The sequence below is a fragment of the Taudactylus pleione genome, unplaced genomic scaffold, assembly GCF_031769625.1.
Source record: "Taudactylus pleione unplaced genomic scaffold, aTauple2 ptg000089l, whole genome shotgun sequence".
In the NCBI taxonomy this organism is placed as follows: Eukaryota; Metazoa; Chordata; class Amphibia; order Anura; family Myobatrachidae; genus Taudactylus; species Taudactylus pleione.
Genome location: NW_028284491.1, coordinates 4,591,880 through 4,736,058, shown reverse-complemented (window position 1 = coordinate 4,736,058; position 144,179 = coordinate 4,591,880). Strand labels below are relative to the sequence as shown.

General features: G+C 45.5%; 2 protein-coding genes across 2 annotated transcripts; one reads left to right on the top strand and one right to left on the bottom strand.

Moving 5' to 3' along the window:
• Positions 1–39,323: 39,323 nt before the first annotated feature.
• COX14 (cytochrome c oxidase assembly factor COX14) lies at positions 39,324–42,205 on the top strand. Its single transcript, XM_088469245.1, has 2 exons — positions 39,324–39,486; positions 40,783–42,205. Exon 2 carries the CDS (start codon positions 40,790–40,792, stop codon positions 40,949–40,951), a length of 162 nt encoding a protein of 53 aa, XP_088325371.1. The 5' UTR covers positions 39,324–39,486; positions 40,783–40,789; the 3' UTR covers positions 40,952–42,205.
• A 2,068-nt stretch (positions 42,206–44,273) lies between these two features.
• On the bottom strand, positions 44,274–106,696 carry CERS5 (ceramide synthase 5). The gene is made up of 10 exons (XM_088469129.1): positions 106,218–106,696; positions 89,109–89,214; positions 82,360–82,490; positions 81,424–81,481; positions 79,030–79,080; positions 76,716–76,808; positions 74,082–74,210; positions 67,082–67,188; positions 65,336–65,492; positions 44,274–45,307 (listed from the first exon to the last, which is right to left on the bottom strand). The coding sequence occupies exons 1-10, from the start codon at positions 106,388–106,390 to the stop codon at positions 45,158–45,160; spliced, it is 1,155 nt and encodes a 384-aa protein (XP_088325255.1). The 5' UTR covers positions 106,391–106,696; the 3' UTR covers positions 44,274–45,157.
• Between the last annotated feature and the right edge of the window lie 37,483 nt (positions 106,697–144,179).

Here is a 144,179-nt window from a genome sequence, read left to right as displayed (position 1 = left end):
TCATGCCTTACAACTGTCCCAATTTTGTCAGGCAGCCCCCCAAAGGGGGAGAGTTTCATCCATAAGTGGATGTTTCTGGTTGGATGGGGTGGAGGGTGGAATGGGGATTTAGGCGGATTAGGGCAGAGTTTGTGTGAACCAGGGACAGGGCTTTTTTAATGTTGTGACGTATGATATTGTGCAATAGCTGTCATAGCCATTGGTGACATGTAGGGGTTGCAAAGGCAAAACACTGTGCCCAGGGCATAGACAAATTATACCTATTTTCGTAACAATAACACTTCTAAGTAACAAATAAATGGTTATGGATTGAAAGATCTACAGTAAAAAGGTAGACAATGTCTAGGTAGACACCAGATGTTCGACAGGCAATAGGTCGACAGGGACAAAAGGTAGACACACTAAAGGTCGACACGTAAGAAAGTCGACAGGTACAAATGGTCGACAGGGTCAAAATGTCGACATGTAAATGGTCGACATGAAAATGATCTACACATGCTTTTTTTTTTATTAACCCTAATCTTCACCCTAATCCTCCCCTTGGTGCCTAACCCTCCCTCCTGATGCCTAACCCTAACAGTCCCTTCTAGTGCCTAACCCTAAGGTAAGTGCCTAACCCTAACTCTCCCTTCTGGTGCCTAACCCTAACCGTCAGCGTAGGTGTCTGACCCTAACCGTCCCTTCTAGTGCCTAACCCTAAGGTAAGTGCCTAACCCTAACTCTCCCTTCTGGTGCCTAACCCTAACCGATTGGGTTAAGTGCCTAACCATAACTTTCCGGTAAGTGCCTAACCATAACCCTAATCCTAAAAGAAAAAAAAAAAAAAAATCACGTGTCGACCATTTTCATGTCGACCTTTTGACCCTGTCGACAATTTGTACCTGTCGAGCTTCTTACATGTCAACCTTTAGTGTGTCAACCTTTTGACCTTGTCAACCTATTGCCTGTCTAACATCTGGTGTCTATCAAGACATGTCTACCTTTTTACTGTAGATCTTTAGACCGGATACCCTAATAAATATGTGGTTATTCCTGATAACACAAACTGAATTTTCTGACACTGGGGAAATTTAGAAACGTAAATATGAAATAAATTGATTTGCAACGATGGCACTCAATAGAACTTTATTTATTTATTGTGAGGTGAATTATTTACGTGAAAACAATGTGGAACTTATGTAATTTAAGTAGTATTTTTAGTCTATGAGTAAAATGCATGTCTACACAATTAAAAAAATGTTAGCTTAACGTCCTCTCACAACTTAATCGTGCTTTAATTAATTATAACTTTTACTTATTATAACTTTTACTTATTCTCAATAACACAACTCACAGAACAGTCATAAAAAGTCTTGAATAACTCATTATCAGAACTCAGGGATGCTCTATTTTCTAGCATTACCACATGGTGTTCCTCTGGCAATCAGTGTTGTCCTGCCACACCGATTGGAGATCCCATCTCCTGCTGTATTCTTCATAACATTAAAATATAAAACTAAACAAAGACAACACTTAGTGAATATATTAAAGCAACTGAACTATGATCAGTAGTCATCCACTGCTGTTAGTTTATCTGCTAAACTTTGCTGAAATGGTGACTGATATCTGCTGCTGACCCTTTTTAATACATACGTCAAGCCGTCTGTATTGCGGTAAAAATCGGAAAAAAGGATTTTTAACTTTGATACATCCCACCCATAGTTATTAATATACTTTTATTTTATAACATGTGCAAACCAATCAGATGTATTCTAAAAGTTGACAAATAATTAATTAAACTCTGCAACTTAGATCTAATATAACTCTAATGCAGGCTTGCCTACCCTCCCGATTTGGTCGGGAGCCTCCCGAATACTGGGTGCCGCTCCCGACCCCCCGGAAAGGCAGGCAAGCCTCCCGGCTGCCGCCTGCCCCCCGCACAACTACTAGAAACCCCCGCAGCGGGGATGCCCGATGACGCGATTTGCGCTGAATCGCGTCATCGTGGCTCCGCCCCCGCTTCACAATGCCTTTATTTTTGGCATTGTGAAGAGGGGGTGGGGCCACAATGACGCGTTCGTGTGGTCATCATAGCCGGCCACGCCTCCCCCTCTATGCAGGCATTCAGCTCCCTCCCGGAAGGAGGGAGCGGAATATCGGCAAGTATGCTCTAATGCAATCTAAGATTTATCTCACTTTTGCCATCTGAATAAATAATTACATCTGCAATTAATTCTAATGTATTATTATAAATATTATTGTATGGCCATATGTTGCTAGCTAATGAGGACTGTCCTGCAATCAGAAACTCTTGGCCTGATATAAACCCGGTCGCAAGCGCTTGCAACCGGGTCGATGGTGGCCCAGAGCGCATGCGCACGATGGAGCAGGCTCCGGCGAGCGCATGCGCGAGACCCGAATAGCGACGGGCAATCCGTCGCTCCGGGTCTCGTACCAAAGGGGGCGTGCTGTCGATGTTGAGTGATAGAACGCCCCCTTTGGTGGGCGGGCCGGGGGAGTGGCTACCCAAACGGAGGCGTTCCCATGTGAAGATTTCGGCTCTGGCCACTCGCTATAGCTGAATCAGGGTCGGTCTGAATCAGGGCCGGTCTTTTTTTTTTTTAGAATGGCCTCCTGGCCGCTCGCATAGCTGTGGGTGACCACCCACAGCTATAGCGAGCGGCCAGGAAGATGGTCGCGGTGGTCAAGACCATCGCGACCATTGGGCTCGCGACGAGACCCTTTTGGTAGGGTCTCGTTGCCGCAAGCCCCAGAGAGATTTCGGCTCTAACAGCCGGCTCCGTCGTGCGCATGCGCTCTGGGCCACCATCGACCCGGTTGTGACCGGGTCTGAATCAGGCCCGCTGTCCTGATTCGTGTGGGCAAGGACCGGGAAGCGTTGCACAGTCAGTAAGCAAGCAGCATAAAAAAAAATATTTTATTTTTTACAAAAACTAGCAATCGCAGGGCGTGACTGAGTATGCCACCTGTCGTCTTTTTGCTAAAACATCCGTTGTTGGGATTTATAGCTAAACCCTCACTTAAAAATATATAATCATTTTATCACCTTGCTAAAATTATTTCTATATAACTATAGATTACTGCGGCACCATATAAATAATGATAAATTCTCTCTAAACATCGGATGTGCTCTGTGGGCACTTTGCAGATTTGGACGCAATTTGCATCTAAGCACTAATGTAAAATGCTTCAGTAAAAAATGCATTTTGCTACCTATGTGAAGTTGGCTGTATATGTGAGAGACCAACGCTACATAGGCAGCAAACAAGCCACCCTCATCATGTAGATCACAGGAATAGATGCGCCAGGAATACTACCGGTGAGTACAAGAGATGGGAAAAAACACCAGTTCCCAATTCATACACAATACTGTAAATTGCCAGAAGTGTAGATAGTAAGTACCTAAGTGGCATGGAACCTGCTATAAGTAAATCTAACAAGACACAAACATAAAATTGTAAGTTTTTGAAAGTTCACACTATTAAACATGTCAGCAGCCTTCCCCTTCCAAAACTGATTGAGATATTTTACTTTAAAAAAAATAAAATTAAAAGTTTTCAGTGCATTGTAATCATGTATCAGCATAGATGCCAACATTCTGGCTGCCTCTTCCGGGAGGGGGCAGCCAGATCTGCAAAATCGGGGGCGTGGCCGGCATTTGTGGGTAGAGCGGGGGCTTGGCCACGCGATCTCTTCATTTTGGCCCCACCACTGCTACACAATGGCGAGATTTCCAGCATTGTGCAGCAGGGGGCGGGGCTAAAATGAAGTGATTTGGCCTGAATCGCGTCACCGGTGGAGTCTCATACAATCGCGGGGGGGTGGGGGGAGGCAGGAGGGGTTGGCGGCTGCTGGGAGGCTTGCCTGATTTTCGGGAGGGTCTCGGCCAAATCAGGAGGGTAGGCAAGTATGTGTATTAGTTATACTACATTTGCATGATTGCCGATGTGTGTACCCAGCGATGCGTCGGCCGACTGCTCAATATATCAGGCGGTCGGTACATACTGCACGATGCAGTGACCGACCGCCCAATATGTCAGGCACCGGCTCCATCCAATATGCCTGCACTGGCATCTGGGTCGTTCCATCGGCCCTACATGCAGGCTGATGGAACGACCCTGATGGACGGCCCACAGGAGCATGAATGATCACGCATAGTGGGTACACACTGGCCGATGTGGATATGTCGGAAAAACAATTTGCGGGATCGGACGGCATATCGTCTAGTGTGTACCCAGCTTTAGACTCATTTGGCCAAACAGACATGGTCATCATCATTAACAGCAGTAGCAGCAGCTCACAAACAGCATCTGGAGTTGACGTCCTGCAAATCATCCAACTCGGCACCACCTTGGGATGCATCTCATGTCGTCACACCCTGACTGTACTGTGGTCGCTTCCACACTCCCTGCCCAGCCCCCATCCTGGCTCCTTTTACGCAGGAAGTTGTCAGTGGCAAATGCGTGCGAGCCACAAGGGCAAAAGACACGTATTTTGAATTAATATTCATGCGCACTTAAAAAAAAAAAAAAGATTAAGTTACAATGAAAGACAAAGACACAACCTGCGTTTCCTGTATGTCTGACTCTGAAAGATGTCCTGTGTGACTACATTTATTGAGAGTCTCCGATGAGATTTTACAGCTGTTTGCCCTGTAGGTGTGATACACAGTGTGCATGCTGAGAGCAGCCTGTGACAGAGTACTTCTGTGACTAGTGTATGTAGACTCTGACCTTTGCAGCAGTGTCTCCCTCCCCCAAATGCTGGTAGAAGGAACCTAATCTGACTGAGCAGGGAGCTGGGAAGGTTTTTCTGTGCTAAATGTCAGTGCGCTGATAACCAAACCTTTTGCCAACTAAACATACCTAATGGTCCAAAACCTTTACCCTGCATTTGTAAGCAAACTCTTGTAGTCACCTTATTGCACATCATGCCTTGGGGACACAGATCTTTATCCAAGTATACATATCCCAGTGTGTCCCAGCAGCACTGTAATGCTCTCGCTGCCACCATAAGGCCCTGGCCTGGACGCAACCTCTAACAGGTATCAGATACACATTGCAGGAATAGTACTGAGATCAGGGATCGCAGTGGAGGCTAAAATAGGACCAGACCGCAGGCTCTTACACTTGACCTTTCATACAGAGGGACATTTTAGGTCATCATTTCACTTCCTCTGACATAATTACATTTTGCTCTGTATATCTGATTATATTGGAAAGGTAAAATATAGGTGCATTTTAAATATGATTTACTTACATCAGGGAATACCAACCTGAAGGGCCTGATTCATTACGGATCGCAACTGCGATTGCAATAGCGATTACGCACGCAGTCTCACTGCGATGGTATGCTAATCCATTGCATTCGCTATGTCGCCGCAGCACTATATAGGTCACCCACTTTACCTTACGCACATCCGTAATGCTTAACAAGACTGCAAAACCATCGGCAACATCGAATACCATCGCAGCCTCACGTACACTTGCACAAGCTCTGACCTTACTCAGAAATTGCTAACCTCGTCGCACACTATCGCAGTGCCTAATTTATGCACACCCATGCAATGGAGTTCAAACGTACTGGCACGCCTGCATTTCGCCGACCCCCCCGTCACCACCCACAAACGACAATTCCTGTCAATCACTCTGCGATGGGTCTGTGTAGTCCTTGCGATCACAGTCCCGATCGCAGTGGCTGGTTTGCGCACGCGTACTGCGATGCATATGCATGCAAAGATCGCAACAATCGGCCGATTGCGTGAATAATCGCAGTTGCGATCAGTAATGAATCAGGCCCTGAGTTCTTAAGGACACTTGGGGCATATTCAATTGTACGCCAGTTTTTTTGTCCCGCGGCGCAAGTAATATCAGCTAGCGCATGGTTTTTCCTATTCAATTAGCCACTAGAACGTCATTGCTCCTTTGGTCAGGCTGCGGGAGCTGAAGCTTACTGCAGCCAGGCTGGTGCCTGGTTGGGCAAGAGCCCAGGAATCTGCGTCCGCTGATGAAGACCCTGGCCTTGTACCTCCCAGAAAACTGGTTTGACATGCCCCTGCTTCCGGGAACGGTGACTACACATGCCCCCGCTCTGCCCCCAAACGCCGCAGCAGGTCAAGCTTGAGGGGTCTGCGAGCGAGATTGCAGGACCCGTTCTGCACCTGCGCAGGTGCAGACCCCTAATCATTGAGACGTGCGTTCATTCTCGGATGAACATATATCTCTGGGGTGAAATCCTGCAAAGTGCAGAATAATGGGTTAAAAGATGTGGGACAGGTATGTGGGGATGTTGTATGGATGGGGCAGGTGTTTTAAACAGTGCAGATGGGAAGTACAGGTTGTTGTTTACTTTTACAGTGACTTCAAATTCCTTAATAAACAACGTATACGTTTTTTTATGCACCCTATATAGCCGATCGCTGGGTGTGTGGGGAGGGTGCTCAGCAACTTGGTTTGTTCAGGTGCAAAGTTCATTGCTCTTTTTTGCTTTACTCCCAACTCAGAATCATGGTCTTTGAGTCTTGCATTGCCCAGTGTAACCTATGTAGTGCTAACAATATGGTTGCCTTCAGAGCCAGCCCTACCATTAGGCAGGGTTACGTGGCTGAGTAAAGTGCCACACTGGTGAGGGAGCAGCCGTGCCACAGATCAGAATGCAACTCCGCCGCAGTCAGTGACAGTGATTCACTGTCATAGTGTCACTCACTGGGTCCCCTGTTGTGCTGCTGTTCAGAGGAGGCTTTGCACTGCTCCGCCTCCTGGAGGCATATAAGAAGGCAATCATACTGACTGGGACTCACTCAAAGAGTTGTTGGTAGGTCCGCAGCACAAACACATAGCAATTTCCAAGCAGATAAGTTTTCTGGAGCTGGCAGGGAAGGGAACGGGGTGCTGTGCTGTGAGGAGTGGTGTGCTGTGCTGTGAAGGGAGAGGGGTGCTGTGCTGAGAGGAGTGCTGTACTGTGAGGAGAGAGGGGTGCTGTGCTTAGAGGGGCAAGGGGTGCCGTGCTTAGAGGGGAGAGGGGTGCTGTGCTGAGAGGAGTGCTGTACTGTGAGGAGAGAGGGGTGCTGTGCTTTGAGGGGCAAGGGGTGCCGTGCTTAGAGGGGAGAGGGGTGCTGTGCTGAGAGGGGAGTGCTGTGAGGGAAGAGGAATGCTGTGCTGAGATGGGTGCTGTGCTGCAGGCCCAGCGACAGAGAGATACAAAAGGTATTCCCGTCTCGGGCCCCAAGATTTCTATTGCAGGCCCCTCTGTGCTGTGAGAGCAGAAAGGTGCTGTGCTGTGAGAATGATAGTGAAGGGTACAGTATGTGGTGCTGATGAGGCATTATATGGTGCTGTGAGGATAGCAGTGAAGGGGGCAGTATGTGGTGATGTGAGGAGGTTCAGTGAGTGCTGTGAGGTGGGCAGTACCTAGGCCAGTGTATGTGCTTTGAGGGGCTCAGTGTGCTATGGAGGGGGGGGGGGGCAATGAGTGAGCTTGGATGGAGGTCAGTGTGCTATGGGGGGGCAATGAGTGAGCTTGGATGGAGGTCAGTGTGCTATGGGGGGGGCAATGAGTGAGCTTGGATGGAGGTCAGTGTGCTGAGAGAGGGTCATTAATTTCTGTGAGACAGGACAGTGAGGGGGCCAGCGATATGGGATGGACTAGCAGTAAGAAACATAGAGGGGGCAATCAGCAGGACCAAACCAGCAGGGGGTCAGATTGCAGTCCTCTTTGATAACAATGGGGACTGCGATTAGGCTATTAGTACATAGCAGTGATACATAAAATTATGCCGAAACTTTATGCAGAGACCACAAGGAGGGTTTTGCATCAATTATCCCTGCCCCTTCCATACAGAACCACGACTCCCAGCAATTATCTACCCACCCTGTCCACTTCACTAGGAAGTGGACGGGGTGCGAGAGATCGAGATACTTTTCATAGGATGCGGGGGGCTACCAGAAAATTCGGGAGCCTCCCCCAACTTCCGGGAGAGTAGATAAGCATGTGTATTATATTCATGATTTTTTTTAAAGCACTAGAAGTCCTTTTGGAGAAAAGTGCTATATGAATAAATGTATTATTATATTACAGTAGCCTGCACTCGCTGTGTACTTCACCATTCCAATTAGGCCAAAACATTGTGTGGTTTCATTTCACATATATTGAACTAAAGCAGTTGAAGCATGAATCACCAACTTATACTGTAACCTCTGCCAAGACAATAGTATAAGCAATCTATGTGACATATGCCAATCAAACCATTCAAGACTAACTGCCTCATTAAGGCAGTTTCATTTACATATCCATGAATCTAATGAACATAAATCCCTGTAACGGAGAAAATCGGATGAGATTTTTTTATTGAATAATAAACCTTCCAATAGCAGAGTTATCTGTGTTATCTTATGCTCACAGTCTCACTTACAACACATCATCATTCTGAGTTGCACACAACTTTGTGTACAGCCGCATTTAGGAATTGTTTCTGCATACTGTGCACAAGACCTGGGCTGTATATGCGTCTCTGTAGATGTACGCACAATTCAGAGTAGTGCGCATTTTAGCCGTTTTTCTGCAGGCGCCTTATGGGTGTTTCACTGTGGCAACTGGTAGGAATCAATGCGAGCGCACGCAAGAGATCCATTTAGTGGGTGTATCGGAGTGTGTCATGAGCTCGTTGCCCGAGATGCGTTCTGTCCTGAGTCTTGTGTATGCACAATGGATGCCAAATTCAGAGTTGCACGGTACTGCACAGCTGTAGGAGAGTGGCTGTGCAATACTGTACAATTAATGTGCTACAGCAGCAGGAGGTGTCTGGCGTAAATAGACGCCTCCTGACCACATTGCAGATCCGAGTGCTGCATCTCTGTCAGTGCCAGTCTTGCCAGTGAGACTGTACCCTTTGTACCCACCCCCTGCCTCTCAGCGCATCTGAGCATATATACCATAATTCAACCCATAAGCCCTCTTCATTTATAAAGACGGGGGTTCCTGGATTCAAAGTTAAAATGGTCATCAGTGGCCTCACAATAAACTAGAGGACCATATTGAAAACGGGATGTAGTCAAAATACGGACGCATGGAATGCCGTCTGTTGAAATCCCGGTGTTGGAATCCTGACCTGGGACTAAACATAGGCGGCTAATTCCCAAAGCCAGCCTACACACGATTGAAGGTAAGCGGGGCACCCTTAGCTGTTAGCCGTGAGGGGGGAGGAGTGTTAGCATTAGGCACGGGGTGGTTAGGGTTAGGCATTGTGGGGGGTAGGGTTAGGCACCACTGGGGGGGTTTGAGTTAGGCACCACTGGGGGGGGGGTGGCACTATGGGGGGACAGTTAGGTTTAGGCACAAAGGGGGGAGGGTTAGAGTTAGGCACTAATGGGGGGGTTAGGGTGCGGGGTGGAGAGGGTTAGGGTGCAAGAAGGGAGGGTTAGGGTTAAGAACAGAAGGGGGGAGGGTTAGTATATTTACCCGACCCCTGATGGGATTCCGAACATCGGATGCCGCTGTCTGCATTTTGACAGCAGGCATCCCGACTGCCGGGATATCATACCCATCGCATAGAAAGCATTGGGTTCTGCAAAGCTTTGTTACCATAGATTGCAGTTAATTATTATGTTGTAATGTATAGCCAGGCAGTAAAGTACTATTATAATGTATAAAACCACAGTTACAGATTGTAGCCTTGTTATTGTTTTTTTAATGTTTCTTGGAATAAACATCACACCCCTTCTCGACCTAAACTGAATGTAAATAAGGGAGTTAAGATGTTGTTACTGTGTTATAATACACAAGTGATATATGTTTAAACTCCTGCAAATACTATCTGTATAAATGGTGCGTTTTGATGTCATCACTTGATTATTACAAAAATGTCTGTTTTATAAGGAACCCAGTGACATTAAGCTTTTATATGGTGACAAAACTCTTTATGCTTTCTAATACCCTTATAGATTATAGTAAGAGGTACATTTTCCTACTGTACATATTGTATTATTTTGATTTTGTTTTGTTCATTTTATAAAAAAAAGCTACAAAGATCAAATATTGAAAAAAGCCAAAAACAAAAATGTTTTTTTTTTTAATACTATACAGATGTTCTCCATACCCTAACAGCATCATTCTACTGACCTCTGCTGGTAAAATGTAGAATGCTCTTTTTAGTGAAGATCAAGGTTTTAATTTTTTACCAAATAAATAAATGTGCCTGTTACCTAAACATAGTGGAGGAGCTATTTTGTGGGCAGAATGTGAACTATTAATTCAGTAGGAACTAGTGATGCTACAGCTTGTTTCCAGAGCTGCTGGATGGTCAGCTCGGTGTGTGCTGTTCGCAGAGGCAGGGCCGCCATCAGGGGGGGACTGCCGGTACTGGAGTACCGGGCCCGGACACTCAGGGGGCCCGCCCAGCGCCTGCTACATACTGCCTGCCGCAAGTGGCACTGTGACAGGCCTGGCGGCATCCTCTACTATACACCTGGCCCCGCCGCCACACATTAGTCACAGTTAAGTGACTTGTCAGTCATCTCACCCAGCCGGGCCCGGCAGCCGTCCTCCCGCTCCGCCTCCCACCTTACTGGATTGGCCAAACAGCAGTGCCCGGCACTGCTGTCAATAAAGTTTTTCAAATTTCCCTGAAGCAGGCGCGCGTAATGTCACGCTGCGCAACGCTGAATGACAGAGGAGCTGCAGAGAGCGAGTGGTGCGGGGACTGAAGAGCCGCCCGGAGCTTGAAGACTGACAGAAGAAGTATGGAGCGAGCAAGGTAAGTTAAAGTGTGTGTGGTTTCTGATTTAACTAAAACATGCACAGTAATATATGTAATATATATATATATATATATATATATATATATATATATTACACAGGTTGAGTCTCCCATATCCAAAATGCTTGGGACCAGGGGTATTTTGGATAACGGAATATTCCGTATTTTGGAATATTTGCATAAAATAATGAAATATCTTGGGGATGGGACTCACATCTAAACACAGAATGCATTTATGTGTTATATACATCTTATACACATAGCCTGAAGGTCATTTTATACTATATTTTTAATAATTTTGTGCATCAAAAAAAGTGTGCGTAAATACATGAAATTCATTTATGTTTCATATACACCTTATAAACACAGCCTGAAGGTTATGTTATACACTATTTTTAATAATTTGTGCTTTAAACAAAGTTTGTGTACATTAAACCATCAGAAAACAAAGGTTTCACTTTCTCAGTCATGCTAAAAATATTCCGTATTTCGGAATATTCCGTATTTCAGAATATTTGGATATGGGAGATTCAACATATATATATATATATATATATATATATATATAATATTGATATATATATATATATATATATATATATATATAATATTGTGTATAGGTACGGTAGCGGGGGAAGGGGGGTTGTGGGAAGTGGTGGGGGTTTATGAAGGTTGAAGGGGGCCCTGCCTGTTATGACAGTCCCGGGCCCCACAATTTTTGACGGCAGCCCTGCGCAGAGGCATTCTATCCAACCTCCTAACACCAGCTCTGATATGGTGTACAACAATCACCATTCACAAAGTTTGCATTTTGTAAATGATCTTTACCTGTGTGTAGGCAACAAGGGCATTTTAAGGACAGGAGGGTAATGCAGATCCTGTAAAAAAATATTTGCAGGAACAGTCCATAAAGGATAATGTCAAAATAAATATTGTTTGAAACTAATCTTGAGAACAAAGGAAAAATAAAAGGAAGAGAGGTATTTTCTGCTTGTCTACTTTGGGGTCAAGTCAATCGTGGGTGATGCCGGCAACGCCCACGATCTAGTGCACATATGCTGCACCTACAGTTACCCCAAGATTGCACATTTTTTATGCACACCCCTATGGGGCTGCAAACAAGCATACTTTATTGTTGGCGTTGCAACGGCACATCCTCCACAACTGGATCAACTGCTTTGTATACTGATTTTAGGCACTAAATAAGGTCCAGTCTCCTTTGAGAGGTCTGCCGACAGGAATCGGTATGATTTACCGCTGGACCCATGCCCGGCAGTTCAAATCCCGACAGCTGCAGCCCGACAAGGATGAAAATCCCGATCGTCCCCAGGTAAGTATTCACTAACCTATTCTACCCCCTAACCCTCTCTTAGGGATGCATAACCCCCCCAGTGCCTAACCCTAATCCCCCCTCTAAGTACCTAAACCTAACCCCCCCTTCCCTTTAGCCAAAACCTAAGTCTCGTGGGGGGGTGCCTAACCCTAATCCTCCTTCCTCCTAGCCTAACCCTGACCTCCTGGGGGGGTGCCTAACACTAATCCCCCCTCTAAGTACCTAAACCTAACCCCTCCTTCCCTTTAGCCTAAATCTAAGTCTCCCGGGGGGTTGCCTAACCCTAACTCCCCCCCCCACGGGGGTGCCTAACCCTAATCCTCCCTCCTCCTAGCCTAACCCTGACCTCCCGGGGGGGTGCCTAAACCTAAATCCCCCCCGGGAACCCTAAACTTATCCCCCCCCACGGCTGTCCGTGCTCGGCGTCCCTTCGATCGGGATCCCGGGCGCCGGTCTCCCGGCGTCGGTAAAATTACACGCGTCTAGATTTAGACGCCTGTCTTTTAACCCTTCCCGACTGCATACCTGCCTACATTAGTATATGAAATAAAATAGGCTTCCCTAATAATTTGAGGAATGAAATAAAGTGATATAGACACTGCTAGACATCACAGATAAAAAGAAGTACAACAATGCAGGAGTTTTTTTTACACTACCAGGCAATAACTATATAATGTCTGGAGCTGCCAGGACCTGGGAAAAAGGGATTTGACTTTCCTTTCCCATCAGACTCACTAAAGGATTAATTTTGATTCCGGAATAAATGCAAGATATTTTATTTCAATCATACAATTATAATGAAAATTAAGTAAAGTCTCGCCCATGCATACTATTAGTAGAGGAATCTCTAACGTACAACGGAAGGTCAACTATTAAAAAGTGAACGGTACAAACACACTTAAAAAGCTAAAACCAATACTGTATATTAATAAGGTAATCAGGGAAAATTATGTTTGTCTCTAGTTCAGGAGTTATGCAGCTAAAACAAAAATGTAAAGAAGTGTTTGATTCTAGGAGAAACATTTTTAATTAAACAATTTAGCAAATGAGTTGGCTAGGTGCTATTATTACCCTTTGGTTACGAACTGAGGACGTATTAGATATAGCACAATACTTTGAGGAGATGGTAACAGAAATGACATATAATGACATGAAAGGGTAGGCAATAATGGCCCAAATGAGCTACCGGAAGCAGAGTCAAGACACCTGTTCTCCATGATCGGCAGCAGCAAGGTGGCAAAGGAAGTCACAAAAACAGGAATAGAACTGAACCAGAGCCAGACCCTTGGCATAGGCGCCCAGGCTGTCATTGTTCCAGGGTGGTGCCAAGCAGGCACATTCACAGTAGGCGATGCCAGCAGATGTGATTTCTCAGCAGCAGCGTTTGCAGTCAGTGTGTTTTGGCATAGTGAGAAGACACATTAATTGGCCGCCAGCAGACCACATGACCTCTCCCAGCACATGACCAGATTAGTGTTAGACACCAGTGAGGAGAGAAAGCATACATTTATGGAATATTAATGTGAACTGGGGGGCACCAGTTAAAATCTTGCCTAAGGCACCAAATTGGTCACCGTCAACTCTGTTGAACTGATGGTATTGAGTAGATGCTCCAAATCTACTATGTAGATCGCACAGCCTTCACAAAGGTTTTATATTTTAGAAATATGCAGTTTTGGTCAACATTATTAGCACCCTTGAATTTTAAGTACAACCTGTACAATATCTTCAGAAATTAATGGAAATGTCTTAACTTCGTATCTTCAGAATATTTTAATAGGATGTCCAAAATTTATGAACCAAAAAAAAAAAATCCCTTTCAACCTACATGTAATAATGACAAAGATGAAATAAAAAATATGACCTGGACAGTATGAAAGGGACCCTTCCTTAATATTTGATTGTACACCCTTAGGCAACAATGACTTGCTCCAGATGTCAGCTCTCAAAGATTTTCAGTTGGATTGAGATTAGGAGTTATTGCTGGCCAGTTTAAAACAGTCCACTGTCTCCTTGTCAACCATTCTTTTGCACTGTTGGATGTGTGTTTTGGGTCTTTATCGTGCTGGAGGGCCCATGATATTCAACCCAAACCTAGTTTAGGTCGAAGTTTGCTTACACTTGGCAATCCTCTGATTTCATAATTCTTTCAATACGGTGAAGGTCTCCAGTACCAGAGGCAGCAAAGCAGCCTCACACCATCATGTTTAACCATAGGTAGGGTGTTCTTCTCCGTAAAGCTTAATATTGTCGCCTATAAACAAATCACTGGTCTGCATTGCCAAAGAGTTCTGTGTTGGCTTTGTCTGTCCACAAAACATTTGCCCATAAAGATTGTGGCGGGTCTAGGTATGTTTTGGCAAAGATCAACCGTTCCTTTTTATGTCTATAGTTCAGCAGTGGGGTCTTCCTTGGCCTTCTCCTATAACTCCATCCTTGGTTTATTATGCGTCATATGGGATGGGTTGAAACCATTGCTCCAAATAGTTCCAGGTCTTCAGCTCTTTGAATGTTTTATGTAGTGTTTATTCTACAACAAGTACCAACCTTCAAAGTCTGTTCTCATCGATTTTCCTCTATTCCCCACACTTTAGTGGTGCTTTTGCAATGTGTTCTGGCTCATTATAATTTTTAAAAATTAGCTTCCTTCCTTGCCAGTTTGAGCTTGTTGGCAGTGTAGAGCATGATTTCTTCCAAAATTTCTGTGTAATGTGCCCCATTCACCTTTACATTCACAAGTTGTGACCTCTCCATAAGCATCCTAATAACATGTTGCTATGTTCACCATACATCATAGTAGCTATGGTGTTTGCCAGCTGGTCAAAAAGTTCCATTTTAGTCTGGTCAGACCACAAGACTTTCTGCCACATTTCTTTAGATTTCTAAATCTCCATTTGCACTATTTACAGGCAAACTATATTTCTGCCAAGGCTTCTTCCTCGTGATGCCATTATAAAGATGCTTTTTGTGGAATGCTTTGGAGAACCTGACCCATGTGCATCATCCTCCATCGAAGCCTTTGGCTTCTGTCGCAATTTCAACATCACAAGTAGCCTCACTGTTGCTCTTCTTGACTCACAAATAAATTTAAGGGCGTGACATGATCTAAGAAGTGTGGCTGCAAATTCACATTTCTTCACCTTTAATACAAAGGACTTCAGTGAGCACTGTGGGATGATTAATGCCTTTACAATGGTTTTACTCCTCTTCATTTGTCAAATATCTGACTTTGGAATGTTGTTTGTTGTTGCAATATTTCACAGAGAGATAGAAAGAGGAAGGGGGAGAGGGTGGGGGAATATGTTTCCAAAATAAACTACAGGTGAGCCACTAATTCTTTTTTTCCTTTTTAGTGAATGTATTGCACCTTGAATGAGGTATGAATATTTGGAAATTGAATCGTTTCTACTTTTTCAGCAATTTATGGACATAGCGAGCACAGCATATTCCAACATTTGGATGTGAATGGCTAAGTAACCCCATGTAAAGCACTGCGGAATATGGGCCTGATTCAGACTTGGGTATAGAGAGAGGTAGTTCTGCTTGCGACTGAGGGGTATATTTCCGAAAGTGAGAGTTTTTATAAGTCGAGATGTTGCCCATAGCAACCAGTCAGATTCTAGCTATTATCTTCTAGAAGGTGCTAGTTAAATGTTAAGTAGCATCTGATTGGTTACTATGGGCAACATCTCCACTTCTAAAAACTCTCACTTTAGTTAATATACCAGAGTGTTGACAGAATTGCTGACTATTCAGAGGCGAGTGTATGCAGAGATGTGTCCGATTTCAGTTGGATCCATTGCATCAAGTATACGGCTGGTGAAAATGTGTGCTGATTGTGATGACAACTACTTTCACCAGCGAATGGATGGGGGTGGTGTGGAAATCCAAATTTATTACCAATCAAGGAAACGGCCGCTTTACATGCAACTCAGAATCAGCGCTTTAAACATCAAGGGGTCTATTTACTAAGCAGTGTTAGGAGACAGAGGGAAAAGTGATAAGGTGCCAGCCAATCAGCTCCCAACTGTCATTTTTCAAACACAGCCTGTGAGATGACAGTTGGGAGCCGATTGGCTGGCACCTTATCACTTTTCCCTCTGTCTCCTAATACTGCTTAGTAAATAGACCCCCAAGGCTCCTCAGTTTAGCCTCTGCTACACTGATATCTGTTCTTCATAACAATACTGAGATGCAATTAACATGAAATACACTCACCTCATATGCTGGGTACACACTTAGCGATGTGTACTCAGCGTGATGTCTCGTGCCGCGTGTCCCGGCGGGAGTGCTGGCATCGGCAAGTGCGTACACACTTGCCGATGCTGGTGGCGACGGCGCGACAGTGGGGGCCATGCTGCAGCATGGCTCCCGCTGACGATATCGATGCAGGTCCGATGGGCAATGTCGCTAACGATGCACTGGAGCGCGCATCGTCAGCGTCATAACAGGTACACACTGCCTGATATGGACGATATGTGGATCGGACGACTTATGGTCTAGTGCAGAGGTTCCCAAACTTTTTTGAACCACGGCGCCCTTCAAGTATCGGCATTGTTTTCATGGCACCCCTAAACCGCTGTGTTCTTTTCCTCTGGGCTGGTTGATGCTGTGGTTGGCAGTTGTCTAGATGCTGTAGACTTTTCCTATGGGGTGGGCTGCGTTTGTGCAGATGTTGTAGACTGTGTTCTGGAAAGTTGACTCTGGGCGATGGTGTCAGCAAATGTGGTAACGATTCCACCACCAAGATCATTCCCCAGGACCACATCGGTTGGAAGGCCGTCCATGGCGGCAACAACCCTCAACTCTGGGCCAGCTCCCCAATCCAGGTACACTCTCGCCACAGGTACCTCTCGCTCAAGTCCACCTGCCACGGTCACTTTGGCAGTGCGACCTGGCTGTACTACGGCAGGATCGATAAGTTGGGGGCTCCCTATAGTGATTGAGGCCCCAGAGTCTCGTAATACTTGTCCCTGCAGGGGCCCCACTTGGACCGGCTGCAGGTGCCGCCACATATTTCGGGGTGGCCCCTTGGCCAGGCAGGTGACTCTTTCCGTAGAGTTCGCCTGCTGCTCGCCACACTCCATTGGACTGACTGGAGTAGGGACAGTCTCTTTGGGCTCACTTCCCTGGGTTAGACAAGCAAGCCGGGCTCCAGCACTCGGATCTGGGGCACGAGTCTGGGGTGCTTGGGGTGTGAGACAGTTCATCTTCAGATGGTCGATTTTCCCACAGCCGTAACACTCTTGTCCAGTTGGGTGATCTCTGATGAATTGCAGGGACAGGACGGGGCGGGGCGGTTGCTGACCAGGAGCACCCAGGTTGGAAGATGCTTGCTTTGTGGGGTAATGAGCAGATGAGAGGTGTCCCCCTGGTTGTACAGACCGTTGGGGTTGGCCGCTGGTCGGGTGCTTCTGCCCTTGTGGCCAAATTGCCACTTATTTGTCTGCTAACTGGGCTGCCATCTTCAAGCTGGGTGGCTCCCAGGCTAGCTCCCACTCCTTCACCTCTGGGGCCCACCTGCGGTAGATCTGCTCTTAGCACAGCAGATCAGTGCCTCCCAGGTAGTGGCACCAGATCCCTTCACCCACTTCACCATGTACTGCCAAAACTGGGTGGCGAACTGCTCATGGATGCTCTTAGGGTTCTTGGGCAAGTCCCAGAACTTTTTCCTGTAGGACTCAGGAGTGACAAAGTATCACTGTAGGAGGGCCCTTATGACTTTGTCATAGTCACCGCAGTCCTCAGTGGCCACTCCTCGACAGGCCTCCAGTGCTGCTCCATGCAGTGTGGGCACTAGGGAGCTCATTCAGACCCGCTCGCTAGATACGTTCGCTCGCACCCTGCGTATGCAAATCCAGTGCATGCCCAGCAAGGCAGGCGATCGCACGGCAAAGCATAAGCACGCTCACTATGTCTTGGCATGTGATCACTGTGTGTATGCAGACGCCCACCAGCCATCCATAAGACACCCACTTGCGTACATCATATCCTGGAAGTGCATGAAACCATTGGTATATCGACCACCATCGGATGTGATCGCAGCGCTTGAGGTTGACTATACCCTGCCACAAGCACTGCAATCACTTCAGTGTGAAATACAACCAGGTGACGTGTACAATGACGCTGCCTTTTAGTTATGCATGCCTCTGCAACGGCGTTAAGACGGTCAGACACGCCTGCATTCACACCTCCACTCCCCCAGTTCTAGTGGCCTGCCCCTGTTACCATCCACAAATGGCTTCTCCTGTTACTCACTCTGCTGGGCTGTCTATGCGCAGCGAGCGAACGCTTTCCGATCTCTTGCAGTAGTTCACGCACGCGCATTTTGCCCACGTATTGGTTGCCACAGGAACATTTTAGTAGATAGATACAGTACTTAGTGTGACATGTTATAAAATCATCTATTAAAAAGACCTTGTTGGTTTGGGTGGACTTATATTGGGTGATTTTAGTTACCGCACCTATAAAAGGCTTTTGATTTCTTACTACTAGGTATGGTCGGAACGGAGATGGCACTTCTCACCAGACTATCCCTAATGCTGTGAGCCTTTCTGTATGTAAATCTAGGTCTGTGCTTAATATGGGGTTTCAAACTTGGGTCTTTCGTTAGAATCCCCCAATGTCTTTGTATAATCTTTTCTATTTAAATTGAGTGATAAAAGCTATACCGTTATTTTTACCTGAATCACTATTTTTCTTAGTGTCCTGGATAGCCTTTACTCTATCTAGACATAGTCCATTTTCCCTGGCTGTTTCTACTACATTGATATCATACCCTTTGCTGACAAATTGGTCGCTTAGTTTTTCAGCCTGTTCCTCATATACACGTACTTCTGTGCAGTTTCTACAAATACGTTGAAATTGGCTATTTGGTATGCTTTTAAGCCAATTAAAATAATGGTTGCTTTTAGCCTCAATGTAGCCGTTACAGTCTGTTGGTTTGGTGTAATTCTTTGTTTTAAAAATACCATCCTCAATATAAATGATTAGATCAAGAAAGTCAACCGGAACTTCACTAACACAAAAACTCAGCTTGATATTGTGGACATTATTATTCAAATGTTGACAAAAAAATATCTAAAGTATAAACACGATCAGCCCGTTCACTTATTTGTGCTTTAAAGACCGAAGAAAAATCTGCTGATTTTGGATAGGAACTTCTTTTCATTATAAGGAACCTACAGTCAGGTGCATAAATATTGGGACCTTGACAGAATCTTCATATTTTGGCCTCTATTCACCACCGCAATGGCTTTGAAATGAAACAAACAAGATGTGCTTTAACTGCAGACTTTTAGATTTCATTTGAGGGTTATTACATCCAAATCAGGTAAACGGTTTCTATATGTGCCAACCACTTTTTAAGGGGCCAAAAGTAATGGGACAAACGAAACAATCCTAAATCTAACTTTCACTTTTTAATACTTTGTTGCAAATCCTTTGCAGGCAATTACAGCCTGGAGTCTGGAACTCATAGACATCACCAGACGCTGGGTTTCATCCCTGGTGATGCTCTGCCAGGCCTCTACTGCAAATGTCTTCAGTTCCTGCTTGTTCTTGGGGCATTTTCCCTTCAGTTTTGTCTTCATCAAGTGAAATGCATGCTCAATCGGATTCAGGTCAGGGGATTGACTTGGCCATTGCATAACATTCCACTTTTTAGCCTTAAAAAACTTTTTGGTTGCTTTTGCAGTATGCTTCGGGTCATTGTCCATCTGCACTGTGAAGCACCGTCCAATGAGTTCTGAAGCATTTGACTGAATAAGAGCATATAATATTCCCTGAAACACTTCAGAATTCATTCTGCTGCTTTTGTCAGCAGTCACATCATCAATAAATACAAGGGAACCAGTGCCATTGGCAGCCATACATGCCCACGCCATGACACTACCACCACCATGCTTCAGTGATGAGGTGGTATGTTTTGGATCATGAGCAGTTCCTTTCCTTCTCCATACTCTTCTCATCACTCTGGTACAAGTTGATCTTTGTCTCATCTGTCCATAGGATGTTGTTCCAGAACTGTAATGGCTTTTTTAAATGTTGTTTGGCAAACTCTAATCTGGTCTTCCTGTTTTTGAGGCTCACCAATGGTTTACATCTTGTGGTGAACCCTCTATATTCACTCTTGTGAAGTCTTCTCTTGATTGTTGACTTTGACACATATACACCTACCTCCTGGAGAGTGTTGTTGATTTGGCCAACTGTTGTGAAGGGGTTTTTCTTCACCAGGGAAATAATTCTTCTGCCATCCACCACAGTTGTTTTCCGTGGTCTTCCGGGTCTTTTGGTGTTGCTGAGCTCTCTGGTGCGTTCTGTCTTTAAAGAATGTTCCAAACATTTGATTTGGCCACACCTACTGTTTTTGCTATCTCTCTGATGGGTTTGTTTTGATTTTTCAGCCTAATGATGGCTTGCTTTACTGATAGTGACAGCTCTTTGGATGACATATTGAGAGTCGACAGCAACTGATTCCAAATGCAAATGTCACACCTAGAATCAACTCCAGACCTTTTACCTGCTTAATTGATGATGAAATAACGAGGGAATAGCCCACACCTGTCCATGAAATAGCTTTTGAGTTGATAGTCCCATTACTTTTGGCCCCTTAAAAACTGGGAGGCACATATAGAAACCCTTGTAATTCCTACACCGTTCACCTGATTTGGATGTAATTACCCTCAAATTAAATCTGAAAGTCTGCAGTTAAAGCACATCTTATTTGTTTCATTTCAAAGCCATTGTGGTGGTGAATAGAGGCCAAAATATGAAAATTCGGTCAATGTCCCAATATTTATGCACCTGACTGTATTTACTAGCACTTCCTGTTCCTCCATAAAGATAGACACTCACTATAGAGGTCGCTCCGTGATGGCCGTGTGTTGACTTCTGGTCCTTGCGGTTCACAGACAGGAAGCCGGAAGTGACGTGCCGATGTTTGCGTTCCACGCACAGGAAACAGGAGGCAATCTCCCCGTTCTCTTCACGAGGGTTCTCCTTTGTTGGCGCCAAGATTACATCGGGCTCAAGGTCTCTATGAAAATACGGACTAGATGCATCAGATATGATTATCTTCTCTTTCTGTTTGGCCATTTTTAATTATACATTTACAGATGTACAATTATGTTTTATATATATTTCTTGTGCAATTGTTTTTAAAGGGCTGTTTGTTCTATTAACATATATTTGGTAGCTGTACTTTTCCAGGTTTTTATTGTGCGCTTGCAACTTTTTAATTGTCTTGTGACCATCATAGGGGTATATATATATCTCTATAAGCACTGAGTCTTAAGGTGCCCACACACATACCGACTTGCTCCCAATCAGCCGATGTACATGATTTCCCCTGAACTCTCCCTGAAGTCTGCCCCAGGCAGTCGTGGTCATGATTTGGAGTTAAAAACGTCTAATCTGACTTAAGATCTATCGTGCAGCCAGTGCATTGTATCCCAGATTGGCTAATCTGCCCTACAGCATGGCAGATCTGAAGATGCGATGAGCGGGGACACGCATCGGCATCGTGATCAAGAGTAGAAACTCACGATTTGGCCATTTTTTACATGATCTGTCGTCACGATTCGTCGAAATCGGTCGGAATGTGTGTGGGCACCTTTAGTACACCCTGAGGAAGGACGTTATGTCAGAAACGCGTTGGTGTTTGCCTATACTGAGACTCTGGTATTTTTAACCTTTTTCGATTTTTGATACATTTCCTACCACTTTATTTTATAGTGGAGATAGTGTTTTGTGTATGCATCTTTGGACCCTGTACCTCTTTTTTATGTACTTCCATGTTTTCTTGGAACCATTTAAAAAAAAAAAAATTAGTACCTTTTTTACCTATATTGGATGAGAATATTCTTTGTACCAAGGACTATCTGCTGTTACAAGCAAAGATACCTTTATGTGGACATCAATACCTGTTCCCAGGTGAGTTCGTATACTTAAGGCTTCTTTATGGGAAATGTATGAACACAATAAAACATACATAACGATGGAATTCTGAGTACAAAGATACCTTGATAAGAACGCATTGTTTATTAAAGAGATGAGTCGTGGAGGAAAGACTCTATAAAAACAGAAAAACGTTTCCTGTTACAAGTTTAGCATAATTTGCTGTGTATTTTCTTTTTCACATCTTAAGTGACAGTCCCCATCGAGACGGATATTCTTATGTCTACAGAAGACAGCGCTTGTTGAACCACCCATTTGGTTTTTATTGTGTGATTTGGAGTCGTGGTGCACTCGGGGTGTGGACTGAGTTGCAGTCTGGAGGGCGCAGGTTGCCTCTGCAATTTTGAATTCTAGTGCTGATTTACATGTTGAGTGCGGACCTTTATTTATATATATATATATATATATATATATATATATATAGCTTTATTATTTAGGGATGGGTACCCTAATTGGACCCTGCAGCTCAGCTAAATTATTAAACAACACCCATAACCAGAGTAGCGCGGATTCCAAAAAAGATTCTCTATACCAGGGGGCAGGGAACTTTTTTAAATTTTACCCCAAAATATATTTAGATAAGCCGACATTACCCCCTAGATTTGAAAGGAAGGAAATCATATAGTAGTGCCCCCATATAATGCACCTTTAGTAGTGCCCCCATATAATGCCCCTGTAGTAGTGCCCCATAGTTATGCCCCTGTAGTAGTGCCCCTGTAGTAGTGCCCCCATATATTGCCCTTGTAGTAGTGCCCCCATATAATGCCCATGTAGTAGTGCCCCCATATAATGCCCATGTAGTAGTGCCCCCATATAGTGCCCATGTAGTAGTGCCCCTGTACTAGTGCCCCCGTATAGTGGCCCTGTAGAGCCGCTTGTACAAAAAAAAAAAAAAAAACACTTACCTTAATCTCCGCTCCTGCATCCGCCGCCATCCTGTTCGCTTGGCTGCTCCACGGAACTATGGGAGAGACATCATGACGTCTCTCCCATAGTGCGAATGGATAGAGGCGGAAGCTGGAGTTCAGAAGAGAACTCCAGCCTCCGGCTAATGCGGCGCTGCAGAGAAGGAGCCGGGCGCTCGCTGGTAATAACATCTCAGCGGGCGTCCGGCTGAGAGCCTCCCTGCGGCACAGCTAGGGGTAATGGATGGACAGCCGGGCATGCATAGAATGATTCATATGCATGCCCTGCTGTCCGTCCATTACCCCCAGGAATTTCATTTTTACCCCATGTGGGGTAATTTACCCCTGTTCCCTGACCACTGCTCTATACCATGATTTAGCATACAGTATGACTGTCTCCTAAAATGTAAATATAACATTTCACAGGAAATTGTAAATTACATTCATCCTTCCAAATATAAGTATCAATCAGTTTGGTATTCCCAGGCTTAACACCTTCAGATTTTAGAAAGTGCTACAAAATAGGAGATTCTGAAAAACATCAACTATCTCTACAAACCTGCTGGGACATTTTACACCAAGGCACAAATGGACAATCCTTACTTTGCGTTTCAAAGAAAATTCTTGTCCAGTTTACCATATCATTTCCTATGTGAGGATGTAAAACAAAATACCTTATACATTCCTCATAAGTGCATAGTCTGTATATTCAAACATGTCATACATAGACTATTAAATATACTCCGCTTTATACACCAATGCATTGCAGATCAGATGCAGTGCCCTTCCGCAATATATATGTACATTAATACAGTTTATTATAAACCATGTGCAGTGTTTGTGCTTTTAAACTGTGTCCACGATGGGACTTTAACTCTTTCAGTGCTGGTGATACTGGGAGCTGCTCTCCTAGTACTCCAGCACTCTGCAGTACAACCAGTGCCTCTCCTAGCCCTGCAGTCTGGAACTGCTGGGGCTCTCCTAATTACCTGGCCACAGCGCTCGGAGTCTGGGGGGTTGGCTCTACCTGTCCTCCAGCGTGCAGCCACATTCTACCCAGACCCACGGACAGGGTCAGGGCCATGGCACAACACGTTAAAAATACATTTAACACTCGGTGCCCAGCGGCAGCTATACATTTACAAATGGGTGCCTAGCACCTGTATATTTCAAATATGGTGCCGCAGCACGGGAGTTAACACTTTTATTTTACCCACATGTGGCCAGTCTCCGGCCACAGAGGGGATGAGGGAAACAATGGAAGAGATACACACAAGTGGAGGGGGGACAGAGAGGCCCACATGAGGAGACAGAGAGACAGGTACATATACAGGTCAGAGCCAGAGAAATAAGGGGTGCAGGGGACAGAAAAAAAGACCAACATCGGGTAGAGGAGCAATGGAGTCAACGGCGGGCAAGAGAGGATAAGGTCCACAACTTAAATAGGTATCTGTCAGGAGCTGGCACTCTAAGGAGCTGGCACTCTATGTGCAGGTCGCAGGAAGTCACACAGAGGAGCGCGATGCGGAATATTGAAGGGAAGTGGAGGAGGGCTGGCACACTGTCTCTCTAAGGCTATAGGCCAAGTCTTCAAAGATATGACATGATTTGGAACAATTCACACACACACATAATAGCTCAATGGCAGCGGCACTCAGGACGACTTGAATAAATACAAATAAATGCCCTTTGGTAGTTCAACGTATCAGATTCAGAACTCTTTATATGGTTCTTTCGTCAGGAATACAGGTTAGTGAAACAGGACTTACCTTTAGAGTATCTACACCTCGTGCATAGATGCCAGGAACGTTTGTACTGTGAATTATGGGTGCCTGGATGGTTCTAAAGATACATACAAAAATACAATATAAATAGATTGTATCAAATAATGTAACTGTTGCCAAGTTTCAGCACTAGATCTATTTAAGATCGGACATATGATAAATAGGTCAACATGGCATGATCCCAATAATCCAAAAATCATGACGACTAAAAAAAGGCTGTGACAGTATAAATATACTAATAGTACAACAGGGTCAAATATAGTAATCTATATATAGATATGGAAAGGACCATTTTACAGCAGCTTGCAGTCACATATAATAAGAATGTCCCAAACAGTAATATGTTAAAGTCACACTTGCCAGCTCTCCCTGAATGTCAGGGAGACTCCCTGTAATAGTAGCAATCTCCCTGACTCCCTGAAGAGTATGGCAATCTCCCTGACTGCTGACTACATGTTACCCCTCCATTACATTGCTGTTATATACTTTAAGTAAAAATAAATAAGATACACTGTGTGTATATATATATATATATCTACTATATATATTGTGACACAGTTAGGGTAGGGGGTCCCTCTCCTGGGTAGAGGACTCCTTCCTTACACACACACACAGCAGCAGGGAAGCAGCACACCAGTCTGGATGCAAGTACAAGCTGGTCGGCGCCAGTCTTTATTGTACAATGTCAGAAATAACACAAAGAAAACATAAACGTAAATCCTAGCCCTGTCAGGGCACTAACTTCACAGGTAGTTCCCTCACTACCAGAACCTGCCAGGGCCTAATGCCCTCGCCAGCAACAAAGCACAGCACAGTACTCACAGATAGGTTTTCCAAGTGTCTCTGAGCAAACTCCCTGTCTGCTCTCCCAGGTGAGACAATCAGCCCTCAACACACTAGGCTTATATTGGCCACTCTCAGGTGAGAACCCAATCAAGCCTGTTACCAGACTGCGAGAACCAAAACCTGGAGTGGCCGTGGGTGGAGCCCTTCCTCTCCTCTCACCCACAACCCCCAGGTCCCAAACCGGCTTTTCAAAAAGCCGAAACTCAAGCCTGCTACAGTGCAGACTTTCTCCTGGGGGTTTAGAACACATAAGACAGGAATCTGGGACCAATGTACCTGCCACAGACCACTTTACCAGTGATCCTATCACAATATATATATATATATATATATATATATATATTAGGGATGTGCAGGCTCGGATAGGTTCGAGTTTGCACGTGGAGTTCGGATTTTTCCCTCCAAAAAAACGGAACTCAGAACGAGGCAAAACGTCATCTTACATGGACGAACATCATCATTCCTGGACAAAAGACCAGGAATGATGATGTTCGTCCATGTAAGATGACGTTTTGCCTCGTTCTGAGTTCCGTTTTTTTGGAGGGAAAAATCCGAACTCCACGTGCAAACTCGAACCTATCCGAGCCTGCACATCCCTAATATATATATATATATATATATATATATATAATAAGTTTGTTTGTTTGTTGGCGATTATTTTCCACAGCTTTCAAGGTAAAGCTGCCAAATCTTACATAGTTATTTAATATAAAACAAGTAAGCTATTAGACCACATAACGACAACGCGTCAATGCGGCAAGTGACAAATATTATATATAAAATTCACTGGTCTGTTTGTTTGTCTGTCCGATTATGCATTCGGACACCCCTGCACCGATTCGGATGAAAGGGGTCTAGTTGGATCCTGCCCAGGTTTTAGGGGGGTTAGGGTCCCAGTCGGACCTCCTGTTGGTGTACGCTGGCCAGGACTTTGACCCAGGGAGCCTATTCTGAGCCTTCCACTGGATGGATTTGGATGAAAACTTCACAAGTAGTAACATTGGATCCCTGAAGACATACTAGGGGGTTCAGATTCCAGTCAGACCTCCCGTTGGTGTATACTGGGTAGAACTTTGACCTAGGGACACTGGGCAGAATTTTGACCCAGGGAGCTTGTTCTGGAACTTCCACTGGATGGATTTGGATGCGAACGTCACAGAGGGATGGCAATTGGTCTGGGATGCCTAATGGAGTGGTTACGGTCCCGGTTGGACCTTACGGGAGAGTGCGCCTGGTAGAACTTTGACCAGGGAGCCTGTTCTGGGCCTTCCCCTGGAGGGATTTGAATGACATCACATAATAAAACTTAATATCTTGAAGATACACCCCTGCACAGATTGGGATGAAACCAACGCGAGGTGGTCCAGTTGGATCTTGGCCAGATTTTAGAAGGGTTGGTGTACGCTGGGCAGAACTTTGACCCAAGGAAACTTTATGAGCCTTACACCGGATAGATTTGGATGAAAACTTCACAAAGTGGTAACATTGGATCCCAGAAGACATACTTGAGAGTTGAGATCCCAGTCGGGCCTCACGGTTGAGTGCGCCAGGCAGAACTTTGACCCAGGGAACCTGTTCTGGGCCTTCCACTGGATGGATTTGGATGACATCACATAATAAAACTTAATAACTTGAAGATTTAAACCTGGGCAACTCCGTGTACTTCAGCTAGTATACTATATACATACAATACTGTGCAAAAATTTTAGGCAGGTGTGGAAAAAATGCTGCAAAGTAAGAATGCTTTAAAAATATATGTGTTAATAGTTTATTTTTATCAATTAACAAAATGCAAAGTGAATGAACAGAAAATAAATCTAAATCAAATCAATATTTGGTGTGACTACCCTTTGCCTGGAAAACAGCATCAATTCTTCTAGGTACACTGGCACAAAGGCAGGCACTTTGTAGGATTATAGTCAGGTGTATGATTAACCAATCATACCAAATAGGTGATAATGATCATCATTTTCATGTATTAACTGAAACAGAAACAGCTGTGTAGGAGGTTTAAAACTGGGTGAGGAACAGCCAAACTCTGCTACAAAGGTGAGGTTGTGTAAGACCGTTTCATGTCACAGGTCATACACCATGGCAAGACTAAGCACAGAAACAAGACACGAGGTAGTTATATTGCATCAGCAAGGTCTGTCTCAGGCAAAGATTTCTAAGCAGGCTGGGGTTTCAAGATGTGCTGTTCAAGCTCTTTTGAAGAAGCACAAAGAAATGGGCATAGTTGAGGACCACAGATGCAGTGGTCGGCCAAGAAAACTGACACATCATGCTTACTTCCCTTCGAATCGGAAGATGTCCAGCAGTGCTATCAGCTCACAGCTCAAAACTGGCAGTGGTACGGAGGTATACCCATCTACTGTTCGGAGAAGTCTGGCCAGAAGTGGTCTTCATGGAAGAATTGCGGCCAAAAAGCCATATGTTCGACATGGAAACAAAGTCAATCGACTCAAGTATACACGGAAAAATAGGAACTGGGGTGCAGGAAAATGGCAGCAGGTACTCTGGACTGATGAGTCAAAATGTGAAATATTTGGCTGTAATAGAAGGCAGTTTGCTCACCAAAGGGCGGGAGAGCGGTACAATAATGAGTGTCTGCAGGCAACAGTGAAACATGGTGGAGGTTCCTTGCACACTTGGAGCTGCATTTCAGCAAAAGGAGTTTGGGATTTGGTCAGGATTAATAGTGTCCTCAATGCTGATAAATACAGGCAGGTACTTATCCATCATGCAAGGAGTTTGATTGGCTCCAAATTTATTCTGCAGCAGGACAACGACCCCAAACATACAGCCAATGTCATTAAGAACTATCTTCAGAGTAAAGAAAAAGAAGGAGTCCTGGAAGTGTTGATATGGCCGCCACAGAGTCCTGATCTCAACATCATTGAGTCTGTCTGGGATTGCATGAAGAGACATAAGGATTTGAGCAAACCTACATCCACAGACCCCTGATTATTAACATAATGAATATGCCCATGGCCTGATTCAGAGATGTTTACTGAGATGAGCAATAATTGGTGGCCTGCACATTGTGCATGAATCAAGTATCATTACTGATGTCAAACAGAAAAAACACAACAGATAGGCGCTGATCCTTAAGGCCCTATTAACTCAGAGATAATCTCTTCTCACTCTTAGCACAAGTTACTACCAGCAGCCGATAATGTCAGGGGAAACTGAATCTCCCCTAACCATAAATTACCAGCAAGAAACTCACAAGCGCTTAGAGCACTTGATCTGGGACATAAATAGTCTTCTAATGAAATATACAAATCTATATCCAATACTGTTGTTAGAAAAAACACATATTTTAATCAACACAGTAAAAACAAAAAACACATAATACATAAAATATAATAAAAAAAACAATTTTTCTGATGCTTGGTAGTGATAATCTCTATTATTCAAAAAAAGAATGTTCAGTCACAGTCCTGTGTGATACATACTGACCATTTGGAATATAATGGTTAAAAACAATGTATCCTCCAGTAATCAAATATTAGCAATACCTAGAATTGCATTTGGGATAAGATGTTGCAACTTGAAGTTTGTTGAAAAAATATAGTTAGCGTTCCCGCTAGGCTGTTCTAGCGGGGCGCGGCGCCCTGCCCTCCTTCTGGAAGGCAAAAAGCGCCCTGCCCTCCAGAAGGAGGGCAAAAAGCGCCCTGCCCTAACAGCCTGCGGGAGCCGTCTCCACCCGCGGGTCGCAGTGTCCTGCGGGTGAAGAAATGTGCGGTGACCCGGTCACCGCCGGAGAATAGACGCCGTGCGCATGCGCCCGGCATCTATTCTCCCTGTCTGCAGGGTTTGGGGGCTGCCCGCCCCCAAGAGTGACGAAAAGGGGACGCGTCTTATAGACATGCCCCCTTTTCGATGACCACGCCCCCTTCTCGGTCGCGCACTCCTTCGGCGCGCGCACGAACGTGCCCTCTCTAGCTCCGGCGCCCTGCCTCACGCCGGAGCTAGAGTGAACACTCTATAGTCACAACAGGACCTGTTACTGTGTGTAATTAAATCACACATATGAGCAAGATTCAGAGTGTTTAATCCACGTATTCATGTCTCATTAGAATAGAATTCAGTGCTGTTCCCATATGCAATTTAATCACATAATTATAGTCATTCCCATAATCATGTCTCATTGGAATCAAGAAAGTCAATAGTATCAGTGCAGACTGCAGGCCATATAGTTAACAGGGTTAGAGTGTGCAGATTTGTTTTTTTTAGAAAAAGCAATAATGTGCACGAGTGAAACTCACACTATAGCCTGTTCCGTGAGCCGCACAAACTGTGTGTGATGTCTACAATTGGCTCCTGTGTATCCATGTCACTGGACGGGACTTCAGTCGCCTGACAACGTAGCTGGAATTCTTCTTATGGTAGTTAGTGTAGTCCTGCACCGATCTCCTCTACATGTTTCTCCGCCTACACAAAACTGGCGGCTTCCTCAGGAGGTGTCCAGAGCTGCATACTTATACCGGCACTTATTAGTCATTCCATCTCATCATTCTCCTTCAGCTCTACTTACAGGTGTTAATCCTGACTTTGGGCTATAGTTGCAAAAATTTCTACTGGTCAGATTTTTCTTATTACATCTTAATTTATACATTCAATATCTATAAAACAGTATTGGTATACACATATATACACAAATGACATCAAAGCAGTTCATTTAAAATCTTTCTATTTTTTTTCCCCAAAGAAATAGAAATGTCCATTTCTTATTTAGTATTCTATAGTATTTATCGACCCATTATATTGATGTGCTTAGATGAACACGTAATATTATTCACAGGCTTTCTTTGTTCATACATGTCTGCATTTATAATACGGAAAAAATAAACTAAATATAAACTAAATATTATCTAATTAGACTAACTGCATCTCCCAATACTATGCAACCAGTATTGAGACAAAGAATCCAGATGCATAAAGATACATAGAGGGAAAGTGGAATAAATAGCTATATCGCCAGGACAGGACTCATCCTCATATCATAACTATTTCACAGATTATCCTCATATTACTCCCACTTGGGACCACATGTTATAGCTTCCATATAAATATATGCAGGATATCTGTAACAAACAACTACATGCCCTTCACAGGGATCACAGCATAATAGCTCAACCCTAATTGACATACATCCTATTTTTCAGAGACATTAACACAACCCACACCGCACATGTTTGCAAAATGGAAAATATTGTTCCCCATCAACAGACATATCCGGAAAGACAATCTTCACTAAACATATAGCCAGAGACATACTCTTCATAGATATACACGTACCCATACCCCTATGTGCACATGTATAACTTATAGAGGATGAGGGGTACAGACTCATTAATTAGAATTGTTATAACTACGTCACACATTGCCTTAGTGTTATTTAGAAATTCTATATATATCATAAGGATCCCAACACTATTACATATAGGGATCATAACATATGTAGTTAGTGATCACAATATAATTTTCTAACCCTAGTAGTCACACATAGTTCTTATCTCAGACTTAATATAGCCCATACCCCAGTAATTGCACATAACTTAACTACCCCTGACCCTCCAGAGTAAATGACCGTATAATAGTGTTACAACTCACACATGGTCATATCTCCATCAAATCCTCAGGGGGATATAGCGCTTTACAGATTAGCTCAATGTACAATCTTAAATATTGTTCAGTTCGACTGTATCATTTAGCCCCGTGGGCTCAAGGTTTTTAGTCCGAAAATCCAGTAAGCCTCACGCTTACAAAGAAGATTGAACCTATCTCCCCCTCTTTTCGTAGTTTTAATCCCGTCAATGGCTCTGACTTCTATACCCTCTAAGCCACCCCATGACATAAACCAATATGACTTGACACTGTATGCCCTACAAAGTACTTCATAATATTTATTTTATGTTCAATAAACCGGGTATGGAATGTTCTTGTTGTACGACCGACATACTGTAGACCACATCTACAGTCAATCAGATACACGACGAAAGATGACCTACAATTTAGAAAATCCTTAATTTGGAAACTTTCTCCTGATACATAAAATCTAAAATATATAGTTTTCTTTTCTTTTACAAATTTACAGGTAAGGCATGTATCTCTTCCACATTTGTGGAAACCTACTGGTTTAGGGGGGAGCCATGAGATATTCTCCTTACAGACGTTATCTTCTCTTTTAAAATGACTAGGGGCTAAATCCAACTTTAAATTCACTGCTTTTTTTAAAACAATGGATTTCTGGGGAACGATAGAAGTACCAATCAAATTGTCAAGTTGGAGAATCGAGAGATTTTTCTTAAAAACCTAATCTCGTGAGCATATGAGCTATACTGTGTGATGAAAGAGCAAGCTCTTTCTTCTTCCCTCTCTTTTCTTACTTTTTCCTTTAAGAGTACTTCTCTCTCTATGTTTCTTACCTCACTATATGCAGTCTCCAAAATTTGCCTTGGGTATCCTTGTTCAATAAAGGAATTATAGAGACCCCTAGCTTGTGTTTCATAGGCTGGTCCCTCTGAGCAGTTCCTCCTGAGATGTAGGAACTGCCCTTTGGGAATATTTTCTTTCCATCTTCACACATGGTTACTTTGAAAATTCAAATACCTGTTTTGATCAACTTCTTTCATATATGTTTGTGTATGGATTTTAAGATCATGACCTACTGATAGAGCAATATCTAAATAATTGATGGCAGAGGGACTAACTGTGCTCGGAAACTTGAGACCAAACTCATTACAATTGAAACTATCCAAAAATAAATTGAGTGACGAAGAATCTCCATCCCAAATGAAAAATAAATCGTCTATATACCTCCCCATAGAGGACCAGGCTCGCCCCGAGCTCCCGCCCCCACACATGAACTTCCTCAAACCTACCCATGTATAGATTGGCGAAAATCAGAGCGAACCTAGGCCCCATGTCGGTCCCAAGTGACTGTAGATAATAACATGTGTCAATAATAAAGTCATTGTGCTCAAGAATAACTTTAATTGATGTGAGAATGAATTTTCTAAGAGCTGCAGTTATATCAGAATCACCTTCCAAATAGTGATTCACCGCCCTAAGTCCGCCATCGTGTGGAATGTTAGAATATAACGATTCCACATCACATGTGGCAAAAATAAAACTCTCCTTCCATTCTTTATTGTTGATTTTACTGAGAAAATCAGGTGTTTCTTTAATATATTACTGCAGCTCTTTAACATATTTCTGTAAATAAGTGTCAACAAAATAAGATCAATTATTAGTAAGTGACCCAACACCAGAAATAATAGGTCTACCAGGTGGAGAACATAGTGTTTTGTGAATTTTCAGCAAATAATAAAAAGTGGGGATCACTGGTGCTAAGAAAATTAAACGTGTCCTTATTAATTACTCCCTCCGCCAAAGACTTCCGTAACATTATATCCATCTTACTTTGAAATGTAGCGGTGGGGTTGTCACGCAGCCGTTTATACTGTCTATCGTTATTTAGTTGTCGATGTGCCTCTTTGATGTAGTCATCAGTATCATGTATGACCACCCCACTGCCCTTGTCTGCCGATTTTATAACTATTGCTCTATCTGAATTTTTTAGGGCTACTCTTTCTCTTTTAGTCAGATTGTCTCTCAGTTCATCTCGTTCTGCTCTCTCACAAATGTACCTAAAGTCTCCCATAGTGGATTTATAAAAACTCTCAACATAGGGGCCCCTATATTTGAGAGGATAAAAATCCGACTTTCTTTTAAACTTAGTAGACATACCATATAAGCACATCAATATAATGGGTCGATAAATACTATAGAATACTAAATAAGAAATTGACATTTCTATTTCTCTGGATAAAAAATAAAATAGAAAGATTTTAAATGAACTGCTTTGATGTAATTTGTGTATATATGTATATGCCAATACGGTTTTATAGATATTGAATGTATAAATTAAGATGTAATAAGAAAAATCTGACCAGTAGTGATTCTTGCAACTACAGCCGCCGGTGGGTGCTTCAATACAAATCAATACAATATAAATCCCGGCGGCTACAACATTTGCATATTTTCGCACAACTTCTACATACAAATTCTCAGCTGCTGTAGCATTAGCGTCCATCTCTGATTACAGACTGAGGGGCTCTAGACTGCACACCCTAATAGTAATGAAAGGTGCCATCATGATGAGATTTCAAAGTGACATATACAAAAAACAGAGTTGCAGATGCACTATGCGATCATTACTCTATACATTTAAATTTATAATATAGAATTTCAGAGGTAGTTTGCATATCAATGGCCACTGATACGGGCCTGCCCACCAGCGTCAAGGTCACCTCATTGAGCAGGTCCCTAACACTCTGGGGATCACATCTGGGACGCAGGGCACCCCAAAAGTCAGCTCAGCCAAAGACCTCCCCAGGGCATCACACGAAAAAAAGGGTGACAGTGAAGTGTTAAAGTATCAGGTGTGTATAGTAATTAACAAGTGTTATAATAATGATAAGGGTAGAATGAGTGTGAAAAAATACATAAATATTAAACAAACATGAAAGTTATATACAAAGTGACTATATGTATGTAAAATGGTGATGCCCTGGAGAGGTCCAGCCAGAACAGCTCAGGGGGCCCCACACCCAAACGCTCACCCCAAATAAACTGATACTAACAATATAAATAGGACTTACTTTTAATTATGCCTGTTGCATATACAAAAAACAGAGTTGCAGATGCACTATGCGATCATTACTGTATACATTTAAATTTATAATATAGAATTTCAGACTGGACTGGCTGCTGCATGCTGCTACTGCTGGGGACGGCGGCTGACTCACTGAAAGACATTCTAGTAAGCCAATCAGAAGCAATACATAGGACAGGGGGGCAGGCTGGCTGGTAGTTATTGGTAATTGAGCAGTGAGACACCGTGTCAGTCACTCACTGTGTGCGATATGCCCGGCACTCCGATTAAAGAGACCGCTTTGCCTGGTGCCTCCACGGTACATGAACAGGTTATAGAGAGGTGCGGCACTCAGGGCTGAAATAAAACTCACAAGACACAGGAGTCATCGTTTCAATCTATTGAAAGATTGTCATCAGCATGATCCTGATGACAATCTTTTAACACATTGAAACGATGACTCCTGCGTCTAGTGAGTTTTATTTCAGCCCTGAGTGCCGCACCTTCTCTCTCTCTGTTCCATCCCTATGCAACCGCCTGCAGGGACTGATGAAAAAATATACATCTGTCCCAGCAGTTTTCATTAGAGAGAGGGATTTCCTTCATATAACCCCACTTTCAGATGGCGTTATTTAAGCTAAGCTTTTAAGGTTGTGCTTAACATTTTTCTGCTTGCTGCATAGCAGAAAATGTTAAGTGCTGAAGACAGCAATGACTTGCTCTATGCAATGCGATATTGTAGGAGTCCGGCATTACGGAGAGGATAACTGAGCTATCATTAAGCAGTTCCTTTTGTTTCCACATGATTTAAGGGACTAAACAAAGAAACAAGGTGTGCCTCTCAACCAATCAATACAAAATCTTCCAAACTGGCAGCTCCAAACAAGCAGGATCTGCTACCTGCTATATGAAGGATTTTAAATATATTGAAGTAGCAGCGCTTGCTTGTGAAGAAAAAACACAATTGCTACTATAAAAAAATATACATTTAATACCAATCAATACAAAATGACAATATGATATCAATAGCAATGTTTAAAATAAACTTTCAGCTCTTTGTCAGTACCAGATGTTCTCGTCCTATGCACTAGGATATGCAAAAAATTTTTTGCTGTCTGTGTCAATACAGATAGTCCAAACAATTAATGAACGAATGTCCTGCTATTTCCAAATAGAAGAAAACAAATGTATCCTCTTATTGTATACTTGTTGCTGAATTTGCCATAGGAGTTATTATGTATTACTGCAGGAAGCCGTATATATTAAAGCACAGTGCTTGTCTGATACACGCTAACCCCAATGTATCTGTGGGGTGAAGTACTCCACCGCCCAAAAGTTGGAGTGTAAACTCTGCGTGTGTGAATTAATAGTTACCGTCTCGATCTCCAATGGCCGGTGACCCGCACATAGATATTGATGTGATGCGGTCTGTAAGACGGTAGTGCTCCACCGCTCGTCAGCGGGAGTTCTTGGTGAATTACCGCCAGGTGATCCGTCTCAGTTCCTGACTTGGTGGCTACCTGTCAATTTAACTGGCCAAACTGCGAGCCGGATGACGATGTCACAGCAGGCTCCCTGCTGGGGAGATGTGTAGATGGTGAATACACTCTCATGAGTTTACTGGATAAGTGCAGTAGTCCAGTGATATATAACGGCAATGATAACTCAGTACACAGGCGGTCTTGGCAGAGCTAATACAGGATGTTTCTTGACGCGTTTCTCCGGGTAAGAGAAGTCCCGGTTTCTTCAGATGGCAAATTCAGTAACAAGTATACAATAAGAGGATACATTTGTTTTCTTCTATGTGGAAATAGCAGGACATTCTTTCATTAATTGTTTAGACTATCTGTATTAACACAGACAGCAAAAAATGTTTTGCATATCCTAGTGCATAGGAAGAGAACATCTGGTATTGACATAAAGAGCTGAAAGTCTATTTTAAACATTGCTATTGATATCATATTGTCATTTTGTATTGATTGGTATTCAATATATATTTTTGATAGTACCAATTGTATGATTTAAGGGACTGTTTGGCTTGCTAAATAGGCCCCTAGGAGTGGATCTTCTGGAAATATAAAAATTACAAGAGGTGAGACCCAAAGGGGATGCAATATTCCTATAAAGTGTTGTGTAGCCAAGGGACTGAAACTGCCAGGACTGTAGAAGTCTCCCCAATGCTGAGAATAGACTTGTATAGTCACCATGCTTATTATACAAAGATGCTGTCTCTCCATTACACTGGAGGAGGGAAAACTATTGTTTTATGAGTAATTCCAAGGACTAGGACATAGACGCCAGACCAAACCTACGGGGTCAATTTATCAAATATCATGTTATCAATGTGACAACTGTTAGAGAAGTCCTCCGAAAAACTTACCTTTCTGGTCGTACCTTTTTCTCCATTCCGCATCAGCGCAATGCTGGTTCGATAACCCACGCTTGTCCAGTAAGCACCGGAATGTAACAGGATGAAAGCCTCAGCTGAAGCCTGCCCTATCTGGTACTGGAAAGCTGGGTACACACTAGGTCAACTTGAAGGGTGACTGGCCGTCGTGCCAACTGAGCAGCCGATTCAGATAAGTATACACAATTACCGATCGACCGCTTGACTTGACATGTTGTCAAAGCTGAGCGAGCATTTGAATTTGCCTGCCCAGCTGTGACGTCAGTCCCTGTAGCTAGTGTACGGGCGGTCGGTGGACTGCCCGTACACACAGCCAGATGCGCCGATATATCTACATGATATGTCTGTTGTGCACAGACATATCGGGAGATTCACACCCACCATCATGCTCACAATATATAGCCCTGCATGTACCCAGCAGAAGAGAAAACTTTTTGCATCTCTGGCGGCCCAGGAAGCATACATAAAGCCTTCTATGTATTTTTCACAATCTGCAATAAGGATAGCCTATCGCAGTTTGATAAATTACACATACACAGCAGTCCCCATAACAGTCTATAACAGGCTATTGGGACAGGTTCCAGTCATTAGATAGAAAGTAAAAAGGTTGACAATGTCTAGATAGACAACAGATGTTTGACAAGCAATAGGTCAACAGGACAAAAGGCCGACATATGCAAAAGGTCAGCATAGTCAAAAGGTCGACACAAAAATGGACGACACATGTTTTTATTTTGCCGTTTTAGGGATAGGCACTTACTCTAGGTTTAGAAGGGAAGGTTAGGGTTAGGCATTTACCCCGATGGTTAGAGTTAGGCACCAAGGGGAAGTTTAGTGTGAAAATTAGAGTTAGAAAAAAAAAATGTGTGTCGACCTTTTGTACTTGTCAACCTTTACTGTCGACCTTTTGTCTTTTGACCTATTTCCTAACATCTGTTGTTTAGCTAGACATTGTCTATCTAATTCCTGTCTATCTTTTATACCAAACCCTATGGGGACATGGTAAAGGGGACCAGCAGCGGCTCCTACCATCTTACCTGAGGGGGGCTGCCGCTGCCTTGGGTTGTGGTGCCTACTCAATTAATCTGGCGGGTGTCGGGATCGGCGCATGCGCATGAGTGACGGTGGTGCCATGCATGGGCATGCTTAACACCAGCTTCTCAGGGCTGCATTGTTTGAAGACCCGAGAAGCCCTGTAGGGCTGCCCGAAAGGCAGAGCAGCGGCTTCCATTGGAAGACGCTCTCTGCTGATCGCAGCCCGGACTGGCAGTCCCAGGGAGAGACACCTCCCCCTGGCTGCCTGTCTTCAGCGTGACTGGCAGGTGGCGCTTCTAATGGGAAGCCACCTCCAGTCACAGGGAAGCCAGTCCAGTCACAGACTGCACTGGCTCACTGAAGAGGAGGATCACTGGGGGGGGCGTTGCAGCCTGCAGCCCCTAGGTAGGGTCCGCCACTGAAGGGGACCACGTATGAAATCAATGATTGCTCTGCGGTAACCCTATTGATAAATAGCAGGACGTAGTCATAACCCAGTTTTCTGCCAAAAACTACGAAAGGGATTATCACTGCTCGATAAAATAGATCTTTTAATGTTTCATTCTCTCCCATTAGTCTATAGGCGCCTATATATTGATATTGCGACACTGCCGCAATTATTAAGTCTGTATTTTGAATATACCCACATTATTTAGCGCTAACCGCTGTCTCTGTGAGTTACATCCCCGACATATTGGAAGATTCTTTCATATTTGTGAAAGACTCCGTTTGGGGGAATCTGACACAGTGTCAGCTCCAGGAGCCCGCCGAAGGCTGCGACATTGCCTCCACAGAAGTTAAAGCGGTTTATGCTATCTAATGATGCCGTAAACATACGGGCCTTAGCTTTCCGGAGTTTGGTACAAAGGGGTCAGACTGTAGAATACTTGCCTACTCTCCCGGGGGGCTCCTGATTTTTTGGGTAATCCCCCGCACCTCCAAAAGAGTAGGCAAATCTCCCGCATTCCGCCCTCTTCCTAGTGAAATTTGCGGGTCCCTAGGGAGGGGCTAAATGACGGCTATAGTCTGGCCCCGCCCCCCAAAGATGAGAGCAGCAGTTCCTCTCGGGTGGCTCCCAGAAAGGTACCCTGCAAAGTAGGTAAGTATAGACTGTAGTCCCCACTGATAATGATGTGAGGACTGCGGTCTGCAGCGCTAAGTAGCCTTATGCAGGAGATGTCTGTGAAATCTCCTGCATTACGCTGTTAGCACATAGCAACAATTCATAAAAATATGCAGAAACTGCAATTTCTACATAATTTTAAGAAAATGCTTGATAAATTGGTCCCATGATCATACACTGATCTCACCATATCTCCTATGTACCGCGCAGCAAACTATATAAAATTAATTTATCATTGTTGTTATATTTTATATACTGTGCTCTCCTAACACTGAACCAGTGAGAACGCTTTCTTCTTTTGGTGGACAGTATGGGCAGAAAACTGCACTTCCGCCCTCACTTACGTCACTTCCACGTACAGAGTCTGAAAGGGAAATATACCTTACCGTGAGAGAACCAAGGACCTGACTGACTGCCACCGCCCCGCCTCTGACAGTTAACGCACGGTGATTGGCGTAATTTTACATCACTCACTTCCAATTCAAGGCAACACGTGATCCATACCATGGACTCCTCCTGCATCATAGAGACCGAAAAAGGGATAGAATGCCTCTATCTAATCTCTATGGTGATGCTGCAGGAAATAACGCTGGGGAGCGTCTGAAAGTCACCTGGAAAGTCGGGTGCTGTGTTGCCCTGTCACTGTGTGTGTGCGTGATTACAGAGGAGACCAGCGGAGTGAGTGTGCAGGGCAAGGGCAGCTGCTCAGTGGTTTCTGGGTGTGGGGGAGATCATGCACCACCTGTCTCTGTTGTGGAACTACAAGTCTCAGCACACCCTGACTGGATGTTAGACTGGGACTTGTTACTGATCGCTTGTAGTTGCAGGAAGTTGTGGAGTCACAGGTTCCCCTCCTGGGGTCTGTGATTGCCAGAGCTGCAGATAATAAGGCAACATTAGATGGGGTCCTCACTATCACCTGCTGTGCACATTGCAGTTGTTACTACAGTATATGAGGGGATCCTTACACTTAGGGATATGCTGGTATAGAGGGGGAATGACGAGGTTGCCTTTGTTTGTCAGTAAAATAGCATTTCCTTGTGCTCCACACTACATAACGTTATATTGCCAGTCTAGGCTGCTGCAGTTTCTTTATTAGTGTAACAAGTGGGTTTGCCATATCTGATGCTGCAGTATAAAGTTTCTTTATAGGTGTGGGAATAATGTAGGGGAGGAGTTTTTTCCATCAGTTTTACTAATGTACAGTAAAAAGACTTTAGGTTAGGGGTAGCCATCGATGGGTTGTACCCCCTTGATGGTCAGTAGTTGACATCGGCTAGCAGCCATCAATGTTTTGGAAACGTTGATGGCCATCCCTACTTTAGGGGACAATTCATTTGAGGGCGATACCCATGATCTGGCGTTACAAGGGCGTAGAGATGACAGCAGTGCACAGCAAATTGCCCTGAAATCGCAGATATTTGTTTGAATACACGTAAGGCTGCATACAAAAATGTGCATTCTCTGGGCTAACGTAAGTGTGGCATGAAATGCGCTCAGTGGGCAAGTAGATGCAGCATGTTTGTCCTTTATAAATGAGCCTAGACGTTATGTATTCTTTATGTGCCCATTCTGTGTGTTGAAGGGTTACAGCAAAGGGATAAACTTGGAAAGCCATTGCGGCATGTTGCAGCACACTCATCAAATTGTCATCAAAGTAAATTCTACTTTGAACAAATGGATTCATACTATGGGGTCTAGTTACTAAGCAGTGTTATGAGACAGAGTGAAAAAGTGATAAGGTGCCAGCCAATCAGCTCCTAACTGCCATCTCACAGGCTGTGTTTGAAAAATGACAGTTGGGAGCTGATTGGCTGGCACCTTATCACTTTTCACTCTGTCTCATAACATTGCTTAGTAAATAGACCCCTATATTTTGAAATAAATGACTACTTTTGAAAAATAGCTTTATTCAGTTACAAATTAAGTTTTATAATTTCACTATAGATTTGACCATAAGTCTTTGTCTTTCAGATAAATAATGGCTTCCGCCAAGCGTCTTGCAGATATCGGTTACAAGATGTTTTCTGGCTCCATGATGCTACTGACACTCTATGGAGGATACCTGTGTAGTCTCCGGGCGTATCGATATTTCCAGCGTAGGGAGCAACTGCGAGAGGCTGCAGAGAACCAAACAGACTGAAAGACTTAACCGTCCTCTACAGGAGGAACTGCCTTTCCGCATGAGACATTGTATGGTGGTCACATTGCCAGTTATGTCTCTGTTATGCTCTTGTGTCCCAACTTTCACATCATTGGGCCCCAACTTAACTTTTACATGTGAACTTTTTATTTTTTTTCTCCTTCCTTACAAATTAATTTCAGTAACCACTGTCCTATGCAGATTCCTCTTTCAGCTGCCATGGAATCGGATATTAAGTTAATGAATGAATGGGTTAATAACTCTGTATACTGCAGGATTCTCATGGATTAAAGGGTGGTTACAGGATAGTTAGTTGTATTCCCCTGGCAACTTCTGATATTTGAACCTGTTTGTGCTGAGATGATGATGATGATATATATGATGCTGCTGGTCATGGAGCAGCCCGTTTCTAGATTAGGTACAATGCTATTTTCTGAGGAAGTTCCATACATTCTTAGGGGCAAGTTAGTTAAAACATGCCGCAGTGCGGTATCTACATACTGTGGCTACTGATCAGCATTTCAGGCCTTTACTGCAGTCCTCTATTCTCTGTGCATAGTGATGAATACTGTGCACTATAGTATCATTGGTCTATATCTGGCTACTTGGGGTCCTGACTTAGTAGTCACATCTTTCAGGACATAATCAGATGATGTGTCCAAACTGGTCATCACTTAATGTTTGGGAGTCTTGGGCCTATAATACTGCTAACTAGGCTTAGAAATTACCTTGCTGCCTGGCCTGTATCAGCATCTTTAATGGGCTGATTAACAGGTTCCAGAGTCTTGCTGTTTCCCAGTGGCCAAACGTCATGTATAGTAATGGCAAGAGAGATTCAGAGCATTTCCCATGCAGCATTATAAGAGACAAAGTCCTATTGTGTGACTGTGGGAACACAGTGAGCACATTATACCATTATTTTGAACATGCATATCTGACAATTAAATTCTGATAACATTTGTTCATAAAGATTTTAGCATCTATAGTGTGGCCTTTATAGTAATATTGCAACAAGTTGGCTCCATTATATATGTGGAGCGGAGGGCCACAAATTCTTAGCCAAGGGGTCTGCATTAAGGGTTAGTATTAGCAATGGTTCGATTTCACTTTTACAAAAACATCCTGTATAAGTAGTACTGAGGAAGATCTGCAACATGCGTAGAAACATTCAGCTATCCCTATTGAAGTTTGGTAAATAAAAACGGTCACAATCCTCAGCCTATCAGCAATGTTCAATAAATTGTTTTGTTTTCATACATTGTTGAGTCAAGTTGGTGTCTCGCTTCCCATCTTGTGTGTACTGTTGAGTTTCTCAGGGCTGTTGCCTGAACCTGGTTGTAGTATGTATAGAGCAGGACCGGCCAAACTGTGCAACTCCAGCTGTTGTGAAACTACAACATACCCTCCCCACCGATCAGCTGGTAAACTTGCTGGGACTTGTAGTTTTAGAACAGCTGGAGAGCCACAAGTTAGCTAGGTCTGGTATAGTGACAGATCTATTACATAGTGTGTTAGGACAGAACATGTTGAAGTTGCATTAAAAAAAATCTTTCAGATCACTTCTGTTGACATTGCTCCAATTGTTCTGTATAGAGATGCCAATTGTGCCTAAGTATATGGAGTGTATAACAAATACATGAACAAAAGGTGGCATTACATATGTTCTGTTCCAAATTATTGTATCAAATAGAACTTTTCGGATGCACCGACGTCTTCGCAATTTGTTTAAACTGATGGCAAATGTTTGTAAAGGGGTTCTCCACTATTGTAGTGGGTGGAGGGGAGCAGATCCTCCCCATTTCCTAGTGTATCAAAGCTTCTAAAGAGTGGGGAAGTTGCCCATAGCAACAAATCACCTGCCTTTCATTTTATAGAATGTATTATCAGTTCTTTATATAGTGCACACAATCTGCAGCGCTTTACAGAGAATATTTGCCCATTCATATCAGTCCCTCCCCAGTGGAGCTTACACTCTATATTACCTATCACATGCTCACATACACACTAGGGTAAATTTTTGTTGGGAGCCGATTAACCTACCACTATATTTTTGGAGTGTGGTAGGAAACTCACGCAAGCACAGGGAGAATATACAAACTCCACACAGTTAGGGCCGTGGTGGGAATCAAACTCATGACCTCAGTGCTGTGCGGCAGTAACGCTAACCATTACACCATCTGTGCTGCCCCTTATACCACCAGGTATAAAACTCTAAACACATACATCAGCTGGTATAAGATTTTATGGGCCTAAATGTAATTATTCAGCTATCCTCATTGAGGTTTGTTAAATAAAACAACCTGACACTATCCTTAGCTTGACAGCAACATTTCATAAATGGTTGTTTCTTTCAGTCATGTATTGTTGATAGAAACCAAGTTTGGGTCTTGTGTGGATTTTCTTTTCAGGTCTGTTAACTAAAGTAATTGTAAGTGTAGAATGTATGGATTAACAGTTCCCATATGCTAAGTGTATTGGGACAGTACATTTAGAAATTGCATTAAAAATCTTGCAAATCACTTACAGTATATATGATTTTCATTTCATACATCAGCTTTAATGCCATTTATAACAAGCATAACTGCAGCACTAAAGTGATCCTGTATTGAATGCACTGGCAGGCCATATCGTAGGTAAAAGTCTTTCCTCTTTCTAGGCTTGATTGTCAGTGTTATACATTGGGACCATTTTATGGCCCCAACTGGGACGTGTTGAATACGTGCATTTGGTTTGAATACAGACTATAACCCAGATCACGTATGGTTTTGGAGTTCAGTAACAGTTTTCTAAAACTTTGTTACACAATGACGCATCCTAATAAATAAAATACAGCATATTCAAAATGCAGCAGTTCTAAGCAACTTTGCCTTTAGTTTGATGGGCATGCATTTGGATTAGATACTGGGTTGGATTCAGAGGTGAAAGCAAAAGAGAGTAACTAACTCTGCACCCTAATAAAACCATGCTGCACTGCCGCTGGGGCAGATTTACGTGAGAGGGGTGTAAAAATAAAGCTGTCCAGCATTTGTGGGCTACATGCAACAGCAGCTGGTATTTACCCTGCATGCACAAATTATACATGTATATGCACCCCTTGCATTGCAGCATGGTTTGTTCCAGATGTAAAGTTCCGTGCTTTTTTTTTTTTTTTTTTGCTTTGCTCCTAACCCCAAATCAGCCCCATAAAGAGAAGGGAAAGCCTTGTAATGCCACAAAACATAAGGCTGGTGAATGCAAAGTATAACTGCAGACTACAACAACAACAAAAAAAAAAAGTACAAAGTCAATGAGCCCATTCTATAAAGAAACTTCGGTACAGAGAACCTTCTTCTCTGTTTATTAACATTTATTAAAGTAGCAGCTTGAAAAATAACATTCATAGACCGTAATACAACAGTGCTACCCAATGGGCGAATGGTGATAAAATCGTGGAAAGCGTCCCTGGGCTCCGGCCTCTCATATATAGAACTACCTTTGCCCTCAAGTAAAACATTGTTTGCTTTATCCTTCAATCTTTAATACAAGAAACAGGAAGAATTCACAACCGTCTAAATGTATCCGCACAACACAAAACAGAATTATGGCATAAATTAAAACATTTTTAAATTAAATACAGAAACCCCAAGTTTTGTGTCTTTTTTTATTATTATTTTTTTCACAGACTGAAGTAAACAATGATATAAAATAGAACATTAAGGCGCACACTCCGGATCAGTTTTCACACACTGCGTGTGATAGGGTCGCCCCCCCGCTGTACCTGTGGCACAGCTATGTGCGTGCTCTGACTATTCTCATCCACATAGAACAATATAGCTTTTAAAAAGGAGACCAGGGCCCACTGAGCAGCTATTACCAAGTGTTATATTGGCTCAAGGACCACCATCCTTGCCACAGCTGGTGCAAATGGCAGTCTCTCTTGAAAAATAGATAATTGGTGGGGAGGGAATTCAGCACAGTTTATGAAAGGTGCAGATTTAACCAGGTCAGGCTATACGGCAGCCAGTGCGTGCTAATCCAGGTCCAATGTAACAAACTCAAGTAATTGCTGGGATAAAATCTCTCTGTTGTCCGATGCAGGATGTTCTTCACCCTCCAGGGGCGGCTCAGTTCAGGACTGGTTTATGCGAGGAATGACTTCGGCCAAGTCTCATGACATGTCTCTTACAAAAGGGAACATACTACTATGTTGCCAGGTAGTTCACACACTTATTCTTCAGTCCACTGGCCACTTGTGGCATGACCATTCACCCTGTTGGACCCATTGCTGGAGGTGTTGTGAATTGATTTGGTGCCATTTAAAGCCGTATCCTCCTCTTCTGAGCTGCTTTCTATATCACTGCGTTCGTCTTTCAATGCCTGGCATAAAAGAAAACATTATACACTGAGTTTATTAGTCTAAAGTAGAGATGAGGAGAAAGCAGATGTCATCATTAGTTGATTAGATAGCACATTATCCACACCTCCACAAATGTTTAAATCTTAATTTCTAGAAGAAAGTACATTGTGTGCTCTAGAAGCCTAGAATTAGAATTCTGCACTATACGTAGGCCCAGAATAAGCAGCAGATAGATGCCATAGAAGAGAGACAAGGTCAAGCTCTTTAGAACAGTACTTAAGGCTAAGAAAAAACACTGGGCTGGAGATACAAACAAGTAAAACAACAAGTTGAATTCTATGGTAGGAAACAATGCATCTTGCACTATTATGGTGATTGAATTAGCTGCAAGGTTCCGTAGTAGTCTCATACGTTATGCTTCCATGTGACCTAAAGATGCTGATTGCTCGTTAAAGTATAACTCGCGCTCTCTTTAGCTCACAACGCTTAGACCAGCTACACACTTGTAAAATCGGCAATCGGGCCGATGGAGGGGGGCGATTTCCCTTCACCCCACTCCAAAGGGGATTGCCGGTACACACTTAGAAGATTTAATGAACGACAAAACGATCACTGTTCCGTCCTTCATTAATATGCACAGCCCCACATGTGATATTGCGTGATTCGACATCACATGCGACAGTAACAAAGCCCAAACTGAAAATAAGTCGACTCATGTAATCATTACAGGTTGAGCTCTCGCAGTCCCTAAAATGAGGTTTCTGAAATAAATGAATCCCTATGTCCAAGTCTGCTGACCAGCTTTAGCAACATGGATAAAAGTTTTAGGAATAAACCAGAGTTCCACGTCCTTAAGACTTCTGATGCATAACATCAGAGCATCCACAATTAGAAATACAGCTGTTTCGCTCCAAAATAGTAATTTACCTCATTATGGCCCCCATTTACTAACGGGTGATAAATGTCACTGCGTATGATAAATGCTGCTCCAGCCAATCGCCTCCCAACTGTCATATTTCTAACAGTTGACAGTTGGGAGCTGATTGGCTGGAGCACCATTTATCATACACAGTGACATTTATCACTCGTTTTGTTGATAATACTTGTTAGTAAATGAGGCCCTTTATGTGTAAAGGCACATTCACACTGATAGCAACGTCTCAGGATAGAGTCAACTTTGCCAGTACTCTGTTTAAGCACTTTAGGTCACCCATATGTTGGCACCAGAGAATACCATAGTACAAGAGACTGTGAAAGACCCTGTGGCAGCTGTGCACTTAGTAGAATGTCATGGAATAGGTCTTGCTCAGATTTCCTCCAGATGCTGTGGCTGGAACAGAAAGCCATTTCAATTCCCCTACATGGTGCTAGAGGTTATGGCTGGAGGCTGTGCATCTCCTGTACACTACACTTCATAATAGCCCCCAAACTAGGAGGCACAGAAAAATACTTATCGCTGCAACCAATGAATTAGTCACTACAACAAGCACACCACTGCACCAACCCATCAGTATGTAATCACAACTGAAAAGGATAATAAACTGAAAAGATGGCACCGATGTGCATAATACTGTATGTTCTCTTTGGGCTATCTACATAATAGGAAATGCATGATATAATGGGAATGCCACAAAGTAGCCAGTGCAAAACATTTGCCTCCAGAAGGTAACTGTTAATATAGCTAATTATTCATGAACACACATGAGACTAACAGAACGATCTGGCTGCATGCCTTAAATAACAGAGAGTGTTAAGAAAAATTCAGCAATGTATTATTAATGCTTCTTTATAAACGTGTACACGCCATGCATATTTGATAGAAAGCAACAGTGGCTCTGTTACCAGGAAAGAGAACCAGTTCTCAGAATATAAACGGCTATGTGAGCAGTTGCTGATGCAATGCATGATGAATTACTACATAAGTAATAACTAAGGTTTCAAACGCCAGCAGAAAAGCGACACAGTTGATACTTATGCAGGGCTATGGACGTATGCTAAGTTTGCATTAAACATCACTAGGTGCTGTGTGACCTGATGGGATAATCCATCACTTCCAACACTTAAATATTATAATTCTAGCCCACCGCCAAAAATAGGCATGGTTACGTACAAAAGTTCAACCATACGATGATTGGACACCACAGGAGCACTGCAGATAGTGGAAGCAGCCATTTTTTTGGGGGGGTTACCCCAATATTCTATTTTCTAAGAACTGGTAACATTGAGGACATTTGCGTCTTAAAGTCTATTTCTTGAGATCTATTATTTTAGCACATTTTTTGCAGTATTGATTCAGTGTGACTTGTGTATTCCTGCTATGTAACATTAGGGTTAGCTGTGTATCCAAAAATATAAGTAGCACATGGTGCAATGGTCTCTGCAACACCATTTATGTTATTCTGAGAATTTCTTCTCTGTTGGTTCTGGTTCTCTTTAAAGTCTAGTGGTAAACTGTGTGTTTTATATGGTACTAGGTAAGTACCCGGCGTTGCCCGGGTTTAAATCTTCAAGTTATCAATGAGCTGGATGTAACGGTCAACATTTTAAAGATAATTAACAGCTCTTCAACACACCCATGAGCAAAGTTCTGCCCGGCGCACTCCGACCAGGACCCCAACCACTACGTTACGCATCCCAGACCACCCACCCCTCTGTGACGTTTTCATCAAATACCCAGCTAGTGGCAGGCCCAGAACAGGCTCTCCAGGTCAAAGTTCTGCCCAGCGTACACTAACGGAAGGTCCAACCAGGACTTCAACCCCCTAGTACAGTGTTTCCCAACCTCAGCCCTCAAGGCACACTAACAGTCCAGGTTTTAGTGATATCCATGCACAGATGCTTAAATCAAACTAACTGAGGTACTAATTAAGACACATGTGCTCAAGAATGGCTATCCTTAAAACCTGGATTGTTGGTGTGCCTTGGGGACCATGGTTGGGAACCCCTGCCCTAGTATTTATTCTGGGATCCAATGTTACCACTCTGAAGTTTTTGTCCAAATCCTTTCAGTGGAAGGCTCAGAACAGGCTCCCTGCGTCAAAGTTCTGCCCAGCGTATACCAATGGGAGGTCCGACTGGGACCCTAATCCTTCCCCCCCCCCCCCCCCTAAAACTTGGCCAGGATCCAACTGGACCACCCCTCAATGGTTTTATCCCAATCGCTGCAGGGGTGTCTGAATGCATAACCGGACAAATAGACCTATGAATTTTATATAGAAGATTAATAGTCTACTCACTTTTGTATTGTGAATGGTTTATTTGTCTTGTCATGTTTGATATTGTGAAACACATACAGGAGCGGCATTCTCACTTCTATTCATTTATAAATGACTGCATTCGCTTAGAAAGATTACCACCCATGTTTAATTCGTGTTCACTCAGGGCCTGATTCAGCAAGGATCGCAAGTGCTAAGACGCACGCAGTCGGTCGATTTTCGCAATCTGCGCATGCATCACAGTGCGCAAATTAGCCACTGCGATTGGGAATGAGAGTGCAGTGTGTACGCAGACCCATTGCAGTGTGATTGACAGGAAGTGCCATTTGGGGGTGGTGACGGGTGGTCGGGCGTACGCTGGCGTGCCAGTGCGTTGGGATGGCTTTGCAGGATTTGTGCATAAATTAGCCACTGCAGTACCATACGCAGCCTGAGGCCTCATAGCGTACCCTGAAATTAGCAATTCCTGAGTGAGGTCCGATCTGCCTTAACTGTGCGTATGGGTCCGATGTTACCGATTGTTTTGTTATGTTGACCAAGTGTACGGATGTGAGTAAGGGGAAGTGGGAGTCTTTATATTAGGCTGAGATCGCATTGTGAATGCAAACATTTATAGATCACCGCTGATATTAGCAACTGCATTGCGTGCGTATAAGCAGAATAGCCATCCATGCTGAATCAGGCCCTCAGACTGTTAGTATTCAGTGGATATGTTAGAGTGGTGAATACTATACCAATATGGGTTGTATTCAGCATAGGGAATAAAATACTTGTTGTAATGTAGCAGAAAACAAGGATATTGCATGATCCCTGTTATATGCAGCCCCAAAGCATTTGTAACCACAAAGTCCTAACAGCAACAATAAAATCTCCCTCTTGCTTGTGCTCAACACAGATCTTCTGAGTAATGTGACAGCTGAGGGGTCAATTAGAGGTAGCAATGTAAAATCAGGCTCTATTTATTATATTAGTATGTATATTGTACATGTCCTTCTACAACTACTAATCACATTACCTCAGATTTTCTTTAGATATATAGGAAGCATTTATTAATAAATCGTCCCTAGGTATAATACAACTGTGCTCTGGTCTTTGCATTGGATAATAGCTGTTTTGCATATAAAATAAAACTTAAAATAGACTAATGTCTATATGATATAAAAACTGTGGAGAAAGACATAGGACGGAAGCAGCAAGATAAGGCAGTGTTTTCAGTAAATGATGTAAGAGGGATTCCCCTCCGAGCTGCAGTGATTGCACTCACCAGTGAGGCTATTAATACAACTATGACTGACCCATCATGAGAGGTTACATATGCAGTCCTCCCATTATCTGCTTATGTAACGTGTAGTATGTGACACCTACTTGTGAAAAATCTTAACTGTTACATTATTTTGCAATGGGTTTCGGTATATTTGAGCTCTACAGTGTTTCCTAAAGCAGTTTATTAAACAATATCTCCAGGAGAGGCAGGCGCACATTGGGCTTGCCCGAGCTCCAGGAGAGCCAGGCGCACACTGGGCTTCCCCGAGCTCCAGGAGCACATTGGGCTTGCCCGCGCCCCAGGAGAGGCAGGCGCACATTGGCCTTGCCCGAGCCCCAGGAGAGGCAGGCGCACATTGGCCTTGCCCGAGCTCCAGGAGAGGCAGGCGCACATTGGCCTTGCCCGAGCTCCAGGAGAGGCAGGCGCACATTGGCCTTGCCGGGGCTCCAGGAGAGGCAGGCGCACATTGGGCTTGCCCGCGCTCCAGGAGAGGCAGGCGCACATTGGGCTTGCCCGCGCTCCAGGAGAGGCAGGCGCACATCGGCCTTGCCCGCGCTCCAGGAGAGGCAGACGCACATTGGGCTTGCCCGCGCTCCAGGAGAGGCAGGCGCACATTGGCCTTGCCCACGCTTCAGGAGAGGCAGGCGCACATTGGCCTTGCCCGAGCTCCAGGCGCACATTGGGCTTGCCCGAGCTCCAGGAAAGGCAGGCGCACATTGGGCTTGCCCGAGCTCCAGGAAAGGCAGGCGCACATTGGGCTTGCCTTCAGCCGCTCTTCGAATTTTCATAATAATGATCAATTATTTATTTTTTTAAATACCCACTGCACTTAAATTTAAACTTATTAAAAAATATGAGATATGGTAAGAACTTACCCTTGTTATCTCTATTTCTACGAAGTCCATAGGGTTCCACAGGATACCTTGGGGTATAGGTGATGACGTCAGGCATCGGGCACCATAGAGTTAAGTTTCAGCCTCCCAGGATGCACTAGGGTCCCCCTCCTATACCACGCCCCCGAGCCAAGGCATCTCAGGTACCAAGCCATAGGCCGGAGGAGGAGAAGGAAGAGAGAGAAGAAAGATCTGGACACACACAAGAATCACATTCTCACCAGAGGGAGACTGAAAAACCGGTGACCAGAGTAAAGCCCATCTGCAGCACAGGTGCGACTGGGCGGGAGTCCTGTGGAACCCTATGGACTTCGTAGAAATAGAGATAACAAGGGTAAGTTCTTACCATATCTCATATTTTCTACTTCAGGGTCCATAGGGTATCCACAGGATACCTTGGGGATGTCCCAAAGCAGTATCCTTTAAGGGTGAGGACGCTCCTGTGCTGAAAGGAGAATCCGCCGCCCGAAGGAAGCATCTTGAGAGGCAAAGGTGTCAAACGCATAATACCTCACAAAGGTATGGACAGAGGACCACGTAGCAGCCTTGCAGATCTGGACTGCAGAGGCACCACGTCGAGCTGCCCACGAAGGACCCACAGACCTAGTGGAATGAGCCTTCACAGAAGGAGGAACCGGCAGGCCTTCATGAAGATAAGCTTCAGAAATAGCCATACGGATCCCGGCTGCCAAAGTTTGCTTTGAAGCAGGCCAACCCTTTTTACAGAAGCCATAGAGGACAAACAAGGCGTCCGACTTCCTAAACGAAGAAGTGCGGTCGACATAAGTCCTTAAGGCCCGCACAACATCCAAAGTGGCCTCACCCACTGAAAGGCCGGGTGAGTTAAAAGCTGGAACAACTATTTACTCGTTAAAATGAAACTGGGAAACAACTTTGGGAAGAAAATCAGGACGAGAGCGTAGCACTGCCCTGTTCCCATGAAAAATCAAGAAAGGGGGTCTACAAGAGAGAGCCCCTAAATCAGAAACACGTCTGGCCGAAGCTATGGCCAGAAGGAAAACTGTCTTAGCTGTAAGCCATTTAAGATCCAGTGAGCCCAGTGGTTCAAACGGCGGTCCTTGGAGAGCTCAGGACCACAGCCAAGTCCCAAGGCGCAACGGGTGGAACAAAAGGCGGCTGAATTCGCAGAACGCCCTGCATAAAGGTGCGTACATCAGGGATTGGAGCAATCCTACGGTGAAACCAGACAGACAGGGCAGAAACCTGTACCTTCAAAGAAGCAAGGCGAAGCCCGTGGTCTAGTCCCGCTTGTAGGAAGGCGAATACACGAGACAGACGAAACTCCCGCGGTGCATAACCTCTTGGTCGACACCACTGGAAGAACGTATGCCACACGCGATGGTATATTCTCGCGGAAGACGGTTTCCGAGCTCTTAGCATGGTTCGTACCACAGAGCTGGAAAACCCCCTGGACCTTAACATGGCCGTCTCAGCAGCCACGCCGTCAAAGACAGCCGAGTCAAGTCCGGGTGAAGACAAGGACCCTGTGACAGAAGGTCCGGCCGGAGCGGTAAGCGCAGAGGACTGTCCACGGACAGACCCTGAAGGTCTGAGAACCAGTGCCGTTTGGGCCATGCGGGAGCTATCAACAGGAGCATCCCTCCTTCCTGTTTGAATTTCCGGATTACCCGTGGAAGAAGGGAAACCGGAGGAAAGAGGTAAGCAAACCGGAACGTCCACCGGACGGACAGAGCATCCACCAGAGATGCCTCTTCGTCTCTTGTGCGAGACCCGTACACCGGCAACTTGTTGTTGTGCCAGGACGCCATGAGGTTGATCTCTGGAAGACCCCACCTGTCCACCAGCAGTTGAAAAACGTCCGGGTGCAGGGACCATTCCCCTGGATGAACGTCCTGGCGACTGAGAAAGTCCGCCTCCCAGTTTAGCACTCCCGGGATGAAGACAGCTGATATGGCCGGAAGATTGCGCTCCTCCCATACCAAGATCCGAGACACCTCTACGAGAGCCGCCTGACTTCGGGTTCCTCCTTGCCGGTTTATGTAGGCCACGGTGGTAGCGTTGTCCAACTGGACCTGCACTGGGTGACCTTGGAGAACCCGATGTGCCTGCTGGAGAGCATTGAAAACCGCTCGGAGTTCCAAGATGTTTATTGGAAGCTCTGCTTCTGCCGGTGTCCACCTGCCCTGGAACAAGTGTGGACCCGAGACCGCTCCCCAGCCCCGAAGACTGGTGTCCGTTGTTAACAGGACCCAATTCGCCACCCAGAACAGACGACCCCTGTTGAGATGGGTCATCTGCAACCACCAGGCGAGAGACAGGCGAACCTCCGGAGTGAGCACCAACGTCTGGGACTTCAGATTCTGAGATAGTCCATTCCATTTGGACAGGATCAGGTGCTGCAGAGATCTGGAGTGAAACTGAACTGGGCATATTCCACCATGTCGAATACTGACACCATGGAGCCCTGTAACCTCATCGCCGAGTGCAGAGACACCCGTCGGCTCTGCAGACAACTGCGCACCCTCGACTGTAAGGCAGAGATCTTTTCCCCCGTCACAAAGATCCTTTGCTGTCCCGAGTCCAATAAGGCTTCGAGATGCAGAATCCGCTGAGACGGGATCAGGGTGGACTTCTGCCAGTTTATCAACCAGCCGTGCCGTTGCAGTAGCGCAATGGTCAGGTCCAAGTGGCGCAGAAGGAGCTCCAGAGATCCTGCCACTAAGAGAAGGTCGTCCAAGTACGGCAACATGCGGACTCCCTGCAGCCGCAGGGAAGCCGCCATGACCGCCATCACCTTGGTGAAAACACGTGGTGCTGTCGCCAGGCCAAAAGGTAACACCCGGAACTGAAAGTGGTCGCTGCGGATTGCAAACCTGAGGAACTGCTGATGGCGCAAAAGAATAGGGACATGCAGGTTAGCGTCCTGTATGTCCAATGACACCATGTAGTCCCCAGGTTGCAGCGCCAGATTGATGGACCACAGGGTCTCCATCCGAAACTTCGGCACCCGCAAAGACTTGTTGAGAGCTTTGAGGTTGAGAATCGGACGAAACGACCCATTGGGTTTCTGCACCAAAAAGAGATTGGAATAGAAACCCTGGCCCCTCTGGGAGAATGGAACAGGCACTATAACTCCACCCTGGAGCATAGTGTGCAAAACCTTCCACAGCTCCGTGGCTTTGTTCCGGTCTGATGGTAGACCCGTGGTGAAGAATCGAGCCGGGAGTCTGTGCCGGAAGGAGAGGGCATACCCGTGTGAGACCACCTTGAGAACCCAAGTGTCCGTCGTGGTGACCGACCAACACCGGGCGAACTGCAGCAGGCGGCCTCCCACTTTGGGATCCCCCAAAGGGAGCCCCGCACCGTCAGGCCGCAGGCTTGTCATCTGGCTTAGGGGCCGGACGTCTGGTACTCCAGGCCTGCTTCCGGGGCTTGGCCGATTTCTTGGGGCCAGCCTGTCGGGGAAAGGACTGTGCTTTAGGCCTACCCTGGGCCCTATAAAGCCGAAAGGACGACTTACCGGAACCGGAAGGAACTGCAGGAGACGGGAGACATGCCGATTTGGCTGCCGCCAGCGTGGCTACAATTTTGTCCAGGTCCGGACCAAAGAGAGCTTCTCAGTTAAAAGGCAAAGCTTCCAAACCCTTTTTGGAATCCGCGTCCGCCTTCCAAGATCGCAACCACAATGTGTGACGAGCAGCTACAGCTGCCGAAGAAATTCGAGACGCCAGGGTACTAATATCCAAGGCCGCTTCGTTGATATAAGTGGCCGAATCCCGGAGATTGCCGATCAACTCCGTCTGCTCAGCCGAACAGTCAGAATCGAAGGACGCCTCCAACGCATCAGCCCAGCGTTCCATAGCTCTGGCAACCCAGCAAATGGCCATAGCTGGCCGCGCTGCCCCCTCCGCAAGGGAATAGCCGACTTCAGGCAGATCTCCACCTTGCGGTCCGTAGCATCCTTAAGGGAGGACATGGATGGCATGGGTAAGGTGGACTTTGATACTGGAGGCTCCTCATCCTCAATAACTAAAGCAGTATGGACTGCACGAATAAGGCCAGGTATATACACCTTAGACTTAGCGTCCGACTCTTTAGTACGGGGAGGTTCCTGGTCAGAAAGATCCAGAATCTCCCCATCGTCGGACGTCCCGTCATCCTCATAAGGAGCAGACAGAGACGCCACCGGCCGCATCACAGACTCCCCTTGCAACACTTCTGACAACTGCTGTACAGAGCTTGTTAACAAATTAACCCACGCAGGCTCATGATAGACCTGAGGAGGGGAAATAGGGAGACTGTGGGGTACCATCAATTGTCTTGGGAAACCCTGCATGGGTGACGACACCACTGACTGCTGGGACAAACCCATCTGAGTGAAGGCAGGCTGCAGAGCTAACTGGCCCACGAGGGTTGTAAGCGCTTTGGCAAAACAAGCCCAGGGCGGCTCCTGTACCAGTGCCGTGACCGTAATCGGTCGCGTCAACGAATAACACCGTCGACATAGTCCCTCCGCACTACCGTCCCCCTCCGCTATAGGTACCTTGCATGTAGTACATAAAAGCTGGAGAGGAAAATCACTTTCAGACATAATGGTAAGTATGTGACCCCTCTCACTGATACTCGTTAGTATAGTGTGAGACCACCCTGCCAGCACCGCACCGCAAGGGCCTTAGCAGAAAGAACAGGGACAGTTAAATGCTGACAGATAGAAAATGAAAGTAAAGGCAGCAGACGCTAGCATAGGTCACATACAATGCAAAGAAATCAATTCCTGCACTATCAGCGCTGATTCTCAACTACACAGACTCAGAGCCTGGTAGGACACAGCGCTGCATACACAGACCTTAATCCAACGGAGGACAGGAATGCAGGGGGACCCAGACCGCGATGCCACCGTTCATCAGCGTCCAGCAGCGCTCACCATGCTTCTTCCAAAGATGGCCACCGAGGAGCAGAGAGGAGGCCGGCCTGGGGGAGGAGCGCTGACACAGGACCAGTAAGCTAGAGCAGAGAGGGCTGTGTGCAGCGTGGTAGGCGCCGGCTGTGAGACAGGGAAGGCGCGCTCCCCTGGCATGCATTTAACCCGAGACACCGCAGCGCTACCGCTCTGCCGCGATACTGCTGTCCCAGGGGGGTAGTGGAAGCGCAGGTTAGAACCTGGCTCCACGCTGCAGCCAGTCCCCAGGGAGCCCCCTGCCTGGGGACTCTGGACCATGTATCAGCGGGGACCCACCGCGGGACCCCGCAGCTTACCTGTTATCTACCTTGATTCCGGCCATGGTCCTAAACATCTGGGGTCACCACTAGCTGTGACCCCAGATGCCTACCAGCATCCCCGGATCAGTACCGGCGTTCTGGTACCGGCGGGGGTGTAGGGAAGACAGCATGGACGTCAGGACTGACTGTCCATGCTGTACTTCCAGATGTGCAGCCACAGCTGCATTGAAGAAACTTCAGGGGCTCTTCAAGGCCCCCCTCTAACAGGTGCATCCGACTCCGGCCGGGCACCAAACTAAACTGAGATGCCTTGGCTCGGGGGCGGAGTATAGGAGGGGGACCCTAGTGCATCCTGGGAGGCTGAAACTTAACTCTATGGTGCCCGATGCCTGACATCATCACCTATACCCCAAGGTATCCTGTGGATACCCTATGGACCCTGAAGTAGAAACACAGCTTTTTTTCTTTAAACTTATCATCAATAAAATGTAATTATTGAGAAAAGTCAAGAAAAAAAAAACAGGCAGAAAATGACGAAGTGAATGAAGAAATCTAGAAAGAAAATAGAAAAATATTTTCAGTCTCATTTACGTGGCGTGAATTTCACTGTAGAAGTAAGACACCCGGTGATCAGACAAAGCCTCTGGTTTCACCCAATGAAATCAGTGAAAAGCTGTAATTTCTGCCAATAAAATTCTGCAATTTTAACCAACATTGTGCTCCTATAATGGTAGAGGTCCCTAATAATATGAGATATGGTAAGAACTTACCCTTGTTATCTCTATTTCTACGAAGTCCATAGGGTTCCACAGGATACCTTGGGGTATAGGTGTGACGTCAGTCGCAGGGCACCAAAGAGTTAAGCTTTCAGCCTCCCAGGATGCACTAGGTCCCCCTCCTATACCACGCCCCTGGGCCAAGGCACCTCAGTTAGTTACCAAGCCATAGGCCGGAGGAGGAGAAGGAAGAGAAAGAAGAAAGATCTGGACACATACAAGAATCACATTCTCACCAGAGGGAGACGGAAAACCGGTGACCAGAGCAAAGCCCATCTGCAGCACAGGTGCGACAGGGCGGGAGTCCTGTGGAACCCTATGGACTTCGTAGAAATAGAGATAACAAGGGTAAGTTCTTACCATATCTCATATTTTCTACTTCAGGGTCCATAGGGTATCCACAGGATACCTTGGGGATGTCCCAAAGCAGTATCCTTTAAGGGTGGGGACGCTCCTGTGCAGAAAGGAGAATCCGCCGCCCGAAGGAAACATCCTGAGAGGCGAAGGTGTCAAACCTGTAATACCTCACGAAGGTATGGACAGAAGACCACGTAGCAGCCTTGCAGATCTGAACTGCCGAGGCACCACGTCGAGCTGCCCACGAAGGACCCACAGACCTAGTGGAATGAGCCTTCAGAGAAGGAGGGACCGGTAGGCCTTCATGTAGATAAGCTTCAGAAATAGCCATACGGATCCAGGCTGCCAAAGTTTGCTTTGAAGCAGGCCAACCCTTTTTACGGAAGCCATAGAGGACAAACAAAGCGCCCCACTTCCTAAACGAAGAAGTGCGGTCAACATAAGTCCTTAAGGCCCGCACAACATCCAAAGAGGCCTCACCCACGGAAAGACCCGGTGAGTTAAAGGCCGGAACAACTATTTCCTCGTTAACATGAAACTGGGAAACAACTTTGGGAAGAAACTCGGGCCGAGTGCGGAGCACTGCCCTGTTCCCATGAAAAACCAAGAAAGGGGGTCTACAAGAAAGAGCCCCTAACTCAGAAACACGTCTGGCCGAAGCAATGGCCAGAAGGAAAACAGTCTTAGCTGTTAGCCATTTAATATCCACTGAGCCCAGTGGTTCAAACGGCGGTCCTTGGAGAGCCCTCAGGACCACAGCCAAATCCCAAGGCGCCACAGGTGGAACAAAGGGCGGCTGAATACGGAGAACACCTTGCATAAAGGTGCGCACATCCGGGATTGTAGCAATCCTACGGTGAAACCAGACAGATAGGGCCGAAACCTGTACCTTCAAAGAAGCAAGGCGAAGCCCATGATCTAGTCCCGCTTGCAGGAAGGCGAGAATCCGAGACAGACGAAACTCCCGCGGTGCATAACCTCTCGGTCGACACCACTGGAAGAACGTATGCCACACGCGATGGTATATCCTCGCGGAAGACGGTTTCCGAGCTCGTAACATGGTACGCACCACAGAGCTGGAAAACCCCCGGGACCTCAGCATGGCCGTCTCAACAGCCACGCCGTCAAAGACAGCCGAGTCAGGTCCGGGTGAAGGCAAGGACCCTGAGACAGAAGGTCCGGTCGTAGCGGCAACCGCAGAGGACTGCCCACGGACAGACCCTGAAGGTCTGAGAACCAGTGCCGTCTGGGCCACGCGGGAGCTATCAACAGGAGCGTCCCTCCTTCCTGTTTGAATTTCCGGATTACCCGTGGAAGAAGGGAGACCGGAGGGAACAGGTATGCGAACCGGAACGTCCACCGGACGGACAGAGCATCCACCAGAGACGCCCCTTCGTCTCTTGTGCGAGACCCGTACACCGGCAACTTGTTGTTGTGCCGGGACGCCATGAGGTCGATTTCTGGAAGACCCCACCTGTCCACCAGTAGTTGAAAAACGTCCGGGTGCAGGGACCATTCCCCTGGATGAACGTCCTGGCGACTTAGAAAGTCCGCCTCCCAATTTAGCACTCCCGGGATGAAGACCGCTGATATGGCCGGAAGATTGCGCTCCGCCCAAACCAGGATCAGAGAGACCTCTACGAGAGCCGCCCGACTGCGAGTTCCTCCTTGCCTGTTTATGTAGGCCACGGTGGTAGCGTTGTCCGACTGGACCTGCACCGGGTGACCCTGGAGAAACCGCTGTGCCTGCAGGAGAGCATTAAAGACCGCACGGAGTTCCAAGATATTGATTGGAAGCTCCGCTTCTGTCGGCGTCCACCTGCCCTGGAACAAGTGTGGACCCGAAACTGCTCCCCAGCCCCGAAGACTGGCGTCCGTTGTCAACAGGACCCAATTTGGAACCCAGAACGGACGTCCCTTGTTGAGGTGGGTCATCTTTAACCACCACGCAAAGGACAGGCGAACCTCCGGGGTGAGCACAATCGTCTGGAACTTCAGAGACTGAGGCAGCCCGTTCCACTTGGACAGGATCAGGTGCTGCAGAGGTCTGGAGTGAAACTGGGCGTATTCCACCATGTCGAACACCGACACCATGGAGCCCAGTAACCTCATCGCCGAGTGTAAGGACACCCGGCGGCTGTGCAGACAACTGCGCACCCTTGACTGTAAAGCAGAGATCTTGTCCTCCGTCACGAAGATCCTTTGCTGTCCCGAGTCCAATAAGGCTCCAAGATGCAGAATCCTCCGAGACGGGATTAGAGTGGACTTCTGCCAGTTGATTAGCCAGCCGTGCCGTTGCAGCAGTGCAATGGTCAGGTCCAAGTGGTGTAACAGGAGCTCTGGAGATCCTGCCACCAATAACAGGTCATCCAAGTACGGCAACATGCGGACTCCTTGCAGCCGCAGAGAAGCCGCCATGACCGCCATCACCTTGGTGAAAACACGTGGTGCTGTCGCCAGGCCAAAAGGTAACGCCCAAAACTGGAAGTGGTCGCTGCGGATTGCAAACCGAAGGAACTCTTGATGGCGCAAAAGAATAGGGACATGCAGGTAAGCGTCCTGTATGTCCAATGACACCATGTAGTCCCCAGGTTCCAGCGCCAGAATGATGAACCGTAGGGTCTCCATCCGAAACTTCGGGACCCGCAAAGACTTGTTGAGTGCTTTGAGGTTGAGAATCGGACGATATGACCCATTGGGTTTCTGTACCAAAAATAGATTTGAATAGAAACCCTGGCCCCTCTGGGAGAATGGAGCAGGCACTATAACTCCAGCCTGGAGCATAGTGTGCAATACCTTCCGCAGCTCCGTAGCCTTGTTCCGGTCTGATGGTAGACCCGTGGTGAAGAATCGAGCCGGGGGTCTGTGCCGGAAGGAGAGGGCGTACCCGTGGGAGACCACCTCCAGAACCCAAGTGTCTGTCGTAGTGAACGACCAACACCGGGAGAACTGCAGCAGGCGGCCTCCCACCCTGGGATCCCCGAAAGGGAGGCCCGGACCGTCAGGCAGCAGGCTTGTCATCTGGCTTGGGGGCCGGACGTCTGGTACTCCATGCCTGTTTCCGGGGCTTGACCGATTTCTTAGGGCCAGCCTGTCGAGGAAACGACTGTGGTTTGGGCCTGCCCTGGGCCCTAGATGACCGAAAGGACGATGGTCCAGAACCAGAAGGAGCAGCGGCCGACGGGAGACAAGCAGATTTGGCTGCCGCCAGCGTGGCCACAATCTTATCCAGATCCGGACCGAAGAGAACTTCTCCGGTAAACGGCAACGCTTCCAGACCTTTCTTGGAATTTGCGTCCGCCTTCCAGGATCGCAGCCACAAGGTGCGACGAGCAGCTGCCGCTGCTGAAGAAATTCTAGACACCAGAGTACTAATGTCTAGAGCCGCCTCGTTGATGTAGGTGGCCGAATCACGGAGATTGCCAATCAACTCCGCCTGTTCGGCCGGACAGTCGGATTCAAAAGAAGCCTCTAATGAATCCGCCCAGCGCTCCATCGCTCTGGCAACCCAGCAAATGGCCATAGCCGGCCGTGCTGCCCCCCTGCAAGGGAATAAGCGGACTTCAGGCAGATTTCTACCTTGCGGTCCGTAGCATCCTTAAGGGAGGACATGGACGGCATCGGCAATGTGGCACTACGGACAAGACGGGTCACGTGAGAATCCACCTGTGGAGGGGATTCCCACTTAGCAAAATAATTATCCGCGAACGGATAAGCCACCGCCAGGCGTCTCTGCGGCTGGTATCTTTTGCCAGGTTGTTTCCACGCCTCCTCTAAATGGTCCACCAACTGACCCGAAAGAGGAAAGACTGTGGCATCGCCCTTCACATCTTTGAAAAAGGCATACTTAGATTTAGCCGCTGGGGGAACTTCGTCCTCAATCACCAAGGCTGTGCGGACCGCCCGAATAAGTCCAGGAATATATACTTTGGACTTAGCATCAGCGTCCTTAGTATGGAGAGGTTCCTGATCGTAAGGATCCAGAATCTCCCCATCATCAAACGTCCCTTCGTCATCCTCATAAGGAGCGGACAGAGACGCCACGTATCACAGACTCCCCTTGCAACACATCCGACAAGTGCTGTACAGAACTCGTCAGGGAGTTAACCCACGCTGGCTCCTGAGAACCCGGGAGCGGGGGATTTGGGAGACTGTGGGGTACCACCAATTGTCGTGGGAACCCCTGCATGGGTGACGACACCACAGACTGCTGGGACAAACCCATCGGAGTAAACGCGGGCTGCGGAGCTAACTGGCCCACTAAAGCTGTTAACGCCTGAGCGAAACAAGCCCAGGGCGGCTCCTGTACCGGTGCTGTAACCGTAATAGGCCGCGCCATGGACAAACACTGCCGGCAAAGGCCCTCCGCGCTACCCTCCCCCTCCGCTAACGGTACTTTGCACGTGGTACACTGTAGCCGGAGGGGAAAATCACTTTCAGACATGATGGCACCACGTATGTGACCTCTCTCACCAATTAAGTATTAAATAGGCGAGAGACCACCCTGCAGCACCGCACTGCAAGGGCTTTAGCAGAAAGAACAGGGACAGTAATAAAGCTGACAGTTTTGAGAAGATAAAGTTACAGGCAGCAGCGCTAGCACAGTCACATACAATGCAGAGAAATAACAATTCCTGCACTAACAGCGCTGATCACTCAACTACACAGACACAGGGCCTGGTAGGACACAGCGCTGCATACACAGACCTGAGCCACAGCGGAGGAGAGGTATGCGGGGGGACCCAGACCACGATGCTTCCTTCCAGGCTTCCAGCAGCGTTCACCATGCGTTGCAGAGAAGATGGCCGCCGAGGAGCAGAGAGAAGCTGGCCTGGGGGAGGAGCGCTGACACAGGACCAGTCAGCACAGTGCAGAGAGGGCTGTGTGCAGCGGGGGAGGCGCCGGCTGTGAGACAGGGAAGGCGCGCTCCCCTGGCATGCATTTAACCCCTGGGACGCTGCAGCGCTACCGCTCTGCTGCGGTCCGCTGTCCCAGGGTGTAGTGGAAAGCGCAGGTTCAGTACCTGGCTCCACGCTGCAGCCAGTCCCCAGGGAGCCCCCTGCCTGGGGACTTAGGACCATGTGACCAGCGGGGACCCACCGCGGGACCCCGCTGCTTACCTTTGTCCCCCTTGGATCCGGCCATGGTCCGGAACATCTGGGGTCACCACTAGCTGTGACCCCAGATGCTCACCAGCATCCCCGGATCGGTACCGGCGTTCTGGTACCGGCGGGGGTGTAGGGAACACAGCATGGACGTCAGGACTGACTGTCCATGCTGTACATCCAGATGTGCAGCCACAGCTGCACTGAAGAAAGCTTCAGGGGCTCTTCTAGCCCCCACTCCGACAGGTGCACCCGACGCCGGCCGGGCACCAAACTAAACTGGGGTGCCTTGGCCCGGGGGCGGGGTATAGGAGGGGGACCTAGTGCATCCTGGGAGGCTGAAAGCTTAACTCTTTGGTGCCCTGCGACTGACGTCACACCTATACCCCAAGGTATCCTGTGGATACCCTATGGACCCTGAAGTAGAAAAATGGTTGGACTGCATTCAATTGAATATTGGCTCAGCCCACAAAAGGACTGCATACACTGTTTGTGGATACAAATACGGTAAATATGTATTTTTGTAATTTCAGGGGCAATTTCAAAACTGTATAAAGTTAGAAATGTAGCTGGGACATGGATTTTATAATTGGCCATAGAAATCACTGGCAATGTTGGCACCTTCTTTCAGACAGATGAGATGGGCTTACGGAAAAAAAAATCAATATGTCAAACATGATCTAAGATGGAGGCTGTTATATAGATAAGATAATGCGGATTCTGACAGCATTTTATTAGAGTTCAGGGCCCCATACACCTGAGCAGCAAATCCCCGTTCTGCTGATGACTACTCAATCTGTCGACTGGCGATGGAAAAAATGACGATCGGTTATCCATCAGCAGATCGGGGAAATTTAGCATGTTAACAATCCCCAACTTGCTGATTCCGAGCATTTTCAGGTCGGGATCAGGGAATTAAAATTTTTACAACATGTTGAATGTCCCCAGTCTCCGGGCCCCTCGTTGGCAGAACGGGGAATTGAGGCAATCTGTTGCAGATGTATGGGCCCCTATATAAAAACAACAAGGATTTTGGTGGAGAAATAACATCTATGACAAGACATTTGTAGAGTTCATACAATGGTTCATTGGGACTTGAGACAAGTTACAGAGCGAGATGCAATTGGTCTCATCTTGACGAGGTCCCAGCTGAACTTGGAGGCAATTTTAGATCTACAATTAGGTGACAGAAGTACCTGGAACGTTTGGAAGCTCACACTAGAGCTTTTCCAGGGCTTGTAAAATTACTGGTCATCCTGCACTTTTTTTTGCCATTTCAAACGGTTTCCTCAGAAACACAACATTTTTGGGACTCTTTATTTTGTTCTGAAAAGATCTGTGTAAACTAGCGTCAATATATATTAGTTTATGCCGAAAGGTTGCCTTTTATGCATTTCTTAGTGCTTCTTCCCGTACATTTAAAAATGTATTTCAAGAATTGTGCATTGAGAAAAATACATTTCTGTATAGGTGACAGCGTATGGCTGTATGGTCATGGTTGCGCACACTAGACGGGAACAGATATACAGTATAAGGAAGCAGACATCCACATCTGGTCCGTAAGGTTCGAATATGTGCCCTGACAACTCTGGAGTTATCACCGGACTAGGCAAGGTGTCCGACACACTGTCATTTGGTATGCTGCACATCATTGCCATAAGTCAGTAGTTCCCAAACTTTTTTGAATCACGGCGCCCTGGATTATCATCATAGTTTTCATTCAAGAAAAAAAATTATTACGTAAATTGTGCTTACCCGTCATCCTTAGGGTCAGTTATGTGGTGGTGGACAGGTTTGCACTTCTGTTTGTCCACATATTTACATTACATTGACCATAAATAATTTGATTTGGTGCTAGACCAACAACATGAGGCACCCCTGCAAGTGTCCTGAGGCACCCCAGGGTGCCACGGGCACACAGTTTGGGAACCAATGCCATAAGCCATTTCCTAAATTACTTCATCTCCACTAAATCCATTGGTTTTAAGTGACTGTAAATAGCCAAAAAGGGGTAATAAATTCCCTATTTCCTAGAGTAAAAAGGTTTGATGAATCTCCCTTTAAGTATGGTTTTATATTTTCTAAGTATCAGGTCAATATTAATGATCATTTCCTATTACAAATGCACTAAAAACCACTTTAGCTGAAATTAGGATTACATTATGCAGTAATGAGATACAGAATGGAAAGCCTACAATAAAAAAAACATTTAAGTGAGGGAGCGGTTACATAACAAATGCTTTAGGGTTTTCTAATGTGACCATGTGATGCTTCCAGGCATCCCGCAACCTTTCTCCAGTAAGAAAACACAAATCACTGTTTTCCTTGTGTGTAGCCATGCATCAAACCCGTATGAAGAAATAGGAAAAAAAAAAAAACTTAAACCACCAAAAATAATACAGCACGAAAAATAAAATAAGTAAATAAATGTAAGAGCAGTTTATGCACAGCACAGCTCACCTTGGACAGTATATATCTGATGAGACTTATACATTACTGTCAAAGGTGTGCCAATGAGTCAATGTATATTCAATCATTCTTACGGGACATCTAGAACCCACACACAGTGGAGGAATTCAGTTTTAGCAGAACAAATAATGAATGATAAGTCAGTATGAAGCCGTAACAAAGTGCTTCAGTCATGTTAATAGTTGTGGAGGATGGTTAGGATGCTTCACCAAAATGGCTGCCTTCACTGTGTGTAAGGGATAGGTGCACTTAAAGCCCTTAATAGCTATGCAGATTAGATGAGGTCATGAAGGCCGAGGCCCACATTCAGCAGCAAGTGTGTGTCTCATGGACCTCCATGCGAGTCACCACATGCTGTTCAGTTTCATGAATCTGGGCTGTAGTGTCAGATGAAGGCAGCGAACATGCAGGAGGTGAAGGGGCACCAAGCGGGTATACGTGTTGTAACAAAGTGGGAAAGAGCACAGAGAGAACTTACAGGCAAAGGGTGACATTTTCCAGTTCCAACCTGACACAGAGAAAAAGGAGGAAGAGAGAGTGAGGCAGGGACAAGGCATCAGAAGTCCTCCCCTGACCAGGTCACTTTGCAGGACAGAGCAGTAGGTAGACAACAACTAAATTAGGAAACATGAGGTGGGGTGAGACTTCCAAACACCAGTCGGAAAGAGCAAGGAGAGGGAGAATAGAGCAAGATTTTTTACATTTCTCCACACATTCCTATAAAAAGAGCTAGGGAATAAGAAAATGCATAGTGACAGTACACCTACCTTTCCCTTTGTCAGAGACTTGTATGCTATTCGAATTATGAGGCAAGACCAGATGACGTGAAGAACTTGTAGAATTAAAAGGAGGCCATTAAACAGCCACCATGAGGGATAGGGCCCAATCAGCTCCCAGCTTTCAAACAATGTTGTATTCAAGATCCTGCAACCAACATAATTAGTCCTTAGAATGATCCATTTTATACTACAAATATACACACATTCAGAAAATGGTATATATCCAGCAAGAATGTTACCACGGTGAGGCAGTGACCTCAAACATTTAGCTCCACCAGTTTACGCTGTGAGGAGCACGACTGTCAGAAAATGTACTGCACACCAAGGAAATACAGGTATTGCATTCATAACAGTAATTGCAAATGATTTTATTCCCAAAATGCTTTAAAAGAAAATGCCCTTCAACTTTTTATGCTACACCTCACACTAAAACCTATGACCAAACCTAAGGGTTTCCCACGGCCTCCCGTTGCCTGTCCTAAGCCACACACTCCCAGCTCTTGTAAGGTGAAAGATTTGCCAACCCTGAATATGACTGATAATGAGATCATGAGACAATGGCATGGCAGACAAGCCGACTTCTGCAAACACATTCATAGGAACAAGGAAAATTCCTCCACCATCATTATTATTACACTAGCTGCGATACCCTGCGTTGCCTGGGTTGAAGGCTGGACTCTGAAGTACACCTGCAGCCTTTGTTTACATTGTCCTCGTCTACAACCCCATTCCACTGACCCTGAAAAGGAAACCACTGTGTGCTAACATGCATGTAAACAGTGGCGTAACTACCGTGGGTGCAAGGGGGGTGGCTGCTATGGTGCCTGAGCTGCCTCAGTGGCCAGTCTCTCCCTCTGCACCCAGTCACTCACACAAGTTGGGCCAGTCCAGTCAGGGCCTTCGAGAGGGGCCCGGCTGTCAGTGATGTTGATTTGGTGCTGGCCCGCCAGCTGATTACAGCTGGTGCACTGGCAGGCAGTCATGGAGAGACAGCGCCGTCGGTCGCAAGGCAATCGGTAGCTCATGGACCGGCGCCAGATTAATGTCTGTCCATGTCTCCTGCTGCCGTCCAGTGTACTAGCTGTAATTAGCTGGCAAACCGGCCCAAATACACACCTGCTGGCTGCTGATGGCATATAGGGGGAGGGGAGAGGCTGCTGAAGGGAGCTATAGTGTGTAGGGGGCAATACTATTGTGTGAAATAATGTGTTATATGGGCATAATTTGTAAAGGGCATTACTGTGTGGTATAATGTGCAAGGGGCATTACTGTGTAGTGTAAACACAGATGCTCTGGAATTAATATGAACTTTGCTCAGACTGAGGATAAAATTATACTTTTGTAGCTTACTCAGGTTTTTGGAAGACTGACTATTTCTTCTGGAGCCAGTCCTGGAACCTGTGTAATTTAAAAGTGTCCCAATTTTTAGGGTTTGTGAGAGAATGTGTGGCCCTGACAAAGTTCAAATCTAGGCAAAAACCTAAGCCTGGTGAAACTACACCACCATGACAAATTTGGTGGAGCTAGGTCCAAAACTCTGGCCGTGCATAAAGGACAAAAAGACAGACAGAAGCTTTCTCGCTTATTATATAGATAATCACCTGATTTTTAAATAAAAATTAAGCAATTTACAAGACACACAACTAAATACAATATCCTCCTAAAAAGATAATAGTTTGATATTTTCATGAAACAAACGCAAAAAGGAAAAAGAATAAACAAAATTGTTATTACCATATAGGATAAATCAAAAGTCGAGTGGTAACAAACACGAACCCAAACGACATAAAGAGAGCATCACATATCTTCTGGAATTTTGCATAATTTGTCATTTTTGCTGCCTTGAAGAGAAGAATAGGAACATCATATAGGTAGTAAAGGTAATAAGTCATATTATTCTGCACACAACAGACAGAGCAGACATTGTTATATTGTAAAGGGATGTGTTATTGACATACAACTACAAATGAAAAGTGCTGAGAAAACACATTCCACTACTGGTATAACTATATTACATTGTTGTGAACACTGGGATAGTACTCCGCGTGGGGTAGGGAACCCAAGTGGTAGCCTGTGGAGGCCAACCAATACACCACAGTGAGTGTTCAAGGGCTTTAATTTTGTGGTTTTTAAACAAGGAAACATTGTATACTGGTCTCAAGGAGCCTGACATATCCAATAGGTTTCATTCTGTTAGCCTGGCTTAGGCTAAAGAGTGTCAATCAGAACACAATTCATTAAAATGTTACTTGTCCACACTGTCACACACATGGGTAAATATCAGTGGCCGGTATTCTCATACACAGGAAGAACAGAAAATAAACAAAAGAAGTTATTTGGGTATCGGGCCAACTGACAGTATCACAATGAGGTAGTTTTTTGTGATACGAAATGAAACAATCTTGTCCATACAAATCCAATCACAAGTTATTTAGCCAAATAGGATAGACTGGTAATTAGAGAAAAACTAAATTTCCTCGCCACACGTGACTTTAAGCAGTGAGGATAAGGCTAAACAAAACAGTAACAAGAGGTCTCAGAGCAGGAACGTTTTCTATGGGACCCCTGCAGTGTTACTTGCTCTACATTGTGAGTAATTAAGGTGACAATTTCTGATAGGGTCTCTAATATGAACAAAATAGACCTTATTGTGTTCCCACCTTACATTAACACCCTCACAACTGATATCTCATGCTGTTTTAAAGCCATATTTAATTCTACCCTCTATAACGCTCTAAATATCCATGCAGGATCACATGGTATGTACTTCATTTGGAATGGGGGGGAAGCTGAACTGCACACCATAATTTTAAAAATAAGAGATGCTGCAATGCAGCAAAAAGAATAAGGTGCACACTCTAAGCACTAAGAATACTGGTATTCAAAACAATTCCAATATACTCTACAAGTAACATGGAGTATAAATGAGGTTCTTAGCACGTTTTGCCAAAAAAAATAAGAGTTATGGTATAACATACCCTTGTTAACTCTTTCTTCGAGGTCCATAGGGTCCACAGAAAATACCTTAGGGTATGTGGTTTGAGTGATCCAGGCACCATACAGTACTTCAGCTCCCAGGATGCACTGGGTCCTCCTCCATATGTACCCCGCCCCTGGCCACAGGCAGTTAGTTTGTTATCAAGCCCAAGCAGGAGAAGGAAAAACAAGAGAAGGAAGGACCCTTGTACTCAAGAAACACTCTAAGAATAGGGAATCATAGAGGTGCGTTAGGGTGTGTGCTCTGTGGACCCTATGGACCTCGAAGAAAAAGTGTTAACAAGGGTATGTTATACCATAACTCTTATTTTCTTCTTCCGGGTGCATAGGGTCCACAGAAAATACCATGGGGATGTCCCAAAGCAGCTCCCCCTTTAAGGGTGCGGATGCTCCAGTGCTTCAGTAGAAAGGAGAGTCCTTCGCCCAAAGGAAGCATCCTGAGAGGCAAAAACAAGAGATATGGTAAGAACTTACCTTTGTTATCTCTATTTCTAGTCCATGGGGTCCACAGGGTTGACCTTGGAATATAGCTGGATCTGGATCCACGGGCACCACGCAGTTAAAGATTTTGCTTCTCCCAGGATGCACTGGGTCCATCCTCCTCTATACCCCACCCCGGCCACAGGCACCTCAGTTGGTAAGTAGCCATGGCCGGAGGAGAAAAAAACAAAGAGAAGGAAGACTGGAACACACAAGAACCATACTCACAGAAAGGGAGACGGAAAACCGGTGACCAGTCACATAGCCCATATGAAGCCAGGTGTGTCACGGCGGGCGCCCTGTGGACCCTATGGATGTCGTAGAAACAGAGATAACAAAAGGTAAGTTCTTACCATATCTCTTGTATTCTACTTCAGGGTCCATAAGGGGTCCACAGGGTTGACCTTAGGGATGTCCCAAAGCAGTACAACTAAGGGCGGGGAAGCTCCTGTGCTGAAAGGAGAATCCGGCGCCCGAAGGACACATCCTGAGAGGCAAAGGTGTCAAACGCATAGAACCTTAGAAAAGTCTGTATGGAAGACCAGGTGGCCGCCTTACACAGCTGAACAGCCACGAGGGACCCACAGACCGAGTGGAATGAGCCTTAACAGAGGCTGGAACAGGTAAACCCTCCTGTGAATAAGCCTCACAAATAACCAAACAAACCAACGGGCCAAAGTTTGTTTGTTGGCAGGCCAACCCCTCTTGTGAAAGCCAAAGAGGGCGAACAAAGAATCAGATTTCCGAATGGAACTAGTCCGGTCCACATAAACTTTGAGAGCACGGACAACATCTAAGGAAGCCTCACCAGCCGAGAGATCAGATTACTGAAATGCCGGCACAACCATTACCTGATTAATGTGGAACTTAGAGACCACCTTAGGAAGAAAACCCGGAAGGGTGCGAAGCACTGCCCTGTCCTGGTGAAAAATCAGAAAAGGAGAATGGCAAGAAAGCGCGCCTAATTCTGACACTCTTCTGGCCGAAGCAATCGCCAGAAAAAAAAAAAAAAACAGTCTTAACTGTCAACCACTTGAGTTCCACCGACTCAAGAGGTTCAAATGGAGGACCCTGTAGGGCCCAAAGCACCACTGCCAAATCCCAAGGAGCCACTGGGGGAACAAAGGGAGGCTGAATCCTGAGAACACCCTGGAAAAAGGTGCGGACATCAGGCAGAATAGCGATTCTACGCTGGAAACACACAGAAGGTGCAGACACATGAACTTTCAAAGAAGCTAGGCATAAGCCTAGGTCCAACCCAGACTGAAGGAACGCCAAACTCCTAGAAACACGAAACGCTTGAGGATCGTAGTTTCTGGACTCACACCATTGAAAATAAGTATGCCACACACTGTGGTAATTCCTGGCGGAAGCAGGCTTGCGCGCTTGTAGCATTGTGCTGATGACTGAGCTGGAAAAACCCTGGGACCTTAAGACGGATGTCTCAAGAGTCACGCCATCAAAGACAGACGACCCAGATCCGGGTAAAGGCAAGGCCCCTGAGACAACAGATCCCGACATTGAGGCAGAAGAAACGGAACGTGGATGGATAGGCCCCAAAGATCGGAGTACCAAGGACGTCTGGGCCAAGCCGAAGTCACCAGCAGAGGGCGTGCCGTCGTCCTGTTTCAATTTCTGAAGGACTCGAGGCAGCAGGGATATCGGAGGGAATAGATATACGCCAGCTGAAATGTCCATTTCACTGACAGCGCGTCCACCAGGCTTGCACCGGCGTCTCTTGGACCCGCACACAGGCAGCTTGCGATTTTGACGGGAGGCCATGAGGTCCACCTCCAGCAGTCCCCACCTGTCCACGAGTAGTTGAAATACCTCTGGGTGAAGGGACCATTCCCCGAGATGCACGTCGTGACGGCTGAGGAAGTCCACTTCCCAATTGAGAACTTCTGGAATGAAGACTGCCGAGATGGCTAGAAGGTGGCACTCCGGCCAAGACAGGATGCGTGACACCTCCTACATTGCTGCATGACTGCAAGTCCCCCCTTGACGGTTGATGTACGCCACCGTGGTGGCGTTGTCGGACTGAACTTGCACTGCCCTTCCTTGAAGAGCGTGACCGGACAACTGAAAGGCCCTGTACACGGCCCGAAGTTCGAGAATATTGATGGGAAGAACCGCTTCTTCAGCTGTCCAACGGCCCTGAAGTGAAAGTGGACTCCTACATTGCTGCATGACTGCAAGTCCCCCCTTGACGGTTGATGTACGCCACCGTGGTGGCGTTGTCGGACAGAACTTGCACTGCCCTTCCTTGAAGAGCGTGACCGGACAACTGAAAGGCCCTGTACATGGCCCGAAGTTCCAGAATATTGATGGGAAGAACCGCTTCTTCAGCTGTCCAACGGACCTGAAGTGAAAGTGGACCTGACACTGCCCCCCAACCCCGGAGACTGGCATCTGTCGTGAGCAGAACTCAGTCCAGGATCCAAAGGGGCGACCCTTGATGAGATGAGATGTCTGAAGCCACCAAGCCAGCGACAGGCGCACCTCCGGAGACAACACCAGCATCTGAGTCCTGATCCGGTGTGGTAACCCATTCCATTTGGATAGAATCAGCCCCTGAAGGGGCGGGAATGAAACTGAGCATACTCCACCATGTCGAATGTCTAAACCATGGACCCCAGAACTCTCATTGCCGAGTGAACCGACACCTGGGAACTCATCAGACAACTGCTCACTCATAGTTCTAGGGAGGAAATCTTGTCTGGAGTCAGAAAGATCCTTTGCTGACGAGAGTCCAGAAGGGCCCCCAAATGAACCATCCTCTGTGACGGAATGAATGAGGACTTCTTCCAGTTTATCAGCCACCCGTGCGCTTGCAGACAAGCGATAGTCAGGTGCAGCTGTTGCAAAAGTACCTCCGGAGAGCCTGCCAGCAATAGGCGGTCGTCCAGATACGGCTGAAGCCGTATACCCTGGCTGTGCAGATGGGCAACCATTACAGCCATAATTTTAGTGAACACCCTTGGAGCTGTGGAAAGGCCAGGGCAGAGCCTGAAACTGGAAGTGAAGCTGACGTATAGCAAACCTCAGATACCACTGGTGTGAAGGTGCTATAGGAACCAGCGTCTGGGTAAGGGAAGGGGCCGCCAGGAGAAAGCGTACCTCCCCTTCGAAGTATGGATCCACCAGGCCCACTGACATGGCCTGCCGCCATCAAGCCCCTGGTGGTCAGGATCCCTCACGTCCCGGTGGTCTAGTGTTGGAGACAGTCTGCCCCGGCTCCTCACAATAGCGCCCTCTGGCGAGTCTCCACTGCCGGAGGCACGGACTGCCACATGGCCCTCCGCATCAGCGGTCGTGGCGAACCCTTACCTGTCATCCACAATGTTTCCGATTGCAGTCTCGGGCTGGCTAGGCCCGCCAAAATCACCAATGCAGTCACTGGTGTTGTGGCGCCGGCAGGGCAAGATGGAGCGGCGACACGGGCGTCTATCCGGACGTTTAGCTGCTTTAGGTTCCCCCTCAGTCAGCACACGCCGCTGCTCAGAGAAAAGAAAAACTTTTTTGGGATTGCTGCCGCAGTCTCACTGTCAGTAAGGTGCCTTCTCGCACCAAACAAAAAACTAACTGCCTGTGGCCAGGTATATATGGAGGAGAACCCAGCGCATCCTGGGAGCTGAAGCTTGTTAACCTTTTGGTGCCTGGATCACTCCAACCACATACCCCAAGGTATTTTCTGTGGACCCTACGGACCTCCGAAGAAATGTGTGCCCATCCACCACTTCATGGTCAACCCCTTCAAATGGGTCCCAAAACAAACACATTATGTCATCATCATGCAAGATCACGTGGCATTTACTTTCTCTCTTATATCCAATCTTTTCTCATTAAGGAAGCTACGAACAACATACCAGTGTACTGTAACACTCCACTAATTGGCCTTCCATTAAGCAATCTGTCATCGCTTTTTGCTATTCTCAAGGTGGCTGCCAAAATGATCTTCCTCAATAATGGTTTTATTAATGCAGGTCTCCACTAGTCATTGCATTGGCTACTGGTCTCCTGCAGTATACAATTTATAATGCAGATTAACCACCTCTTGTCTTTTCTCCCCTCTTCCTTATAACTCCCCTATCCGCCGGGGACAACTAGCCATCTCCTTTTATTACCACTTTTGAACTACTATCTGAGGACTTTTTCGTGATGTGCTTATGTTCTGAAATGCAACACTCCGGCCCAACTGTCTGAGTCATAACCTTCAAAGCCTGACAGATATCCTGCAAGTACACTTATTCAGGGAAACGTCTGACATTCCCAAAGTGCTCTTGTTTTGTTTCTCTCGCTTTAGCAATCTTCATGTAAGGAGTAACTATGTGGTGAATACAGTGTACGGGTTACACCAACATCCTGCTCTTGCTAACGATTCTATAGCTTTTGGTTACCGCTAATGAATAAACCACTTACCTCATTGTGGATTTGTGGCTAGACTAATAATTTCTCAAGCTTCTACATTGTGAGTACTATGGGACAGTAACCAGAAGGGGAAGCTAAGGATGGGCATCAATCTCCGATATCTTGATTTTTTTTGTTTTAAAGATTGACGTTCATGCCGCTGCGTTGCAAATGTTGGATAGACTCCGGAGACAATGTACTAACACAGTCGATCCCTGGCATTTCCAGCTGCACTGTGCATGCGTCAACTTGTTTCTGTTTCTTTAAAACTGCACATGTGCAATACTTTCCTAAGGCCCTAACAGTGCATGTGATAAAGTATTAGAGAAGATTGAGATTTTTCTCTTTACAAGTAAATCAGATATGTAAATCCCACATTGATCCTAAAGTTTATGGGACCGTTGACTGGCCAATCCCTAGTGGAGATAAATTGGTAGTAGTGAATTTTGTTTTGAACAATATGGAGACTATTTTTCACCAATTTAACATCACTACGTTTGGAAAACACATTCTCTTCCACCCACGCCACCTACCGGGTGAGTGAAGCGTACAGTGTAGGAGGGAACACATCCGATCCTCTTGAATATCCCGGACCAGAACACCTAAGCTGTTAGCTACAGCAGAGGGCTATACTTCTATTTGGGGTGAGGTGGGGCACGGCGACAGTATTGCAGAATAGAAGGAGCAGCACTCACACAACCTTTATAGCATATAAATGGGATGATCCCATTTTAGCACGTCATGTGAAGACTGATGCTGTTCCTTCTTGACAGACATCATTAACATTTATTTGCATGCAAGTCTTCTATGAACATAATTTGGTTAAATATATTAAACACAGCCTCACCTCCAGCAAGAAATCAGAAGCGTCATGCAGGCACATGACCAAGGTCCCCACACGCACCATGTTATTGACATAGGAAAACGAGATGAGGCCAACCGTGGCCAAATGATGAACAAACATGATTAAGAAATCCTACAAGCCAAAAATAAACCTGGATTAGACAGTGACAACATGCCTGAAAACAGTTTAACATGTTTTTTTTTAGAAGAATAAAGTTAATGTGTATTTAAATAGCAGTGTGTGCTGGGAGTTGTAGTTGAAAAATAGTCAAAGGAACTTTGCGATCATGGTCCTTTGTTACAAGTCTCTGTTAGAATCACTGGGTGTATTAAATTGAGAAAAGAAAACCAGCATCTCAGAGCCTGGAAACAGCTTTCCAAGATATCGCTCAGTATTTCTGGCTCTGGGAAGGACATGTGACTGAAATCGTGTGAGCTGGCTTTGTACGACAACCAGGCCGTTTTGTGGACAGCACAATAAATCCACAGGAGAATGTTCTCCAACATCTCCCGTACATACCAACAATGCAGAGATGTATTATCAATGCCGAACATCTCACACACAATTTTTTATTAGCAGCAAGACAGTCGGCATAGAACCCCCATTAGACTGTAGTTACTCAAGGGTGTCAATTCAATTATGGCGCAATAGGGCTGAAATTGGTGTCAAATTATAAGCATTCGCATTGGAGTTTGTGTCGCCCAACTAGGTAAAGGTGGTGTTACTTTTTGATATAATATGAAGTACATTTATTTTTTTTAGGACAGCAATGCCATTGTGTGCCAACGTCCTTTGTATACAATATCCTTCAAGCATAAAAAAATATATATATACAATTAAGTTACTGTGGTCACAGTAAGAGCAGGAAAAGAAGGCAACACAAAGATGGTTATAATAAGATACTGGTTAAATGCAATTTTGCATACACAAGTATAAGAAAGGGGTCGTGTCTCATTAGTTCCAATTACCACTGGAAAGTACAGGAAATGCAGTCACAAGACAGCATAGAGCCGTGTTCTACCAGCATAAACCAGGTCCACATTCCACAGTTACACGCCATTACAGAGGACATGTATTTATGGTTTACAAAACAAAACCTCAAAGACTGCTTCCACTTTTATAAAGCAAAACCCACTAAGACAGGAATACGTTATTTGTAGCTGCATAAATACACTTACAGGATGACCAAACCAAAAATTCACGTTTCTCTACTAATAGATTTTAACACTCAAGTATATATATGTGTAAAAATTTTATATACAGTGACCAAACTGGATATATTTAACACTGGGTTGTAACGGTTATCTACATCTGAGCACGCCAATGCTCTCTAATAAGACCATTTAGGCAATGAAAGGCTCCTAGCGAAATTGTTCAGTAAGCGGACAGGCTGATGTGCACAAGATAAATCACTTATTCCGTGATCAGAGACCAACATTAAATAGCTTTAGTACTGATTGATATTATGCTATGATCAGAGACCAACATTAAATAGCTTTAGTACTGATTGATATTATGCTATGATCAGAGACCAACATTAAATAGCTTTAGTACTGATTGATATGGTTTACTTCAAAAAGAGCTTTGTTGGCTTTTATTTGCTCTTTACATACGGTCTTGTGCATCTGAAAAGACCATTTAATAGAGCGCAACATCTATGCACTATGCTCTCTTTAAGATTGACTTACTTACTCCTTAATCTATTATTAAACATTATTGACTTAGTGTGCACATATTATGCAATACTTTACATATAATATTCAGCCATTCACATTTAGGGAGGAATTCAATAAGACGCAGTAAATTACTGCGCGTTATTCATCCCCCAGGGGCTATTCAATTAGCCCCACTTAATGGGGATTTCTTTTCGGGCCTCATGAGACCCAAAAGTAAATCCCTGATAAGTGTGCTGCTATCAGGGGATAACAGCCACTTAACGCCGAAATCTGTGAACTTTTCACGGATTTCAGGGGTTAACGCCCGATAACCTGAGTTAACGCACTTTAACCCGTTCATTTAACATATGTTAACACAAGCAACGGGAGAAAGAGACAGCCCAATTGAATAGTCGCTACCCCCGACAATTTATCAGTGTTAATTGAATTACCCCCTATCCCAAGTACAGCTTACAAGCAAGAGTGAAGAAGTGGACAAGTGAAGTTACCTATAGCAACCAGTCATCTTCTACCTATCATTTTATAGAATGTACTTGATAAATGATATCTAGAAGCGGATTGTTTGCTATAGGCTAGGTGGCTCGATACATCTCCCCACCATGTCAGGAACTGAAACCTCAGTTTGGAGGCAGCAATGCTACACACTGGCACCAATTTGTCCAAGCTAGCACCACGGCAGGAGTGCCCTGCTTTTGTTGACAACCAAGCGAGCATTGAAGCCAAGCTGACAGCTTGTGTGCGCATTACATTACATGCAGGAAACCTGTTTACTTCTTGCACAAGGAAAATAAAAAGCCAAAAGGAGAAGTCCGCTTTTGGGCCATTTCCCACCATCTGGTGCACCCCATGTAGCCCATAGGGTGATGTGTACACATATACAGATTTATAGTTTTTCCCATGAATTGGAAGTAGCGGCAGGCAACTCATCCACAAGTAGTACAGGTAATCAGAGAAGTCTTACCTTACGTTTGATATCTGTAAACTGGGAGAACATTAAGGACCAGTAAAAAGCCAGCTCCTGTATATAGTAGTAGTACAGACCCATGGAGAGTGGCTGGAAAGTGAAATGAAGCACACATGAAATGTAATATAAAACAACATCTATAACATTTATTTTGGTCCTATAGTATTAAAAATGAGCATATGGTTCACATGCAGCTGGAAAAGACTAGACATCAGAATGTAGGATTAAAGGCATGGGCCCTTGTTTCTCTGTGTAGGTATGAAAGACTGACAAAATCTTTCATCTCTATACAGGAACACAATCCAATAAACATGGCCAACTCCACAAGGTGGGTGATGTTGGAGGGATCGGTGAAAGTAGAACCACCATTCAAACCAGTCCACTCAGACACTGGTATTGACCAATCACGAAAAAAAACCATCAGGTGCACCTGCAATATAATTGGGCTTAGAATAGCAGATACCACTGTCCGAAGCATTTGTAGAGTGTTGGGTTGGGGGACTACATGTGCCAGTGCAGCAGTGATTAAACGGTACATTTCAATTGCTGCGGTTAAGTGTATATACAGTGGTGGCCAAAATTGCGGACACTTTTTGAAATGTTAATGTTTTTCAACTTTGAATGCTTATAAAAACTGTTACACTTCATGCAGTGCAATGATTTATATATCAAATGAAAGGAAATGTAATGCTGAATTCAACACAATAAACAGAGGTCAAATATTTGCATTACAAGGGAAGTTATGCAGTGAAAACAACACTTATGGTGAAATTCCCTGTGTACTTATGATGTTACTGTCCTATCAGTATTTCGTTGGGTATCCTTTATTTTTCAAGACAGCAGCACAGCGACGTGGCATTGAGCCAACCAATGTTTGGAGCTCTTCCTTCTTTATTATGTGGTGCCCTGAGAAAATTATAGCCTCAATTAATTGTCTTTTATTGGATGGACGCCTCAGATGTACCAGTTTTTTCAAACAGAACCACAAATGTTCTATGAGGTTCAGGTCTGGGCTGTTTCCTGGCCATCCCAGCACCTGTATGTCATTCCATGAAGTGTGGCAGGGAGCAAAATCCTGCTGGAAAAAAAAATTGGGCATTATCTGGAAAAAGATCCCTGATAGAAGGTAGAAGTTTTGGTTGTAGGATGGTGTCAATGTACTTTCTGCTGTTCAGTGTGCCATCTATGACATAAAGGCGGCCTACAGCATCTGCTGTCATACATGCCCAGATCATAACACTTGTAGGATTCTTTGTTGTCGCTTGAATGCAATCTGGATGCACCTCTTCTCCGATGCGACGTCTCACATTTTTTCTCCCATCACTACCAAATATCGATATCTTAGTTTTGTCACTCCATATCACTTGTTTCCACTGACCTTCTGTCCATGCAATGTGTTCTTTTGCCCACTGTACTCGTTTCTGCTGCTGCTTTTTATTCAGCAATGGCTTTTTTCGGGGAATCCCACCTTTTAGGCCAAACCTCAGTTAGTCTTCTCCGTACCGTTCTTGCACTGACAAAAACACCAGTTGCACTCAGTTCACTGCTAATGGCCGCAGATGACATCCATCTGTCCCTGACGCAAATTCATTTTATTCTCCTGTCATCAACAGCTGTTGTGCACTTTTTCCGGCCTTTTCCTTCTTTGTTTTGTACAGATTGTGTTTCCTGATAGCGTAAACAAAACTTTCGTACTCCTGATGTTGTCACATTCCCACCAACTTCTCTCGCAATTGCTGCATACGAAAGACCATTTTCACGTAACACCACAATCCAGGATCTCTTCCTGGGTGACCAGTCACCACTTTGCCTGGACGACATTGTTGTATTTTTATTTACACCGTCAATAGCACTAAACAATACACACAAACATCCAACCGTAATTGCACTTCAGTAACCAAAATGAAACAGCCAAACTGACCTTTCCCACCTCTGAACGTGACCTTGCACCTGCTCATAAACGACAGCAGATTGGTCCTCAGAACGACGATTCCGATTGGCTGGTATGGTAGTAGCTGTCACTACAATCCGCTTCTTGAATCTCAAGCATCTGTGCTTCTTTGTCTGACTGACAGTAGCATAACTTCCCTTGTAATGCAAATATTTGACCTCTGTTTATTGTGTTGAATTCAGCATTAAATTTCCTTTCGTTTGATATATGAATCATTGCACTGTGTGAAGTGAAACAGTTTTTATAAGCATTCAAAGTTGAAAAACATTCACATTTCAAAATGTGTCCACAATTTTAGCCACCAGTGTATGTCTTAATAGGGTTTAGTAACATTCAAAGCTTCAAAATAAGAAGTTTTACCTGATAGGGGTAATTGTACCAGCATTGTCGTGTATCCCAGAACCATGGTGTCTGCAATGATAAACAATGTAGAGTTGTGACACCTAGACAAAATGGGAGATGGCTATTGATAAGAGTGCAGCCTATTACTTGACTAGGGAAAAGTGCCTTCATGATGACACTGGCTCCTAATGAACTGTTTGTACAGAACTCTTCTTACCTAGTGTCAGTCTATAGCAATAACAGTGATGCAACAGTCTTTGACAAATCATATGTGAAATAAATGAAGGAACACAGTAATTAGATGACTGTTTAATAAAATATTGCTTTTATACAAGTCAAAGCTAAAATTACTCCCACGTCAGAGAAATGCATGGGCGAGTGCTGGGACTACATTACAGAGGCAGAAGCTTTTCGCTTATCAACATTGGCATACAGATTAGCACTACTGCCTCACAGCCCTGAGGTCATGAGTTCAATTCCCGAGGAAAGTGCTATCTGTGTGGAGTTTGTAGAGTGTGAGTGTGAGTTTCCTCCTGAGGCTCTGGTTTCCTTCCACACTCCAAAACCACACTGGTATTTAATTGGCTCCTGACAAAAAATTAATCCTAATGTGTATGAGTGTCCATGTGATAGGAAAAATAGATTGTAAGCCCCACTGAGACAGGGATTGATGTGAATGAGTGAATTATTCTCTATAAAGCGCTGCGTAAAATGTTTGCACGCTATATAAATAACTTAATAATGTAGAGTTAGGTGTAAGTATTAAAAAGTGGCAACTATGAATTACAGACTGCTTGATAAATAGGCAGCAGAGCCTTCTAGAATGTTACACCTTACACTAGACAACTGTTAGTTATCAAGATCTCCCAATGTTTAAGAACCACAACTGCTCAGCTTGCTGTTCCCACCAAGCTGAGCAACGTGATAAAATGCTGCAGTAATGTACCAAGCTTAGTGCACCTCTTGTAGTTGTTACCAGAACGCCCAGCTCTGAGAGAACAGTGCCTGAAACAATTCATCACACCCTCATGTTTCTAACTAATAATGGAAAGGATGAATGTAGAATTAGATTTATATATTTGCACCGCTTCCTCTACACTTTCTCAAGACTGCACCATTGCTTCACTTATCCTCTTCCCACCTGTGGTCCTATCGCTGCCCAAACAATAATTTGCCTCCCAAAAGTAACTCAAGAGTGGGTGGTTGGTACTACGGTAAGGGCTTTATTAATGAACTGGTTGCTTTTGTAAACCGCCGCTTCTCAGCGGGTTGGAGGTGAAAATTTAAAACGGCACTCACAGCCAGTGTAAAGCCCGGGGGTGCTTTACACTGACTGCGTGTGCCGTTTTAAATTTTCACCTCCAAACCACTGGGAAGTGTCGTCTTACAAAAGCCGCCACTTCGTAAATAAAGCCTCAAGAGTGAATGTGTTAGGCCGTCCACAATGTGATATTGTAGCCAATATCACAGACCAAACCATGTCGCTGGAAGGGTCGGCCCGTGAGACCTGCTAATTCATGCAATCTCTAATTCTACATGAAAAAGATACCAGATAGAATTATATTTACTAAGTCAACACAGGTAAAAGTAATTTATTTATTAACATTTACATAATGCCAGCATACTCCACAGCCGTTTACAATTTGGAACAAACACCATAATAAACAAGACTCTGTGTTTAACAAATAGGTAATGATGCTTTGCTTGCAAGCTTCCGATCTGTAGGCGATTGTGATCCGTGATGCTAGCAGGCTGCATTAGATTGGAAATGCTGCAAATGTTTAATTAGCAGACACAAAGCATCTGCACTTTGAACTTGGCGAGGAATACAAAAAATACTGCAAGTAGCTACCAGTCAGGCTGGTTACTCTGCCAGGCAGAAGGATTATACATTGTTTCATTTACCAAGCTATGTAAAAGTTGCCAATTTACAGTCACTACCAAAACAAAGTCTTCATTTCAGAAAACACCGCCAATAAAAAAAAAAGTGACTAATCAGAATTTGAAATGTGTTTATGGAGGGATAATTTTATTTTATTTAAATAATCTTCAATTTTTGAATTCAAACATGGATATGTATAAATAATTACTAATGATGTCGTTCCTGTTTGGCCAAATCGGAACGACAATTTGTGCAGTGTGCGCGACATGCGCGTTCCCGCGGTCACATGCGACGACGTCGGGTCTGGTGTGCTGCACATCAAACCCGACGATATTGCATGCGGCGCCATTCCAGTTAAAAAAGGACAGAATGAGTGATCGTTCCGTCCTTCATTAATCGCTGCAGTATGTACTGGCAATCATTCGATGTCCAGGGTGTGCCTGGACATCGGCAGAATTAGCAGTCGAACAAGTGTGTACACACCTTTAGAACATAATAAAATTACAAATATTAATATTTGACCTACTCACCGACCAAAGAAACCATATTCCATAAGAAAATATATAGAAGTAAAATATAAACCTCCACCTAGAAGGAAAGATTGAGATTTTTAGGAGTATGACGGGAAATGACAATAACATAACCTGAGAAAACGAGAGAATGATCACAGTTACAAAGGTAAGAAGAGTGTTAGAAAAATATTCTATAGCTTAAAAAAAAATAAAAACATTTTCATTAAAATTAGAATGATTAACAAAAACACACTACAAAACGTTACTCAGTGCACGTTAACCTGAAACTGTATGCCATGTCTGATCAAACACTTACAAACTCAAAAGGTGTTTGTTAGGGAGTTACAAATAATGAACTATAAGAGAAAGTATACTACAAGCAAGGCCTTTCCTACAAGCCTAAAGTCTAAGGGCCAGATTCAGCCTCGGACGCTGTGCCCATTCGCAGCTGTCCGATGGGTTCTTTATTGCGCTGAAGCCACAGCGCACCTGTGACTGAATGCGCCGACAGCTCCGGTTATAGTAAATGGGGAACCACAGCTTGATTGACAGGCTGCAGCCTTTTGGGCGCTGCGCCGGGCAAGAGCATGTAAAACGCAGGCATGTGGTCTGCATTTTAGGGGCGTGCTGAAGCCAGCGACATGCGTATTTCGAAGCAGATTCACTGGCCTGGGCAGCTCAGTTATGGTGGGCATTCTGAGCAGCCTATGGGTTGCTCAGACTTCTGATGTTGCCGATAATGATCTGATGCTGCGTCTACGGGCCTAGGCAGCGGATCAGGGAAGCTGGAGGTGGGCATCACATTACACAAGATACCACCTTCAGCGTTACCATAACGTCTCTGCTCCGCTGCGGCCAAAGAAACTGACGCCACTTGCGCTTACCTCTGAATCAGGCCCAAGTGGCTTATGCACTATAAGGAACGAATCGTTGATACACAGCACACCCACTTACATGCTTTCAGAAAACTTTGTTACTAGGCTTGGCTTATCTTGATTCCGCCTTTGCCTGAACCACCTCTGGATCTTCCGTGCATCCCAGTCCAACTGCTTCGATAGTCCCTCCAGGTGTTTCCCATCGGGACACTGGTGAACATAAAATTAACATTAGGATCAGCACTCATCTTACACAGAGGAGCCTGCTAACAGTACTACATGGATAATGTAATAATGATTATTTGATGACTATCTTCCTGTGTGCTTAGAAGTAGCAGCTTGGATATAAATGAACAGTGTCATACATTCGTGCTCTGACACCACAAACTTCCTGCATCTGAGAGTGTAATAGTAACCACACTGTACTATCGTGCTACTGGAAGACCAAGCTCCTTCCACCATCTCGTACACACGGACGGTGATTTTCTGCCCTTGTCAATCATTCCATACATTACATGTTTGTAATACATCTCAGCTCACTGGTCTAAGAGGGGAAGAATTTGGTAGTACACGTGGGTGTTTTACATGCAATCTATAGGGAAAGGAGCAATTCCTCCTCACTGCAGTTCAGAGCAAATGGAAACACTTTAACAAGTCACTGTCTGCCACATGGTCAGAACGCACATCTCCTAGGATAAGAAAAGACAACCCAATACACATCAGGGGCCGCACAGGCAGCTCTCTATCTAACAAAAAGGAATGCACATTACTCTAATAACTTAGAACAATAGTTTATGACAGAAAAAAAAAAAGAAAACCTAACAATATAGAAGCCATTTATAATCAATGTTACAAGTTATCAAATATGTCAAGCTGGGGCTCGCGGTAAATGCTTAAAGGGCCCACTGTCCTAAGATATGTGGTGCTATATTGAACATTTTAATGATCTGACAAGTCCCAGATTGCTCCACCCACTTTTAAACTGGCATGTGTTCTTGGATGGTTGGGAGAAGTTCCTCTTGGGGGCTGTTTTAGTACCATTCTTTATTCATGGCTGTTTTCTTAGGCAAAATTGTGAGTGATCCCACTCCTGAGGCTGAGAAGCAACCCCACACATGAATGGTCTCAAGATGCTTAACTGTTGGCATGACACAGGACGAAGACTTTTGGAGGATGGCCTGGTATCAAGAAGGGCAGCAAAGAAGCCACTTCTCTCCAGGAGAAACATCAGTGACAGACTGATATTCTGCAAAAGGTACAGGGATTGGACTGCTGAGGACTGGGGTAAAGTTATTTTCTCTGATGAATCCCCTTTCAGATTGTTTGGGGCATATGGAAAAACGCTTGTCCGGAGAAGGAAAGGTGAGCGCTACCATCAGTCCTGTGTCATGCCAACAGTAAAGCATCCTGAGACCATTCATGTGTGGAGTTACTTCTCAGCCAAGGGAGTGGGATCACTCACATGTTTGCCTAAAACACAGCCATGAATAAAGAATTGTACCAAAACATCCTCCATGAGCAACTTCTCCCAACCATCCAAGACCAGTTTAGTGATGAGCAATGCCTTTTCCAGCATGATGGAGCACCTTGCCATAAGGAAAAAGTGATAAATAAGTGGCTCGGGAACAAAACATCGAAATTTTGGGTCCGTGGCCAGGAAACTCCCCAGTCCTTAAACCCATTGAGAACTTGTGGTCAATCCTCAAGAGGCGGACAAACAAAAATCCACAAATTCTGACAAACTCCAAGCATTGATTAGGCAAGAATGGGCGGCCATCAGTCAGTATGTGGCCCAGAAGTTGATTGACAGCATGCCAGGGCGAATTGCAGAGTTCTTGAAAAAGAAGGGTCAACACTGCAAATATTGACTCTTTGCATAAACTTAATGTAATTGTCAATAAAACCTTTGACATGCTTGTAATTTTACTTCAGTATACCATAGTAAAAATATCTGACAAAAATGTCTTTGTGAAAACCAATACTTGTGTCATTCTCAAAACTTTTGGCCATGGCTGTAGAATCAATCAGACGCCTCCCTGATGGTATTGCATGATGGAGAAGTACCTGCCTGTAATTTTCAGCATGGAGGTCACCATTAATCCTGACCAAATCCCCAACTCCATTTGCTAAAATGCAGCCCCAAACCTGCAAGGAACCTCCACCATGTTTCACTGTTGTCTGCAGACAATGATTATTGCACCTCTCTCCAGCCCTTCGGCGAACAAACTGCCTTCTGTTACAGCCAAATATTTAAAATGTTGACTCATCAGTCCAGAGCACCTGCAGCCATTTTTCTGCAACCCAGTTCCTATGTTTTCGTGCATAGTTGAGTCGCTTGGCCTTGTTTCCACATCGAATGTATGGCTTTTTGGATGAAATTCTTCCATGAAGACCACTTCTAGCCAGACTTCTCTGAACAGAAGATGGGTGTACTTGGGTCCCACTGCTTTCTGACAGTTCTGAGATGATGGCACTGCTGGACATCTTCCGATTTCGAAGGGAAGTAAGCATGATGTGTCTTTCATCCGATGCACTAAGTTTCCTTGGCCGTCCACTGGGTCTACGGTCCTCAACATTGCCAGTTTCTTTGTACTTCTTCAAAAGAGTTTGAACAGCACATCCCGAAACCCCAGTCTGCTTTGAAATCTTTGCCTGGAAGAGAGCTTTCTGATGTAGTTTAACTACCTTGTGTCTTGTTGCATGTCTTGCCATGGTGTATGACCTGTGACATGAAACGGTCTTCCACAACCTCACTTTTGTAGTTGGCTGTTCCTCACCCAGTTTTAAGCCTCCTACACAGCTGTTTCTATCTCGGTTAATGAGGGTGTTTCAACCGACATATGAAAAAGATTATTATTATCACCTGTTTGGTATGATTGATTAATCATACACCAGACTATAATCCTACAAAATCCCTGACTTTGTGCAAGCGTACCTAGAAGAATTGATGCAGTTTTGAAGGCAAAGGGTGGTCATACCAAATATTGGTTTGATTACTCTTCTGTTCATTCACTTAATTGATGAAGATAAACTATTAACACTTCTAATTTTGAAAGCATTCTTACTTTGCAGCATTTTCTTCACACCTGCCTAAAACTTTGCACAGTAGAGTATGTATGTATGTATGTATGTATGTATGTATGTATGTATGTATGTATGTATGGGGACCTAGGCTGCAATATGATATCACGGGCATCTTTAAACTACAAACCGACATTCATTTTTGTGAATCTAATAAAAAAAACTTCCCAAAGTAGGAACAAGCCCATGGCGAGACCTCCTGTACAGTTCATACATGTCCTTCCATGACACATGTATAGCCTCTGAAGATGTAGCTATCTCTATTACGGATGGTACTGTGTAATCATGTCAGCCAGGAAAAAGAAGACGACATGGCAAATTGTAGAGAAATGATTAATCATGCTTGAAAGAAGATCAAACATATTATCCTATTATACTATTCATTGGATAACAAAAGCTTGAACTTTTGTCTGCTGTATAACAATGAGCACATCTGCTTATCTAGCTTCATACACTAATCTACATTTATTAAGTGCACAGTATGATTTACATACAACGCACATTGAGGAAACAAAGTACAATTATCAACATTCAAGCACAGTAACACGTTTTACATTTAACAAACGAAAAATATACACAACAGGGCTGCGTTGTAAGACCATATACAACTGCTTTCCTTTACCACACTATGGCACACCATTAATGGCATGTTTTGGCAGTATGGTGCTACATAACTTGGAAGGCAAACTTGCCTTCAAAAAACAAAGTATTTATTTAATTCCAAATTGTGTAGCAAATTCCAGCCAAAACATCTCCTCATTTCAGCTATACTAAGTGGAAAAAATAAATGTTGTATTCAGCCTCAGATCTGGCTGAATGTTACAGTATGTCCCCAGTTCTGTAAGACTATTCCTGTGACCGTATAGTCAGGTTTCCACAAGACTGGTTCAGTGTTCTCCCCACGCTTTTTTGGGCGGTCTGCCGGGCAAAGATCCCCTGCCGCCCGTCCACTGTGACGCAGCCAAAAGTCGTGCTATAGTAACGTTTCATAGAGAAACGTCAGCACAGCGTGACTGTCAGCAGCGTCACAATGCCAGGCCTGCCCTGTATAAAAGAAAGGGCGCGGTACCCGGTGGTGAAGAACAGTTGCGGGAGAACGGTGTGGTCCTCCCGAGTCCACTCTCTGCGTTTCAGCAGCCGCTTGTTTGTTGCTGAGGGGCTCTCTCTGTAGCCAGCAAGTGAGGCAGTATATGTGCTGGTAAGTAAGTGGGGACAGTATCTGGGTGCTATTAAAAAAAGAAATGTATCCAAAAAGCAGTTATTGGGCAGCATGTGGGCGCTATTTAAACAATTATTTGGGTCCAAAAAGCAATTGTGCAGTATCTGGGAGCAGTTTAAAAATAATGTGTGTCCAAAAAGCTATTTCTGGGCATTAAATAATTGAATAATAATTATGAATAAATTTAAATCAATATAAGGTCAGTTTTCCAACATTTCATTATTGTGAAGGCCCCCACTGGGGAGAACACGGCTGGTTCCTTTCTTGTAGTGGCTCCTCTCACGAGGCACAGCCACTAACAGTAGTATAGTAAAAATGTCACGTTAGAGTGCAACTTCCCACCCCTTCACGGCCGCTCAGCACCACTTGTCAGTTATCTGGTCACAGTTAGGCCTCAGTGCGACTTACAGTAATCACTGGGGAATTGGTCCAGTCTTTATAATGTGCATCCCTTTTGTGTGTGTGAATATTTTGGATTACATTGGTTGAACTAAAGATGAGCGAGTGGAAGGGTATACAGTTGGGAAGCCGGCGGACGTAATCCTGACAGCCGGCTTCCCGACTGCTTTATCCCGGCGAGGGTTAAGTTTTACCAACGCCGGGAAACCGGCACCCGGCATCCCGATCGAAGTGATGCAGAGTGCGGACAGCCGCATGGGGGGGGGAGGGTTAGGTTTAGAGCTCCTGGGGGGGGGACTTCGGGTTAGGCACCCCCCTGGGAGGTTAGGGTTAGGCTAGGGGAAGGGAGGGTTAGGGTTAGGCACCCCCAGGGGGAGGGGACTTAGGTTTAGGCGGCAGGGAAGGGGGATTAGGGTTAGGCACTGGGAGGACGGTTAGTTTAGTGAATACTTACCTTAGGGACGATCGTGATTTTCACCCATGTTGGGCAGCCGCTGTCGGGATTCCAACCGCCGGTAAATCATACAGATTCCAGTGGAAGGAGGGAAGTGCCCTTTTAGAAGTATGGAAGAGACCTCAGGACGTGGTGCAGAATTCAGGTCTGTGTGTGGAGAGGAAAAGGCTGTGTGACCTCCCACGAGGCACTAATGGCCCCTTTAGAGCATCTATATACTGTAAATCCACCCCACTAAACATCACCAAAGCAGCAGCTGCCATCATTACCCACAGATTCACATGCAGCACCATACAACTAGGAGCCATGCAGCACCATACAACTAGGAGCCATGCAGCACCATACAACTAGGAGCCATGCAGCACCATACAACTAGGAGCCATGCAGCACCATACAACTAGGAGCCATGCAGCACCATACAACTAGGAGCCATGCAGCACCATACAACTAGGAGCCATGCAGCACCATACAACTAGGAGCCTGTGATTCACAACTTTATAGTGTAGGGATAATATTTTCCTGTAACTGGGACAGTAATACCAAGTTACACAAGCAATTCTATTGTACAAAAAGCAATCAGTTCAGGGTAATATATAGTTCCATATATAAACATAGGTATATAGGTTGGGGCATAATGACATATGGCAAACATGTGTTACACACAAAGGTAAGCATAACTAGATTCCCATTAGCAGGTCTGCACAAATGGCTTCACACTTCAGATCCCACGGACATCAAATAATGTATCAATACATACTGCGTTCTTGTGTGACATAGCTGTAGATTACAGATACCACTATTGGAGTGGGAAAACTGCACAAATTACAATATTTACACAAATTAAATCTGACACCTGAACACTACAGCTAATGATTGACAGGAAAATGAAATCGACCCCTCCCCACGTGATATTAAATGTCCAAGGTGCAAAGCATAGTGATAACAATTCTTATGACCTGAAGAGACTGTCCGCTTATCTCTCTGCTCACTGATTTCAGAACCACGGACCAAAGTCTCATCTGCAGAAGCATCGCCTCACCTAATTTCATACCGCTGTATAAGGCGCAATCTGTGTACCTGGAAGCTGGCATGATGATTTCTGTCACACTGCTCATCCTTTACTCTCTATACCAACATGCAATCAGTTCAATGATAATTTGCTGTATTTTGTTACATACAGGTTTATAAAATGGCAGCTGCCTAACAGTTTTGTAAGGGAGATGGTGCATACTGGTACATTTAACTATGTCCTGTATTAATTCTGACCATTAACAAGAAAGGAAGGAAAAATAACATAACAGTCCCAGACATTTCTTGGAAATAAATTGTTAGTGCAATGCTTTATCTCCAGATCTCCATCCTTGTATGACAATGTGTGCTTATTCCTTTGGTGTAGTATAGGGGCAATTAACTCTGCAAGTAAAGACCGGTAAAGGCGTGATGTCTATTTACATAACATTTGAATAAAGCGATTTTGTAGGAAGCATTTTAAGTAGATGAGAAAAACTAACTGTAATTAGTGAAAAAAGGAGGAAACCATTTTCAAACAAATATTAGTGTATCAGTATTAGCTTGCATACACCCTCTTGCAACTTACACTAGATGCACCTGCAATCCCTTATTTGATCAATACATAAATACCCATAATAATAATAATTATTATTATTGAACTTACCTTTGTGATGGACATGAAGACTTTTTCTAGGATGGCGTTGGGTTGTGCTTTGCGTGGGCCATTGCCCTGGAGACCCAGTTGGAGGGCACATGGCTTAGCAATAAACCTGAAAAAGTTTTGAATATATAGTCAGACAGCAACTTTATAGATTCCTATAAAAGCAGGCCCATTACCCATTGATCACTGCCATGAAAAAGGACAATTACAGATTACTAGAAAATAATATTTTTAGATCTATTTACGGGTACTGTTAAGTGCATCAAAGTAAAAATGTTTGTGTCACTTTATTGATTGCTTCTGACCTCGGACCAGCTTCCCTCCTTTCATCGCTGGCAATGAAAACTAAATTACAAGTCTGCTTGATAAAGAAAATATAATATCTGCAACTGGCAGGACAGTAGGCAAAAAATGTGTATCTAGTGCAGGGCTTGACAAATCCTGGGGCCAGGTCGCCATGGCGACCAGATTTTGCTGCCTGGCGACCAGATTTTGCAGGGAGGGTGGAAGCAGACCCTCGTCAGCCTCAGTGCAGATTAGTGTCTGTAGTATTGCAGTGGTCATTTTATGCACAAGAGTACATGTGCTGAGAGTCGCCTGCGGTGACTGCTGTGTCTGTCCTTCCTGGCCTGCACTGGCTTATCCTGTACATCCCACTCTGCACTGACTCCTCCTCTCCGTCCCGGGCCTGCTGTGACTCCTCCTCTCCGTCCCGGACCTGCGATGACTCATCCTCTCCACCCCGGGCCTGCTGTGACTCCTCCTCTCCGTCCCGGACCTGCGATGACTCATCCTCTCCACCCCGGGTCTGCTGTGACTCCTGCGACTCCTGCTGTCTGTCCCATTCTGTGCTTATCCTCTTGTACTTCCCGGATGTCTGCTGTATCCTAACTCCGGCAGCATAGAGCTCTCCAGTCAGAGGGTCTATGTGTGGGCAGGGATTGCGGAGCGGCTTCAGAGGGATAGTGGAGTGACCACGATAGGGGCGGCATGGCTGCGGAGGAGTGGTTTCCCAGTGGGTGCCCCCCTAGTTGTGTGGCCATTGGGGGGGCTAGCTGCTCAGTAATGTGACCACAGGGGGGGGTTGTTTGCCCAGGGGGAAACTGCACAGCAATGTCGTTGCAGAGTGGCGTTTGCCTGGGGGTACCCCCTCAGTAGTGTGGCTGTGGGGGTTGGTTGCCTGGGGGGTAGGTGCTCAGGAACGTGGCCCCGGGGGAGCTGTGCAGAGCAGTGAGGGGGCCTCCATTTTACTATATCCATTAAACTGTGTACATTTTGTGGACTAGTATAGTGTGTATAACAGTTGTATAACACACAGAGCTGTGCTCCTCACTCACTCCTGTGACTTTTTGGGGGGGATGGCGGTCTGGCTCTACACTTTCATCCCGGCTCCTAGATTTTAGAAAAAATTGTCAAGCCCTGATGGTCCAAGTGTGGAGACTCCGGAAATGGGAACAGCTTGAATTTGTCATACTTCGCAGTAGGATGCCCGATGTAACAGACAAAATTTCTTGGTTTCACTTCAGTTACTGGACGGGTAACACCTCTGGAAAAGAGATAAAGGGGGCCTGTGTGCAGCAGCCCCCAACCACCATACCTATGCAGCATACCACCCCCACCTAAACTCTCTCCCGGCAGCTTGGCCATCTTTTGGGCACTGCATTAGGAAAGATGGCGCATACGCAGAAGGGAGCAAATACTCTGGCACAGTACCAGCACCAGCTTTACAGTTACATTGCAGGAAAGATGGCACCACTAAAGGGGCGTGGAGACATCTTGGACACCCTGCACCATTAGAGATATGCCACTTCTACATACTGCAATCCAGACAAGAAATTGAAATATTCTACATTCAGTAACCAATATTTAGAGTTTGAATGTGAGAGTTTCAAGAGCAAACCAAAAAAAAGAAAGGAACAAATTTGCTCCTTGGCACAGCAGGAGGGGGGGGGGGGTCAGGTTTGAAATGGGATGTGGTCAATATCCCGACCGCAGGGATTCTGGCACTCAGGAGAGGTTAGGTTCAGGCACAGGGGTGGGAGGTTTAGGGTTAGGTTAGGGAGAGGTGGAGGGTTAGAATACTGACCAAATAGAGTCAGTATTTTATCACTGTCGGGATCCCGAGCACCGGCATCCCGTACCCATCCCATTTGAAATGTGTTGACAGATTTAGGGCGTTATTCTGAGTCGCACAAAAATGTGGGCCTAGCAGCATCTATCGGCTGTCAGCAACTTATGCAAATGGACTGCAAACTCCTTTCCTTTTTTACATTCATACAGCCGAACGTGCAAGTACTGAGACACCCACTATTAGCGCCCGTGCGCGCTGTAATACTGATTGGTGCGTCCTAAATCACCATCGGTCGCACCATGGAAACTTGCACCAGCCCTACGGCATGTGACCACGGCCTCTTATGTTTGTGCGTTTGGGAATGCAGCCGCTTGCAATGACATGCCCGTGACCCTCCCATAATACGCCCACTGAATGGACCAATTTTGCCTACACTCGTAGCCCCTCCCAGTCACTGCCAGGCAGGCCCATCATTTCTGATACCGTCTGAATCTATCACAACAAGCGCCTTTGTGTGTACACACTGTGTAACGAAAGAGCCGTAGGGGTTTTCAGACATTTTTGTATATGCGCCGTTTCAAATACTCGCTTAACTACATGAACATTAGCATTGCATGTGGCTCTGAATCAGGTCCTTAAAAGGGGTGTGTCCCAGCTGAACTCAGAAGCTGGGTACACTCCATACTACGGTGTGACCCAGTGATGCAGCGACTGATGTAACTATACATTGTGTGCACAGTACACACTGCACGATCCAGCGTATGACTGTGCAAAGTATCGTAACATGCAACAGCACCGCGACATTCTTTGCATCGTCCCACCTGCGGTGCAGGACAGCAGATAGAAAGACGCAATGAACCACGCACACTATACAATGTGTACAATATATTGTTCCGATCCGCATTGGAATTATATCATACGATACATCATATAGTGTGTACCCAGCTTTAGTTGCAGTGTAAAAATAGTTCTGTCCAGTACTGTGGGCTGCATGCAAGTAGTCAGTATAAAAAAATTGTTGTAATGACAGCCCCATGTACTGCAAAATGGTTTGTCCAGGGGCATAGCTTTTCTTACCTGTTTTGCTTTGCTCTGCTCCCAACTCAGCCCATGTGTTATCCAATTACCACTGCTAAAATGTCTGTAATGTGAGGACTAACCAAGTTCAATAGCTTACATTACTCCAAGGCAATGAGCCTGAATTAGTGTCCCACTGGTAAACATTGCCAGCGCACACCAATACTTTCTTAAGCTGGGTACACACTGCACCCAACGACGGTGTGATGCGATTTAACGCTACATTATGCACACTGTGCTATACGGTGTACGGTGGCGCGATGTGTTGTTACATGCTGCATGTAACAGCACCGCGACATTCATTGCATCATGCCATCTGCCGTGGAGAACAGCAGATGGTACGATGTGCTGGACGGCAGATCAGGCATACACTCAATACGAGTGTACAATATATTGTTCCGATCTGTGTTGGAACAATATATCGTGCGATACATCATACAGTATAGTGTGTACACAGCGTAATCCTACATAAGCAGCTTGTCTGAACACAGGGTTTTCCTTTGATAAATTAGTCAGGGAAAAAGCATAAGTCACACCACAATGCTCTTTCCCATAACAGTTTCACGAAAATCCCGGAGATTTATCTTGAGATGTGTTTATAGGGATTCCAAATATCTACATTTCATTTAAAGATGGGGCTTTTTTTTACAATTTATTTAGAGCCAGGGAAAGCTTTTAGGAGCCATCTACTCTCTATATTTTATAATTTATAGACCCAGATTACAATGTATTAGCAGTTGTTATATCCATCACTGCAGAATTCTGTTACCTCATACCAGATACTAAACATGACTACTGAAAGAACCCAGTTACATCACGCGATGAGGGAATCTCATATTACAATGCATCTGCAAACTGTCAGTTCAGAAACCAAACTATAGAGTTTTGGCTCAGTCACTGCATCCGGAGAACTCTCACCATGGGACAAGCGTCTCATGGGAGCGCAACCCTCCCATCTGCAGAACAAGATCCATCTTTAGTATAGGAACTCCAGATGTGACATCTTTAAATTTGAATATGGGTCAGACTCCGTCGCACACAGATATAGAAGTGTCGCATATCAAATTAATCAGTGCAGTCTCATGAAGCAGATTTGTCAAATTGTATTACGACTAATCCACTCAGTTGCGCCAGGTGTCTCGCACCGCATGACCTACGGAGGCTAGGTGTATGAAGACACAGCTGTACCTACGCAGTTCTACCTATACAAATAAAAGATACAAAAGTCCATCTCACTGGTACAAAAGCAGACCACACATTTATAAGTAAGCCTTTGGAATTGTCAATTAGCTGGTAAGGACTATACAGAATAATATATAGCCACATAAAGAAAGGAAAACAGACACCGTTCAGCGGCAGGTGGCAGGAAAAATAGCCCAGGCTGGAGATGAAAGGATAAACGCTTCTTTACAACTCTCCCAAACAGTGAGACGCAGATCAATGCAAGTACTAGAAGCTGCGAGATATTTATATAGAGAGGAAAACAACCTTACACTGTTATAAAAGGACTATAAATCCATTTATCAGAGAACAGGTAGCAGCTTCATTTTATTAATTGCCAACACCTTGAAATTACAGCTTAGAACAAATCTTTAAAGAGAGCCAGTTACACCAGCTATGTGCAGATTAGCAGGACGATACCACACAACACGGTGTCTATGCAACTAATTTTCAAATGACCATAATGTCTATTTTTTGCGTTATAATACAAAAAGTAGCCTAATTAGATAAAGCAAACAACACTCACGTGAGCTCTCGCAGAACACGAATCACGAGACCGCTAATAGAAAGCACCAGGTATTACAACAACCATCTTCTACTGTGAGTAGTCAGGTATCGGTCTTTTACAGGCCTGGCTCACAGTTAAGCTGGCTCTCCTCAAAAGATTTTTATATTGATTTCGGGAAGAAAGAGAAGCCAGCAGTCAACTCCAAGATATAACAAGTATTAATGGAAGCAAGACCAGCACCAGTAGAAGATCTTTGGTGTAGAACACCGGAAGGCTGTCCCTATACCCTAGCTTCATCCTGATTCAACTCCCTCATCCTAGTTTCCATGTGCTGGAAGAAGTACATATTTTAGCACAATGATCTAAAAGAATCTAGAAGGCTTTTGAGGCACGGAAAAGAATTTGGAACCTTACACCAAAGCCTACAAAGAATAAAAGAGGTCTTCTTAAAAAAAAAACACATGTGAATGAATCCTACCCAACTGTCACCTCATTAAATGTAAATAAATTCATAAATACAAAGAATTGGCTTTCTGGAGGAGCTTCTGAGGTGCGTCCTAAAGTAGTGCTTAGCACTGGAGAGGTCACTTTACACAGCTAATCCCGTGAATTCTGGGTAAGAGAATGGGGCTGGTCGCGCAGACAACTGAATGGCTCCCGTCACTTTAGAATCGTTCCCTCTTAGCAATAAAACTGCTCTGGCAATTATGAGTAAAAGAGGATCATCCACATTCAATGTCCACACTAGGAGTACAGCAGCCATGAATAAACAGCCCCATAGGGAAGATCAGGTAAGCCTAGTACATTCATAATCACAGAGGGGGGGGCGGAAATTCATCCCAGCTGACCTACAATAAATATCCAATACCCCTTTCACACCACAAAAATAACCCTGGATATTGCCGGGTTGACCCGGGTCGAGGTGGTGTGAACGCGCTACCAAAAAAATTCCCGAGCAATCGGGCAGGGTTGAAGTGCAGTGTGAACAGGCTCAACCCGGGACTCAGCAAACACCACTGATTTAGCGTTCCCGCTAGGCTGTTTCAGCGGGGTGCCTCGCCCTGCCCTATATCTAAAGGGCAGAAAGCACCCTGCCCTCTGGCGCGGCGGCCCACTCAAACAGACTGCGGGTTCTCTGTCCCCTCCCATGGGTGGGGAAAACGGCAGTGCAGCAGTCACCGCCAGTAAACGGATGCCGGATGCATGCGCCCGGCATCCTGTCACAGTGACCGCAGCGCTTGGGGGCTGCTTGGCTTGTTCGTAAGAGCCGGGCACGCCCAAAAGAGTGACGAAAAGGGGACACGTCATAAAGACGCCCCCTTTTACTTGGACACGCCTCCGGCATGCACAGAAGTGCCCTTTCTCTAGGTCCAGCGCCCGGCACAGCGCCGGACCTAGAGTGGACACTACTGATTGGATATTCCTGGGTCTCACTTGATGGTGTCAGCAGCCAGACACACAGGCAGCACACTGCAGATAACAGCAGAGGCAGCATTCTGGCAGTCTGAAAGGGTTTAATACCAGTACTGTCATTACAGTGATGGCTAATTGGAGTGATGAAGAAGTGAACTGTACACTATGCTGTTAGAAGCTGCATCATGCTCTCACTGGCTGAATCAAATAGCAGTAAAGCACAAACACTCAAACTCAGGGGTACAGAGTGGTAATCCATCAGCCATGATTCCTGCAATGCCAGGAGCAGTCCCCACCCCTCCCTTTTGTGACCTTATCTTTGTGAGCCTGAAAAAGTCAATTTTTAAATGACATCCATAGGGTTTTATAGGGCTGACCCGGGTTCAGTGTGAATGGGGCCAACCAGGGTCGAAGGTGCAGTGTGAAAGGGGTCTGACCCACGTTCAAAATCCTGGGTCAGAGCCGTATTTGCGATGTGAAAGGGGTATTGATGACAAAACCTACATTATCTACATGAACCTTGTTTTCTTTGCCTGCTTCATTGCAAAGGTTGTTTATATTTAAAGCCAACTACAGGATATGGCAAAATCCAGGCAATCCCTATGGCAACCAATGACCATTTTAAAGTGAAGTGGTCAATATGAATAATGTAGGCTTTTAGACATTAAGACGTATTTTTTTTTTTTAATACATTAAGACGTTTTTTTACACAAATGTCTCTTTCACCAGTAATAGGTCGCTCTCCTGCCTTATAACTGGTCAGCGGCATGCAAGACCTAATAATAGATTTTAAAAAGAAAAGAATATGAATTAAAAACTTTCTATGTTTATTGAACACAATCAAGGCGTTTGCTGCTAGCATCTCACATATCTTTTTCCAACAAAAGACTTGTGTCAAATATTTTCTGTTGTACGTTCCAACACATCGCCTTGTGAGGTAGCTTTGCATCTTTTTTTTTACAAAACGGTCTTGCATGACCCGGTCACTCCTTGTCATGTCACAACTTTCCTACAGGATTACGGTCATGTGACACAGAGAGCTTGCAATCTATACCTGAAGCTCAACCATGATGGGGATGGTACCACTACAACTCTCCACAGATGGGACAAGTTTTTTTTTGTTAGAATACAGTGTTTAATATGCGCATACCTTTTTCTTCAAGGTCCATAGGGTCCACAGGATCTACCTTTGGTGCATTGGATCGCATTCAATGCACCAAACAGCAAAGCTTTGGTGCTCCCAGCATGCACTGGTCCTCCTCCCTATATACCCCGCCCCCAGCCAGAGGCATTCAGTTTGTAACTAAGCCTAACGGTAAGAGACGGAAAGTGTAGAATGAAAAAAAATTGCACAAGAAACTCTCAAAATACAAAGAGGGAATCTGTGAAAAAAAAAGCTGAAGAACAGATCCCAACTGTCAGGGTGGGTGCCCTGTGGACCTTGAAGAAAAATAATTATCCAAGGTATGTTATAATAATTCTGTATTTCTTCTTTGGGTTCCATAGGGTCCACAGGATCTACCTTGGGGACGTCCTAAAGCAGTTCCCTTACGGGTGGGGACACTCCTGCGCAGAGAGGAGAATCCACCGCCCAAAGGAAGTATCCTGGGAGGCAAATGTATCAAAAGCATAGAATTTGATAAACGTATTAACGGAAGACCAAGTGGCAGCCTTGCAAAGCTGTTCAGCCGAGGCACCATGTCTTACCGCCCACAATGGTCCAACAGACCGAGTGGAATGTGCTGTAACCTTGTTAGGAACAGGGAGGACCAAACTGTGTATAGACGTGAGAAATAGTCATGCGAAGCCAGCGAGCCAAAGTCTGTTTGTTTGCTGGCCAACCACTTTTGTGAAATCCATACAACACAAAGAGAGAATCTGATTTCCTGATGGAACATGTCCGATCCACATAAATATGAAGTGCTCGAACCACATCCAAGGAAGCTTCATCTTTAGTCAGGTCTGAAGACTTGAAGCCCGGGACTACAATTTCCTCATTTATATGGAAACCACCTTTGGGAGGTAGCCCGCCTTGGAACGGAGGACTGCTCTATTTGGATGAAAGAACAAATATGGAGCATGACATACCAATGCTGCCAAGTCAGAAACTCTGCGAGCTGAAGAGTTGGCTAGAAGAAAAAGTATCTTCGCAATCAGCCATCTCAAGTCCACTTTGGGGGTTCAAAGGGATGCAAATGCAGTGCCCTGAGAAACAAAGACAAATCCCACGTGCCACCGTTGGGAGAAATGGAGGTTGCAGCCACAAAACCCCCTGTAGGAATGTTCTAACATCCGGCAGGGGAGCAATCTTACGCTGGAAGCAAACTGTCCAAGCCGAAACTTGGATGCTCAAGGTAGCCAGGCGAAGACCTAAGTCTAATCCAGCCTAAATAAAATCTAGTATTTTTGATACCCTGAAAACTTTAGGGTCATGTTTCCTGTGGGAACACCAAAGGAAAAATTACTACAAAATTTTTACTAGATGCGAGCAGAAGCAGGCTTCCTTACTCTCAGCATCGTCTAAATCGCAGAAGCAGCGAAGCCCCCCTTTAAGACGGACCACTCAAGAGCCATGTTGTCAAAGCCAGCCGAGGTAAATCCTGGTAAAGACAGGGACCCTGCATTAGCAAATCCTGCCTTAGAGGCAGTGGAAGTGGACTGTCTACAGATAGACGTGTCAGGTCGAAGAACCAATGCCTCCCGGGCCAGGCAGGGGCTATTAGTATCATCCTACCTCCCTCCTGCTTGAACTTTCTGATGACTCTTGAGAGGAGGGAGATTAGAGGAAACCGGTATGGCAACCTGAAGTTCCATCTCACCGCCAGAGTGTTCACAAAGGTGGCTGAGGGGTCCCTTGTTCTGGACCCGTATCTGGGGACCTTGTGGTTGTGACATGATGCCATGAGATCTACGTCCGGTAACCCTCACCTGTCCACCAGGAGTTGAAACACCTCCGGATGAAGAGCCCATTCTCCGGCATGTATGTCCTGGCGACTTAGGATGTCCGCCTCCCAGTTGAGAACACTTGGGATAAATATTGCCGAGATTGCTGGAAGATGGCCCTCTGCCCACAGCAGAATCTTTGCCACTTCCCTCATGGCTGACGTACTTCGTGTGCCTCCTTGAGGATATATGTAGGCCACTGCTGTCGCATTGTCAGACTGAACCTGGACAGGCTTGCCCTGAAGAAGGTCCTGCGCCAGACTGAGTGCTTTGTGCACTGCTCAAAGCTCCAATATATTTATTGGTAGAGGACTTTCCTGGTCCGACCACCTTTCTTGAAAGGTGTGATGACCCTTCACTGATCCCCATCCTCACAGACTTGCTTTCGTGGTGAGGAGAACCCATTCCGGGATCCATAACGGATGACCCTTGTCCAACTGAGTAGTCTCCAGCCACCAAGCAAGGGAGAGCTTAACCTCGGGTGAGATGCGAATCATCTGATACTTTATCCGATAATACTGACCATCCCACTGGGCTAGGATCCACAGCTTTAGAGACCTGGAGTGGAACTGGGCATAAGCCACCATGTCAAATGTGGCTACCATGGAGCCCAGTATCTGCATAGCCAAGTGAACTGACACTGTTTGCTTGCAAAGTAGATTGTGCACACAAAACTGTAGTACTATAATCTTGTCCTCTGGAAGAAGAATCCTGCAGCGCCCCCAAGTGCACCATCTGCTGAGTTGGAGAAAGAAAATACTTTTTCCAATTGATCACCCAGCCGTGCTCCTGTAGGCAGACAATGGTCATCCGTAGGAGGACATTGTAACATCTCCTGACATTGTGCCAATATCAGGAGGTCGTCTAGATAAGGCAGTATCCTGACTCCTTGTTTTCTGAGACAAGCAGTCATGACTACCATTATCTTGGTAAATACCCGAGGGGCTGTGGCCAAACCGAAGGGTAGAGTCTGGAATTGATAATGTTGCTGATCCACGGCTAATCTGAGAAAGGCCTTGTGGGATCTTGCAATCGGGATATGCAGATATGCATCTTGTATGTCCAGTGAGACCATGAAGTCTCCAGGCTCCATCGCCAGCATAATTGACCGTAGAGTTTCCATACGGACTTTGGGCACATGGATGAATCTGTTGAGAGACTTCAGATGCAGGATAGGGAAGTGGGATCCATTGGGTTTTTGAATCAAAAATAAATTTGAGAAATAACCCCTTTCCTGTTAAGTCACAGAAACGGGGACTATAACTCCTAAATTCAGGAGTGCCCCAATAGACTCTCAGTAGGCTGAAGCTCTGACCGGGTCTGCAGGAAGATTTGTAGCAAAAAAGGGGATGCCTTAGGAATGTAATGGCATAACCCTGAGAGACCAGCTCTCGCACCCAGGTATCTGTAGTTGTCTGCTGCCAGGCCTGGGAGAACTGTAAAAAAGTCGGCCTCCAACCCTGACATCCTCCAGGGGAAGGCCCGTCCCATCAGACAGTAGGCTTACCATCTGGCTTGGCAGCCTAGCGTTTAGTAGACCAAGGTTTCTTGGGCTGCGGTTTCTTGTGGGACTGACTGTCTGGCCGAGGGCTGTTTCTTTGTCCTACCTTGTAGACAAAAGGACCGAGATAATGACCGCCTCCTAGAGGTAGACGTAGATGGCAATTCAGCAGACTTCGGCGTTGCCGAAGAAGTCATTATGTCATCCAATCCTGGGCCCAAACAGTACCTTCCCTGCAAAAGGCAAAGACTCCAGAGCCTTTTTAGACCCTGCGTCCACCTTCCAGATCAGGGTTCTTCGGGCTGCAATCGAGTTAGCTGAGACCCTAGAAGCCAGGATGCCTGCGTGAAAACATTGATTTCAAGTGATTATCCAGTTTTCTATCCGTAACCTCTTATAAAGAGGATGCTGCAGGAATGGGCAACGTAGCGCTCCTGATTAATCTTGTCACATGAGCATCTATTGTTGGGGGAATTTCCCAATTATTACACACTCCTGGTGCAAATGGGTACAGAGCGGTTATATTCCTTGTGGCATGAAAATGCTTACTAGGAGTATCCCATGCTTCAGACATGAGACTCAACAGCTGCCCAAACTGAGGGAAATAATCCTTAATCACCGTCTGACGCCTAAAGATTGACTCCTTAGATACCAACGACACCTCCTCTTCCTCCATACCGAGGACAGACCTGACCGCTCTTAATAGAGGGAACATCTACGAGGGATTGCTTGTCCTCTTTCACTGAGATAGACCCAGAACTCTGAGTATCAGAGTCTGATGAGGAGGTTGAGTCAGACTCATGAGGCAACACATGACGAGAACCTCTGTTATGCCCCTGCTGTTTTTACTACCACCGGTCTTCCACCTGCGGAGAGGCTGAAGATGGCAGTATACTCTGACTAGAGTGAGCAGGCAATGACCCCAACATGGATATATGGGGGCGCATACACATAGGATGATGCACATGCTGTGCGTACTCCATAGCATGAAGCCCTACAGCAGCCGGAGCCCGCACCTCCGTGGCCTTGCCTATTAAATAGGACAAAACCTCAGGCGTAGTGGCCATCCACGATGACTCTGGTGCAGGTGTACCAGATATATTAGAAAGCTGTTTGCAACAGTTATTACACAATCTAAACTGGTTAACATCCTAGTCCAGATAAGCCTGCCCAACAGGACTTACAGGAAATAAGCACTGGAGGGCTCCAATCCTCACCTTTACCTTCAGACATAATGTATAAATGGTACAAGGTATATAATATAAATGCAATGTGACTTTGTATCAATGAGACACGCCACACACCTTCAGAGGATGAGGAGAAACACAGAAATAGTTGTACCTGCCAGTTTTGAAAAAATAGGCAGTGTACACACAGCAGCTAGCATACAGTCATATACAATGCATAAATACGTAGATCTGCTACAGCAATATTGACTCTGGATTAACTGACCAACCCCGAAGGGGTAATGGTAGGACATAGAGTGCGCTATATGCCAAACCCAAGGGAGAGGTATATAGAGAGACAGACCAAACATCTGAGACCAACCGCTTCAGTGCACGGCCAACGCTAAACTGCGCGCATCTCACAAACTAGGTGGTCAATTATAGCAAGCCAGACGCGGGAATCTGTAACCTGAAGTTTGCTTCTGGGGGGGGGGGAAGGAGCGGATGGGGGAGCGCCTATCTCCCCTAGGCTGCGAATTTGATGGCCGGGTACGCTGACCTCACGACAGTAAGACATTGACTAGTGCGCCTTACCACCCATCCCCGGCAACAGACAATATGGCCCGGCCACCTTAGTGAGGACACATTACACGAGGCCTTCACCTGCAGCCACCTCCGATGCGTCTCAACACCGGAGGCGGGGGACTGCTTCACGCACGATTCCTCGAGAGGAGTCGCTTACCTGCCATCTCCGTGACCCGACCGCAGTCCCGGGCCTCAGCGGAAGCCGCTAGCTAAGTCACGTTGAGGCCTGCCGAGAACCTCAGGGCGTATAGTGTGCTGGCGTTTCGGCGTCGGTAGAAGGAGTAGTGGTGCAAGCGTCTTTCACGGCACCTGGTACCGCTAAACTCTGACGTTCGAAAAAAAACATAAAAGAAAACAGCCTAGAACTGCCTAGCAGTCCAGCTGTTATAACAGGTGCGTCTTGCCGCGCACCACACAAAAAAACTGAATGCCTGTGGCTGAGGGCGGAGTATATTGGGAGGAGGACCAGTGCATGCTGGGAGCTCCAAAGCTTTGCTGTTTGGTGCATTTGATGCGATCCAACTACATACCCCAAGGTAGATCCTGTGGACCCTATGGAACCCGAAGAAGAAAAATGTACTTTCATTTCATCTGTCTATAGAACATTCTCCCATTAGGCTTCTTAATCATCCAGGATATATTTACCCAAACTGAGACTGTACACACCTGTTTTATTTTGGGTTCTTCCTCAGTATCATATAAAGCATATTAAATCTTATTCAGTGTTTTCCTTACAGTTGGCAAAAAACACTGACAATAGAAGAGTGGCAGAAGACCCTTAGTTATTACCCCGACACCACTGGCTATTGTAGGCCTTTGTTGGATGACCACTATTAGGAAACTTAAAAAGTACTGAATAATCGATGCAAGAACAAATATAGAACAACCTGTCCATGGATGGAGTCTTGAGCAATGGTTTCATCACCATTTCCAGGTTTATGAGCTTTGACAAGTTGTTACAACAATTTCATTACTGACTCCAAACTTTTAATATGCAACAAAACATGCGTAACACACAGATTTGAGAAAGAAGTGAATACACCTTGAAATAGGTTGATTTGCACTGACAGACAAATAAATGAAAATTGTTGAGATTTTCAGTAGACACCGTCACTGAAGGACTGAGCAGTTATCTCCTAACATGGGTTGAGGTTTTAGCATAGGCTGTATAAAGGGAGAGCTGACATCAGGTATAGGTATTGTTCTCTCCCAGCACTATCAATGTCCCCATTGCACTCGCATTCATGGTTGTTGTCAATGATCCTTCGGTCTGCCCCTCCCAGGGCACTGGGTCATTGAGTGAGACGGTTTTCTTGTCACTCAGTTATATTTCTTTTTTTTAATTATTATTTTCACTGTTTAGTTTCTCTTTTATGCGGTTCTTTTTATACATTGTATAATGAAGTCGTTGCTTTTGCAATGCATCTGTTTCTCTGTAAGGCGCAAAGTACACGTTAATAAAGGCTAATCATAATAGGACCCCCTCAGCTAACAAATGGAGATGGTAGGAAAGTTTATAACTAAAGCCACTCTCTAGCATTACAACTAAAAGATACTGATCTCTGAAGACTCTGCTCTTCAGGGGGCAGATATTATGAGCCTGATTCAGAGGTAAATGCTATTGCAGCTGCGACTGGGCCTTTATGCTAATGCTGACGCTAATGGGATTCGTACAGAGTCGCCCACCAGCTGCAGCGTTGATCCATCGCTCTGCGTATATAGATGCATCATAGAACATTGCACCAGCCCTATGGAGGGGCAGAATGTCCCGTCAGAATCAGTGCAACTGCGACAAAAGACACACCCTCGTCTGGCTAGCCACCCCGCTGTTAAGTCCCAGACACGCCCACTGAAATTGTCTCCTATGTTTCAATTTATTCTGCAGTTCCCAGCAGTAACCATTGGGACGCAATTGCATTGTGGCATCGACACTGTGCGCACACTCTGACTCGGGCCCTATATAAATCAATACTATAGAATTGCAGATTAACTTTAAAAAAAAAAAATGCAAATATGAAAATAGAAAAAGAACTTCACATGCAGAGTTACTCGTCCCTTAGTGGAGGACATACAGTGAATGTAAATATCTCTCATCATCAGGTATATTGTGGAAGGATTAGAACAGTTATTCTCACTAGACTAAAAGTTTTCACTACACACTCTTCTGAACATAGGGAGACCCTAAATAGGCTTCTGTCATTTACATTAAGGTTTTCTTAGTGAAAAAAGATACAGCACTCAATAGTCAGCCCCAGAGCCTAATGTTTGAGAGAACAGGAACAACGTTCATAGTCATTTTTGATACAGTCATGGTTCATGGAACCGACACATTTTACTCCAGATAATCCAACATTATACACTACACAAAGATCACCCATGTTGAATTTAAGCATAAAATTATTTGTATGCATTGTAAATCGTTCTGTAAGGGAGGAATACATTGTACTCATGCATGGTAACCATGTAAGAGTTTGTACCAAAGTACACACATTGTCTGGATTTAAGAGAAGCCAGAGTCCAATTGGCACAACTTAAACTACTGTCTGCAGCCAGGAGTTATCAGTGTCGCTGTTCATGTGAGAGGCTGTAGGTGTAAGAAGAGGCTAGAGATTTCCAGCAGGGTCAGGATGCATTATGCTTAGCAGGGATTTGGTTACAATCCCTCGTTTTATATCTCACTGTAACTAATCCATGAGCACTAAAGATAATGACACCAAGAGCTGAGTAATCAAGGCAAGTACATGTAGCAATGATCACGTATACCACAAATATACAAAATGTAGATTTTTCAAGGGATCATAAGGAATATAGAAGAACATTGGCATTCTGCTAAAAAAAAAAAAAAAATTAAGTGGGGGGGGTCAATTCAATTAAAACACCGACAACTCATCTCGCACTCCTCTCAGCCCATTCTCAGTCCGGATTGGCTCAATTTTGCCTGCAGCTCAATGGGGCTGCGAGCACTTTTGAGCGAGTTCGGGTTGCCGCAATGACTCGCACCTGTGAGTACATCTCGGCAAATTGGATTATTATCCCTAAGCATGGTCTGTGACTACCCAGATCATTATGGTTTTCTTTCTAACCAGCCAAATAGTTGGATGGTTGAACAGAATCTTTGTATGGTCAGCTTAACTATTTGAGCAACTTTCACTTTATACACATGGAAAGTGGTTGTTGTAAGCACGCTCAACAGAACAGTCGAGGCTGGAATTTTGTAGCCAAGACTATTATTCTATCTATCAAACTGCTGAGGCACTGATTATGGTCATGGGTCACTGACAGATAGGCTTAAGGCCACAATACATCTACAATGGATTGGGGTTCTGGCAACGACAGGGTCGGGGGAATCGAGAATATTCCACATGTTGAAAATACTCGATTCCCCGACCCGAAAATGGTTGGAATCGGCAAATCGTTTATTTTTAATATTGAGAATATCCCAATTCCCTGACATATCACCAATCATCGATGGCCACTGATCGGAACGGAGAATCAGGGAAATGCTTCTCAGATTCATGGGCCCATTAGTCTTAGTCCATAAAATCACTGCCAGCACCGAGTGCAGGCAAAGGGATTACTCAATGGAAGGTATGCTTACTGGGCAGATGTTCATTCAAACAAAATCACTGCAATGAACAAACTGTGCACAATGCATTAGCTGCACATGGCACATGACATGGATCACCCATGAGTGACTGGTCTCTAAACCATTACATCCTCCTTTCAACCTGATTTCTTCTTATATATACACACCCAAATATTAATTTTAGCAATACTTTATTCCTCACCTAACCCTCAATCCGTCCAGGGGGCCCCTAACACTTGCCGGGATTAGACAGTCGGGATTACATCCGTTGACTTCCCGACTGCTTCCCCCAGTGATTGCACCGCATGCTGTGTGCAGGTACATAATACATATAGATAAGTCCTCATTCACCTAGTCTTTTTACACCATATGGAGCAAGATGCTTGGACGACTTAGATGCTCCGATAAGGGTAGCAATTCCAATACCTTCATAGTTTTCCTAGCATCGCAGCTGGATACATATTCACTCAGAGTGTATTTAGGATTAGTATTTTTGTCGCAAAGGAATTTGTACAAAGTCACAAATCAAGCACAACAATAGATGGTGCAAGTTTTCTGCCTTTTTACCAGTTGCACACAGAAGCTACATGAAATGCCAGCATCAGTATGCACCAGGGTACCCGTGCATTGTACTGTTGCATTAGTGATGTGAATATTATGTAAATAAAAAAAAGGCTCTGACCGGATGCTTAGTGCGGCTAAGTCGCAAAATCTGTACCGCCACGTTTACGTCTGAATTTCTAGAACACCTAAATCTCTTTCCTTTTCAAACAGTGCCACTAGAAAGTGATGAATAATAAACTGAATAAAGACAAAATTAAAACATAAGCCACTATTTGGAACACTATGGCCAGTGTGATGATCAACTTTGTGGGGGCAATGCATTATTCTTGCCATACAATGGAGGACATGAATGGGCATGGTGACTCTGTACTGTGCCACTTTGAATTGCACTGGGCACTATAACCCTGGCAGGAGCTGGGGACCTATAGCCTATAGTGACCGGTATCTCTCTGGACCGAGGGTCCCTCTGGAACTCACCTCTCGAACAGCAACCGAAGAGCGAAGATGCCAAGTGCCGTAGGGAAGGCGTAGAGGATGTGCCCAGCCCGCGGGTACTGATCCCCGATCTCCGCATCGGCCAGGTCCGCCCAGGTGACGTTCTGTGGCAGCCAGAAGCGCTCGTTCCAGAACCAGGCCGAGAGGGCAGACATCTTCCAGCCGCCACCGGGACGCTCGGGATGACGGTCCCCCGCCGCCGTACACACTGACACGGGAACTGGCCGGGCAGGACTCGCAGCGCTGCTCGTGTGTGACCCCGCCTCCGGGAGAAGACCGCACCCGGAATATCTTCACCGTCCCACCGCCATCTTGCTCCACCCTGTAGCGGCAGCAACCATGTTGCTATACCCGGCTCGTAGGACGAGCCATGTTACTACACCCAAACTGATGCCATTCACGTCGTGTCCTGTGACTATAATAAGCCGAGTGGAGGCGACACTAAAATCTGCGGGACAGGAACAGAGCTGGAGCAGCGCCTGTTTGTCACAGCGCCATGTGCTGGTGACTCGGGTAAGTAGGCCTCCAGGAGAGGACTGGGAGCTGGCAGTGGCTTTTGCAGGGAAGAAGATGGGGAGGGGGTTCGCCTGGGGGATTGTGGCAAAGGGTATGCCTTTTTTCCTGCCAATACCAAGGGGTAAAGTGACCTCCCCTGCCACCAGAGCCTTACCTGTCATACTTGGGTATACTCCAGAGTTTTTACTATAAATATTATAAGAAAAATGTAAAGACAATCATACTTGCCTACCCTCCCGATTTGGTCGGGAGCCTCCCGAATATCGGGTGCCGCTCCCGACCCCCCGGGAAGGCAGGCAATCCTCCCGGCTGCAGCCCACCCCTTCTATTTCCCCCCCACACACACACAGTGGCATAACTAGGACAGGGCGAGTGGGGCACGTGCCCTGGGTGCCGTGGGACCAGCGGGCCAGAGTGTGTGTGTGCGCTGCCGGCCACAGTACTGGCCCGCCCTGGTTAGCCAGTGTAGCGCCGCCGCAGTGAGTGCGGTCAGTGCTACACATTTACACAGGACCGGCGCTAGGCTTCCCAGCGCCGGTCCTGTGCTGCACAGCTGAGCCCCTTCCCTCCTCCTGAGCGCTTGCCCAATAGCCCCAGGAGTAGGGTGGCAGGCGGGCGGGCTCAGGCTGTACTGACACAGGTGTGTGTGAACCAGCAGCCAATGAGAGTCATACCACTCTCATTGGCTGCTACTGCACACACATCGCCGCCAAGCAGCAGCGATGTGTGTGTGAATGAGCAGCCAATGAGGTCAGACAGACTCTCATCAGCTGCTGCAGCCGCAGCGCCCACTGCAAGAGCCGGCTCCTACAGTGGGTAATGGGAGAGACGTCATGATGTCATGACGTCTCTCCCATAATGCAGAGCGCGCCAGCCCGGGAGGACTGACGTGCGGACGGCAGCGTGGATTCAGGTAAGAATTTTTCCTTTATTTCATTTCAGTGTGTATTTATGGGGGGGCAAAGGAGGGGACTACTACTGGGGGCACTGCTTTTTTCCACTACTGGGGACTACTACTGGAGGGGGATACTACTGGGGTCTACTACAGGGGGGGGGTCTATTACTAAGGAGGGGACTACTACTGGGGCACTGCTTTGTGGGGGGACCACTACTGCGGGCTACTACTGGGGGGGATACTACTGGGGACACTGCATTGGGGGGACCACTATTGGGGTCTACTACAGGGCGCACTGTATTAAGGGGGACGCCTACTGGGGGGAGTACTATTGGGGGCACTGCATTGGGGGGGACCACTACTGGGGGGAGAACTACTATTGAAGGCACTGCATCAAGGGGGACTCCTACTGGGGCACTATATAAGGGGCTTACTACTGGGGGCACTGCACAGGGGGGATCACTACAGGGGGCACTGAAAAGGGAGAACCACTACAGGGGGCACTGCATATTGGGGATAACTACTGGGGGCCTGCATAAGGGGGAGAACTACTGGGGGCACTGTATAAGGGGCACTACTGGGGTGCTGCATATGGGGGCATTGTATAAGGGGAACTGATGGCGGGCTGCATAAGGGGGACTACACGGGGAACTGTGTAAGGGGCACTGCATATGGGGGATCACTACTGGGGGCCTGTATAAGGGGAACTAATCGGGGGCTGCATAAGGGGGACCACTATTGGGGGTACTGTATAAGGGGCACTACTGGGGACCTGCATAAGAGGGACCACTACTGGGGGCATTGTATACTGGGGGTACTATATAAGTGGGACCACTACTAGGGGCACTGCATAGGGGGGACTGTATAAGGGGCACTGCATTAAGGTGCAAATGGAAAGAAATGTTCCCAGTGACAAGTAAGGGGTGTGTGTCATGTTGACACGCCCCATTTTTCAGTGACCACGCCCCTTGTGGCCACGCCCATTTTTCACGGGGGGGCTCTATTTTCAAATTTGCCCTGGGCTCCAAATACCCTAGTTACACCACTGCCCCTACAATTACCTTAGCAACCCCCTAAGCTGGGGGGGCGGTGACGCGATTCGCATCATTTTGGCCCCGCCCCCTGCTTCACAATGTCGGCATTGTGTAGCGGAAGCGGGGCCAAACTGACACACCCACAAGTGCCCGACACCTGCCCAGCCCCTTCCCCTTGTCCCGGCACAGCCCCCCCCCCTTCTTCCTCTCCTGACGATCTGGCTGCTCACTCCCGGAAGGAGCAGCCAGAAAGTCGGCAGGTATGAAGAAAATATAATAAAGATCATCTTTGTATTATTCTAATCATTTTATAGTCAGAACTCTGGAGTAAAAGGTGTATGGCAGATGAGGTACCAAATTCCCAGCACTATATACTGCGGCACCTTTGCATAATGCCCACATGAACCCTCGGGTTCATATATATATCTGTAAATCTGGCTCTTAAACTGGCCAGTCCCTCCCCAGCCATTTACCTCACCACACGTCACTGCTGTACAGTATATGACAAGTGAGCACATAACAGCCCCCAGAGGTTGCTACTAGGTGTAGGGTCTGATACTGAGGTGAACAGAACACTACTGTTTGCGGCAGAACCAAGCGCTCAAGTACAAGAGCAGGCAGAAGTGCTAAATATCAGTTTATTAAAGCCGATAATCATCGGCAGCTTTAACCAATAGTTTTAAATTGGTAACATGAATCAATGTTAAACAAGCCTGATTTAGCATTGATACTTGTTGCTACTTTAAAACTAGTGGTCAAAGATAGTGGCTTTAAAAGCTGGGTACACACTGAGACAATGTCGGCACGATATGTCGTTTCCAGCAGAATCGGAACGACATATTGGCCACATCGCTCAGTGTGTATGACCAATATGCACAGTCGCATGTGGTAAAGTCCGGTTGGCTGTGCTGCACGTCCAACCACGATATCGCATGCGGCTCCGCTGCAGGTAATGAAGGACGAAACGAGGGATTGTTCCATCGTTCATTACCTTGTTCTGATGTGTACCCAGGACCCGATATGTCGGCCCGTCGGTACACATCGCTCAGTGTGTACCCACTTAACATTAAGTACATCTACCCCAGAGTTGTGAATCATATGCATTTCAGTCGCATCTTAACTAAAAGGATGAAAGTGAGGTGTGGGGTCGTTCTCCATACTTACCTACTCTCTAAGAAGGTGCGGGAGGCTCACAATGTTTTTGGGTGCCCCCCCCCCCCGGACCCTCGGAAGAGCGCCCACAGAGAGGCCAGCTGCATCTCCTCTCAGATCTTCTCCCAGAGAGGAGAAACATAAAGTCGTAAAGTATGGCGTTCTCGTTGGGGGGTTAGGTGTAGTAAATTAGTTAAAGGAGGGGTTTGTTTGGGGATCCAGGTATGCCATAATTTGGGGGTATGGTCATACAGTTTGGGGGAATTGGGGGGTGGTTGAGTCATTCCATGCCAAATCATTACAGCTTCCAAAACCGACCATCTCAGATTTTCCTGAAATTCGGTAGGATGGTAGACGACATAAAGTAACTTTCATATGTAAAATTTTAGCCCTCAGTGATACGCGGTGTTCATGCTACAGGGTTGCAAATATGACAAAAAAGTAAATTTATGTTGCAAGGTCAACTAAAACAAATCATAACGTTGCTTTTAATTGTGGTAGACCTTTCATGTTGGTCTTATTTTGAAGCTAAAGGACCATAGTTTTCATAAAAAATTGTTTTATATTTAAATATTGACTTTTACATTTAAAGGCCACATGGTCTGACCTTTGACCTTGAACTTCTAAAAAAGTGTTTAATTTTTTTGTACATAAAGTATGTTATACAGTTAAACACAATCTCTCTTTGGTATAAGTTTCATTTTGGGAAGCCTTTCGGAACAGGAGTAAAAAAAATATTAAGTACGGCAGTTGAACCATTTTGAGCCCTTTTGAAGTTTAGTAGAGAGGCGTAGAGTTGGAGAGAGATAGAATTCTAGAGGTAGGGATCAACACGGGCAAAATTGGAGGTGGGAGTGGGAGGAAGTAATCAGTTGGCATAAGAGTCGGTGTGCATTTGTGGAGCAAAGTGGGTCAGCGGGAGTGTGAAGGGAGATTAGGTCAGAGATATAAATAGGAGAGGATTGGCTTTGTAAGTGAGTGTGAGAAGCTTGAATTGGGTTCTGAAGGGGAAGGGAAACCATTGTAGGGCTTGCAAAAGAGGGAAGGCAGATTTAGTACATTTGGAGAGGAAGATGAGCCAGGCAACAACATTGAAGACTGATTGGAGTGGAGAGAGGTGGGAGTGAGGGAGACTAGATAGGAGGAGGTTACATTAGTCCAATCTCAAGATGACCAGTGAATGGATGATGGTCTTAGTTCCCTCCAGGGTGAGAAAGTGTCTTATCATAGATAAATTTCTGCGATGGAAGCTGCAGGACTTCGAAAGGTACTAATGTGTGGTTTGAAGGAGAGGATGATAACTCCAAGACAGCACACTTAGGGGCTAGAAGAGATGGTTGTTTTGCTAATAGATAATGAATTTGTGGGAGATGAGGTCATGTGGGAGGGTTGGAAGATGATCAGCTCAGTCTAAGACATGTTAAGTGTAAGAAAGCACTGGGGAATCCATGAAGAAATAGCAGAGACAGTTGGAGAGGAGAGAAGGAGAGAGGTCAGGTTAGGAGATCTGAGTGTCCCCAGCATAGAGATTATATTTCATGATGAGTTCACCTAGAGAGGACTATAGAGGGAGAATAGGAGAGGTCCCAGAACAGAACCTTGGTGGACACCTTCTGTTAGTGGAAGTGCGGAGAAGTAAGGAGACGGAGAAATAGCAGTCAGACCATGATAGGATCTATCCGGGACTCTCTTCTTGGAAAGCAATATTTCCTCATATATCCATGGATAAACTACTAAGATCATTGTTTTATTCCTAATCTGTGCTCTCAACAAGCATGTATAAGGAGATGTTTATAGCATTTACCATAACTGGTATCTTTCACCCCACCGCAGGTTCGTGATGGGTTTGTCGGACACTAGTGATTGTTCTAAGTGTGGAGTGGCTAATGCAACTTTTGTACACTGTATGTGGGAATGCCCCTTAATATGACAATTTTGGACATCTGTTAATAGATTTGCTTCCTCTTATCTAGTTAATTATCTCCCATTGTCGACAGAGTGGGTGATATTAGGCATTTTGCCCCCAAATGTTCCACGCACCAAATGACAGCAAGAAATTGCTGCTGATAATTTCGGCGGTAGCCCACAAGAGTATACTCCATATGTGGAGTAGCCCACAGCCCCCATCGGGTTCTTTATTTAGAAATAAATTATTTTACGCCTTTCAGATGGTTTGGCTGGAAACCACCCTACATAAAGAAGTAAAAACGGTTTTATAGATTCTCTGGCCCTGGACCTTAAATGTCAAATATACAACTGCTTCCGATATACCTCTTGGTATGAGACCCCCCGATGGCCTTTTTCTTCTCATTTTTTTTCATATATTTATTTTTTTTGGGGGGGGACTGCCGACCATGTCTCGGGTGGGGGGGGGGAGGATACATATTGTATATTGATGTGGCTCCATATATACTCCTGTTATAGAAACTATGTGGTTCCTTATTGGATTGTTAATGTTAGTTATATGCTATTATTGTGATATGATTACCAATTATCTTTTGAGATGTGATGTACTATGTTTTTGCTCTGATGAATAAAGAAATGTTAATAAAAAAGCAGCAGAGTGGTCGAAAAGAATGTTTAGAGAGTAGTGGCCCTTGTATTTGGCAACAAGGAGATCATTGCTGACTACCGTGAGTACAGTTTCAGTGAAGTGGAGAGGATGGATCCCAGACTGAAATGGATCAAGCTGGGAGTGGGAGGAAAGAAAGTCGGTAAGGCAGTTGTAGATAATCCGCTCAGCGAGTGTTGTTGTCCTGTCCATCATGGGGCTAAGGCTGCAGTCCATAAAGGGGTGCTGTGTTGTACATAGGGGAGTGCTCCATCAATGAGAGATGCTCTTCCCCCCTTGCGTTAGCAACTTAGCTGCGCTATTATTGTTTGGTGACACTGCCGGCCAGACCGCAGTTTATCGTCCACGTATTTGTGACTCTGCAGGTGGTCAGCACTCGGCAAGGGTGCTTTGTTGTCCATAAAGAAGTGGTGCTGTCTGTGTTCATCAAGGGGCTGCTGTCTCATTCAGGGGTGCTCTTCCCCAGTGTGAAAAAAATAAAAGTGAAATTAAATTAATAATATCAATCCACAAAAAAAAAAAGGATATTTTTTTTTTGTGTGTGTGCGTTAGCAACTTAGGTGCGCTATTATTGTTTGATGACAAAGCCGGCCAGACCGCAGTTTATCATCCACGTATTGTGACACTATAAGTCGTAGCGCAGTGTGTTATTCTTATTCATAAATAATTAATCTTGTAACACTAAGAGGTAGCGCAGTGTTATTCTTATTCATAAATAATTAATCTTTTGACACTAAGTTGTAGCACAGTGTTATTCTTATTCATAAATAATCTTGTGACACTAAGTAGTAGCACAGTGTGTTATTCTTATTCATAAATAATCTTGTGACACTGTAAGTGGCAGCGCAGTGTGTTATTCTTTTCTTAGTCATAAAAAATCTTGTGACACTGTAGGTCATTGATACACTAGTGTAATATTTAAAATTGGCACAAATTGACGTGTGTGCTGTACCCCACTTCATTCGTGTTTGTTGATATGGAGAACGATCAGTTGGGACTTGAGAGGAGAGCAGGAACCACATACTAGTGCTTCAGCTGCTGCCAATGCCACCAGTCATGACAATACTAGTTCATCTACATCATCTACTAAAGCCGATGGCCAAGGGCATACAGGGCTTAAGTCAGGGCATCTAAAATCAAGAACCAATCTTTTACAGTGGTAAAGAAGAAAACATCAAAGGGAAAGTTAGCTGCAGAAAGACATAAAATTGGCAATATGCCAGTTTCACCACATGAAGTGGCAAGGAAAAGCAAAGGCCTTGGCCTTTATTTATGACTGGTGGTTCTGCCTCTTATGATGATGTAAGCACAACTGAACATGCTGACATAGAAATCGAGGATGCTTCTGTGGAAGTGCACCAGGATGAGCAGGATATTTGTGTAGCTGATGCTAATGAAGTTGATGATGAGGATGTTGTTTGTGTAAATTAGGCACCAGTGGGTGAAACAGTTGTTGCCAATGATAAGGAAAAGCCCATTGTCATGCCTGGGCACAAGACAAAACAACTTGGTTGTGTTGACTCATCTGCGTCACCAGTGTGTTTTTTTGGGAAAGTTTAGTTTTTTCTTGGCAGATGCACTTGCTGTAGAGACTGAAGGAGAAACCACCGCTGCATCATGTGCCACTTGAGCTGACAATTTGCTTACCAAAAGCTCTTGGCATCTCTTCAAATCTGTGTCCGTTGGAAAGAAAGTCACAACATCTCCATCCCTTTTGGGATGAAAATCCACTCCCAGCAGCAGCAGGCATAGCACTCAAGGATTCTCAAGAAAGACAGTGTAAGACTTAAACCTTAAAACTTGCATTTGCTCTGTTCGGCTTGTCCACATATCTGTGGTTAAGTGGACAGTGGGTACAACGGCATTTTGGAGGCCACTAATTCAGTTTTTTTTTAATGTCCCTGTACAAGTTGGGGAATGCTTTTCTAGTGAAGTGGAATCTTTGCAAAAGATTGTTTAACAGTCAATTGTTTTTTGAAAGCACTACGAGTAGTCTTCCTGGTCCCTTCTGGGATGAAAATCCACTCCCAGCAGCAGCAGGCATAGCTGTCAATGATTCTTCTGGGGAAGGACTGATGTGAATGAGAAAAATATTTTTTTGTAAATGCCTCCCCTCCTCCCTCATAAATTTGCTTCAGAATAATAAAATGAAATAAAATTTACTACCAATCAAACCTTCCTGTCCCTGCCTTCAACTACATACATACTCCAACTCCCTCTGGCCTCTTGAATAATAAAAACATTGGTTTCCTGATGTACCATGTTGGAAGTTGAACTGCCACGTATTTGTGCCACCCACTGCTGCTGCTTAGCTTAATCAGCCAGCTAGCTTGGTGCAAATTTTGGGCCTAAACCAGATGAAAACAATATTGTGAGGTGGTGAAAATTGACTGGAAAAGAGTGCAAATTAATGTTATTGACGTTAATAATACTGTAGGAACAAAAAAATAAACAAATTATGTGATTTTAGCAGATTTTATAAATTTAAAAAAAAATTACAGATCCAAAACCAAAACACTCAAAAGGGCGGTTTTGGCAAAACCAAATCCAGATTTAAAAACACAAGGAGATACAGATCCAAAACCAAAACACGGGGTCGGCGCACATCTCTAGTTTGTACCCACATAAATCAACTGCCAGCAATGTAAAATATCAGTCCAGCGAGGCAATTTCCTGTCAGGGATATTTACCAGTCCTTGGATTTTTGAAGTCCAAATAGTCTTTAAGCATGATGACTTGCGGTGGTTTTGGTTGTGGATCCATTACTGGAAAAATGGAAGATGGCCAGCACAGTCTTACTTTTGGGGTCCAAAGGAGTCACAGTGTCATCGGGGGAAGGTGCAAATAAGCATTTTTTTTTAAAGGTGGATCGCTGCTTAACATGTTTTGCTGGGGCAAACTCCCCCCAGCTTCTTCAGAAGCAATAAGATCAAGTGAGTGTCCACTTACATGGGAGGGTGAGGAGGTCCATTGAGAGAGACCACTGAGTGAAGGGAGGAGTTGAAGAAGAGGTGGCCATGGTGTGGATGAGGGAAATAGAGGGAAGAAAATTGGAAGTAGGACTGGAGGCTGTGTGAGATAGTGCAGTAGATTTGCTTCAGGGTAGGGGAAAATACAGTGTTGGTAAAATGTATGTACAGGATACATTTAGGAAGCCGTTTAGGAAACCGGCGGCCGCAATACCGACCGCCGGCTTCCCGAATCCTCAATCCCGGCTAGGGTTAAATGACAGGCGTCTATATCTAGACGCCTGTCATTTTCCCGACGCCGGGAGACAGGCGCCCGGCATCCCGATCGAGCGGATGCCGGGCGCCGCAAGCGGATAGCCGCGGGGGGGAGGGTTAGGTTTAGGGCACCCGGGGGGGACTTAGGGTTAGGCACCCCCCTGGGAGGGTTAGGCTAGGGGGGACGGGTATGTACAAGCGACTGCAGTTAATTATTGAGCGGAATAGCTATGGTGAATTTGTGGGTGTAGAAATTAAATTATAAAATAGACAATGTTAAGAAATGAAGGATGTGAGGCTAGGCCAAAGAGCAATGGTAATTTAGACAGGACTTTCAAGGGGATAAAGGCAAATTGAGTACAGAACACAGATATTCAGTCAGATGTTTTTGGACAACAACAAAATAAAAACAGCAAATATGGATAGAAGTCAAGTGGTAAGTTTTTTCAATTTCTAAGCAGGGAGTTCAATGTACAGTAGAGTGTCCAGGTTATGCAGGCAGCAGGTGTTTGTTTTGGAGATTTTGCTGTTTCAAAGCAGTCCTATTGTAGTGATTGATAAATGGTAAAAGTAATGGCAATGCAGGTAGGATTAACAGTTTTGTAAAGTGAAATGATACAGGAGTGTTTTCAACAGTGATTTGTTGTATGGGGAAAATAACATAAAACCTTAATGAATCCAGTAAGCAAAGTGGTAAAGCTTTGTTATGTCCATAAAGGTATTTCCTTGTGGATGGTCCAGGTTATGGAGAATGCAGTTGTTTGTGTTTGCTGAAGTAGTGCCACAGTTTTTGAGATTTAAGGACCTATGTATTAATAATTGTGGTACTGCCGCAATTTTTAAGGATCCATATCGCAGGGGATATTTTAATTTTTGCTGAAAATATCCCCTCTATGTACAAAGGGGAACTTGCAGGGCCAGCATTTAGTAGAAGTCTTTCATGTTTGTGAAAGACTTCGCCGGGGGAACCTGATACTGCGCATGCTGATTCCGAGATGTACGCTAATGCGATCGCAGCTGTGATTACATACGCAACGCAGCAGCGAAAATATGCTAATGTTAGCAAAGATCACCCAAGCATAAAGATTCCTACTGCTGCCTTTTTACCTGCGACGATGCATACCTGCGTAATATTAATTCCTACTTATCTATGCACCCTAAATGTCGCTATTTAGCGTTAAGTTGCACAAGAAATAATTGCTTTCCAGACTTTGATTGTAGTTCCAAAGCACAAAAAAGATATTCACCAAAAAGCAGATAGTTACACGCTGTGATCTAAAATACAATTAGCGCAAAAGATTATACATAAACAAGGTACAGTCAATACATTACGCAGGCGCTCTGGATCCAGATTTCCGGCATCAAAGGTGAAGCCTCCGTCAACAGAAAGAATATGATGACTCCCTGCTGTCACAGTTGGTGCTAGTGAGTTACCTGTATCAGGTGATGAACTGGAATCACTGGAGGCCGGCTGGACTGGAACCATGGTTAACATGAATAGCTCTTTTATTATAAGAAGTGGGTAGCAGTGAGAACTGCCTTTGGTTATGAGTGACTGGAACTGGAAACTGGAGACGTTGGAATGAGACCAGAAGGAACTTGGAGGGACCGGACTGGGACCAGCAGGTAGGCTTACTGAGCTGGTCGGGGTACCAGTAGATGAGCTTGCAGATGGATGGTAGCACGGAAGCTACTTGGTGCAGCTAATGAGCTGTGAGGTGAGTGGACTTGGAGGAACCGGACTGGGACCGGCAGGAAGGCTGACTGAGCTGGTCGGGTTACTAGTAGATGGGCTTGCAGACGGATGGTAGCGTGGAAGCTACTTGTGGCTTGGGAAGCCGTGGGTAGACATTGGTAGCTGGGTGGCTACGTGGAGCGGCTGGATAGCCGTGGGTGGACGCTAGTATCTGAGTGGCTACGTGGAGCGGCCGGTTAGCCGTGGGTAGATGCTGGTAGCTGGGTGGCTATGTGGAGCGGCTGGATAGCCGTGGGTAGACGCTGGTAGCTGTGTAGCTACGTGGAGTGGCTGGATAGCCGTGGGTAGACGCTGGTAACTGGGTGGCTTCATGGAGCGGCTGGATAGCCGTGGGTAGATGCTGGTAGCTGGGTGGCTACGTGGAGCAGCTGGATAGCCGTGGGTAGACGCTGGTAGCTGGGTAGCTATGTGGAGCGGCTGGATAGGCGTGGGTAGAAGCTGGTAGCTGGGTAGCTACGTGGAATGGCTGGATATCCGTGGGTAGACACTGGTAGCTGGGTGGCTACAAGGAGTGGCTGCATAGCCGTGGGTAGACGCTGGTAGCTGGGTGGCTACGTGGAGCAGCTGGATAGCCGTGGGTAGACGCTGGTAGCGTGGAAGCTACTTGGTGCGGCCTGGGAGCCGTGGGTGAGAGATGGTAGCGTGGAAGCTACTTGGGGCGGCCTGGGAGCCGTGGGTGAGAGATGGTAGCGTGGAAGCTACTTGGGGTGGCCTGGGAGCCGTGTGGAGAATCTGGTAGCGTGGAAGCTACTTGGAGAGGCCTGGGAGCCGTAGGCGAGAGATGGTAGCGTGGAAGCTACTTGGTGCGGCCTGGGAGCCGTGGGTGAGAGATGGTAATGTGGAAGCTACTTGGTGTGGCCTGGGAGCCGTGTGGAGAAGCTGGTAGTGTGGAAGCTACTTGGAGCGGCCTGGGAGCCGTAGGTGAGAGGCTGGTAGCGTGGATAGCTGAACGCAGCAGGCTTACGGATAGCACTGGTCTAGGAACCAGCAGGACCCTGGGACATACTGGTACTCAGAGGTAAAACTATAGCATAAGTTGTACACCACGGAATGTAACAAGATGTTCAAGCACTGAGTGCTATTAGAGGAGGATCTATATACCTAGAGTCTGGCAGCGATTGGTGGATACAGACAGGTGGTCTGGCAGTGGCATTCTAAGTGGAGCAAGGCACAACATGCAGAGGGAGTAATCATCTCTGCAGCCCTTGAGAATCAGGACCACACCTGTGATTCCAATTAAGACTAGCAATGCTCACAGATAGAGCAGGGTCCAGGTGTTTAATCAGTATGGGGAGAGAGCAGTCTGCACACACAAAGATGTTACAGCCAGCATTATTCAGCCAGAGCAGATGTCCCAGGAGAATTACAAACACAGATCCATGGAGCAGCAGGCAGAGGTTAGTCACAAAAGGTAAAAACTAGCCAGGATTGTGACAGTACCCCCCTATTCAAGGGTGGACTCCGAACACCCAAATAAATACATAGGAGAACATGAAAAAATGAGACACCCAGGAAACTTAAAAACTTTCTTCCAAACATGACATTACAGGAGCTTCAAACATAGGGACACCTTCACTCTAGAAACATCTCTTTAGACATCCTCTTAATTCTTACATTTATTGGGATACCAGGAGTGGAAATTCTTCAAAGGAGATGTTTCAAGACCTTCGTCGATTCTTCTTTCTGCTGCGAGAATGTTTTGTGCCAACCAATGGACATGGGATCTCTGGTAACTCCTGTGGAAATACGTGACTGGAAAGGACAGGGTCAAATGGCAGATGGTTTTCAGGGAATGGAGAATTATCATATGCAGGATCGAGTTCAGATTCCGAGTCAGTATCTAAAGGTAAAATCGAAGGTTTAGTAGGACTTGAACATTGATAGGACTCCTGGGAGGAACTAAGCGAAATATAACCAATTTTGATGGTGTTTTGGGAGTTACCGCAGTATGAAGAGGACAAGGAGGTGGGCGCACATCTCATGTTCAGGGAAGTGGAGGATTCAGCAGAGGATGATTCTTTAGTAGGACCGACAGACTGCTTGGACCGATTTTCAGAACTGAGAATTTTACTAGAATTTCGTTTGACAGGTTTGAGACCAAATTCTTCAGGAGATGCTGAACAGGAGCCATGATCAGGATTAGTAGTACATGACACTTCTCCCTGGGAACGGGAGAACCTGGAACCCACTCCTGGGACATGAGACTTGAGACCACCTCCTGGGGTGCGATACTTGAGGCCCCTTGCTGGGGTGCGAGACTTGAAACCCCCTCTTGGAGTATGAGACTTGGGACCCCTTGCTGGGGTGCAAGACTTGAGACCCCCTCCTGGGCCGTGAGACTTGAGACCCCCTCCTGGGGTGCGAGACTTGAGACCCCCTCCTGGGGCGTGAGACCTGAGACCCCCTCCTGGGGTGCGAGACCTGAGACCCCCTCCTGGGGTGCGAGACTTGAGACCCCCTCCTGGGGTGTGAGACTTGAGACCCCCTCCTGGGGTGCAAGACTTGAAACCCCCTCCTGGGGTGCGAGACTTGAGGCCCCTTCCTGGTGTGCGAGACTGGAGGCCCCTTCCTGGGGTGCGAGACTTGAGACCCCCTCCTGGGGAATAATTCTTGTAACCCTCTCCTGGGGTGAGAGACTTAAGGTCCCCTCCTGGAGTACAGAACTTGACACTCCCTGTTGGAGTATGGGACCCAAAATCCCCTTCTGGGGAAGCTGACTCGACATTTCCTTTTGGGGTATGGAACATGAACCCCCCTTTTGGGATGCGAGGACAGAGACTTCCTCCTGGGGTGAGTGACTCAAAACCCCTTCTTGGGTTACGAGACTTGAGGACCCTCCTGGGGTTGAGACTCTGGAGACCCCTCCTGGGGTTGCCAACTGGAGTCCCCTACCAGAGCAGGCAGAATCCGGGCTGGGACTGGAACAGGCAGAATCCGGACTGGGACCGGAACAGGCAGAATCCGGACTGGGACCGGTACAGGCAGAATCCGGGCTGGGACCAGAATAGGCAGAATCCGGGACGGGACCAGAACAGGCAGAATCCAGGCTGGGACCAGAACAGGCTGAATCCAGGCTGGGACCGGAACAGGCAGAATCCGGGACAGGACCGGAACAGGCATTGAGACGTTGACACATTGTTATACTGCTGGAATTGCAAAGGGGACAGCCTTTGATAAAGTGGTCAGAAGCTCCACAATAGCGACAGAGATGTAAATCTTTACGCCGCTGGCATTCAGCCACAGAGAGCTTGGAGCGCGGGTAACTTCGATGTCTCACTTTACTTGGCATAGAAGGATCTTTGGTTCTTAGAGATTCCAAGACAGAGGTAGCTCTAAGAAATTCAGGAATGAGCTGAAAGATTTTGCTGAGTAGAGCCTGTAGCTGTTCCAGCAGTTGATGGAAAGTAGTTAGGGGTTCAGGTAAGATTTGGGTATCATCTAGCCGGTTAATCAGAATTTGCAGAAGCTGTAGTACTCGATGCTGTACCGCCTCCTGTGAATCCAAACGAGTGATTAGGTTACGGAAAGCACTTGATCCAGGATTAGGTGTTTGATCCGCCACCATCGTTAGGCTTGAACATACTGTCACAGTTGGTGCTAGTGAGTTACCTGTATCAGGTGATGAACTGGAATCACTGGAGGCCGGCTGGACTGGAACCATGGTTAACATGAATAGCTCTTTTATTATAAGAAGTGGGTAGCAGTGAGAACTGCCTTTGGTGATGAGTGACTGGAACTGGAAACTGGAGACGTTGGAATGAGACTAGAAGGAACTTGGAGGGACCAGGAGGTAGGCTGACTGAGCTGGTCGGGTTACTAGTAGATGGGCTTGCAGACGGATGGTAGCGTGGAAGCTACTTCTTGTGGCTTGGGAAGCCGTGGGTAGATGTTGGTAGCTGGGTGGCTACGTGGAGCAGCTGGATAGCCGTGGGTAGACGCTGGTATCTGGGTGGCTACGTGGAGTGGCCGGTTAGCTGTGGGTAGACACTGGTAGCTGGGTGGCTACGTGGAGCGGCTGGATAGCCGTGGGTAGACGCTGGTAGCTGGGTAGCTACATGGAGTGGCTGGATAGCCGTGGGTAGACGCTGGTAACTGGGTGGCTTCGTGGAGCGGCTGGATAGCCGTGGGTAGATGCTGGTAGCTGGGTGGCTACGTGGAGTGGCTGGATAGCCGTGGGTAGACGCTGGTAGCTGGGTAGCTACGTGGAGCGGCTGGATAGCCGTGGGTAGACGCTGGTAGCTGGGTGGCTATGTGGAGCGGCTGGATAGCCGTGGGTAGACCCTGGTAGCTGGGTGGCTACGTGGAGCAGCTGGATAGCCGTGGGTAGACGCTGGTAGCGTGGAAGCTACTTGGTGCGGCCTGTGAGCCGTGTGGAGAAGCTGGTAGCGTGGAAGCTACTTGGAGCGGCCTGGGAGGCGTAGGCGAGAGATGGTAGCGTGGAAGCTACTTGGTGCGGCCTGGGAGCCGTGGGTGAGAGATGGTAACGTGGAAGCTGCTTGGTGCGGCCTGGGAGCCGTGTAGAGAAGCTGGTGGCGTGGAAGCTACTTGGAGTGGCCTGGGAGCCGTAGGTGAGAGATGGTAGCGTGGAAGCTACTTGGTGCGGCCTGGGAGCCGTGGGTGAGAGATGGTAACGTGGAAGCTACTTGGTGCGGCCTGGGAGCCGTGTGGAGAAGCTGGTAGCGTGGAAGCTACTTGGAGCGGCCTGGGAGCCGTAGGTGAGAGGCTGGTAGCGTGGATAGCTGAACGCAGCAGGCTTACGGATAGCACTGGTCTAGGAACCAGCAGGACCCTGGCACCAAACACGATGTGGCTACTACATACTAAACCTTAGATATCAAATACATGCATTTTATAACATTATACAATAACGAATAAACCTTCTAATATTAACCTTTATACTAAGGAACCTTTTAGGAAATTTGTGTATCTGTAAGTGTAAGAGAATATTGCGTAAAGTTGCTAATATGTGTGATGCATTTATACGTAAAGTGCTTATGATAAACAGCGCAACTGAGCGTAATGTGCGGTGTTTATGCATGTAAGTCTATGTGTGTGTGTGTTATGCAATTCAGTGTATTTATGATGGATTAATATATATATATATATATATATTATTCATTTCTAACATATTTTAAAACTACAAAGCAAGGTGTTACAAGCAGGGTGGAGACCCCCAGCTGTCTTCTGTTGCCACTTCGTCTGATAGCTAATTCAAAGGTTTTCCTCTGCCTATTTAGAATACACTTGTCAGTACTTCTTAAGCAAACCTCTGACCATTGTTTCTAACTCTTCATTCAGACAAATTCAATTGAGCATATTAGTGTCTGGGTTCTATTTCAATTGCCGCAGCCAACACTCAAAGTATCTTGGTGTATTTTTTTTTAATTACTTTTCTCAGACATGTATACAGAAGCTGTTTCTCATTACTAACTAAACCCTGCATGAATATTGTGTTTGTCAGTGTAAGAGTGTTGTATATTATTCGCTATTTAGTGTTGTGCGAATGTGTGGATACGTGCGCACACTGGGTGCATGCGCACACAATAGTGCTTCGTGGCTTGTACCAACATAAATCGGACAGCGGACAATCAAATCGTCTGATAACAGTTGAATTGCAGTCACATGCAATTATTCGACTTCAACAGTAAATATTGGTAACATCGAAGCACATCAGCGGCCATCTTACCATTGTGGAAGGTCAGACCAGCCCCAGCCTTGGGAGCTCTTCTGGGACGCAGCACTGCATATGCAATAGCAGTGGCTAATTTATGCATGTACATGTAACGGCGTTTAAATGGACAGAGAGGCCTGCGTTTTTCTGACCACTCCCTGTCACCACCCCCAAACACTGACAACCTGTCAGTCACTTTGTGATAGGATCCATTGTGCAACCGTAATCGCAATGTGATCGCTGTGCACGCGCAGTGTGGCTTACGCATGCGCAATGGCAAATAATCGCTCATTCTGCTTGAAAATTGCATTAGCGTTCATCTCTGAATCAGGCCCAGTCGCAACATCCGCTGCCGGCCAGAGGCTGCAGTTTAGAACATCTGAAGATTGTGTAAACTGCTGGGTACTAACTCCGAAAAGCTGTGCTTTTTAGAGTTTGGTACATAGGGCAGAGATTGTAGTCCCCATTGATAATAATCGATCTGAAGTGCTTATTAGCACTATGCAGGTGTTAATATTAAAATGAACCTCTATATACCCCTGCCTGTACCTTCTAAAATCCTTCCTATGGATGACGCTAATTTGCGTACGCAGTCATACAATAGAGACTCCAGACTCAGAACATGTGGTTCCGAAGCACAAAGTATTATTCAAGTAAAAGTACAGTCAGTTACACGCTATGATCTGTGTACAATTTAGTGCAAAGGAATTATACAGACCCCCAAGTACAGTATACATACGCATGCGCTCTGGACCAGATCCCGGCATTCAGAAAGAAAACCTCCGTCTATCAGCATTCAGCAAGAAGACTAAAATCCCAGCATTTGAGCACACATATTTATACCCCCCCAGAATAGACCGGACAATAGAGAAGTTTATTGCTGATGTCATTGGTTCCCAGGGGAGAAGCATATGTTACAGTGCATTTAACAGGCTGGTTCAAATAGACTCTCCCTGCCTCTAACAGCTGAGGGTCTTTCCCCTCCCCGCCCCCATGCTACATCCTAACAGTTGTTCCTAAAATATACATTTTGTTGCTTGTAGTCTCTGCGGTTTCTACATAGTTTTATGGAAAAAAAAACCTTTGATACAGAGGCCCCTTTATGTAGCTTATTTTCTTGATTTACTCCTGTGTAATGGCCACCATACACTAGCATCAGATTGTCATTTGAAAAAGCTCCACGTTGGGAGTGAAACGCGTTGATTCGGATATTAGATCTACTCCTGCTACCTTTTTATTGAACCATTCACCCACCACCATTATGATAAGCCTGTGATCTTATCCAACAGCAGTGTGAGATTAAAAGCCGCTACCATATATGTGACCTAAAGGGGAGTGGAAGCGGCAGTGGTGGCTCACTAACAACCGGGACCAACGCAAGCCGGGAGACAGCAGCTGACTGCGGGCTTTACAGCACACAACGAGCTGGGGACACAGCATTGCTGCATAGAAATATCAACTGAGCTGACCGCTTATTCCATCCCAGCCGGCCACTTCAAGCCAGACTGAGGAAACAGGGAGCAGCAGACTGCGGCTGCTAGACCTTACAAAAATTAAGCTCCCTGCATTGCCGCATCCACAAACAGGATAAAACCTGTGACTTGCAGCCTTCAGACAGTCCCCCAAAGGTAAACTGTGTCAAAATTTTGTTAAAAAACACTTAAGGACACCCCAAAAAAGACTTTGAAAAAGGGGGCAAAAAAAAAATGTTGGGATACAGACTTAAAAACTAGCAAATTTGACTCTGGGGGGTCCCCAAGTATGCCCCAGGGTTTTTTTTTATTGCAGGTGCTTGCGGCAGGTGAATTTTTCATGATTTTTTTCAACTTCACTTTAGCAAATTTTAAATATGCTCACCCCCATTTTCAAGGACCCCAAATTTGCTGAGAAAAAACCTCCAAAATACTGTTCTGCATCACATATAGAAAAACGCTATTTAGCAGCTATTGAGCCCGTTTAAAAACACCAAATACCTTCAGCAAGCCAAATTGGGGAGGTACCATAGGGAACCCCCATGTCAGAGCATCATTTGGGGGTGTCAGGCTGATTTCCCCAAAACTGACAATACTTTCCGCTTGTTCAAGTTTCGCCGGGTCCCGTTTTCGCGTACTTCCATATTGAATACGGGGTAAAGCTGGGATGGCCGCGATACTTTTCTGCCTACAAAACAGACGAAGTAGGCGGAAAGTCCGGGCCACGAAAAAAGTATCGCGGCTCGGCTCATATTGAATACGACTCTAAGTGGTATACAGAGTCTGGACTGTGAGAATGTTAAATTGCCGCACTTCAAGTACAATCGTGCCACAGCACAAGAACGTCAACAGAGCTCGATACACTGTGGTAGGATAATTCTGGATACAGCAGACACATTGTAGGTGCTATCCTGCTTCAAATATAACTACAACCAATATACAATTGCTGGATATATAGTGGTGAACCCGCATACAACGGTGGATAGATAGGTGGTGTCGAAGCCAGATAATTGGCTAAGACAGAATCTGTTTACAATCGGAATCTGCATGACACCATCTTGCGAATGGCAAACTAGACGCCATTTTACAACTAATCGCAAAAGCCATTTTTAGCTATAACTAAAATAAAATCCTTACATTAAACATTCAGGGTTGACAAGACGGGTTTGTGGATTTGTCTGTGACAAGTCATTGAAGAATAAACAAAGATACAGTGAGCATTTGATCTGCACACAGAACAGTATGCCTATGAAAATTGAACCACAATACAGACATTGATATACTCAGACAGAGTGAATTAGGAAACCATTGTTAGGCATTTAAGCTATCGATAGCCATTGTAGGCCATTAGTATCTGATGTAGTTTAAGCTAAATAAACCAGTGTATTTATGTCTGAGGCTTAAACGAATTAGCCTTGCTTTTGTGATTTCATTAGACATCGTTTGATCATCTGTGTAAACCCCATTGCCTGTCATTTTTGTAAATCCAGACAAATAATGTCAAAACCAAGAAATTTATATATATATATATATATATATATATATATATACAGTTGCTATTTCATACACACGAACGCATACCCACACAGCGTTAACTAGCATCCTTTCCTCATATTCCTAATGCTCACATATTACATAATTACATAAAAAAAGGCTCCGCATTAATAAAGGTTATTTACCAAAGTGTTATTTATATTTGCAATGATGTGAAGTGCATCTTATATGATATTTATGGTTTAGTACATAATAAGTAGATCATGTTTGGTGCCATTCTGATCTGCTGTGTAATTGCAGATCTCCGGTACTATCGGTGGGGAAATCGCTACAAGCATCTGCAAGTTATGAACTATAGGGAATTATGTGATAGAATGTACAATGTATGAAGTGTTCATTGCTTAGTTATGCGGCAGGAAAAAGTACACAAAGAGCCACTTGGAGGCTGAACTTCTCAAGTACAAACAGACCAATGAACTATGGCCCTCATTCAGAGCCACTCGCTAGCGGCAGTACGCTCGTTCCGAGCGATGTTCGCACATCTGCGCATGCGTACGGTTTTTAGTACGCATGCGCGAACCAGTCAGTGCGGCCGAAAATCATTGGTACGCAATATAGCGATGGCCTGCTATTTTGAGTGACAGGAGGAGGCGTATGTGGGTGGTAACAGGGGAAGGTGCTTGAAAACGGGGAGTGGAGATCCGAACGCAGGCGTGCTTAAAGGTCAAAACGGGCATTTTAAGGGAGTGCATAATTAACAAAGCAGCGTCATTGACCACGTCACTTGTTTTTTTTTAACTCAGAACTGCTCGCAAAATAGCGGTTGAAAACACCAGCCACAAGAATAGCGAGCAGTTCATACGCTGTACGATGTACTCGATTAATCTAATAAATAGCGGACATGACGTATGGTGCGTGCGGCCAGGGGGCGTTTTTATCAAATAAACGAGCGTATGTTTTGATCGCTCGTTCAGACTTAGAGGTGGGAACAGACTGCAATTTGCGAACGGATCATTTGAATAGCCACCCCTTGTTTTTGAACGAACGACCGCAAATAGCGAACGGCTCTGAATCAGGCCCTATGTCGTAACAGAAGACCAAAGTAGAAGAACCAATTAAATAATACCAGCTCATGTCCATTGTATTGCCAATTCCTGAAATAGTATATATGTGCTCTCTCTGACCCCAGTCTCTGTGCTGTTGACGGAGGTTTCTAATGCTGATGCCGGTATCTGGGCCCAGAGCTTGTGCGTATATAACAACTGTACCTTGGGTCTGTATGATTTATTTGCGCTTATTATATTAGATCACAGCGTGTAACTATCTGTACTTTTCTTGAATATTAACTTTTGTGCATTGGACCACAAGTGCCAAAGCCTGAGAGCATTTATTGGGGTGTGCGACTGGTCATAGCGCTACTTAGCGCCATCTATGTTTATAGGCAGGATTTTACCAAGGTTTAATCATGATATAACAGTGGGAACATTTAAAACTATATACTTAATAAATTTGAATTGTGGTGGACAGTAAGTACATTATCCACTGGGGTGAATTGCAGATGGGACAGTTACTGGTTACATATCTTCAATATTATATGAAAACCAATTGATTTTCTGTGCTATTTGAATAGAATGTTTTATATGTGAGATCTTTTTAGGTAGCATATTGTGGAATACATTGTTACTAACTGTATTTTTGATACATTTTATCTATGGTTTATATATTAAGAATTTTCTTTCTCAATAAATGTATTAAAAGAATTAGAGAAGCCTATTTCTATCAAGATCATTCAAGTATAGTATTTTAATTTATTATTGCATAAACAATAGCATGGTCTACCATTGTACGTTTTGTCAGATTGTCGCGATGCTGCAATCCAGAGATGCCGGGTTGAGGGATCGGTGAAATCCAGTTTTCACTGATTTGCCGATTAAAATATGATCGTGATTTTCAAATCAGTGAAATTTAACATGTATAATTTAACAGACCCTCTGACGGATCGAGGAACATCGATGGCCGCAGGTCAGTATTTGCAACTGACGAATGGGTGTTTCCAATCCGATCGCAGTAATGGACAATCAGTTGTTAGGTGTATGGGAGCCTTAACTCATGTGTAACTCTTAAAGAAAGAGTGCCCTTAGCCGTCAGCGGTTTCTGTAATAGAAGTGGCCGCTGATTGGCTAAGAGTGTTATGACTTTTAGCCAATCATGGCTAGAGTTCCGGAAACCTTGTGAGTCCTGTCATTCTCCAGAGAAGCACTGTAAGTACAGTATTTACTTACAGTGCTTCTGTGTCCTTTAGGAATTGCATTTTCCATTTTCTTATTTTAAGAAGACCTTGGATTCTATCTGGAGAAGGGGACCGACCTCCTCCAGGGAGAAGGTAAGTATGTAGTGTGAGTGTGTAATAAATAGAGATGTACACCGATCCCCATGTGTCACGATCTGGCAAAAGTGATTCTGTTCCACGGGATTAGAAGACGTGGACCTGGGTTGAGGAGGGAACAGGAGGCGAGGGGCCTGGATTAGTGACTTCCTCATCCACCAGTACCGGATGTTGCGAGACCTGACCAAAGGCGCGGAGTCTAATTTACTGGGAGGTTGTCGAAGCTGGAATTTTGCGAATGGCCGCCTAAGCGCCATTTTAGATAAACTCACACTTTAGTACATGTGGCGATATTACTATTAGCATCATGCGATTGCATCTGTGACCATCGCCATAAGTTACGGCGATTCATCAAAAGCCCATTTCATGACTTTACGTAGTTTGGGTGCTCTGGATAAAGTGTGTATATTATTATAATTCCCCTAAAGGATATATTTCAGAAATGGCTGTACAGTATGTCAAAATTGGAATGCATTAGCTAAACAGAGCAAATGGCCACGTGACAACTAGCCTGTGTAGACAAGCTTCATGGACATAACGTCTGCTCTCACTCCAGGTGGCCCTGCTTGAATACAGCAAGAGGGTCGGTCGTTTGTAGCACCTTACATTAGCAGGCTTCCTACAATAAAATACCTTCAAAGCCAAGAGTGTTATCTGAGGTTTGGGTCTTGTAGCTGTGCTAATTTGCATCCACACAGGCCCTGGGAGACCAGTATTTTGGAGTCTGAAAAGGGTGGGGGCTGCTGGGGCATGAGCGAGTCATGGAACTATAAGGCTCAGCATTCCACACTGCTAGGTGTTCACTTAGTTTAAGTGAGATTTAAGTGCACCATTTCTCATACACACATTAATACGCACAATTGCGCTGTTAACTAGTCGCATATTAGCGAATGCATAAGATCCTGTATGAAAATGCTGTTTATTAGCTTCATGTGCACGCATCTGCCCCAAGTTAACTAGCATCTTTACATCACACCCCGCATACTTACACATTACATATTCACATAAAAGGTTTAATAAGCTTTAAAGTATAAGATTTAAGTTTGTTCATTTAGCATAAATGCTGTGAAATAAAGATTATTTGGTAACTAAGGTTTTATACATGATAAGTAAGCCGTGATTGGTATTGTACTGATGCGTACTCTTTCAACTTTATTCCGGTACCATCGGTGTGGAGATCGCATCATGCATTCTCAACTTATGGACTGCAGAGACTTCAAGCAACAAAATGTACATTATATGAACAACTGTTAGGATGTTGCATGAGGCAGGAAACCAGAGACCCCCAGTTGTTAGAGGCTGGGTTGTGTCTATTTGAATCAACCTGTTAAATGCCTTGTAACATATGCACTCTCCTTTAGGACCAATGGTATTAGCAACAAACTTCTCTATTGTGTTGTTTATTTCTGGGGGGTATAAATATGTGTGCTCTGACCCTGGGTTCCTAGTGTTTGTGCTGAATACTGATTGACGAGGGGTTTCTTGCTGATGCCTAACATCTGGACCAGAGAGCGCTGCGTATGTATAATTGTACTTGGGTCTGTATAATCTCTTTCCGCTAAGATTATATGAGGATCATAGCGTGTAACTGCTGTACTTTTACTTGAATAATACTTTGTGCTTTGGAACCACAGATTCTAGGTCTGGAGTCTTTATTTACTGTATGACTGCTCTACGCAAATTAGCGTCATCCTTAGAGGTTTATAGGTAGGATATTAGAAGGTATAGGCAGGGGTATATAGAGGTTCAAAGGTAGAATCCTTAAGGTGTACACCAGTGACCCCTCCAAGCGGGATTTGGGCTTAAGCTGCACCCAGCAAGCAGGTCGCGGTCTTTTGGTCAGGTATCCGGCACAAGTGGGAAAATGGAAGAACACTATCACAGGAAAAGCACAGGAGAAATATATTTTAGGTTTGTACTGAAGTGGTGTATTGAGTAGTGGTTCCAGTCGCAATGCTGACACAGATTAGCACTAGGAGAAAGTACTTGGATAATGTACTGAGTACACACTTGATGGCCTCAGACCTGGCACTGGAGAATGATTTAGTAAATGGTACTTGGATGATGTACTAAGTACACACACTGTGGCTTCAGACGCAGCACTGACACAGGAGAATGGTATTATGAACTGGTACTTGGATGATGTACTAGGTACGCACACTGTGGCTTCAGACATAGAACTGGCACTGGAGATAGGTATTATGAACTGGTACTTGGATGATGTACTAAGTACGCACACTGTGGCTTCAGCAGCAGCACTGACACAGGAGACTGGTATTACGAGATGGTACTAAGGGCCTGATTCAGACCCGCTCGCGAGCACGCATTGCTCGCAAGCGAGTCGATTTTCCCCCATAGCACATGCGCCACCTCTGGCGTACGCATGCGCGAACCCCAGCGAGCGATGGCAGCTCAGTTGCTCCAGAGCTCACTACAAGACGGGGCGGCTGTTGATGTTGATTGACAGCTCGCCCCGTTTTGTAGATGGGGAGGGGGGGTGGCTGCACAAACGCAGGCATTCCTTTAGTAATGCCTGCTGTTTGTGGGCGGTCCTACTGACATCACTCGTGATGTCTGTAGTGGACTTCCTGCTCTATTAGAGCAGGAAGTCCACTCTGGCTTGCGGGAGGCGAGACCCTCCGGCAGGGTCTCGATGTGAGCCCGATGGTCGCGATAATCGTGGGTGGTCTACCACAGCTTTGCGAGCGGCCTGGAGGCCGAAACTTAAATAAAAAAAATAAATGCCCTTATTCAGAGCGAACGCTCGCAAACAGCGAGCACCTCTGAAACAGGCCCTAAGTACACATGCTGAGGATTCAGCCACAGAGCTTAGCACAGAATATGACTCTAACAGATTGTACTCAGAAGACATTCTGAGTACACACACCGTGGAAAACACTAGGAACAGGTCACTGGAAGGAATGGAGCTTGAAATCTGGAATGCTGCAACAAGTTTACACTGGAAATAATGTTGTACAGGCAACTTCCTGTTGTCCAGAGCCCGGTATATATACCCTAAGGTAGCAGTCCATTGAAGGACACTGTCAGCTGACAGCAACCAATGCTACCATTGGGTAAAGGGTTAGGTGAAAACAGACTGTCATGGCTGCATCCATGATGGTAACCGCAGAAACCACATCACCCAGCAAGCACATGAATGTCCTAGCAGACCCCAGGTATAATTCTCAGTGCGTCACTCGCTGATGCACCTGGCGTCTGACCGCTCTACAGATCAGGGGAAGTCGGCGCTGAGCTGAGTAACGGCCGACCCTAGGCCGCGACCTGACACCGTGTTTGGTTTTGGATCTGGATAACTTTCGTGTTTTGGTTTTGGTTCAGCAAAATCACCCTCATGTGTTTTAATTTTGGATCTTTTTTTTTTTTTTTTAAATAATAAAAACAGCTAAAATCACATAATTTGGGCTTGTTTTTGTCCAAGTTTGACCACCTCACAGCTCACAATATTGTTTTCACTTCTTTTCACCAATATACTGTAGGCCAAAGGCTGCAGCGAAGGAGTTGGTGGTGAAGATTGAAGGTGCTTGGATCTAGCAGAGAGAAGGGAGCTAGTTGACACTGGACTGCTTGTTGTTACTTTTTTAGTATAAGGTTTCCGATTTTTCCAAAAAAATTTCATGCATGCGCTGCAAATGACGTAACAGGGAGGAGGTTCTTAGATGGTTAAAGTCCCTACCTCTACTTAATGTGGCTTTACAAACACTACAGACGGCAAGACAATTGTCCGGATTTGGGTAGAAATAATTCCACACAGAAGAGGTGGATTTTTTTCATCTTATGCCTAAGCATGACAGTGACCTTCTTCCTATCACGGGCAAGAACTGCTTCCGGTGGTGCCTCACTTACAAAAACAACATCCTCATCAACAACATTCTCATTAGCACCTGCATCAGCTACACAAATATCCCCCTCATCCTGTAGCACTTACACCGTAGCATCCTCCATGTCTAGGTCAGCAACTTCTTGAGGGTGCAAAAATGGAGGAAGGAGTACAGAAAGGTCAGGCACACACATTGCACTCGTGGACTCACTTAGACTCTCAGGAATTTGTGACGTTTCTGAACACACAGTTTGTTCTACTGCCTAAGGGCTCTGTTTATCAATCTTTTTTATTACAATTTTCACATTATTTTAGTTTAAATTAAATGTATTAAAGGGCTTTTGGAGCAGTTGTCATGAAAAATGACTCCAAGCCCTTTAATTCTCATTTGTTTAGCAAGCAGATCGCATTTCCCATACTTGCAATGGGAAATGTGATCTGCTTGAAATTTACTAAGGGGGAATTGTGAAAAAAAATGCTGTGTGGGAGCCCTGCAATAACTACGCTATCTGGAGATAGCGTTAAGCAGGGTTTCCCCCGGCTCCCGGACTCCTGCTCCACTCTGACAGGTAGAGCAGAGTTGGGAGCTGGCCCCCTGTGATCAGCTTAGTGGTCTAAATAGACCACAAGCTGATAACTGCACAAAAAAATAGTTTTAAAAAACTCCCCTCAAACACTTACCTGCAGCCGGGGGTCTGGTGATCGTTGAGCTTCTCCGGTCAGCTGTGACCCCGGTCAGCTGTGCTGTACACCGGCATCTCAGTTTACAGCACAGATGATCAGGTTCACAGACCTGGAGACTTGCTGAGGATAGAGCGCACTGATCACCGAGGTAAGTGTCAGCTAGGGGAGAAGGGAGTCGATAGTGCTAGCTGAGAATTGTGCTGTGATGATTCGCAGGGATATAGCTTTCTCGCAATGTTAATACATTCTCATGATAATTGCTAAATTCACAATGCGAATTTAGGTGAAATTATCATACTACAATCCACATTTGAAATTCAGTTGTAGTAAATAGGGGCCTTAGTTGTTTTTTTTAGTAGATTTTCCAGTTTTCATTTATTTGACCCCTCTTCTACACTCTGAAGGGTATATTTACTCAAGTGAGAGTTTTTAGAAGTGGAGATGTTGCCTATAGCAGCCAATCACATTCTAGCTATTATCTTCTAAAAGGTGTTAGTTACAGTAAATGTTAAGTAGAATCTGATTGGTTGCTGTGGGCAACATCTCCATTTATAAAAACTGTAACTTTAGTAAATATACCCCTCAGTGAGAAGGGCTTGCATCATCATAAGAGGCAGAAGAAGACGTCTAACTGACAGATGCAGAACCACTACTCATAAATAAAGGCCAAGGCCTGAGCCTTTTCTTGCCACTGCGTGTGGTGAATGGCATGTTGAAAATGTAATGTTTTTTTTTCACAAAATGTTCTCTTTGTTAGAGGTGTTTTTTTCTTTACCACTGTAAAATATAGATTTTTTTATTTCAGATGCCCTAACTTAAACCCTCTACAGTACTTTTGTGAACACTGAACACAGTGGGGTACGGCCTGCTGAGTCACCGTACTTATGTGAACACAGTGAGGTATGGCCTGTGGAGCCACAGTACTTATGTGAACACAGTGTGATGCAGCCTGCGGAGTCACAGTACTTATGTGAACACACTGTGATGCAGCCTGCGGAGTCACAGTACTTATGTGAACATAGTGGGTTGCAGCCTACAGAGCCACAGACTCACAGTACTTATGTGAACACAGTGTGATGCAGCCTGCGGAGTCACAGTACTTATGTGAACACACTGTGATGCAGCCTGCGGAGTCACAGTACTTATGTGAACACACTGTGATGCAGCCTGCGGAGTCACAGTACTTATGTGAACATAGTGGGTTGCAGCCTACAGAGCCACAGACTCACAGTACTTATGTGAACACAGTGTGATGCAGCCTGCGGAGTCACAGTACTTATGTGAACACACTGTGATGCAGCCTGCGGAGTCACAGTACTTATGTGAACATAGTGGGTTGCAGCCTGCAGAGCCACAGACTCACAGTACTTATGTGACCACAGTGGGGTACAGCCTGCGAAGTCACAGTAAAGCGTTCGCTGAAGTCTCCTCCTTCCTCCTGTTTGGATCTGTGATTGCAGCATATTGTTTGCAGTTCTAGCCTTAATTACTACTGAGGCTCTGCACTAATTACTGCCTGTCTGTGTGCAGTATCAGGTGCACTCTGATTGATTCTCCTGTCTGTGCACAGCCCAGCTGAACAATAATCTGTCATTAGGGAGGCTTGCTCTGGTTGACCCTGTTTCTGTTAAAATCCAGCCAGCCTGTCACTCCATGTCGGTGATAGCGTTTATTGTGTTCATGTGGCATCTAGTCTCCTGTTGATCTGTCTAAGTTCCAAAGTCCAATCCTGCTGTGTTTCCTCACTACCATTTGATCCATCCAGGTGGCCCAGTCTGCATATCATCTGCTGTTGCCGCTTGTGTCATCTTGGCGGCACGGCGTGCATTCCAGCATCTAGGGTACGCTACCTAGTGTACCAGCACCATTGTCAACCCGGCGACATAGGCCGCACTTCAGCGTCCGAAGTGCGCAAATCCCAGTACCCAGGGTACGCTGTTCTGTGTACTGCCGCCAGTGTCATCCCGGAGGCACTTGGCGCACCTCAGCGTCCGAATGGGCAAAGTTGTGTACCACCGCCACTGTCATCCCGGCGGCACTTAGCGCACCCCAGCGTCATCCTGCCAAGATCACCAGCCCTCAAAGCTGCTACACAGCCTAAAGGCTGCATCACGGCCCAAAGGCCGCATCCTGCCAAGATCACCAGCCCTCAAGGTTGCTACACGGCCTAACGGCTGCATCACGGCCCACAGGCCGTATCCTGGCAAGATCACCAGGCCTCAAGGCTGCTACATAGCATAAGGGCTGCATCTCAGCCTAAAGGCTGCATCACGGCCCAAAGGCCGCATCCATCTAAGACTACCAGCCCTCAAGGCTGCTACACAGCCCAAAGGCCGCATCATGGCCCAATGGCCGCATCCAGCTAAAACTACTCAGCCCAAAGGCTGCACCTCGGCCCAACGGCTGCATCTAGCCTATTACCAGCCCTCAAGGCTGTCATACAACTCCGGGACTATTTACATTCCTGCCTTCAAGACTGTGCTGGATTAGGCTCCTAGGTAATCATCCCTACCTCACATAACAAGTACTTATGTGGACACTGTGGGGTACAGCCTGCAGAGTCACAGTACTTATATATTATGTGATATTATGTGAACACAGTGGGGTACAGCACAAACAACAAGTTGTACAAAAAAACAAATTGGAACTTTTAAAAAAAAAACTTTTCGCAAATGTCAGCAGCACTGGAGAGGATGGACACTGGACAGAAACGTCAGCAGCATTTCAGTGGATGGACCCTGGAGAAATATGTCATCCCAGCAGCACTGGAGTGGACGGAAACTGGACAGATACGTCAGCAGCACTGGATTAAATGGACACTTGACAGATACATCAGCTCAGCAGTACTGGAGTGGATGGACACTGGAATGATACATCATCAGCATTGGGGTGGATGGACTTTGGACAGATACGTCAGCAACCACTGGAGAGGATAGACACAGCACAGCAGCCACTGGAGTGGATAGACACAGCACAGCAGCCACTGGAGTGGATAGACACAGCACAGCAGCCACTGGAGTGGATAGACACAGCACAGCAGCCACTGGAGTGGATGGACACAGCACAACTGCCAGCACAGTGTGAAATGGCAGCCGAAACATCGCTGCGGGGACTTAAATAGCATCTAAAATTCGCACAGCAGCCATTGGAGTGGATGGACACAGCACAGCAGCCACTGGAGTGGATGGACACAGCACAGCACCCACTGGAGTGGATGGACACAGCACAGCAGCCACTGGAGTGGATAGACACAGCACAGCAGCCACTGGAGTGGATGGATACAGCACAACTGCCAGCACAGTGTGAAATGGCAGCCGAAACACACTTCTAAAAACTCTCATTTTAGTAATATTTACCCCTAGAAGTTCAATTAACGACGGAATGATCACTTGTTCCATCCTTTAATAATTTGCACTGCACCGCATGTGAGATCGTGTGATTGGCCGTGCAGCACGGCCATTCACACAACATTGCTGACTACACATGGTAGCGCACAATGCCGAAAATAAAAGCATTCTGAAGCAGGGGGCGGAGCCACGAAGACGCGATTCATCGCGAATCGTGTCACTGGGCCCCCCGCTGCCGGGGTTTCTAGTGGTAGTCCAGGGGGGCAGGCGGCAGCCAGGAGGCTTGCCTGCCTTTCCGGTGGGTCGGGAGTGGCACCTGGTATTCAAGAGGCTCCCGTCCAAATCGGGAGGGTAGGCAAGCTTGATTCAGAGGTGCATGCTAACTGCGTACACTGGCAATATGCACGCCGTTGGTCAATCTGGGAAGTACTGCACACGCATCCCAATGGTTAAAGTACAGAGATGCAGAACGAATTGGGACGCAAGAGCTGTGGATTGCAAAGGCCATTCCTGGAAGGTAACGAGGGTGGCTAGCCAGACTCGGGTGTGTTGCTGACAGCAACTGTGTCTACAAATGCAGTAGCGCTGGTACAGGGCGCCATGGTCAGACGGAGAGATTGCACCTGCCATAGGGCTGGTGCAAGTTTCTTTGGCGTGTCCGATGGTTTGTCGCACCAAGACAGATTAGCGCCACTGCAAATGGGTGTCTCAGCTTAAACGGAATCGGGCACAGCGTTGGCATAAAGACGTGGCATCGGGAAAAGATGCAGCTGCATCTGCGCGCACCTCTATATTAGGCCCAGGAAGTGATTGCATTTCTATATACGAACAGCTCAGCATATAAGCGAATATAGTATACACATTTCCCATGCACACGTCTTATTGTACTATTATCTCTGCACCAGCCCCATGATGTGCACTCCATGTAACCTTACATCCAAAGATCAGCTAACTCATATCTATAAATGTGCCTGCAACGGTATGGAAGTTACAACACAATTAGTTGTATATAAAACAGCTAATGGGCTGACTCATAAATCTAGATCACTATTGGACATTTTATTACATCATTTTCCAGCTGACTACAAGTTTATGGAGATCCCTTGAAAAAAATGTTTTCCCATAATTAACCTGCGCTGTGACAGTCTGTAAATAAGTGTATTCTGTCTGATATCAGCGGCGACTGGCAGGCCATTTGGCCTCATGTGAGCTGTTGGCAGTGTGAGTGTGTTGGAGCCTGACAAGGGTTTGGGTAGAGCCTAACGATCAATCCAGAGGAGATGCACAGAGCCTGCACCACACCCATAGACCTAGTTATAAGGGTGGGTATATCACTGAGGGAAATACAGTAACAAGAAAACACGCACATGTCACTGCCTTGGTGAATAGGATACTATGGGGATGTGAGAGTTTCATTTCATTTTCAAACCAAATTGATAGGTGTTAGCGGAACTCTCCAGCTTAGTCCCTCAAATTGTGTTGGCAGCGTGGCAAATATAAAGACACAGGGGGTAATTCAGCTCATACATGCCTACTCTCACGGGATTGCCGCGAGTCTCCTGAAAATCGGGTGGCGCTCCCGTCTCCCTGGAAAAGTAGGCAAAACTCCTGGCCGTAGTCACCCCCATGAAACCCCACCGCATCACCAAGAACCCCCCCCTTCCCACAGCGGGGCTGGCCGGTGATGTGATTGGCGCTGAATCACGCAGTGCCATTAAGCTCGGCATTGTGAAGAGGGGACGGGGCCACAATTACTCAATCACGCGGTCACGCCCTGGCCCCGCCCCCAATACAGCATCATTGCCGGCCTCGCCCCCCGCTGTATACAGACCTTCAGCTCCCTCCCGAAAGGAGGGAGCTAAATGTCGGCAAGTATAATTCAGCTTATGACGGAATTGCAAAACTGCACGCAGGAGGTGTATGACACGACCGAGAACACAAGCTGGGATCACCATCGTGACCATCGGTCGCAATGGAAGACGGCACGGTGCCGCCGGCCATCTGAGTAAGCCTCAGCTTATTCAGGCTGGCCGGCTTGTGAGTCCAGGACACTACGTCCATGGACGCAGCCCCTGGCCTTGCCACTCCTGGAAAACGCTGACCGTCCCCGCACCACCCATTAAATGCCTCTGCCTGTTAATCAGAAGGGGCTGCGAGCGACAACGCAGGACCCATTCTGCACATTCGCAGAACGGGTCCTGTGCACACGCAGATTCCTGATAATCGTGCAATGCTGAATCAGCCCCACAGTACACTTATTATAACATTGTTCACTTCCATTTTCACCACATTTCCTGACCAGTCTCATCAATAGCCGACATCACATCACTAATTCATCTGACCATTGTTGTTTACCTTGATGTTGCGGTGTTTGTTGACACATAATGGTTTAGCCATGGCTACATGCAGATACATAAATAACATAATATATATAGTTGTTGACTTAACCATGTCAGCATAGTGGGGGGGGGTGCCCTGCACTCTGTGCAGTCGCATCGGCCGCACGCCCCTAGTTACGGCCCTGGGAGTACTCTCTCAGGGACTTTGGACCTCATTCAGACTCGGTCGTAAGCGGCTGCTCGGTCGTATGCATCCGATGTTTCTAAACCACGCATGCATACAGTTAGTTGTGCGCATGTGCGTACGAGATCTTGCGATCCAAAATGCTGTAGATCGAATGGCTTACGAGCAGGAAGTGGCTTCCAAGAGTTGATTGACATGAAAGGACGTTTGTGGGTGGTGACGGGGGTGGTGGTCTGAAAATGCAGGCGTTCCTCACCGTTTTCAGGGCGTTTTAGGGGCATACATAAATGACCTGCTACGACCGACATAGAAGGCCGGAAGTAGTAAAACGTCACTCTGCGAGCAGGTTCGAGTCCTGGCTGATCGTACAGCTTAAGGTTAGGTACGTGCTCTCTCAAGCCCCAGAGTACAATCGATACTATCGAATGTTACTGATGTTCGGAGTGATGTTTCTATTTTGAGCCACACAATACAAGCAGCTAATAATCGTTTGTTGTAGCTAATAGCACTGCTAATTGGCATGTAATTGATTCAGCTGCGTTTGCATTAGCAAATAATAAGAATAAATATATTTCAGGGGGATGGCTTATTCTATGCGTTTTTTTGGTAATTTTTGGAGTAATTTGCACACAACACAAGCGGCCGCAACCATCAGAAGAAAATTAACATACAGCGACTGACAGCGATTGACTCGATCGCTAGCTGCTATCACTCGCTAGCTAGACGAGGTGCATTGTTCACGTATGGGCGTCACTTTGGTTACGACCGACCAGCCGTGCGATCGCTTCCTTTTTCAGTTTTGCGGTCGTTAGGCGTACGACCAAGCGGTCGCTTACGTCCGACTCTGAATGAGGGCCTCTGTCCTTCTCCCATAGTTTAGAAACACTGGTAAGTTAACTGGCTTCTGCTTATATTGGCCAAATATGTCTGTGTTCCAGTAGAATATTAGATTGTAAACTTCACTGGAGCAGGTGTTAATGGGAATTAAAAAAAACAATAAACATTTATATCCCTTTTACACCAGATCTAAAAACCGGGTTACTGCAGGGTTAACCCGGGTAGCTCCTTGATGTAAAAGGGGCCAGGGTTGGATTCCTGAGTCGAGTGTCCCGGTAATCCAACCCAGGTAACTTGCAGGGTTTAACACGGGAATGACCCGTGTAAATGGCGCAGTCCGGGTCACAATGACCTGGAGCACGCCGCATGCTTTAGTGGCGCTTGTAGATTCCGTAATCTCCAAGCGTCTACCTCCACGCCAGAAGAGCCGGGTCACTGCAGACCCGGCTCCGGTGTGAACAGCGCCAACTCGGGAATATCCTGGGTCGGCGCCGGATAAATTCCGGGTATGATCCGGTTTGGAACCCTGTTCCAACCTCCGGGTCCGGTCCAGAATTTAGGTATAAAAACGGTATAAATGATTGTTATAGCTCAGCATAATACGTTGACGCTATATGGAAAAAAAATGTTAATAATTATAATAATAATAATTCATTTAAATTATATGTGGATTTTTTTTTCCATGAAAAACAGCACAAGAGCATTTGCCAACTTTATAATCCTCTCCTCATACTAGAATGCTAATGAACCTGCAGTATACATGTTATGGTGAACAGGACGTGCGGTGAGGTCTATGGCTGGGGAGGCACATATGTATGAAAATGAAAACACAGTTTTTATGTTAAAACTCTGGAGCATGACAGGGAGCATGACAGGGAGTATGATAGTGGAGGGAGTATGACAGGGGAGCAGGGGCGTTTCAAGAGAGGAGGGGGCCCATGTGCAGTCTATTGACCGGGCCGCTCCTCTCTTTCCGGCGGCCGGTTGTACAATGAGTGCCGCACCGGCGGCCATTTTCCAGGCAATTTTAACAGCGCTGATACCGGCACCGACGTGGGACTCCGGCGGCAGAGTGGTAAGTTTTAAATATATGGGTGCTGGGTGTTCGATGTGGGCCCCCCGTGCCCCACATACACTGCACCCATTATAGAAACGCCCTTGCAGCCTACCCTGACCGCACGTCACTGATATTGAAATCATGCACCTATTTATGTGTGTATGTGCTATATATATGTTAGGTACAGGATGGTGAGGGCTGCAGAGGAGTTACTCATGGCTATAGCTAGGTGTGACTAGTTTGCATATTTAAATACAAGCTAGTCACACTCATGTGCCTCTGCCAGCAAATAAAGCTTCAAGAGAGTAGAGGGCGCATCTTTTTGCAGAGGGTTCTCCGATTATCTGCATTTTACAGCTGTTCTGGAGATGCTAGGGATATAGGATCGCCTGCAATTTTACTGGGACATTGGGCCTGATTCAAAGACGGACACAATGGTGATTACATACGCAGTTTGAGTGATTGTTTGCCATTGCGCATGCGTATAAGCTGTACTGTGCGTGTGCGATCGCACTGCAATTACGAATCCATCGCAGAGTGAGTGACAGGTTGTCAGCATTTGGGGGTGGTAACGGGGAGTGTTCAGAAAACTGCAGACGTGTCTGTACTTTTGTACGCCGTTACATGGACGTGCATAAATTAGCCACTGCAATTGCATACAGACTGAGTATGAGAACCTGTGTGCTAGACTGGCCAACTAGGACTCTTGGCTTTGTTGTGCTGAATCTAATGATTTGTAACCTGTGGAGTGAACGAGGTTCCGCTGATAATCGTGACCTAATCATATACCGGCTTTCTGGAGCTGTAATAGATTTCATATTATAATGGGTCATGAATTTGCAGAGATAATATTGGTGTTAGTCTAAAAAAATTCAGAACCTCTGCTGCAGATACTGGGACTGATGTTGAGCTCAACACAACAAGGTCAGTTTGGAGAATGTATATTGCGTATTTTTGCACGTCCTACAGTACTAAGCATACACGGGTTTGGGAAATGACAATTCAGTTGCAAGTACGTAACAGGACGGCAATGGGGCATTTCTACTTAGACAAAGTTCAGAGAGGGTGTATTGGTGCCTCAGAAGTTTCTTCTGCACCAGGTATAGAGCTGGTGCAAGTCCACATTGATAAAGAAAACAAGCGTGTGGATAGGGGCTGTGACATTTTAAACAATACCAATTTTTTTGCTTTGTAGGGACATTATTTAAAGTATACCCTCATGACATAAACCATGTCTTAAAATACTTATAAATTATAATATGAAATTAAAATTGCATTGGCTATAGGGCCTTTCCCTAACCAATCTAGCCAAAGCAGTTAAGGAGTTTATCTTCTTTTTATGTATTTTATTTTCCTTTTTTATATATTTCATTACTTTTTTTTACATCTATCCATTTTCCACCATACAAATAATGGATAGTGGGGTACACGCCTGTTATGTGCACAGTTGCTAATTTAAGGTACAGTTCTCACAATGCCTAGAACAGAAGCTCCTATTAATACTGTCCTCTCATCTGCCAGCCTCTCATGCCCCCAAAGATAACTGCGGGCCTGATTCAGAGTTGTCCGCAAACCCGATGGTTTGCGTAAAACTCTGATGGTTCCTGAATGGCGCATGAGCAGGATCTGTGCTGATTGTCTAGCATTTATACTATTACAATGGTTGACATCCTTAGCACCCTCTGGAACCCAGTATAAAAGCAAAAGTTAGGGTTAGGCACCCCCCTCGGAAAGTTAGGTTTAGGGTGCAGTAAGGGGGGGTTAGGGTTAGGCAACCCCGGGGAGAGGTTAGGGTTAGGCATTAGGGGGGAGATTAGGGTTAGGCACCACTAAGGGAGGGTTGGGGGGGTGAGAGGGTTAGGAATTGGGTGCGTACCTGCCCTCTCGGAATCTTCTCCCTTCCGGCTACCGGCGTCAGAATATGATATCCATTCCATCACATTATACAGCTCTGGAGAATGTCGGCACTATATGAAAAATATAATAATAAGAGGGAGCATATTCAAACGCAGGGGGGTTCCCTGGAAACCCCAATTTCCAGGCCAGCAGCTTAAATCCTGACCACAATAACAGCAGTATATAATACATTTTACTAGAGCTGCGACCAGAACATGCAGTTTCAGAGATGGAATGAAGCTGCTGCACATGCCCAGTGGTAGAAGCTTCTATCTATTAAGTAATTCTGCTGGTGGGGGTGGATCTGAGGACTCAGTCAGTGCACCAGGCCAGAGAGCAGCTGCAAGCAAGAAGAGATCGGTGTCTTACCATGAAATGGGAGACTGTGTTGTTAGAAACATTTGGTCTGCCACTTGCCATTCACTTATGTATGTATATTTATTATGGGATGTTCAACCTTTTCAGCTTAGACGGGCTGGTCCTACTGCCGCATCTATAGGCTTACTGCAATAGCTTATCCTGTATATGTCTGAAGTGTTACATACCCTTTATATGAGATCTTTATACAATCAGATTTCTTTGTTCCCATGTTCACCCATTTATCATACCACGCTTGTTTTTAAGTGCGACTTAAACCTTCTTCATGGACTAGCCATACGCACTCTAAAATCACACATTTGGAAACCTCCCCTTCTAGAAACTGTGCATTTGCCCCTGGGTAGAGATTTCACATACTTAGGTTTTCCGATCTTCATGCAGTTGAGCGATTATCGGTAGTCTGCACATGGGTTACAGCCACATTATGCATGTGCAGTGAATGAATTGCGATCAAGCTTGCGGTGAGGATTCACTCGCAATTGATAGACAGGAAGAGACCGTTTTGTGGGTGGTTACAGGGAGTTTTGGCCAAAATGCGGGTGTGTCGGGGCTGTTTCCTGGGTGTGTACTAGCCAGCATCTGCGATCGCGCACGCAGAGAACAAAGATCCAGCATCTCAATTACCACGTCAATTCTGAGTGACCATAGAGTCACTCGAGGAGTCGATGTTTTCAGGATCTGCGTCCAATACTGCGTTTGTGTACACAGTTGCGGGCAGCTGCGAGGGCTCTGGTGAGCATCTCAATACAAATTTCGCCAGCTGATACACTAGCATATTTTAGCAATTACTAAACGACAAAATTTGCAAAAGCATACAATTCTTAATCAGGCCTATCTTCCCTTTAATTTGGGACACATATGAATTACACAGGTTCTGTGGCTGATTAAAACCAAGTGAAATGGAGTTCTAGTCAGCCAGCCAGCCACAGAATCTGTATAATTCATATGTGTTCAAAAATAAAGGGATGATATGGCAAACCAACATATACCTAAAGGACTGCACAGAAATCGTCCAAAGAAAGTTTTTGTATGACCCAAATGTAACCAGGAATAAAAACCTGCAGTAACACCCAGAGGTACATAAGTTAGGAAATATACATGCAGCACTCACACATGGCCGTATATAGAGTTAGGAACAAATCTAGATAAATGGTGCGTTTTCTATATTAGATCGTGTTTTTGTTTAGAATGATGATAATGTATTAGTTTATT

What these genes read in the sequence shown, in the direction of transcription:
- COX14 (XM_088469245.1), top strand. Translation starts at nt 40,790, where the DNA reads ATGGCTTCCGCCAAGCGTCTTGCAGATATCGGTTACAAGATGTTTTCT.
- CERS5 (XM_088469129.1), bottom strand. Translation starts at nt 106,390, where the DNA reads ATGTCTGCCCTCTCGGCCTGGTTCTGGAACGAGCGCTTCTGGCTGCCA. An exon ending in ACAAAGTTTTCTGAAAGCAT is followed by an intron (nt 81,482 to 82,359) that starts GTAAGTGGGTGT and finishes CTTTCCTTCTAG; the next exon opens with GTGGAGGTTTATATTTTACT. An exon ending in AGTCTCTGACAAAGGGAAAG is followed by an intron (nt 45,308 to 65,335) that starts GTAGGTGTACTG and finishes CTTTTATGCCAG; the next exon opens with GCATTGAAAGACGAACGCAG.